Source organism: Phalangium opilio, unplaced genomic scaffold (genome assembly GCF_054372755.1).
Source record: "Phalangium opilio isolate 3A_F unplaced genomic scaffold, DU_Popi_V2 ptg000329l_1, whole genome shotgun sequence".
Lineage (NCBI taxonomy): Eukaryota > Metazoa > Arthropoda > Arachnida > Opiliones > Phalangiidae > Phalangium > Phalangium opilio.
Window position 1 is genome coordinate 2,810,580 of NW_028324226.1, and position 142,840 is coordinate 2,953,419.

At 38.0% G+C, this 142,840-nt stretch overlaps 9 protein-coding genes and 5 long non-coding RNA genes across 23 annotated transcripts in view; 6 read left to right on the forward strand and 8 right to left on the reverse strand.

Moving 5' to 3' along the window:
• Positions 1-205: 205 nt before the first annotated feature.
• Positions 206-1,451, forward strand: LOC149610303 (uncharacterized). Of its 5 annotated transcripts, none has more exons than XR_016376825.1 (3): positions 206-410; positions 474-584; positions 663-1,451. It is a non-coding gene; the product is annotated as an uncharacterized LOC149610303 (long non-coding RNA). The 5 variants fall into 5 exon arrangements; XR_016376826.1 differs by having other exon boundaries at positions 666-1,451; XR_016376824.1 differs by having other exon boundaries at positions 474-1,451.
• LOC149610304 (uncharacterized) lies at positions 1,300-3,295 on the reverse strand. Its single transcript, XM_089859675.1, has 5 exons — positions 3,090-3,295; positions 2,910-3,026; positions 2,556-2,845; positions 2,318-2,494; positions 1,300-2,046 (listed from the first exon to the last, which is right to left on the reverse strand). Exons 3-5 carry the CDS (start codon positions 2,836-2,838, stop codon positions 1,667-1,669), a joined length of 840 nt encoding a protein of 279 aa, XP_089715801.1. The 5' UTR covers positions 2,839-2,845; positions 2,910-3,026; positions 3,090-3,295; the 3' UTR covers positions 1,300-1,666.
• Positions 3,296-3,649: 354 nt separating this feature from the next.
• Polr1E (RNA polymerase I subunit E) lies at positions 3,650-6,925 on the forward strand. The gene is made up of 12 exons (XM_089858927.1): positions 3,650-3,807; positions 3,932-4,041; positions 4,115-4,191; positions 4,261-4,352; positions 4,418-4,464; positions 4,530-4,671; positions 4,745-4,831; positions 4,891-4,987; positions 5,669-5,808; positions 5,902-5,989; positions 6,048-6,170; positions 6,769-6,925. Exons 1-12 carry the CDS (start codon positions 3,756-3,758, stop codon positions 6,899-6,901), a joined length of 1,188 nt encoding a protein of 395 aa, XP_089715053.1. The 5' UTR covers positions 3,650-3,755; the 3' UTR covers positions 6,902-6,925.
• Positions 6,926-6,987: 62 nt separating this feature from the next.
• RanBP3 (ran-binding protein 3) lies at positions 6,988-11,907 on the reverse strand. Of its 3 annotated transcripts, none has more exons than XM_089858925.1 (11): positions 11,765-11,907; positions 11,030-11,131; positions 10,854-10,892; positions 10,596-10,691; positions 10,386-10,515; positions 10,263-10,323; positions 10,073-10,193; positions 9,865-9,983; positions 9,670-9,784; positions 9,461-9,597; positions 6,988-8,828 (listed from the first exon to the last, which is right to left on the reverse strand). In XM_089858925.1, the coding sequence occupies exons 1-11, from the start codon at positions 11,775-11,777 to the stop codon at positions 8,442-8,444; spliced, it is 1,320 nt and encodes a 439-aa protein (XP_089715051.1). In that variant the 5' UTR covers positions 11,778-11,907; the 3' UTR covers positions 6,988-8,441. The 3 variants fall into 3 exon arrangements, with proteins under 3 accessions (XP_089715051.1, XP_089715050.1, XP_089715052.1); XM_089858924.1 differs by having other exon boundaries at positions 9,865-10,004; XM_089858926.1 differs by lacking the exon at positions 10,854-10,892 and having other exon boundaries at positions 9,865-10,004.
• Positions 11,908-12,216: 309 nt separating this feature from the next.
• LOC149610307 (phospholipid-transporting ATPase ABCA1-like) lies at positions 12,217-49,578 on the reverse strand. The gene is made up of 33 exons (XM_089858928.1): positions 48,685-49,578; positions 25,641-25,758; positions 24,113-24,227; positions 23,011-23,243; positions 22,623-22,771; positions 22,416-22,552; positions 22,141-22,335; positions 21,336-21,431; positions 21,012-21,267; positions 20,785-20,924; positions 20,165-20,721; positions 19,756-20,104; positions 19,466-19,687; positions 19,179-19,383; positions 18,987-19,100; positions 18,737-18,920; positions 18,535-18,666; positions 18,199-18,476; positions 17,865-18,140; positions 17,513-17,800; positions 17,272-17,442; positions 15,965-16,235; positions 15,197-15,895; positions 14,946-15,123; positions 14,758-14,873; positions 14,528-14,672; positions 14,207-14,460; positions 14,005-14,143; positions 13,656-13,933; positions 13,405-13,594; positions 13,151-13,326; positions 12,740-13,074; positions 12,217-12,664 (listed from the first exon to the last, which is right to left on the reverse strand). Exons 3-33 carry the CDS (start codon positions 24,176-24,178, stop codon positions 12,570-12,572), a joined length of 6,924 nt encoding a protein of 2,307 aa, XP_089715054.1. The 5' UTR covers positions 24,179-24,227; positions 25,641-25,758; positions 48,685-49,578; the 3' UTR covers positions 12,217-12,569.
• Positions 49,579-51,191: 1,613 nt separating this feature from the next.
• On the forward strand, positions 51,192-53,212 carry LOC149610308 (DNA excision repair protein ERCC-8-like). Of its 2 annotated transcripts, XM_089858930.1 has the most exons (5): positions 51,192-51,482; positions 51,545-51,646; positions 52,024-52,229; positions 52,300-52,565; positions 52,648-52,739. In XM_089858930.1, exons 1-5 carry the CDS (start codon positions 51,310-51,312, stop codon positions 52,669-52,671), a joined length of 771 nt encoding a protein of 256 aa, XP_089715056.1. In that variant the 5' UTR covers positions 51,192-51,309; the 3' UTR covers positions 52,672-52,739. The 2 variants fall into 2 exon arrangements, with proteins under 2 accessions (XP_089715056.1, XP_089715055.1); XM_089858929.1 differs by having other exon boundaries at positions 51,197-51,482; positions 52,300-53,212.
• Positions 53,213-53,223: 11 nt separating this feature from the next.
• Positions 53,224-53,795, reverse strand: LOC149610309 (putative proline--tRNA ligase, mitochondrial). The gene is made up of 3 exons (XM_089859533.1): positions 53,691-53,795; positions 53,436-53,615; positions 53,224-53,349 (listed from the first exon to the last, which is right to left on the reverse strand). Exons 1-3 carry the CDS (start codon positions 53,793-53,795, stop codon positions 53,224-53,226), a joined length of 411 nt encoding a protein of 136 aa, XP_089715659.1.
• LOC149610310 (putative proline--tRNA ligase, mitochondrial) lies at positions 53,474-55,162 on the reverse strand. The gene is made up of 6 exons (XM_089858932.1): positions 54,912-55,162; positions 54,579-54,830; positions 54,146-54,501; positions 53,904-54,074; positions 53,691-53,846; positions 53,474-53,615 (listed from the first exon to the last, which is right to left on the reverse strand). Exons 1-5 carry the CDS (start codon positions 55,011-55,013, stop codon positions 53,813-53,815), a joined length of 915 nt encoding a protein of 304 aa, XP_089715058.1. The 5' UTR covers positions 55,014-55,162; the 3' UTR covers positions 53,474-53,615; positions 53,691-53,812.
• Positions 55,163-55,931: 769 nt separating this feature from the next.
• LOC149610311 (uncharacterized) lies at positions 55,932-64,815 on the forward strand. Of its 3 annotated transcripts, none has more exons than XM_089859684.1 (4): positions 55,932-56,119; positions 56,176-56,400; positions 61,385-62,258; positions 62,326-64,815. In XM_089859684.1, the coding sequence occupies exons 3-4, from the start codon at positions 62,188-62,190 to the stop codon at positions 62,699-62,701; spliced, it is 447 nt and encodes a 148-aa protein (XP_089715810.1). In that variant the 5' UTR covers positions 55,932-56,119; positions 56,176-56,400; positions 61,385-62,187; the 3' UTR covers positions 62,702-64,815. The 3 variants fall into 3 exon arrangements, with proteins under 3 accessions (XP_089715810.1, XP_089715811.1, XP_089715809.1); XM_089859685.1 differs by having other exon boundaries at positions 56,203-56,400; positions 61,370-62,258; XM_089859683.1 differs by having other exon boundaries at positions 55,937-56,119; positions 56,203-56,400.
• On the reverse strand, positions 63,119-65,343 carry LOC149610312 (uncharacterized). The gene is made up of 2 exons (XR_016376834.1): positions 64,895-65,343; positions 63,119-63,550 (listed from the first exon to the last, which is right to left on the reverse strand). It is a non-coding gene; the product is annotated as an uncharacterized LOC149610312 (long non-coding RNA).
• Positions 65,344-66,508: 1,165 nt separating this feature from the next.
• LOC149610313 (uncharacterized) lies at positions 66,509-106,670 on the reverse strand. The gene is made up of 6 exons (XR_016376518.1): positions 101,204-106,670; positions 101,091-101,130; positions 90,930-91,027; positions 89,124-89,224; positions 68,235-68,312; positions 66,509-66,645 (listed from the first exon to the last, which is right to left on the reverse strand). It is a non-coding gene; the product is annotated as an uncharacterized LOC149610313 (long non-coding RNA).
• LOC149610314 (uncharacterized) lies at positions 95,716-100,902 on the reverse strand. Its single transcript, XM_089858875.1, has one exon. It carries the CDS (start codon positions 98,489-98,491, stop codon positions 96,536-96,538), a length of 1,956 nt encoding a protein of 651 aa, XP_089715001.1. The 5' UTR covers positions 98,492-100,902; the 3' UTR covers positions 95,716-96,535.
• Positions 106,671-130,933: 24,263 nt separating the features above from the next.
• LOC149610315 (uncharacterized) lies at positions 130,934-137,555 on the forward strand. The gene is made up of 2 exons (XR_016376520.1): positions 130,934-133,711; positions 133,786-137,555. It is a non-coding gene; the product is annotated as an uncharacterized LOC149610315 (long non-coding RNA).
• A 4,795-nt stretch (positions 137,556-142,350) lies between these two features.
• LOC149610316 (uncharacterized) overlaps positions 142,351-142,840 on the forward strand; it is a 3,322-nt gene continuing 2,832 nt past the window's right edge. The window contains exon 1 of the long non-coding RNA XR_016376519.1: positions 142,351-142,840. This exon is cut by the window's right edge and continues 435 nt beyond it. This is a non-coding gene — a long non-coding RNA (uncharacterized LOC149610316).

Sequence of the window (142,840 nt, forward strand, 5' to 3'; positions counted from 1 at the left end):
CGGTGAACTTGCCTTTTTGCGATGCTAAGAAATCAATAAATTCGGAACTTGTATAGGATAGTTATGTCTTGGGCAATATAAGGAATTTAATCCTTTCTTTTAAAATAACCCTTTCAATTTCTATAGAGGCTGGCCTCTGAGTTAGAACCGGTTCAACGAGACTATATAACATGATGCTATGTTGACAAGATAATTAGCCTTATTCCTGATCAGCGCCACTAGGGTAGTGGCGAATTTTCGAACTACTAACTGACCATAGCCAATCAGAGGGCGCCAAAAACGGAAAGAAATTCTTTTTTACATTTCTGCTTTTTTTTACGAGTTAGCGGGCAAAAATCGTCGGTAAACGAGTTTTACGCGTGATTATTTCGTCCTAGAAGAGAAAACATCTTTGAAATGTCTGCTTTAAGGTATTTTTCACGATTAAAAACGATTTCAAATGACTGAAAATAAACTTTCGCCTTTAAAAACAGGAAAAAAGCAAGTTAACACGTTAAGCCTTGGCTCAATATTGACAGTTGAGTTGCTGACAGTGTAGTATATTGCCACAGTTTGGAGAAATTGCATTATATAATGTACAATTCGTAAGATTTAGTTTAAATATAATAGTTGTAACTCAAGATTAGTCAAAATTTCCAAGATTAACAACCGTTGTGTCATAGAAGTCTTTAGAAACAGTCAAAGTTACCTTTCTTACCACGCCTACCCTCGAGATAAAGTTATGAGACAGAAATGGTTAGGCGCTATAGCAGCTGGGGTAGGAACTAAACCACTAGACCTGAATAGTTCACGAATTTGCTCCAAACACTTTCTACAGACAGACTAGTTTCCAACTATTGGTTCTCAATGTAAACGTCTCAAGCCATTCGCGATTCCATCAATATTTGAAAATACAAAAGTTTTGGATGCAATGCCGCATTCCCCTACTCGTAGCCAAACGGTTCCTAAAGAAGCATTTGGACATATGAGTCCAAAAGATAGAACGCAGTTGTTGGAAGAAATGGGAGCATTACATGTTGATCCAGAGGAACTTAATCAATTGCGTACCTATCCTAATCATCCTGAAGAACCACTACCAACTCCGGAAGTTCAACCCCAAGTTGGTGCAGCTGTTATTTGAGAGTGTCATCATCAAAAGCAAGTAGTGGAATATCATTGAAATCCACTTATACACCATATACACCACGTAAACAAAAACTCCTAAGAAATGAATTTGAGTTATTGTTATTGCGTAGTAAAGAGAAGTTTACAGTAACAAAGTTTATTAATAGTGATAAATCAGTAAAATACTACACGGGATTTCGTTCTTATGAAGCGTTTTGGTCATTTATTTAATTTATATTTAATGTACAAAATAATGTCAAAACAGAGCACCCATATGTTAAACCTTTAAATATGTTGACAAAAGTTGATATAAACAGTCATTAAAGAAGTATTTTATAACCAGAAAAGATTTATTTTGTTCATAGGATCAATATATCAAAAATTCGCGCTGGAATATTTCAAATGCTCCTAGCTTCTCAATATCTACATTGCAACTGTAGATAGTGAATCCAACTTGACTGTCAAGAGTTTGAATTAGCTTGACGTGTTGTAATTGTCTCCGACTTAAAAGATATAACAAACACATAACACCAACCATCACTTAGAGGTTGTGGAAGGCTTATTAAATAATTCTATTGCAAAATAGGGTAAGAGAGTCATAAAATATTTGCTGGTAAGTGTAAGCGGGATCGTGTTTCACTATTTCTAAATCATTGAACAATAGAGGCTCGTCAGTTCTTGGTTTGTTCATATGCCACATTTGAAGGCGGGTTGTACAAACACCTCGTAGAGGTAATGTTTCTTCTCCTGCCCTTACGCAGTTCAATAACTGATAAAGTAACGCGATAGAATGTTTACAATCACCATTGGTTCCGGCTGGGCATGAGCATGATATCCATTTGAGTCTATTGGGCTCTTCATCAATAACGAAACAACTAAATAAGTTATAAGAAGTTGGTCTTCTATCAGCATCACAAGTTGCACGGAAGTAAAGCAAGTTTCCTAAATCAGAAAATCGTGTTATATACATTATTCATAATTTTGGGGCTAAATATTTTCAGGCTAGAAGGGTTCATATCATTGGCGCTAGAAGGGTTCATATCATTGGCACAAGGTTACATGTAGAAGAAAAGTGCAGACTACTTTTTCCTCGGAGTAGCCTGGTCTCCTGTAAATGGTATGAACCCTCCTAGCCTGAAAACAATGTATATAAACAAGCATGTGTATGTATTATTTATGGTAAATTACTTCACATTTTATTTTATATACAAACCTTGAAGATTTGATTCAATGCCTAAAATCTTGTCCTCTTTATAAAGCATGAACCCTTGCTTTTGCTCACGCTTTGCTGTAGCATGAGTTTCCGCTATACCATCAGACAAGTCGGTCAGCTCTAATTTTTTACCCCAACCATTCTTAGGCGTTACTCGGCCTTGAAGTCTAAGCAAACCTAATTAAAAAACTGCATAATCAATTGACCAATTACCTTTTAGGCGTATTTATTGCCCTACCTTCTTTTGACATATTTGGATTAACCGCCATTACATCAATACATGCTTGACATAACCATTCATCTTGCATTAAATTAAGTCGTACTTCTTCCTCTAAATTTACGCATTTTGGATGATACCATTCCAAGCACGTCCCACATTGTAACATCTTTTGCGTAACGTCCTTTGGTTGCTTACATATACAGAATAAGCGCCTCGAAGATTCTTCAGCGAAACACGTTGAAGCAACAAGTCCACTTCGCTTCTTAGGCCTCACACTCTCTTCGGCGTTTCTTTTTGACATTTCTTAACTAAATTTGAGGATTAAATTTCACCGTCTTGTTTGAATGAGAAAAAATACGAGCTTTCTTTTACTTTCTCTGCTCAACCACTTCTCGAAACCATTATAGTATTCTAATGTCCATGGTCGAAACTGTGACAACTCAACTGTCAATATTGAGCCAAGGCTTAACGTGTTAACTTGCTTTTTTCCTGTTTTTAAAGGCGAAAGTTTATTTTCAGTCATTTGAAATCGTTTTTAATCGTGAAAAATACCTTAAAGCAGACATTTCAAAGATGTTTTCTCTTCTAGGACGAAATAATCACGCGTAAAACTCGTTTACCGACGATTTTTGCCCGCTAACTCGTAAAAAAAAGCAGAAATGTAAAAAAGAATTTCTTTCCGTTTTTGGCGCCCTCTGATTGGCTATGGTCAGTTAGTAGTTCGAAAATTCGCCACTACCCTAGTGGCGCTGATCAGGAATAAGGCTAATTAATGCTAAGAAATTTTCATAGAAAGTGTGCCAAATGTTTCGATCATTTTCAAATATTCGAGCCATCCGGTTTGACAGCAAAGAGGAGGGGTTTCCCGCAAAAACCTTGGAGTATAAAAAATGTACACCCCTTTTGTATAATTGCCATAGCTAAAATAAATAGTCCTATTCAAAAAGGATTAAAAATAAATAGCAGCCTTTCAAGCCATATCAATTTTACGTGGATAAAAAAGTACATTCTGAACGACAAATTAAATAAATTCAAAAATAAGAGTAAATAGTGTACATCTTCTATATTTTGACAAAACAACCTCCTATTTCTACTCCCTCGATTACATCCTCTTTGGTAAAGGTTAGTGACCTTTTGACGTCATTAGTTTACCCACGTGCTTGACGAATGTTGCGTATTATTTTTTAAAGTGCGAAATTTATTTTTATTTCGTGAAAAATGAGTGCTAAGATAAAATATGTTGCGGATGTCGGAAAAGAATTGTCTTTGGGTGAAGAATACCTTTTGTTTTTATCTGAATAATCAAACAATTTTTAAATAATGATAAATGATTAAAATGACAGACTGACTCTAGCAAAGGCTTAACGTATTTTTTTTTTAAATGTTACTTTCAGTTTCATTTACTAATGGAACTTTGGTCGATTCACAAAAAGGGAATATAACTTTCGAATGCTTTGAACATAACTCGGGGGCCTTGAAATCCAAAAGAAAAAAGCGCATAATGGCAATATATTTTTATATAATAAAAAACTCTTTTAGTCTTGTTCTAAGAAATGTTCCTGTTACGTAAAACATAGGTGGCTGAAACTGGTAGTTTGGGATATGTGGGATATAATTTTGGTGAAAATGCTCCCAGAAGTAGCGCGCTTCAAAGGTTTATAAGCGACACATTGAATAGTGGAGTGTATTTTAATTGATATATCTTAACTTTAATTTAAATCAGCTATTATGTTGGAGTTCTAAGCAAAAAAACAGGGAAAATGAAGGTGTTTCCATCAAATCTTTTCACGTTAAAACCATACCTCGAAGATTCAAGTATTTTAAAGTTAATAAATAAGGAATATGGGTAAATTAAAACCATTCCTCCATTCCCTTTCTAGCTCCAATAACAAATCCAGACGCTTTGAATACTAGTCTTAGTGACAAAGTTAGTTTTAAACTAAATAATTGTTTTTTTCTAAAAGACACATTACTTAAAGAAGTATTTTATAGCGTGACTTATTAGTTAGTGCCTTTGGTGGTAAGAAAAAGAGGAAAGCCATGGAAGCTAGACACAGATACGCTATTCACGGAGAAAGCCTCGAATCAGGAATGAGCGCAACCATGGAAAATGCCAAAGTCATTGAACATCAAGGTACTAATATCCTTTCCCAGTTATTTTTTTTTCAAGAACCAACAATGCCTAAGTAATGAGTGAAATGCTTTAGAAACCAAAGAAGCTGAAACTTCAGGAGCCATTCCACATCAAAATAAAGATGCTAAAGATCCTGATGAAGTTTATGACATCAAATCCAGTTGAGCATTACTCTTAAGTAATTAGCTTAATTAATTATAACCCTTTTTTAATTTTTAGTTATATCTGATGCGGACTATTATGCCCTGGATGAAATAATCAAAGAATATGAGGATGTGGAAAGAGCGCAGTTACAAGAGTGGAAAGCCAATTCAACGTAATTTAGAAAACTATGCAACTTAAAGGGGCTGGCAGCCTTGGTCTAGCAGGGTTCATACAAACCTGGAAAACAGGGAAAACCTGGAAAAATCAGGGAAATAAATAGTTGACGAAAACCTCAGGGAAAACTCAGGGAAATTTAGAATTTTTAGTAAAATTCAGGGAAATCAGGGAAATTTGTGTCAAACAAGGGGCCGAGTAATTAAGCAAAATGTTCATAAACATAACCTCCATGGGATTAACATTACACTATACTTTGGAGGCTCGTAACTCTGGTTATATTAGAGATATGGGGATGTCCTTTGAGTATATTATAGTCCTCTTTATCCCCCATCTAACCATACTAAAAACGTACGGCTACGACAAACAGGGGCCGAGTAATTAAGAAAAATGTTCATAAACATCCCCTCCATTGGATTAACATTACACTAAACTTTGGAGGCTCATAACTCTGGTTATCTTAGAGATACGGGGATGTCCTTTGAGTATGTTATAGTCCTATTTGCCCTCCCTCCTACGGGAAAAACCTGGAAATCTCAGGGAAATTTGTTTTCCAAAAGTTGTATGAACCCTGTCTAGGCATTTACAGCTAGCTGGCAGTCCCTCTAACTTCTAAAACCATGAAAAACTTCAAAAGACAATGAATAAAAGACTAATATCATATCTCTTTAAATTTTAGGCACTCGGAATATCTAATTAATTTCTTTCCGAAATTACCAAAAAATGAATCATCTCGGACTCACAAATTAAAGTTATTGGCTTACTACGATATTTTGACTCAACTTTTAAAGCTTAAATACAATGATTTAAGGAAAAAAGGTCCGACTACTTCATTAATTAAGCAATGACGGTCCAAAATTTAATTTAATTTAATTTAATTTAACAACTCACTGAACATTATTTATTCCTTAGATCCGATCCCAAATATCTCAGATCCAATAAAGCAATCCTTGTTGAATAAATTTACAATTACTTCTGAAACTGGACGAGGAACTTCTAGGTCACTAAAATTAAAAACAATTCTTCCTTGTAGAAACAATAACGTTATTAAATTTTAGGTCTATGGGTCAAACTATGAAGGACAAAGTAATTGCTCACGCTTTGGTGTTGGCTTTGTTTCTGGAGAATTTCGTGATTGACTTGTCTAATTTCCAAGTGGATTTTAAAATGAGCAATAACAAGTTAGTATAACCAGAAGTGGTATGAGACTAGAAGTGAAGGGCTCTAGCATTGATAGTAGATCCTGGCACTAGTGAACAAATTTGAGGATTTTATGCCGCTTCCCACGCGCCTACACTAGAGAGAAAAAAATTGGTCGAGTTCCAAAAACATTTCCTACCCCCTTTCCCTCAACCTAAAGCCGCGAAACACGGACGCGGCTCCTTGAATCTAGTTCGGTCGTCTACCGCCACGAGCGTCTCACGTTTTGGAGGGGAAATTCAGAAACCGCCACCAGAGGGCCAACCGTTGGTGTCTTATCAAGAATATTCACTTATGCCGAGTGAAGAATTTGGTTAGCTCAGTACTTCTGGTCTCATCTCACTTCTGGTATAACTAGATATAAAACAGCTATAAACTGTTTTAAAAATGATAAGGTATTTTCATTAAAGGTTACTTTTAATGGCGTTAATCTTAATCTGGATTAAATGATAATAGGGATTAGATTATATATAGTGTTACTATAAAGGATCTAAATATAATATCCCCATATTATCTGTTTGTTAATTACTTTTTCACCATTCCAAGCAATCAGTTGATGTTATTTTTACACTTTTTCAGATTGATGACTATCGCAAACGCTCTGGGATGCTACACCTCCAAGAAAACAGTAAACCAAACGCCTACAATTCATGCTGAATTAAAAATTCCATTGTTTAAGCCATCTACAGTTAAAAAAACTCCAAGACGTTAATAAAAAAAAATTAAATTGGTTTAACCTTTTGGCTTTTTCTTGTATTTCAAATTGGGCAAGGCAATCTTAATCTTAATCGACAATAATACAGAATGAAGCCATTTATTTCCACTGCACTGTACAAGTCAATTTTGTCATCATTTTCTAATTTAAAGGATAGTAATTTAAATTTAATTTTAATTTTTCGAACATTTTTATTTAATTTTATAAAAAAAAAGAATATAATTAGAATAATTTTCCTTAATTCACGGGGAAATTAAAAACGGAGGAGTTGAAATTCTATTTAAAAGAATTTGTCAATGTCAATGCTTCTTACATAATTTTCCTTAGTTATTTTTATTCCAATTTATTAGCAGTTCATTTCATAATTAATTAATTAAACGTGTATGTGGGGGAGGGGGGTTGCTAATGAACGCAACCAACCAGCTTCCGCAATAAATATATACAGAAGGGGCATTTATTTGATTGCATTTCTTTAATTAAACTAAAAAAAAAAATATTCTATCGTGTTAAATCAGAGTCACTCTAAATATAGAGAATAAACTGAATAATCCTGAATTTAGATTATATATATATATAATTATATATATTTCGGGTGATACAACCCAAAAAAATTCGTTATATTGATTGATGGTTCCGTTGCAATTCATTCTCAAATGAAATTGCACTTTAAAAATAGCTTTCGAGTAGACACGTACATCGAGTACCCAGGGTTTACTTTGTTTTAGATCTGCTGCCTGCATTTTCTGTGAGACTTGTTAGGTTTTTAGTTTTGCGCTCTTTAGAGCAGGAAAACTATTGTTCTGTCCCCTTTCGGCTGGGCGCCTATTCCCCTTTCTTCCCCAGTTTTTGGTGTTACCAATTGGCCATATGTCTAATCAGCGCCACTAGCGGATGGTCTGAGAACTACTCCCATAGAGACTAGGTATATTTAAGAGGGTTTACAGAATCATAGCCAGGTGGCTCGAACGCCGCGCCATCTGACGGAAATTCTGCAAACCCGCTTAAATATACCTAGTCTCTATGGGAGTAGTTTTCAGACCATCCGCTAGTGGCGCTGATTAGACATATGGCCAATTTGTCCGCGCAAAACTGTAATGTGGCCGAGGCCATCTTGTTTTTACTTTCATTCCTTCAGGTTTTAACTTGGCAAACTAAACTTTGACCCCTGGGTACATAGTGTACGTATCCTCAATGATGGTTAATTATAATTATAAAATAGAAATTTAGACCTTTTAGAATTTAGTTTCAGACCTAATTTAGAAAATTACGTGATTTGATGATTGATTGCTCATCCATCTTTTTCTAGATAGATAACGCGCAAAAAAAAAAAAAAAAAAAAAAAAAAAAAAAAAAAAAAAAAAAAAACGAAACGAAACGACAAAACAGTTTACAATAAAAACGTCCTGTAAAAAATTCAGGATTCTTCCGAGCCTCTTCCTTTGTTTTTTTTTTGTTGCCTTGTTTCAAAACAATTATAAACAAAATCAAATTGGATCTGTTCTTTGCAAAAAAAACATCACACACGAGACGAAGATAGTTAACTGTCCTCAGCAGCGGGGAATCCACTATCGCTAGATAAATCACCTTCAGCCGGAGAAACTGAGCCAGAGGCTGTGCTACTTTCAGGTTGATCTCCTTCATCTACTCCTCCTTGACTATTAGCTTCGGAACGCCAGCGTTTGGGCGCGTGTCCCGAGCCATGATGAGAGTTGTTAGAGGAGCAAGAAGAAGAGGTATTAGTGTTGTTAGCATTGCCACCCTGAGTTGAATCGGCAAAAGATGCTGTAGGGTTTTCGTTGAAGCTCGCGTCTGTTTGGGAAGTGTCAGAGTTGGAGACACCGTCGTGCCTCTCTTCTTGAGACTTCAACATGGTTACCCGCCAATCCAGAGCACTAAAAAGCTGGTCAATGTCTTTGGTACCAGCCTTCAAATGTTTTTGGAGTTGAAAAATTTAATGTCAAAAACTTAAAAGGCATTATCAAGGACATAGATAATTAAAGTCTATTTCAGAGTAACTAAAGCGCGTCCTCGGGGTAACTGAGGCGCGTCCTCGGGCTAACTGAGGCGCGTCCTCGGGCTAACTGAGGCGCGTCCTCGGGCTAACTGAGGCGCGTCCTCGGGCTAACTGAGGCGCGTTCTCGGGCTAACTGAGGCGCGTTCTCGGGCTAACTGAGGCGCGTTCTCGGGCTAACTGAGGCGCGTTCTCGGGCTAACTGAGGCGCGTTCTCGGGCTAACTGAGGCGCGTTCTCGGGCTAACTGAGGCGCGTTCTCGGGCTAACTGAGGCGCGTTCTCGGGCTAACTGAGGCGCGTTCTCGGGCTAACTGAGGCGCGTTCTCGGGCTAACTGAGGCGCGTTCTCGGGCTAACTGAGGCGCGTTCTCGGAGTAACTAAGACGCGTCTCGGAGTAACTAAGACGCGTTTCAAAGTCCCTAAAGTGTATTTCAAAGTAACTAAAGTCTATTTTAAACTCCCTAGCAATTCAAACCATCTATGTTCCTAATGTTTCACAGAAAACACACACATCACAAGTTTCTTAATTTTCTAAACAACTCACCATGACAAGATACACTCTGACACCTTCAGAGTCCAAGGCGCTAATTCTAACAGTTTTTGCACTCGGATGTTCCACCGCCATTCCAGTCCAAACTTTGGTGTTTAAAACTACTCTTAAACTTCCATGAGTTCTCATGACTAAAAACGTGAAGAACGTTAGCCATAAATATCTAATTATAATTAAAAAATATATATATATATATTTCTAACCAAGCCTAGATTTCAAAACCCCTTCAACTTCTTTATCATTTAATCTAAGAATTCCGCGTCCTTTCTCCAGCCACGAACTATTTGTTTTGTTGAATGAAAAAAGTTTGCAACTAATCTGAAATTAGTAGCGATGATTGAAGTTTCAAGGAAAAGTATTTTCAGTTTTGCTCTAAAAAAGTAAAAATCAAAACTAACTTGTAGAACATTTGATTCCTCTTCTTCGCCAGTTACAACGGTGACTTCGGAGAATTTTCTTTTAACTTGTTTGGACTGATATTCCTCCGCTGACTCAGTCAGACTTTTTGAGGGTTTATCTAAAGAAGCGGCGGTAGATTCTTCTCGAATTCATTAATATACTATAAAATAGGCTCTTAAATTAAATTAAAGTTTGAATGAGTATTACGATCATTGTCTTCAGCTACAGTTTCCTTTAACGCAGCTTCCTTCAAAGACGCTGCCGCTTCAAATGTAAGTTCAGAAGGCAGTGGTTCTTGGGCAATAACTTCTTTCGCTCCTCCAAAGTCCTAAATTGATATTAAGTTACTTAAATTAAAATAATCATCACTCAGACGAGCTGAAAATAATTTTCTTACAGTTATAACTCTCTCGTGTAAATTTTGACCAAATACAAATCCAGCTTGAGACGTTCCAGCCCTAAATTTAATTCAATTAGAGTTCATTTTAAACTTCGTGGTCACTTTGAAGTTTAAACATACTCTTCTTTGTTTATAGACAACAGAGTTGAAGATTGCGAGTTTGTTGAACTTCCAACAGAACCGTCTGATTTGGATTCGGTATTTTCCTTGCCTTGGTGCCGGTTATTTTCACATTCTTGTTTTGAAAGTGCTTTTGAAAGATTTTAATCACAAACGTCACTCATTTTAAATTTATGCTTCAATTTTGACTCTTTGAGCCAAGTTATTAACCTGAATTGACTGTTTTTAATTTCTCCGCTTGGGCAGCTAAAGCTGACGGGCGTAGAAATACCTTTGGAGATGATGATGTAACGCAAATATATGAATCTAAATTAGAGTAAGGCGATATTTTTAATATTTATGGAATTTTTTGGAATTAAAGCCTATCATTCCACTCTGATTTTGGTCTTAGAACTAGATAATTTTCATTAAAAAACACCTCATTAGGGTTTTTAACAAAAGTGATCTAATTCCAATTAAAATTATTACCATTTCCCCATTTGGGGGGCGCCAGTACTGGGCGGCTTTCTGAAACGTTTATAGACGACACAAATTTTACCATCAAGAGGGACAACTCTTATTTTCAATGCACTCATACAAACCCACTCTTTCAAAATTTGTATGTAAACTTAACAAAAATATAAAAAAAATATATGATAATTTACCTTTGCCTTCAGTAGAATCTGCCAAACTTCTTGTAGGAGTGGCAGTCTTAATGGCAAAAGGATTTTGAGATAATCTGCATGTAGATTTCGACATAATACCACCTTTGGAATAATGAAATATGTAATCAGATTCAAGAATTCACAAAGTACTAATAGCAAAAGCAATTTTCTTCTCTCAATATTCAAATATAAACACAAACATTTACAAAAAGTGTATAGATATATAGTAATATATGTTATATAGTATAGTATATGTTTTAATATCTATATACTTTTTGCAATTATACAACATTGCCCTTCAAACTTTGACAAAACATTCTTTACAATGTTGCAAACTTGCATGATTGCAAAGGCAAACTTTGTAAGGGTTTATTTATAAGCTTGTAAGCTTAGCTCTTATTTTTAAAGCTATTCAAGCCAAGGCTTTGTTGATATATTACTAAGGTTATTAATTAAAAAATCATTTGACATGATATCTAACAAGAATTAAAATAATCATGTCGACTGAATGAATCTATGATGGAATCTAGGAGAAGCAATGCAATTCACTAAGCCTAGGCCTTTCAAGGATTCCAAGTTTCGAAATGTTTGAAATTTCCTTAAAAACTAGGATTCATTGCAAGGCGCATCGCAATAAGCTTTAATAATTAATTTAAGTGATAAAGTATATATTTTATAAGCTAAATATCAAGAAATATTTGAAAACAATAAAGAAATAACGGAAATACTACACACCATCATCTGCCATTGTTGTCTGAAGGAAAAAGGAACGAGTGTAGTGTTTTCCCGCTTCCTTCCCCTTCTGCCATTTTTCCACGCCCCTTTCTACTTCTACATTGAAATTACGTCTACATGCTCCAAATTGAGTATTATATGACTAATTTCCCCGTAAGCTTAAATAAATAAATAAATATTAAAATTGATGGGATTTTCAATAAAAACTTTTGCGGGGCTTTGATTTTGATAGATTTATGACCTTAGGAACCCAGGAATTAAAATTTCTGTAAGACCCACCATATCTGTGACCGCGCCCATTTCTAAGGCCTCTACAATAAAATCAACCAATGGAGGGACGTATATCCTAAAAGCGGGAAAATTCAAACCTCCATAAACCACGTTAAACAACCATAAGCCTTTGTCTACTATTTTTTTTTTCAAAAAAAAAGGTTATAAAAACTTATAATTAGTAACGTTTCAAGATATAAAATTATATATCACCTTTTTATACAAAATTATCTTTGTACACGCAGAGTTGACACATATTTAGTGAAATAAAAAACGGAAAAAAAGTTGCGTAACTTTTACAGTCAAGCTACTGGTATGGTATTTATAGCAGAGCGGCGTACTTTTTTAAAATTGATTTTATTATTTTATTTCATACTTAATTATTAATTTATTCATCCTTAATACTGTCTGAAAAATTGGTATACGTATAAAAAAACTTAAAAGTAGTAATATATTAATATCACAGCAGTGGTTTGCTACTAAAAGAAACTGTAATTAGGTTTTTATCATCGTTAACTAAACTTCTCTGCCCCAATCATACTACAGACTCTCGTTCTAAACCGTAGTAACCTGGACGAGCATTGCGGAGCATAAGTTCAACCGCTTCAGTCGAAGCTGAATGGCTTAAGCCTTAATGAAATAAGAAAAAAACACTATATAGAACCTACAACCCAAAATTAAATACGTCATTCTTTAAGTACGTACTTTGGTTTCTGATGGCTGTAGCTGGACTCTTAATTTGTTCCAGACTAGTTAATATATCTTCTCTAGTATCGGCTTGCTGTCTAGCAAAGCTAACAAAGACTTGTTCCAAAGTGGTTTGGGTGACGGAATAAGTTTCAATGTGTAAATTCTGGCGAGCGTACTCCAGTTCTCGGAAGACAGAGGAGAGCAGAAGCGAAGCGTGAAGTTGGTACTCCAACTGATTCAAATGGTGTTCTCTCAGGGAAGCCTTATTACGAAAAGTCGTTTCCATGAACAGCATCACGTCTTCGACGCTACCTTCAACTTTAAGCGAAACTGTGTATCCAGCTCCGTATCTACGCAATAATCATTAGCGTTTAGTCATCGCAATTAAGCTTTCAAACCAAAAATAGGAAATTAAATTATTATTACTTGTTTTTTAGATGCTGAATTGACCCCAAGCACCGGAACTGTCCACTAACCATAATGGCTAGTCTAGTACATAACGCTTCACATTCTTCCATACTGTGTGATGTTAAAACCACGCAATGCCCATCTTTTACAATATCAGTGATGCAATTCCACAAGAAACGACGACTGTGTGGATCCTAGAAGCATTTAAATTAGAAAACAATATATATGGTTATTGTAAAGGTCTTCAAAAAGGATAGTCAATTAAATAGTACCATTCCAGTAGTTGGTTCATCCAAAAAGATGAGAGCCGGATTTCCAACCAAGGCAATAGCGGTTGAAAGCTTTCGTTTGTTACCGCCGGAATAAGTGCCTGATGAATTTTTCGCGTATCTACAAAGTCCCAACTTCCTTATACCCCAACGAGCAACTTTGTTGACATATTTTTCGGGAATTCCACAAAGTCTTAGGATAAAGTAAATAAAAAATTAGTTGGCGTAATTCCACAGCGGATAACTCAAGTTACCTGGCGTAAAACTCCAAATGTTCTAAACCAGACATAAGAGGATCTAGAGCGTCAAATTGAGGACAATATCCAATCATCTGGCAAGCTTTATCCGGTTCAGACTTGATACTATGTCCTCCAATGTACGCGTTCCCGCTTGTAATATTAGTATTTCCAGTTAACATCTTGAATGTTGTGGTTTTTCCCGCACCATTCACTCCTAGAAGTCCAAAACATTGTCCAGGCCCAACTGTCAAGCATAACTTGCGAACTGCAGGGTGCTTTTGATGCTCGTAAATCTTAAAAGTATCCGTGGTATTGTCAAAATCGATACCGCCCAAATTAAGATCTTAGAATGTTCCTTAATTACTTTGGTTAGATCTTTCAGTAGTAGAATGTAATCGGAAGAGTTCTCGTTATGAACTTTGAGTTTTTCTTGAATAACGTCTTCATCGCAACCTTCTAGTTCGTCGTTAATTTCAGGGTCAGGGCAACAGGGAATATGGAATCTAAGGGACGATAGATAATTAGTTTATTAATTTATTAAACCGCGTCGATAGAAAAGAGATTACCTTTTTCTAAAGTAAATGCAATACTCAATCAAGAGTACCAAAAGAAAGAACGTAATTCCTTGAGCAGCCATGCTAAATAGATTTCTCCCTAAGAAATCCCACGAAAGTGGGTTTCTGTACATATTGACGCCAAAATCAGCAAAGGCATCCGCCATCAGTTGATTAGTTGACATATCCATTAAACCACGTCCCAAACAATAATGAGGAAATACGAGATAAACTTTACGAAGAATTGAAGCCGTGTGTTTCAAAGCCTAGCGTCAAATAATTAAATATAAACATATTTTGAAAAGGAAGAAAAAACAATGTTTCTTAGCCTACTTCGTCGTCAAAAAGTTCCAAGACAAAAGTTGAAAGAGTAGATACAATCCCGATAAAGAGATTTAAACTCGAGGTTGCTACAAACGCCGAGCTCGGGGTTTTGAAAACAAAACTGGCTGGATACATTAACGGAATACTCGACCATCTAAGAAAAATTAGCGGCAAGCCTTCAAACCTAACCCTATTACGCAATAACAGACATTGTTGCTTTTGCTTTTGCTTTAACTTACCCATACATGAGGAGGAGGAATATAAGTCCTGGAATGTTATTCTCGGAGACATAGGCTTGTTCATTGAACGCGATGAATATGATAGTGCATAAGAAACCAGGTATCAAGTAATTACACTGAATAAAGAATATTTAAAAATAATTAAGCCCCCGTTTCAACTAATTAAAAGTGACCTAATCTTAATTTACCATGTCCCAACTGTAAGCTCCAATCCAGTAGATAATTGGCTTCAACCCACTAACAAACTGCAAATGCTTTGAACCCGAGGACTTGTCTTCGATTAAAACCATGACAAACGAAGCGGGAACAAATGACATTGCAAAAATTACGCAGACAGCGTGAAGAAGACCCAAACCTCCTCTTTCGCTATAATTATTTGTAAACTTATCTTAATTAAATTCGGCATATAAAAATTACAATTTAAAGTAACGGTACTAACACAAGAACGTGTTCCAACTGGTCCTGAGTGAAATTCATGGGATGATTGGTGATAGAGATACCATACAAACGAGGATCTTTAGTCGGACCCAATCTTGCCCTTAGCAGAATATTGTTCATGGCATTCATATAAGCTACGGACGAGACCCATCCTTTGTTGTTAAACCAAACTTTGGCATTGTCTATCGGTTGATAATGTTTCAGTTTCTCATTAGTTTGATCCAAGAGATTTTCAATTCCATCCAGTCTAAAGTTTCGCGACCATGGTTTGATCAAACGTTGACTAATATTTGTTAATAGACCAGTCCACATAGTTCCAAATGGATTGGGGACACCGAAGCTAAAGCCACCGAAACGTTTTTTGTAGTATTGTTTATCAGTTTTTAGTAACCAATCGGAAAGGTTCCGTCCTGTGGCGTTGAGTATTATATCAGTGGTGCTTGTTGTAACAGCGGGAGGTGCTGGACCACCGGCTCCAACTGGACATATTTGGGCACCCAGACTGCAAGAGCAACCAATGACTTTATTGGCCTCGTCTAAATCGTAAGTTGGTTCGAGAAGGCTTCTGTTTATTGGAGGAACCAGGTGACATTCGTATCCACGAACTGGATTATTTTTTACGCAACGATTGCCTAATCCAGGTTCAGTAATCAGTGTCTCAATGTAGCTTTTAGTTAATGGACTATTTGGATCTTTGTTGCTATTAACAAACAAAAATAATGATAATTAATTTCTTTTGCTTAAGTCTAAGAGTTTATCTTAGGTTTACTTGTAGAAAACGTAGTTCGGAGGTCCATAATGCCACGGAATCAAATCTACCGGAGGTTCTTCAACATATGGTGGCAAAAACTCGGTCAAAACTAGCGCCACGCAAACGAACACTGCTGGTAAAGCAACTTCGCAAAAGAGTCCTTTGTAATTCCTTCTTGTATGATGAAAACGTCTAATATACAACGCGACCAATTGTCTCCACCACAAATAAGCCCCCGTTATTCGTTTCGAAGGCGATGGTGGAGGTGACAGGTTTCCTTTCATCATATCTAACGCAAAAAACGGCAAAACAATAGAATTCGTATACATTATTATTAGGTACCTTATAACAAAAATTAAGCATCTATAATTCTATTTACTACGGAGCTCTAAATAATCTACAGTAAGCTCTATAAGCCGTGTATCTTTCTTCTCTTTCACTAAATAATATCAGAAGTGAAGGGCTCTAGCATTGGTAGTAGATCCTGGCACTAGTGAACAAATTTGAGGATTTTACGCCGCTTCCCACGCGCCTACACTAGAGAGAAAAAAATTGGTCGAGTTCCAAAAACATTTCCTATCCCTTTCCCCTCAACCTAAAGCGGCGAAACACGGACGCGGGTGCTTGAATCTAGTTCGGGCGTCTACCACCGCGAGCGTCTCACGTTTTGGAGGGAAAATTTAGAAACCGCTACTAGAGGGCCAACCGTTCTTGTGTTATCAAGAATATTCACTTTCGCCGAGTGGAGAATTTGGTTAGCTCAGTACTTCTGGTCTCATCTCACTTCTGATAATATCATTAAAAAGTTTATAAATTAAAATTTCTAAGTATGTGAGTAGCGTAAAACAGGCTTCATTCAGTAAATATACGTGGTTCGTTATAATTCGTGCAGAATGTGTCAGTTTTTTTTTATAGCCAAGATACTACTGCGTGTTCTGAAATAAGCCGCTGATTATTTTTATTAGTTGGGACTCGGAGAGACAGAGAGACTCACAACTTGTCCTCGATGCTAGTTGTTGCTGAATCCTGGCTGCGTTTAAATATACACTCTTGAAAATTATACTTTACAATTTTAAATTATAAAACCTTTTTCTTTTTCATATAATTACAAAACAGAGCCGATTCCCTAACTATACTCTATAGAGTACTGTCAGTTGTGACGTCAGATCCAAGGTTAAACGTCACGAGTCTGCCTTTTTAGCAATGGGCGGCCATGACAGTTACCGTTTTTTCTTTATGGGAAAACAGCATGGGTGACGTCACACCGGCGCTTCTGACAGCACTCTATATACTTCCATAATAAACGAACTTTATTATTAACTCACCAGCATCTTGGGCTTTCAGTTCACTGGACCTGGATCGAGGAGTTTTAACAAATCTTTGCAGACATCGTTGTTGAAAAGAGGCAAAGGCTTTCCTAAGACTAGAGTTGTTTTGACAGCAAGGTTTTTCTTCGCAAGGAACTGAACTCGCTTCTGATGTTGTACTTTTCCCAACTTATTAAAGGCAATCGGAGTTATCACCCCTTACTCAATTCCGTCCAGATGATCAAAGAATTATAATTACCTTCAACTGTAACCGTTCCATTTGGCTCAGCTTCCCATTCTTCCTTCTCAGATCCAGTAACTCTTAAAAATACTTCCTCCAATGAAGTATCAGAGATACCGTAGCTGTCAATTGGTAGAGATTTCTGTTGAGTTTCTAACGCTTCTAATAGTTTAAGAAGACTTCCATCCTTCTGGGCCGTTGTCGGAATAAGGAAAGTCATATCGGCACCCACGTCTTCAATAAGTTCCGCCCCACCAACGTAGTTTTTAACAAACTCTTTCATTTCATTGACCCCCGATGAAACTCCTTTGGGAGAAAAGTTTATGAACAATCGTATTTGATGCCCAAAATGCTCGCGAGTTTATCGTACCATAGGCTGAACCAGATTTAGACAACAACCCGGCCCGTTCTTGCGATTGACTTTTACTGATGGTACTATCGGGAGATTTCTTGTGACCGTTGGTGGCGTCGGATAATAGCTGCTTGTCAGCCTTAACCATGGTTAAATAATAACCCCTTCCGTATCTCGATTTCAAGAATAAACTCGAACCGCAACAGCTCAACTTTCCATTAGCGATAACGGCAATGCGATCTCCTAAAAGATCGGCTTCATCCATATGATGAGTTGTCAAAATAATAGTTCTTCCTGCAAAAATTAACAGTTACCAACGAAGTAAAGTAAAAAAGGCGTTATTTACTTTTACCTTCTTTGTATTTCAGCAGTAACTCCCAAATAGATCTTCTGGCATAAGGGTCGACACCCGCGGTTGGTTCGTCTAATATCACAGTTTTGGAGCCAGCGGTAAATGCGATTCCGATGGAAAGTTTCCTCTGCATACCCCCGGACAAGTTACACGCCAATGCATCCCTTTTGTTCTCCAAACCGAGATCAACTATCAGTTGTTCACTCTCTCTTTTAACATCTTCGTTCGAAGCTCCCTTCAAGCGACCATAGAACCACAAATGTTCTAGCACCGTCAGACTATGAAATTCATCAAGTAAATATCACTTCTGTCGACGACTTATTACAAAAATCTTACTCGTCAAATAGAACATTATATTGGGGGCAAACGCCCATGCTTCTTCTAACCGTATCAATTTCGGTTCTTATGCTATGGCCATAAACATAAGCCGTACCAGACGTGGGTGGGTACAGACCAGTCAATATTGAACTGTGTAATCAAATTATTTTATTTTTCGTGTTTGTTCGCGCGCAATTGTGTTCAAATATAAATGACATACATTGTAGTTGTCTTTCCAGCGCCATTGTGTCCTAAGAACGAAGTGATTTGGTTTTCGTAAAAATTTAAGGTTAAATCATCGACCGCTAGTTTGTTATTAGTTTTGTAGATTTTGGTCAAACTTTGGATTGAAACACCGAGTATCAAATCGGTTGGTTCTTCTTCAAAGTCTAAACTTTTCTTGTCTGTAATTTCAAGTTGAATTATGAAACAAGTTTCTTTATCAACATAACTAGAAACCTCTAACGCACCGCTAAATTTGATAGGGTTCGCGTGGAACTCTTTGTCAATGGTTTGTTTAGTTGGTCCACACCAGTAAGATTTAGTGAAGAAATAATACCATGGTCGTGGCACGCCAAATTGCCCTGAGAAAGATAGGTATAAAGTTATAATGAAAATTAAGTTCTTCTCGAAATTATTTGAGCTTATGGTAGGTAATTCACCAGGGAACACAGCTTCGATGTATAAGGCGATAATCAAATACAACAAAGCGTCCAACAACATCATTCCCATACTCGAAGCCAGGCTAAAACCGTCCCCTGGAACGGGACTGACAGCCATATTGGACCATTGAACACCGACACCTTCTTCTTCGTACCAAGCAAAATAACTGCAGCCGAAACCAAAAGCTACATTCGTCAGCAAACTCTATAATAGAGTTAATTCGGCCAACATGAATTGTTTTACTGAAAATAAACTGTCGTTGACGAATGACGGGGCTTTAACTCACCCCAGTGGCCTTTTGATGTACTGATAAACGTTCTTCCCAATGCGTCATGAATGGATAGGGAAGATACAACATAAAGAAAGCCATGCCGCCAGCGGCAGCCGCGATGTTAGCTTGCGAAAAGAACGTCGATAACAGAAAACTTTTCGATATGACCGATACGCAGTAACACATAAGAAAAACGTAAACCACAGTCGGATCGGATCTCTCAAGAACTTTCCCATACTGCGTTACACATTTTTACAATAATTAACACCAACTTTGATTTTGAAGGAAGTTAAAAGAAAACTTACCACAAGGATACACATAAGAAAAACGCAACTGACTGACATGACTAGAATACTCTCCAAGAACCAAGAGAGCCACAAAACGCCCGTTTCCATCCCCATGGTTCGCATAACTTCTTTCAATCGTTGTTCTTTTTCAAAAACAATCCCTTTGATGATCATGGCGCACGTATAAACCCAAGATAAAACCATGAACATGGGGAAGGAACGAGAGACGGCTAGGACAAACTGGTCGAAGATATAACAAGGGTACGGAAATTGTTGCAAGTAGATTCCGGTCTCAACATCGGAGCCGGTTTGCACTTTAATAATGGCGTGTTCCAGCATATCTTGCAAGAAAGCAAACCCGAAAGTCCTTTTGGACAAACAAAAGATTGAGACAGTCCAACAAGGAACGAACGTGTCACAAACTTACAAGTATTTGAGATCAATTGTCGGTCTCCGTCTAGGACCAGGTCGGGAAATTCTATCCTCGACTCTTTTGGTGCTGTCAACTTTTTTCGCGTCCATACGAAGTTTGTAATGAATATAACTCGGAAGTTCATCCTCACTCTGATTGTTGGCTAGAACATTCGTGAAGACAATTCCAGCCCACAGTTTATTCTCCTTGATTAAGTCCAAGCCCCGGTAAATCACATCGTCTTCTGTCGGGTAACCTTCAAAGCGATCGACTTCGATGCACTCCAGGTAAGTCGACATATCGTAGACAAAGTCCGAAGCCGCCGTAAAAAGCTGTATTATTCGTTGGAGTTTTGGCGTTATGAATTCTTCATAGAGTTCTTGGGTTGTGTAGCCTTGATTATCACTTTCGAGTAACTCGTTCATCCTGGCGATAAACTCCTCAACGGTCTCCATGAGGGACCAACTAGTGTTACCATCATCAATATCCAATGCCGAAATAGGTGAAAGGGAATCCATGACGCGAGTCAAGTAATTTTTAGCTTCGACTATCGGTATGAAGGTAACATTCATCTAAAAAGATTGTTCAAAATTATCGCTTCCATCTTATTTTCTAATCAGTTTCGTCTTTCTTACTTTCTTGATTATTTTCTCAACAGCGGGAGTATTGGGGGTATAAAGAATTTTTCCTCTTACAAACGGTTTCACTTGCTGCCATAAAAATCTAGTTTTTTGGTTTCTTTCAAGCACCTCAAAGAGGTCGTTACATTTCGTGGCTAATTAGAAAGATACCAATTAGTATTTCCCTTCTTACTTCGTCCTGACAAGATCTAAGTCTACAAAGAAAGAGCCAAAACGCTTACACGTAGTATTGTCGTACGAGTATTCAAAGGTATCATTTTTGGGCGATTCAGTCTCTTTTTTAATTTGTTCTCTCAATTCCTCTAACTGTCTAACTGATCCTTGATTTTCCGGATCAAAAATAGACGACGTGTTCCTGCCACACACGAACAATTGGAAAAGCTGCGCGCTAAGGTTTTCAAACTCAGACATATTCTTAGCTTCCTTCCAGGAACCAAATTTTTGAAATATGAACGCTAGACTAGGAATTCTTTCAAGCTAAAAAGATTTCCTAAATGTCAGTCAGCCCTTCTTAAAGATACCGCTCTTCTTCGTTTCACTTTTACCTCCACAAAAATATCCCCGAGAAGTTTAAGGTTTTCTTCTAGTTCGGCTAAACGAGGTGGTTTCGTACCTACGTTTTCTTCGGTAATTGTAGAGAGCTTTAGAAAGGAATTGGGCGCGTATTGAAGAAATGAAATTCGAGAGTGGTTCGTATATCCATAAGTTTATAAGATATGTCCCATAAGTATGACACTACCTATACTTCGTAATGCTGGGGGCTTACTGAGAGCTAGTTCGAGAACGACCCGAGAATGGAGCTATCTCAGAAGTCTTAGTGTGACGTCACCTGTCATAGAACCAAAGCGGTACCAAACATGGCCGTCCACTGCCAAAGCTAAGCCCGTGACGTTTTACCTAGGCACTGACGTCACAACTGAGATAGCTCTATAGAGTAATGGCAGTACTACTTATGCAAACGTCATACCCTTCAATCTCTTAGATCAGTGTCATCCCCCTTCGGGGCGCGTACAGGATCCCCTTTTACAAGAGCGCGCCCAGAGGGAGGGATGCACAGACTACACCCCTCTCTACCGCCACTAGGCCTACACTCGGTTTTACAGTCCATCTAATCCTATTTAGTCTGTACTTAGCCATTGCCTGAGCCTCGCCAGGCGTCGCTTTATATGACCTACGTCACTTCATGACAAGCTCCAGTTTGTAACCAGTGACAAACTTATGGAACATATCTTATGAACCTATGGTATATCTTATAAGGCGCGTGTCAACCGAGGAGCTATTCACTCTCGGATAACCCTTACACCGAGTTACACGCTCCTCGGTGTGAACCTGACCGTGTAAAATACATACCTGAGTGTAGAAAACTTTCCATTTGACAAATTCTAAAATTTGAAGGGCAAGATTTGAGCCGTCAGTCGGGTTCAAACTACACAAGTCTATTTTCAGTTTTCTAAATCTAGTTTTATTTTTTACAGTCAAGAGTTCCTCTAGTCCATTGTTAACGCATAGATGCGTACGGACACTGACTTTTTGAAGATCAAACAGCTAAGAAATTAATTCGTATACCGTTAGCAAACACCGCGAATTTTCGCAACTTATAAAAAAAAAGCGGGTTCATTTCTTACGGGTTGAATGCCAGCAATATTTATGGAAGATTTCAACAGAGTTCTGACGCTTTCGGGTGACACCGATAAATTCAAACTTTGAACAGAATCCTTGACTTCGCTAATGTTGCTAAATATGTGTGAAATTACGAAAGACCCTACGGAAGAATTGTCCTAATTGTTATAGTTGATTGTTACTAACAATCTCCAAGATTTATTATGGTATACCTTTTATTTTGGCTTTTGGGTTTGTCAATTTTCTTAACAGTCTACTAAACGCTTCAAAATCAGCTACCATTTGTTTCAAGCTATTGATTTTAGAGTCAGTTACGAGTTTATTGGCTATTTCTTCTACGTCATTTATTACATTATTGACTCTAAAATGGCGAATTATGATTATTGCATCTGCAGGGATACTTTCCGAGTGAGAGAGTAAAGGCCTTTTCAGACGGTACAACTTTTGACTCGACTAGATGAGTCAGTCAGCAAAAATTGGCCAGTGATTTAATTTGGTGATTACAACTTGACCAATTCATACGACCCAACTAGTTTACACAACTCAAGTTGACTCATCTAAAAAGTCGTATCGTCTGAGTAGGCCTTAAGTAAACCTTACAATTGAGTTGTGGCGCTAGCTACTTGAGTTTGTACATTGTTGGTAACCTGTTGATGGCAAGTGTTGTTGAAAGTGCAGAGGGTATTTTGTAGGAAAGGTAGAAGGCCAGCCGAGGGCATGGCTTTTTCGTCAAAGTGACATTCGGGCAGGTACAACCGTAAACCGCGACTTCGTACCCACATTAATATCATGAACAAAATTAGCGGCCATACTATCTCAACTATCAGACGAAGCTAAACGAGAATTTATACATATTTCGAAATGAATTAATCACTATTGAAATTCGAGTCTTCCAGGGGAACAGAGTCAGGCATTATACAGGGGTGTTCCAAAAAAGGTGGTAGGAGACCCTATGAAGTACTGTGGGTTCTATGGTAAATCAATTTTGAGTAGAAAGTGTTCTATGACAAATGGCCATCCAGGCCACCGTTTTAAAGTTACGATTAGATCCGAGTGTTTTACGGATGACCCCTTAAATAAATTAGCATTGTCTGTTCAGTTTATTACATCCATAAAACACTCCAATCATAACTATTTTAGGGTGAGCATTAGGGCAAAATGTCATAGAACACTTTGGAATCAAAATCGCACTGCACTTCGATCCTATCACCCTTTTTGGAATAACACCCTGTATTTCTTTTTTTTTCCACTAGGCTTATTAATTACAACGAAATATCGAAGTGCCTTTCGCTGTTATGCTTATATTTGACCAAAAATTAAATTATAACCAAGAAGTTATATCTAGTTTATTAGGGAGAAGGTATAAATTCGCCACATTTCCAGCTTTATCTCCAGTCCAAACGTAGGTCCGGCGTTAATCCCCGCCTCTAAATTAGAACCAGCATATCATTGGTTCTTGAATACTCACGTCAGCGCGACGCGAATGACGAAAATTACGCATTTTTCGACTGAGGAGAGGCGAAATAGCCCGGCCTCCTTTTGCGTCCCCCCCTTGTATTTTTAAAAGGGGACTGGGACTATGACGCGCGAATACTTAGGCATATTATACCTTCTCCCAAGTAAACTAGATATCACTTCTTGTTATAACGTTCTAATGCCTGACCCCCCATATATTTTTTATTTAACTACAATTAGGATATACCTTGTGCCTTCGATGGAGAGTAAAATTTTTCCAAAGTAATAGGTATAATTTAGTTAATCTCCCCATGATTATTCATAAAATATTTCTTTCCTAGTACCACAGTTTATTTATTTAGCTGAAATAAAAGAGAAATGAGAAATTTAAAAACTTTATCCTGGTTAAAATTCATTCTCATTCTCATTCATTTTGATTAAGAATTTGAAAAATTAACCAAGGGGCTATATAGTTAGTTATTAAATCCCAGATACCCTGGGACGAAGACCAGCGTGTAACCCCAATTACACGAACTGACCAGCCCCTCGTTAGAACTTAATAACATAAAAACACCCCAGAAACCTTTCGACAAAATGATATTAAACAGGAAAACGTGGAAACGATAAATCGCTAAATGTTTTCGTGATAAAGAATTTAAGATAAGAAGATCTTTCTCAGTTTCATTTTTAACCGAGGTATAGTTGAAAATTTAAAAACTTTAACGTTGTTTTTAAAACTTTAAAGAATATGACCCATATACATTGGTTCTACATAATTTAGCTAGGGAGATATGGGCTCCCAAACATTGGTTGGCCCGAAAAACCATCAAATATTCATACGTTTAGTAATTAGCTTCAGTTTACCAACGTACGTACATTTCTGCTAGTTAATGGTTTAATAAAATTCTTAGATTGAAGACTTTTGAAGGCTGATTCGTCTTACCATAAGTTTATAAGATATGTTCCATAAGTATAACACTACATATACTTCGTAAAGCTAGAGACTTTACAATGCGAGAATTGACTACACTCGGTAAAAATTGCAGTCCATCTTCCTATATAGTCTATATTAAGCCTTTGACAGCGCCTCACCAGGCGCCGCTTTACGAAAATCTATGACGTATCACCTAAGTCACTTGACATGCTCCCAGTAACTAGCGATAAACTTATGGAACATATCTTATGAACTTATGGTCTTACTCCACATGTGGCGTTCCTTGTTTTAGGGATCAATCAATGTTTGGGAGCCCTTACTTGTCCGTAACTAAATGTTGTAGACCCCATCCATGTTCTTCGACGTTTTAAACACAATTTGAACATCCCCTTTTATTCACGAGTACGACAGACTTATCAAAAACACCCTGGGAACGTAAAACTATCTAGTTTACAAAAAAAAGCTCCTAGAATCAAAACACAAACAAATTCAATAGCTATAACACAAATCTTCTTCCTCATCTATGAAAAATCAACAACGATAAAAAACTAAAGAAAATAAAAGAATAACAGTCTAACAACACAAAATAGTCAACTTGTAAACTGTTGTCATGATGAATATAGAAGCAAAGTGGTTGTGTTTTATTGTCACTGTTCCAATTTACAATTACACACATCCTTCGGAAGAACCTCTTATTAATAATTTATTATATAACAGTGTCTGAATGAAATAAAAAATAAGTCTAAAGGAGGTTAGCGCGAGCTAGATTGTAAGATTATCCTATTGACTAAGAAATTATAGAATATATAAGTGAATGGACACGTAATTACGGACAACTTACGCGTCAAGTTCCTAAGAAACATTTTACTATTCATTTTATTCTAAGGCCGAAAGTAACGAACGTCGTTTCTTCGTCTAGGATGATGACGAGATCCAACTCGTGAGACAGTTTTCGTCCTCTAAGAAAGAAAGAAAAGGGAGGAAAGAAAAGATTAAGAAACATTTTATAAATGAAACCCTTTTGTTTCGATATAATTGATACCAAAATTTATACTTTGAAAAAATTAATGGAACTTAAACCGATATATCGTTTCGAAGTTAATTTACCGATTTATCGATAAAAAACGGTCGATTTCGGTTTCGTTGGGTTAAATAGTCGGTCGATATCGGGTTTGTTGGGTTAAATAGTCGGTCGATATCGGGTTTGTTGGGTTAAATAGTCGGTCGATATCGGTTTCATTGGGTTAAATGTCGGTCGATATCGGTTTCATTGGGTTAAATAATCGGTCGATATCGGTTTCATTGGGTTAAATAATCGGTCGATATCGGTTTCATTGGGTTAAATGTCGGTCGATATCGGTTTCATTGGGTTAAATAATCGGTCGATATCGGTTTCATTGGGTTAAATAATCGGTCGATATCGGGTTCGTTGGGTAAAATAATCGGTCGATATCGGTTTCGTTGGGTTAAATAATCGGTCGATATCGGTTTCATTGGGTTAAATAATCGGTCGATATCGGGTTCCTTGGGTTAAATAATCGGTCAATATCGGTTTCATTGGGTTAAATAATAGGCCGATACGGTTTTCATTGGGTTAAATAATAGGTCGATACCGGTTTCATTGGGTTAAATAATAGGCCGATACGGTTTTCATTGGGTTAAATAATAGGTCGATACCGGTTTCATTGGGTTAAATAATAGGCCGATACGGTTTTCATTGGGTTAAATAATAGGTCGATACCGGTTTCATTGGGTTAAATAATAGGTCGATACCGGTTTCATTGGTTTAAATAATAGGTCGATACCGGTTTCATTGGGTTAAATAATAGGCCGATACGGTTTTCATTGGGTTAAATAATAGGTCGATAGCATATAAGCAATATCTCCAACAACCTTGGGTCGATACCGGTTTCATTGGGTTAAATAATATTTTGCAAAAGTGTTAGTTTGATTAAATTTTAACGAATTTTGTTATGAAAGTTAACTAATATTTACAAAGAACGAACAAGTCTCTTTGATTACATAAAATCAACTCCAAAATAACCGCATTTTTGTATGATCAAAATAAAAAAAATTTGCTTAAAAATAAAAAATGAATTAAGTGCCAATTTTTGTTGAATGAACGATGAACATTTAACTTTTTGGCAGTTGATCAAATAGTTCGTGTCTGGGACCTGTAGAATCTTCGGTATTTTTACTGAGATATTTATAGTACGAGTTTTATAGCGTGTGAAGGGTATTAAAAAAAGAAATTTGAAGAACCTCTTCAAAACGGAAGATGTCCATAAATAATACTTTTTGATACATTTTAAAGTAAAGAAAATTTAGTTTTTTAGCTAGTGAAAAATATTTGTAATTTTAGCTACACTGAAAGAGCATATCTCTACCGCCACTAGCCTATAGTAAATAAAATGCAGAGAAATAGAGAGGTTAGACTAAAAATCTAACCTACTAAACGTCAGCCCTGCACTTAGCAAATAGGGGTGGAGGATCTCTGTAGAGTTTTACACTCCGTAAAGTTCTCCGCCATTTTGAGGGAAAAGGGAGCAGCCATTATTAAGGCGCATAATCGTATAAATATTTGAGAAAGGGGTTTGTTTGTTTGTTTGTTATTTTCGCAAAGTCACAATTCAGCAATGTCTGAATTTTTTTTACCAAAATGTATAATTGATATCAGTAACACTAGGGGAAGGTTCATTAGAAGTTGTTTGGTTTCGTACCTCAAGGTTGGGTCCGCGAACGAAGCCCTATCCATTAAGACAGCGAAGAAAGTTCAATTGACAATTCTAGCTATACCCGTAACATTTTTAACTTTATGGACAACCCCTAATTAAGCATCATTTCATTGAGTTTAAAAGTTTTAAATAAAAGTTAGTTCTTAATAAACATCATGCAGATATTTTAGGAAACGTTTCCAGGTTTACAGACCGTTAAAACACAAGGGTAAAGCCGTAGCTTAGCTAGTAATTAATAACATATAAAATGATTAAATCATGATATCAACAATTCATTCTTTCATTCGTGTTACCGTACAATAAAAATGCAAAAACTCTTATGACGGTTTCTAAACTTCGTCAAGTCCCTCGAGATTATTGTAGGTCAAAATAATCTACAAAACGTACTCTGAAAAACAAATTAAAGTCAACTAACCCGACCTTTAAATCGAGTATAGAATTTTAAATTAACCTTAGAGAAACCTCCACTTTCACCGAAGATACAAAATCTCTCCAAAGTATCACGAAAATATTTCTCTAAACACTAGAAAGAACCCAAAGGGTAATAAAGAATGACATGAACCGATTTGGCTTCTGGCAGTAAATGATAACATAAGTACATAAGATATGTTCCTCCATAAGTTTGTAACTGGTTACTGAGAGTTTGTCATCAAAGAAGTGACGTAGGTCATAGATTCGAGGTAAAGCGACGCCTGGTGAGACGCTGTCGAAGGCTTAGTACAGACTAAATAAGAAGATGGAAGTCCTGAAAAACTAACCGAGTGTAGTCAATAGACTAGTGGTGGTGTATCCCTCCCTCTGGGCGCGCTCTTGTAAAAGGGGATACGCGCCCAGTAGGGGGATGACACTGATCTAAGATATTGAAGGGTATGACGTTTGCATAAGTAGTACTGCCATTACTCTATAGAGCTATCTCAGTTGTGACGTCAGTGCCTAGGTAAAACGTCACGGGCTTAGCCGAGGGGGTAGACACTTGAGAACTCAGGTGTACAATATGTCTTCAACTCAATGTACTCTCAAAGCTGAACTCTTTTGAACTCAGGTGTACACAGAGATCCAAAGTGTCTACCCCCTCGGGCTTAGCTTTGCAAGTGGGCGGCCATGTTTGCTACCGCTTTGGTTGTATGGCCAAATAGCACAGGTGACGTCACACTAAGGCTTCTGAGATAGCTCTATTCTCGCGTCGATCTCGAACTAGCTCTCAGTAAGTCTCTAGCATTACGAAGTATAGGAAGTGTCATACTTATGGATGGAACATATCTTATAAACTTATGGTGATAACCGTATAGACACTTTTTACCTCTCCGAGTGACGTATGTCACGGAGAGGTTCTAAAATCGACAGGCATGTCTGTGTGTGTGTGTGTGTGTGTGTGTGTGTGTGTGTCAGGCTGTTGTTATTGACTTACACCCCAGGGGACCGCGTTCGCAGTTTCCGAATCGAAGCAAATGTGTTCGCCATTTCCGGACCGCATTGACAGTTCCCGGAAAATTCAAAACTTGAGGCTATCCACAATTCAACTGGCCACTATTATTTCATCTGACTAGTCAATTGTCCATTCCACACGAACACCAATCTGTATTCACTGGCTTCTAACACCACCACCTTCTAGGCGTTGCTTTTGTCTATCCCACAAAGACACCAGTCTGAACTTACTGGCTTCTAACACCACCATCTTCTGGTCTTTGTTTTTGTCCATCCCACATGGACACCAGTCTGTACACCTGGCTTCTACACCACCATCTTCTCGTCTTTGTTTTTGTCCATCCCACATGGACACCAGTCTGTACACCTGGCTTCTACACCACCATCTTCTGGTCATAGTTTTTGTCCATCCCACATGGACACCAGTCTGCACACCTGGCTTCTACACCACCATCTTCTGGTCATAGTTTTTGTCCATCCCACATGGACACCAGTCTGTACACCTGGCTTCTACACCACCATCTTCTGGTCATAGTTTTTGTCCATCCCACATGGACACCAGTCTGCACACCTGGCTTCTACACCACCATCTTCTGGTCATAGTTTTTGTCCATCCCACATGGACACCAGTCTGTACACCTGGCTTCTACACCACCATCTTCTGGTCATAGTTTTTGTCCATCCCACATGGACACCAGTCTGCACACCTGGCTTCTACACCACCATCTTCTGGTCATAGTTTTTGTCCATCCCACATGGACACCAGTCTGTACACCTGGCTTCTACACCACCATCTTCTGGTCATAGTTTTTGTCCATCCCACATGGACACCAGTCTGCACACCTGGCTTCTACACCACCATCTTCTCGTCTTTGTTTTTGTCCATCCCACATGGACACCAGTCTGTACACTTGGCTTCTACACCACCATCTTCTGGTCATTGTTTTTGTCCATCCCACATGGACACCAGTCTGTACACCTGGCTTCTACACCACCATCTTCTGGTCATTGTTTTTGTCCATCCCACATGGACACCAGTCTGTACACCTGGCTTCTACACCACCATCTTCTGGTCATTGTTTTTGTCCATCCCACATGGACACCAGTCTGTACACCTGGCTTCTACACCACCATCTTCTGGTCATTGTTTTTGTCCATCCCACATGGACACCAGTCTGTACACCTGGCTTCTACACCACCATCTTCTGGTCATAGTTTTTGTCCATCCCACATGGACACCAGTCTGTACACCTGGCTTCTACACCACCATCTTCTGGTCATAGTTTTTGTCCATCCCACATGGACACCAGTCTGCACACCTGGCTTCTACTCCATCATCATCCTTAAGGTTAAGACATACGCGGCGATCGGCCAGGGTTACGAGAAACGTCCGGCCTCCCAATGGCGGGGCTTCCACCAAAGGTTCACGCAATTGCGCTGTTCTTATCCATAGCTGCGATTCGAAATCCTTATATACTACCTATTTGAATAAGGTGAAGCAACCGGCGTATGCTTCATTTTAAACGCCAATATTAGTCAAGTCTCTCAAGAATGTTTAATTGTTCTTTATCAAGACGATGTAACGCTCAATAAGGCGAACAACTAACGAAGAAAATATTTAATATTAATTATATTTATTTTAATATTTAAGATAATCTTGTTTCTAAACTCAAAATTAAAACGGAAAGAGTAAAAAAGCTGTCTATTTCTTTGTCTGTGTGTGTCTGTCCGTTGTCACACTAGTGCGCCGAGTTAGCAGTTCGCTTTGTTTTGATGTGTTAAGAAATACTACAGAACCTTAATATTCACTTTTTCATAATATAAAGTGAATATGTGGAAATCGTTTTCGTAATTACGATGCATTTAGTACTTTTGTAGCTTTAAAGCTCTGTTTCATTTTGATATTTCAAGGATGTTTTTTAATATTGTTATTTGAAATGGATGTTTATATATTACTTAAGCTATACTACATCTGTTTATAGCATAATCCTTTCTATAGTGATTTCAAAAAGAACGCAACGAAATTGGTCAATTGAACTTTTATTTGTCAATAGGCCTAGTGAACCAAAAAGTAAACGCTTGGGTTTGGTTTTCGTTTCTGTAATGCAGAGACATTAACGGTTCGGAGTGAGCCGAAAGTTAAACACACTTTTAAATAATTAGGCTTAGATTTTATAATCATGGTGGATATCTGGGCCGCGTTCAGCAGAGCTCAGCGCTGTTAGCAGTGTCCTACAGGACGGGATTTTGGTTTTGAATTTGACGTCACGGTGCTCAGCGCGGTCTTCAAAGCAAAATAGTCGGGTTTTTGGAAAACGTGACGTAAAACGCGTAGTTCTCAGCTTGGCGAAAAAACATGGAGGAATTAATACAAATAGCTCTTGCTGATTCTGATGGGACTATAGCTATTTAATTGGCGTGAAACTATTTGATGACGCGAGAATTTTAAGAGACATGCTACTTTCTAATTTTAATTATAAAAGACGTTGTTATCTATCTCTTTAAATATGTTATCATACAATTTTTGTTAAGCCTTGGTACCTTGCACGCTTTATTGCGCTAGCGTAATTTTTAAAACACCGATGACCGGAGAAAAGCTATGACGACAGATCTCACCGGTAACCGTTTTCCAAAATCCGCTGTCATTTTGGTGAGCTCTGCTGGACGCAGCTCAGACCAGTGAAAGGTCTGATCGTAATCGGATTATAGCTTCGTGTGTTCATGCTATTTATGGTGCGCATTTACTTCCAGTGTGTGTAGACACAAATAAGCTTTCGTGTTATGTAACGTTAACAGTCATGTTGACAAACTAAGAAAATCGTTGAGGTGAAACGAGAGGATAGTGTTTACATGGCAACCCTGTTGTGAATATGGCTTTGAACATAGAGGGTATACAGTTGAGCAGTAGAAAATTCGGCCTTTACAAGACGTAAAGGTAATATCCCTCCAAAGTTTTAGCTCTTCATTTCCCGTTTTTCCCCCATCGGATGATTTTAATGTGTACAAGTATATCCTTATTGGATGTAAAATGTCGTCTGATTTACAGTATATTTGCTATGCTTTGTATACTGCTTTAATATTTCATAAATTTTAACTTCATTATTTGTTCTTAAAAAAAGAAACATTTCCATATCTGGGTAGGTAATTAAGTTTGTAAGTAGTCCTCCTCGGAGAGGTAATATTTTGGTTTTCCCAACTTGTTTTAAAGCACAAACGCGAACTTCTAATCTATAATTTAAATTTCCCCTGGCATGCTTGGTAATCTCTTTATCATGAGATATTAAAGGGTATGGGAATTTACAATTTCATATCATATTTTAGCACGAAAGTGGTATTATATTACACTTTCAAGTCTCTACTTTCAAAATATAAAGTTTTTAATATAATTGAACCAAAGTTTCTATTTTTAAAATCCATTGGAAAATCACGAAAACTCAGCTTCGATACATAAATTATTTTGTCTTGGTTTATGACATCACACGGGCAAACCTATACAAGCGAGAGCGAGCGCGAGCTATACCCGTCTCGTGCTCTGTCTATGCTTTGATAGCGGAGAGAGTGGCACCATCTCGCGTGCGTGACGTCAAAAACAAGAAAACGTTGTAGCCTTTCTTAAAAACTTTTAAAAAGTGGATTTTAAATAATTGCATATGAAGCATTTTCAAATGCATATTGCCAAATAACTAGAAATCGGAGAATTAAAAGCTTGATATTTCTGAATTCACAGTAATTAATTCTATCTTTTGCTATATAAATCAGAGGTTTTTCAAACGAAGCTTCTCATACCCTTTAAAGAAGAAAAAGTTGACCCCTAAAAGAAAGAACAAAAATATTTCTGGCGACCGTTCGCCGGTGACCCAGAAACGCTAACTACGCGCGCATATTCTACCCAACAGTTCTTTCCAGAAACCGGGGATTTTTTGTTCAAATGGACGGACCTTTTACATTTTTAACGTTTTTCAGACGCCTAAAATCTTCTAAGTCCATGTAGCGTATCAAGTATACCATTACTGAACCGGGAACCGCTACAAACGATGGCAGTAGTTAGTTACAGACGTCCCAGAAGGGCAAAGGCAGTAACGCGAGGGAAAGTAATATAATGGTAGAGGTGGTTATATTATATACTTTATAAAACGTATGTAAAATAACCATCTCTACAGGGTGTTCCTTGGGCCATTTTTGAGTAGAAAATGTTCTATGACATTTTGACCCAAGGGCTACCGGTTACGATTACAGTGTTACACGGATGACCCCTTAAATTTAAGAAGAAAAAAACTGAAAGACAATGATTTCTAATTTAATTAAGGGGTCATTCGTAAAACACCCCACCAATCGTAACCGGTGGCCCTTGGGTCAAAATGTCACAGAAGTTACATTTTTTGGACTCAAAATCGTCCACAGAACCTACCTTATACAGGGTGTTTCTGGCTGGTAAGTCTGGCATAAGTTAATGGGGATAAGTTCCTTGGGTGCACGATTTTGAGTCGAAAATGTAACTTCGTCCGGGCCACTGTTTTCAAGTTAAGATTGGAGTATTTTACGAGTGGCCCCTTAATTTCTAATTTAATTAAGGAGTCATCCCTAAAACACTCAAATCACAACTCGAAAACAGTGGCCTGGACACCCCAAACGTAACCGGTGGCGCTTGGGTCAAAATGCCATAGAAGTCACATGGCATTTTGGACTCAAAATCGTCCATAGAATCCACTGTACTTCGGTCCTGTACCACCATTTTTTTAATAACCCTGTATAGAGTTGATACTATGTCGAGAGATCATTGCCCTTAATCCTACCCAACATTTAATGGTTTGGGAAAAAACGCAACGTCCTTGGAAGGAACTCGGATCGAAAAATACGTTTATTCTAAAACGCATTGCGGGTTTTAGAAATAATCTCTGGGCAATGGCCAGCTATAATAGACAAACAGCTATACTGTATATCTAAGGGACCATGGAACGAAATGATACCTAGATTTTAATCGATTCTATAAAACCCCCACTCGTCCTAAAATTCTCTTAAACTTATGTCATAAGTTGATAAGATATGTCCCATAAGTTTATCACTGGTTAATGACAGCTTGTCATGAAGTGACGTAGGTCATAGATTCTTGTATAGCGACGCCTGGTGAGACGCTGTCAAAGGCTTAGTACAGACAAGAAGTGATATCTAGTTTATTAGGGAGAAGGTTTAAGATGCCTAAGTATTCACTCGCCATAGTCCCAGTCCCCCTTTCAAAATACAAGGGGGGATGTAAAAGGAGGCCGGGCTATTTCGCCTCTCCTCAGTCGGAAAGTACGTAATTTTCGTCATTCGCGTCCCGCTGACGTGAGTTTTCAAGAATCAATGAGATGCTGGTTGTAATTTGGAGGCGGTGATTAACTCCGGACCTACGTTTGGACTGGAGATAAAGCTGGAAATGCGGCGAATTTATACCTTCTCCCTAATAAACTAGATATCACTTCTTCGTACAGACTAATTAAATAGGCAGATGGACTGCAAAACCGCGTGTAGTCAATTCTCGCTTGTCGTTCTCGAACTAGCTCTCAGCAAGTCTCTAGCACTATACGAAGTATAGGTAGTTTCATACTTATGGAACATATCTTATAAACGTATGCTTATGTACAGTAAAAATATACCCAAATAGTCGTTAGCTCCGAATCCCGTTGTCTCAAACGCCATTACAAGTCTACAACTATTTTGTTGTTCTTGTTTAAACGAAGAGAAGATGAAATAAGAGAGAAAATGGAATTAAGTAACGCAAGGGAAACCTAACAAATCAACTTTGGTTTTCACAATCCCTTTAACACACTTTCAACAATCGACCGGGTCCGAGTGCGTGTACGTTTGACGTCACCAAAATAAATGAATTTGTATCAAGTACGTCACAACGTGAGAAGAAAATTTAAAATTCTTTAGCTGCACACGTATTTTCGATAATTCCCAAGTTTGAAATTCAACAGGAATAGAAAAGAAACAAATCTGCAGAGATTTCGTTTGAAACATAAAACATCAATAGATTATGTAACGCGGTACGTTCTTGTCTCCAGATGAAACTATTCAGAAGTTCTCTCACGTTTAAAGCTTAATTAGTTGAAAAATTATAGAAGTAGATAAATTCCATTTTACTAGAAATTATCAATTCCGGTCTTAAATTTTCAGAACATAAATAAGGATTTCCCATTTTCCCCATACTACTTTACATACTTAAAAAGGAAAACATTATTCTTGACGTTTTGGACCAATTTAACTATTTTCTGGCCTATTCTTGACCCTTTGGACTTAAAAGAAGGCATAGGATGGATGGGGAGTTTTTGGATCTTGGCGTCACGTGGTACCTGTGACGTATTTCAAATAATTTTTAGTTTTCACCCACCCGCCGAAGCCTTCATTTAGTCCCTTTAAAATCCCTTGACCTCTTAATGACCCTTTCCACCAATTTTAGAATCCCTTGCCCTCTTACTGACCCTTTGGACCACTTTTATATTACCCTGACCTCTTACTGACCCTTTGGACCACTTTTATATTACCCTGACCTCTTACTGACCCTTTGGACCACTTTTATATTACCCTGACCTCTTACTGACCCTTTGGAACAAATTTAGAATCAATTGACCTCTTACTGACTCTTTGGAACAATTTTAGAATAACCTGACCTCTTACTGACCCTTTGGAACAATTTTAGAATCAATTGACCTCTTACTGACCCTTTGGAACAATTTTAGAATACCGCGACCTCTTACTGACCCTTTGGAACAATTTTAGAATACCGCGACCTCTTACTGACCCTTTGGAACAATTTTAGAATACCCCGACCTCTTACTGACCCTTTGGAACAAATTTAGAATCAATTGACCTCTTACTGACCCTTTGGAACAAATTTAGAATCAATTGACCTCTTACTGACCCTTTGGAACAAATTTAGAATCAATTGACCTCTTACTGACACTTTGGAACAATTTTAGAATCCCTTGACCTCTTCCTGACCCTTTGGACCACTTTTATAATGCGCTGACATCTTCCAGACCAGGCATGTAAACCTAATTTTAAAAGACTACGGACCTTTTGAACCTATTTGGATAACTTCAATATACTTTCAATCCCAAACACTGTTTCCTTTGCGTTAATATATTTCTGTTAACAAGAATGAGAGTTCATTTTAATGGGCCGGCATTGATTTGAAAGCCGTCTCCGAAAGGCATAAGACCTTTTTCGACGAGAAACGCCTTACATAAAGACCTCACCCCTTCGCGCCTATACCAGATAAAGGCGCAACTCGAGTCGTGACGCGGTTACGTAAATACCTTGCCCAGATTATATTACTCTTAATTTCAAATAAAGGAAGTTGGGGTGGCAATTAGAGTAGGGTCACCAAAGGTACGTGGCTTCGAAACTTATTTAAACATAAATGTGTCTAGGGTCCAGCCACCGAATCGTTAAGTCATTGAACTAACACAACGAAAGAGAACACAATGGCTACATAAGTTCCTAAGATATGTTGGCCATAAGTTTGTCACTGGTTACAAACTGGAGCTTGTCATGAAGTGACGTAGGTCATAGATTCTGGTAAAGCGACGCCTGGTGAGGTGCTGTTAAAGGCTAAATAGGAAGATGGAAGTCCTACAAAACTAACCGAGTGTAGTCAATTCTCGTTTGTTGTTCTAGAACTGTAAGTCTCTAGCATTACGAAGTATAGGTAGTGTCATACTTATGAAACTTATCTTATAAACTTATGTGGCTATTATATGGTAGGTCTACATGCAGGTCTATAAAATAATGGGTCTTTCAGACTACACATAATAGTCTATAACGTATTACGGTGACAGGTGTAAGAAAATGTTTGGGTTCATTGCTTTATTCGCAAGATCGTTAAAATAAGATTCCTTTCGGTTTTGCGCGACAATGCATTTCTTGAGAACAGACCATTCCATTCCATTAATAACTTGCAGCTAGCTGAGTTGCAGAGAAATCAACTCAGATGAGGTTATTTCCCTGGTGCCAAGATGCAACGCCAGATAGAGCCAGGGTTCTCTACACGCTGCCATCTAGCGGCGATTCTTGGTGTGAGGAAAATAACTCAAGAAAGTGATCCCACCCGCCCTCTGGTGTTTGCTTCTCTTTTGAAATTAATGGAATAGTCTATATAAAAGTGGTTTGTCCATCTTCTAATTAGGAAGAACGTTTCTATAGTGGCTTTTCTAGCAACATTCCTAAAGGTTTCACACTTTCGAAGCACGTCCTGTGGTTGTTATCACTTTGAAAAAAATATTTAGTTCCTTTCATTGAAGAAATTAAGGATCTTCGTATTTAAAACGCAAGGAAGCAATACCAGTTTTGAAGTTTTTAACACCACTTTACAAGTTTTCTTTATCATTTAAAATAAAACTTCAATTAAACAGACGACTAATTATCATATTTTTTGGACGATAGTTTCAAAAATTCCGACTATATTTAAATAATAATAATAATAATAATAATAACATAAGTTTATAAGATATGTTCCTTAAGTATGACACTTCCTATACTTCGTAATGCTAAAGACTTACTAAGAGATAGTTCGAGAACGACAAGCGAGAATTGACTACACTAGGTTAGTTTTGCAGTGCATCTTCCTATTTAGTCTGTCCTAAGCCTTTGGCAGCGCATGACCAGGCGTCTTTGCTTTACGAAAGTGAATCTATGACCTACGTCACTTCATGACAAGCTCCAGTTTATAACCAGTGACAAACTTATGGAACATATCTTATGAACTTATGATAACAATAATTAAAGTTATAATTAAAGTGCTAAATGTAATGATGCCAAATGAAATGCTTTGTTAAAAATAATAATTCCCATGAAATCCTACTTAAATTAATATAATTCAAGTCGTGGGTCTATTCGATTCGATTCGGTTCCATCACATCATTTTGTAAAAAATAAAACATTCAATCAACAACGCAACGCAACCAGCCAACCAACAACTTTGACAGTGAGTACTGGTATCAAATACAAACGTTAATTTTATGTAGTCATTAAATCGCGTGCCAAAAACTCAAAAGGCGACAACACCCAGTCTCATTCAGGGTCAAAATAACACATCATAATAATGCTAATGCCCTTTGATTCCTGTACCTCAAATATTACCTGGAAAATATTTCGAAACATCCCGAACGTTGTTATAAATTACAAATTAATAACTAGGAAAAACAAAACCAAAAAAAGAGAGATGAAAATTTAAATAATAATAAAACAGCTTTCAGGGTTTATGATGGAAGGGAAGACATTTATAAAGATGGGTTAAAATCAATTTCAATAAATCCAAAATCTTCTTCAATACAGTTATATCATCAAAGTTTCTTTTGGTCAAATCATAGGATAAGCCGTGACCTTGTTACAGTTACACAGGGTGTTTCTGATAAGTCTGCCATAAATTAAAGGGGGTGTTCGTTGAAGCGATTTTGAGTTGAAAATGTAACTTCTATCTCCATTTTGACATCCGGGCCACTGCTTTCTACTTATGATTTGAGTGTTTTAGGGATGACCCTTTAATTAAATATGAAATCATCGTCTTTCAGTTTCTTAATTAAATTTAAGGGGTCATCCGTAAAATACTTCATCCAATCTAAACTTGAAAACAGTGTCCTTAGGGCAAAAATGGAGATAGAAGTTACAATTTCGACTCAAAATCGTGCACCCAAAGGACACGATTCCCCTTATTTTATGGCAGACTTATCAGAAACACCCTGTACACAGTATACATATATAATATGAAGACAAGAAAATCGATGGAATTGGGACTAAGGACTTAGAGAAGGAGAAGCAATGTCTAGAGGAAGGAAGTAGAAGAAGAAGAAGCAGCAAGAGGAAAGAGTTCAAGGCTGAAAAGATTCGGAGAGGCAAGAGGCAAGAGAGAGGAGTGGGAGTAGGTGTAGGAGAGAGAGAGGGAGATGGGGGTGGGATGATACCCAAGGAGATGCAGCCTTGAAGGAGGGAGGGGAAAAAAGAGAGGATGGAGGACACAAACAGAAAAAAATAAGATCAAAGGAAAGCCAAAACGTTTTTGGGACAAGGGTTGCAACAATTTTTTCAGATATTAGTTTCCTCTCTTCTCCATGCACCATTTTCCCCGATCTATAAAAGAAAACATCAGGACTGGCAGGCTTTGTTGTACAACAAGCGTGCTCTAGAGTATTCCGAGAGCATTTTTTAATATTAGAAAATTATTTCCGCGCAATTTTATGTTTCTCTAGAGAACATTGTCATCTTCCATTTTTCCTACAATCATTTTTACTTGACATTTAAAATTAATTTCAAAACAATTTTTTTTTAAGTCTACTGTCAAATACCACCACAAATTCGGGGCAGTATTCCCTGACACGTGTCAAGACAAGTAAATGTCATACATGGTTACTTAAAAAAATTATCAGGCGATATCATTCCATGACTTGACAGATTTTTGATGGTTTAAAGTTTCAACAATCAAAACAGACAAAGTTTTAAATATGGCTGATATGTTTACAAACAAAAGTTGACAACCCACTGAGCTAAATGGAAACCTGAGATTGCAGCTATCAGAAGGATGACACAGTGTATCATCTTAATACTTTAGTTATGTAACATGATTCTTCCCAGGCTCATGCAGCCCATTTGTTTGCTCTCCCGCTCATGAAACTTCAGATGGGCATGGCACCGTGATAGGGTGAATTCTATATCTGTTTGCCAGTACTAAATCCCCAGCAATCAACCCACAAACCTTGATTGTCTTGAGGTGGGACAAAAACCCACAAGCGCATGCGCCTTGGTAAACAGTTAAGCGCTAATAGAGTAATGATGAGGGAATTATTTATCACGTATGTCATGATTCGCGGGTTAGTAACTTTGCTCCAAATGTTAAGGGATGCTGGGAAGAATCGTGTTAGAATTACCCCGCTTTGTGGTTGGTACACTTCTCTCGAAGAGAAGTATTATATACTTCTATTCTATTCATTCGTTCTTGATTGAAGTGATGACAACGTGGTTGTATAGTGCGGTTCATGAATCATTTCAACTTATTCTTAATCACCCCTTCAAAAGAAGGGACGAGGAAGCCAGTCAGGGTCTATTTAGCTGGCTTCCTTCCGATCCAAGAAAATTACTTCCACGCGTATCCCCACCAAGAAAAGAAGTGGGTGATTATCGGTATTGCTATAGATTGCTAAATATCAATAGTTTCTAATCAGATATTATTGGCATACCAAGTAATCATTTTTACACAACAATACGTTTTCCTAATTTACATGTTAAAAACTGAATAATTTAGTCTCGAACTTAATATACAGGGTGTTTGTGATAAGTTGGACATAAATTTAAATTATGGGGGATTTTCTTTGGGTGCACGATTTTGAGTCGAAAATGTAACTTCTATCACATTTTGTCGTCCGTGCCACTGTTTTCGAGCTATGATTTGAATATTTTAGGGATGACCCCTTAATTAAATAAGAAATCATTGTCTTTCAGTTTAAGGGGTCATCCGTAAAATACATCAATATTTATTTATGGCAGAACTATCTGAAACACCCTGTATATTCTTTCAAATCTTCACATTAAATTATTTGAAACAAAGCGAAAAATCAAATGGAAACTAATCACTTAGGGAAATAAAGGTTCTCTAAGACGAGATTACAATCTATTCTTACAAAAGGCATTAAACATTTTGCTCAATAGACAGTATTTTTGTCAATTTAGGGGCTATTTTTGTCAATTTAGGGGCTTTTTTTTGTCAAAAGTGCAAGAATTAAATAAATAAAACGCAAAGTTGCAATTTCAAATTTAAATTACGAAGTCTATTTGTCTGTTAGTAACGGGATAATAGAATTTAGATCGTGACTAGTAACTTTAACAATAAAAAGAAATTAAACATTAGGCGATCGAGTTGAAAATAAAACCGGCGAAAAACGATAAAAACTGAAATAAAATAAAAAATATCAAAGGAAAGAAAGGCGCTTAGGGCATCACGTTTCAAATTTAACCCCAGTATCAAATAAAATAGTCCCATTCAATAAAATTCCGGTCAATATCAAAGGAAAAACGCCATAAAGTAGGCTAGAGATTGAACCAATAACCTATATTAATCTCTCCTTTCAATTCAAAAACTAATAAAAGATTGCAATTCGTTAAGAGCAAAAATAATATTGCACACCTAATCTAATATGGCTTTTCTTTACACTCGAGTCTCCCCCCCCCGGTAAAGCATTTCCTATAGTATAGCTTCCGCGTATTACATAAAGATAAGGTGTATGGGGCTTTGGGCACGTATACATAGCTTATTAAAAAAGGGATGTTGAAAGGGGAAGATGAAATACTGAAGCCAACATTCAGGGGTTGGAGGTGTAATGGTTTTTCAATGCAGCGCCTGTAAAGTATTCGACACGCCGTACACCAGTGTGTGTAATGAGTACCATGGGCTAAAATTTTGATTTCTTGAATTGGAATGTTTACTTTGGGATAGAGGAACTAATTTAGAATTCAAATTCCCTGAATGTTTTCCCTGAATATTTTAGGGATATTCATTGGCCAACACGTCAGATTATAAATGGAAAGAAAATTAGAGATATTGTAATTTGTAAGAGTTGGAACCGATTTATGGTTTTAGAAATATTTACTAGATATATCCGCTTCTCATACAGGGTGTTTCTTATAGGTCTGAGGGTGTGTTCTATGCGTTAAACTGAGAGTGGAAAGTGTCAGAGAACATGGATTGGGTCTACAACATTTGGCATACATTCTCCCAAAACATTGATTGTCCCCTAAAACAAGGAATATATAGTCACACACATGAAGTAACACATCATTATCAGTCTTCAATAACCTTCAATCTAAGAACGTTCTTGAACCTACAAATGGGTATAAATGTGGGTACCCTGTGAGTGTGACTATTTCCTTGTTTAAAGGGTCAAACAACGTTTCTCCGTAACTAAACGTTGTGGACCCCATGTTCTTTGACCTTTTCCACTCAGTTTGACCCAAGGAACATACCCATTTACCAGAAACACTCAGTATAATACAAAATAATCGGAGTTTTTGTGTTTGATCAAGCTACAGTTTATCGTAGGTATAACCGGATACAAATAAATTTCAACATAAATTTAGACCATGCAGATTTTAAAACAATATCATTTCACCCTCCCTTTTAAAACACTAACAGACGCAGGGAAAGTTGAGTAAAGGTACTGACTGTAAAGTCTATTAGTCATGTTTCGCCTCTAAAATAATTAATTGGATTGTTAGATAACAATCGCCTGTATAACCAACAAGCTGACTTGGAAACAACAGAGAGGGAATGAAAATAAAAACAATATAATATAACAAGATCTTATTGCACCCGCCACTAAACTATAGAAAGTAAAAAAAAAAAAAAAAAAAAAAATACAACCAAGTATATTTGGTGTCGTGTCAAAATACCCCCTATGGGTTTAAATTAAGCTTAATTCGTCTAAACCGAGACAAATTGTATCGTCATATTACCAACAAATTGGTATAGCGGAACGTCCTGTCATTTGGTAAGACCGACGTCACTTTAACAGATAGTCCGAAAAACGATTTTTTTTGTTCATACTTGTATTCTCCATACAAAAAAAAATGATGTGTTATTCTTAGCTCTAACATAAGTTTATAGGCTATGTTCCATTCATAAGTATGATACTACCTATACTTTGTAATGCTAGAGACTTACAGCTCTAGCTAGTTCGAGAACGACAAGCGAGAATTGAAGTACTATACACTAGGTTAGTTTTGCATTACTTCCATCTATATAGTCTGTACTAAGCCTTTGACAGCGCCCCAGTCACCAGGCGTCACTTTACGAGAATCTATGACCTACGTCACTTCTTGACAAGTTCTGTAACCAGTACTTATGGAACATAAGTTATGAACTTATGATACTAACGTACATGTATGATTGCTCGGCGCCACATGAGGCGTCACTTTACCTCGAATCTATGACCTACGTCACTTCTTGTCAAGCTCTCTGTAACCGGTACTTATGGAACATATCTTATGAACTTATGATACTATAACTAACGTACATGTATGATTACTGGTCGCCTCACCAGACGTCACTTTACCTCGAATCTATAGATTCATGACAAGCTCCAGTTTTTAACCAGTGACAAACTTATGTTATGAACTTATGGTTCTAACAACTATAAGGTATTCCCACAGGAGGAGCATTTCTGTCGATAAATCAATGCGGATTTTTTTTTTCTTCTACCGTCTAAAAATGCCATAAGGCGCTGGCACCCGAGATACAATGTATTATATTTATCTAAATGGCTCTAAAAATAGGTCAACCAAGTTCCCTCCTAGACTATATAGACTGCAGGGAAAGAAAAGGGTTACTATTTTTGACCAATTGTATTTGTGCGCCAGTAATCTGGATCGAATAATTAAAGAACCCAACCTACGCCCTTAAATAGCTTCAGGGTCGTCTTAATCAGGGTTCGGACGAAGTTTTTATATTGAAAATCTCTGACTTTTCCAGCTTATCCCTGGCCAAATTTTGCCAGTATCCCTGACCATTTTAGGGTGTTTGCACACCTGGGCCCATATGTATCATTGCTCGAAGCATGGTTTGATTTACCAAACGAAATCCCAGACATATCCCTGACTTTTTCGGGGGAAAAAACTTCAAATCCCTGACTTATCCAGGTTTTCCAGGTTCCATACGAACCCTGTTTTACAGTCTCTCAGGGCAATGGATTGCAATGCACTGGACAACATCTTCAGTTAAATCAGGGATAGATTTAATTTTAGAAGCAGGAATGGAGAACGGTTAGTATTTTCATCAATCCGACTCATAGCCCAGTATAGAGCCCCTCCTTCCAACACGTAACGAAAAGTTTAAACTATCTTATTGGCTCACTTAAACTACGTTTTGATGACGTTGCTGACGCGGACGGCGATAAAGTGGTTATCCCTAAAACACTAAGATAATAACTTGTTAGCGGTGTAATTGAAGTTACATTTTCGACTCAAAATTGATTTTCCATAGAACCATCCCACTGTACTTGGGTTCTACCACCATTTTTGGTTCCATCTGGATCAATTGTTAAGATTCTGTATTGTGTAATGGATAACTTACAAAAGCCTCAAGGCAAAAGTTAAAATTTTAAAGCTGTTTTCAAAGTATTTGTACTTAAAAAAATATATAAGTATCGGTTGCATGAAGTACCAACTTAAAAATATTTTTTTGTGTTTTGCAATCTTCCAAATTTGCACAATATAACGATAATAAATATGGCCAAATTATATATATGTTCTATTAAGGAAAGTAATAAAACCCGAAGGAGTTAAATTCAAGGTTAGTTAACAATAAAAAATATTTATACCGTAGAGTAATGGCACTTCCCTGCCTTTGACTTCATTACGATTTATGGCAACTTAGCATTTGGTGCCAGTAGTATACTCTATAGCTAAAAATCAAAGGAGAGACACCTCGAGGGGATTTAATATTAAACCGCATTTATAGAGGAGTAGACTTTCCATTTTTTTTTTGGCCCTTAGTACCGGTCCTGAGAAATTTTTTACTTGGCTTTCAATTATTAGAGAGAGATTGGATTGAATTTCTAGAAACTGGCTTATGCCATGAACTAATCTGTTAAATAAGGCGAATATAACATAGTATCCCTGACAATGTCGATTAGGTGATGCGTCAATCTTGCGAAAATTAAGTTAATTATAGTAATGTCTCAAAAACTAAATGAAATAAAAAATTTCGCAATCAGAAAACACGTCGAGTCACAGAGAATTACAAATAGACACGATGAAAATTTTCGCAATAAACAACAAACTCCCGATGGGGATTTTTAGTTTACAAATTTTTAATTGTAATGACAGTAATTACGAGTAATTAACAATAATACCTCTATATTTCAACAACCTAGGATTTTAGGGCTATGAGTTAGAGATAATGGAAAAAGATTTCTCTAATGTAATAAATAATTTTTTTACATTTGGATTCAACTTAAATCCACATTATTCATTGGATAATACCAGGGATAGATTTAATTTTAGAAGTAGGAATGGAGAACGGTTAGTATTTACTTCAGTATAGAGCCCCTCCCTCCAACATGCACGTAACTAAAAGTTTAAATTATCTTATTCATATTGGCTCACTTGAACTACGTTTTGATGACGTTGCTGACGGAGATGGCGAAAAATACCTAATTCCTTTTTACCTCTGTCGCTATGACCCGCCTCTTCTTTCATACCCCTCCGTCCCGTGGAAGGGGGTTCGGGACTTAGACGCGCGCCCACATTACTCTGTTCTCCACTCCTACTTCTAAAATTAAATCTATCCCTGATAATACTTTTAAATTGAATTTATAACGTATTTTTCTACCGAAATCTTGCGTTTACCATAAAGGGCCTTTTCAACTTTCCCTCAAAATGGCGGAGAACTTTACTTAAGATGTAGGCTAGTGGGGGAAGACACTCGTTAGTCATATTGCAGGTGACGACTGACGTTTAATACCCGCTATACTTATACACTAAGTATGTTAGAAAATAATGAGTCGGCAACCGGTACCGTGTGCCAGGAACGCAAAGGAAAACGCAGTAAATAAACGATTAATGTCATAACTAATCACGAATACAGCATAAATAGCAAACGTTAAAACTACAGGGTTGCTACAGATTTTTCATTTCAAAAATCTCTGACATTTCCACCAGGTTCTCCCTGACCATCTAATGCCAATTTCCCTGACCAATTTTCAAACTTACAAACTTACACTAACAGAAAAGTAAGAATACATCCTTTAAAAATCCCTTATTTATCATCAGCTTTGTACTTACAATTATGCAAATTTTATCACGGTTTTTAATTGAAACTACTATTTAATAATTAATGAAACTTTATTTGGAACTGTCAGAAACAGTTAACGTAGGCCTATAGAACGATATCACTGTCCCGTATTTGAGCTGGTGCGCCTAGTTGGCCGTGACAACACATTTTCTCAAGTTGATATGCAAAGGAAATTCCCTGACTTTCACAACAATTTTTAACACCCTTTTTCAAATACCCTGACTTTTCCAAGTTTTCCAGGTACTGTGGCAACCATGAACTAACGAAACTGATGCCAATAATAGGTCTACCTCGGTACTGGAAATAAACATAGGACACTGGACATTGTCCAATAATATTTTATAAATGTCCCATAATGTTTTTAAAAACTAAGGGGGGTCACTGGACATTTTGACCAACAAAGACTCTATAGCTTAACTATAAAAATGCGACACTATTTTTGGACACTCCAGTAGACAATGTCCTATAAATTTCCCAGTCAAAGGAGGGGGGGGGGTTAGGTCACTGGACACATGTCCTATAAGAATTCTTTCTTATTTCTGGCCATGGTCTACCCGTTTCAAAATCGTCTGCTTAAATAGGGAACCACATGGACCCAAAAACGTTAGATAGGGCTCCAAAGTTTCCACTTACCAGTCCACCAAATTTGGACTGAATTGTTTGAAGTCATATCTAAGGTCTTTGTAGTCCACTTACCCCATAAATATCCCGTCTTGAAAGAACAAGGCGGTCAAATACCAGACTCTTTTTATTAAATTACCCCATAAATACTCCGCCTGACACCAAACTGCCCCAAAAAAAGAAACCAAAAAAAAGAAGAAAAAAGCGAAATTCGAAACCTCATATTTACAAAGAAAGTATAGATGAGCTTTTAAATAACCCAACAAAATAAACGTGATTTCGTCATACCCAGGAATAAAAACAAAAATAAAAGTAATGATCCATTCTGAGGCAATATATTTTTTTCCAAGAAATATATAAATCACTTTAAATAGATGGTAACATTGAGTCACGTGGTATAAGCCAGTTATTTTAATTCGTATCGTCGACACAAAGGAAAGTTTTGAAAAAACCGGTTGTCAAAAGAAAGAAAACAGAAATCTTATTGTTATATATTATTATCACTTTGACGCATAAGTTTATAAGTTATATTCCATCCATAAGTTTGACACTAAATATACTTCGTAATGCTAGAGACTTGACAGCTCGAGCTAGTTCTAGCAGAACGACAAGCGAGAATTGGAGTGTTTAATTTTGCAGGACTTCCATCTTCCTATTTAGTCTGTACTAAGCTAGACTTTGACAGCGCCTCACCAGGCGTCTTCGCTTTACGAGAATCTATGACCTACGTCACTTAATGACAAGCTCCAGTTTGTAACCAGTGACAAACTTATGGAACATATATTATGAACTTACGTAAGCTTTGACGAATGCTAAAAAAATATATTTATTCTTTCAAGTTTGAAGCAAAAGCCAAGCTCATGCATGATTGCTCGCGCAGTTTGTAGGGCTACACCCAATAATATAACCCCGCTTTTAAACTATAATATTAAAAATATTATCGCAAGTTTTCCGTCTTTAACAGCTACATCAACGAATTAACGTGAAATTTTTGATTAAAGTTTTTTTTTAAAAAAATAAAAGTGGATAAAAAAAACCCCACTAAAATTTTTGGAATAACCAAAACATTATACCATGACTTATGAAACACTTTCGCTTCGTGAGAAATTATAATCAATTAAAATTCAGCGTAAAATTTTAAGAATGAATGTTAGTCACAGTTCGACGATGCATAGCCCACTCGATCACGCGCATCACGACGCAAGCTGCTCGCGAGCGCGGTTCGCGGATCAGGTGGGCTATGGACGATGGTAAGAGTGTCGTCTGCTTATTTCATTCATCATTGGTCTCTGATCGCCTTGGTTTCTTAAGAAGGAACATCCGGTATAGGGATCCAAGGACCTTTATATATGACTTTAAACAATACGGACCAAATTCGGTGGACGTCTTTGTTGTCCACATACCCAATCAATGTTCCGTCTTAACCCTATCTATATCGAGCAGACGATACTTCCCACCCCTTTTGAAAAAGACCTATTGGTCTCTTTATGGCAAAGACAGTGGAGGACCTTCGTTGTTAGTCCATTTAGAATTATTCTCCATGGTTTTTGACACCAATGGAACGCGATATAAAATAAACAGGCTTGGACAATGAGCAACATCATTCAATTCAACAGCGAGAAAACATTCTATATTTTCTATTTCGTAGCAATAAATTCTAGTTTAAGGAAACCGTAGTATAGAACTATAGATTACATAAAAACCTCGTTAATTAACTAAAAATAAACGGCAAGTGATTAAGATAAATCCTAAAATTAGTCTTAACTGGAACAAAGAGATTGTAATCATTAAAATTCTGTAAAAACCTGAAAAAAAGGAGAGGGGGGCATGGTAATATGGATTTTAATGACGGTCCACTTTTCTTCCATTGATTTACTCATCATAAAAACCAAGGGATTCCAGTTGAAATTCCCCGGCGTTCCTTAAGCCTAAACGTCAACTTAACTAGCCAGTTCTTTGTAAACCCATTCGAGCTAAGCCAAATACATTTTGATACAAAGGTTTCTGAACGAATTTCCAGGACAACAGTTGTCATTTGGGGCAATTGCAGCAAAATCGTGGCCCAAAATATTCTAACAAATACGAGAAAACAACTCCATTAGGCCCAAAAAAGGCCCTAGGTCCTAAATCCAGCGGCATTCTGCAACTCTCTTTTGATAATATTGATTGGCATAATTTTGAAAAGGGACAGGGCCGCACATGCATAAAACAGGGTGTGCTTCCCCCCCCCCCCGCTTGTCAAAATCGTTAACTTAAATATTAAAATTAATTAAATTTAAACTTACTGGCAATGACAATAGGGACGTAATTGTTACCAATTTATATTAAATAACGTTAAAAATGTTCGGCAAAATTCAGAAAATCACTCGCGAAAATAGTAAAAAATACAAACGCGTGAAACAACTCGGTCAAAAATATATATTTTGTCTTCCTTATTTTGAGAGGATTTTTTTTTCAATATAGAAATAACAAAAATACTCCGATTTTGATGATTATTATTATATTTTGTACAATTGCCGCGACACAAATACCGCAAAAACGCGATCGTTACTTTCAACTCAACCGAAACTTATCTGGATTTCGAGCTTTCTACCGCGAACACTCTTCTCCACTCGCCACTAGCGCAGTCAACCAACCAATAACAGAAAAAAACTTTCCCTGGCTTTTAAAATTCAAAATCTCACTCCGAAGACGAGTTTTCCTATTCCCCCCGTTCAAAACGCGCACGACTAAGCCAACAGAGGCTTACGGACTGATGGTAAAGAAAGAGGTAGACAAGTAGACAGACACACAAGCGAGTTTCCAGCCTTCTAAAGCCACCAGCAGTCAGTCACCGAGCCAAGTTCTAGTACAGACTACAGTCTCAGCCAAGAACGCGCGCGAGTGGGAAGAGTCACGCTTAGGGGCACATTCGAGCGCTCAGAGAAAAGACCCAGAGAGAACCGGCTCCGTCAAAGACTATTGCACTAACGTACCCAAAACTTGAAACCTCAAATCGACATTGAGGTATACATTGTTTCTCCTGAACGGTATTTTGCCGTTCACCGTTGATAAGGCAGAAGTAGTAAAGGCGAGCGGTTCAGTTTGAATCAGTACTTGCCTAACTTACTTCAACAAGTGCCTGACAACACCGCACTGAACCGGAAGAATAGCTTTTACGTTTGGCACCTTTGCATATAGATAGTAGGAAGTGTTGTCAGTCATTTGTGAGTGTAATTCAACCGCTATCTACAACAAACTGAAAACCATGTAGTTCTGTTCGATTCTGTGATCATTCAGTTCCAAACCCACAGGAGATGCTCTAACAAATTAATGGCAACCCTGAAACCGGAAGTTGCGGTTAAGAAACGGTGGAGGAAATATCCCGCCGTGCGTTCATCGTATTGATGGGTTGAAAACGCGATTACATCATAGAAATGTTTGGTTAGAACTTGGTCACATTTCCAGTCTTGGGTACGTTAGTTTTAATAGTCTTCGGCTCTCGAATTTGTAGTAGTAAAGGTGGGAGAGCCGGGGTTTATCAGCTGACTGTAACTGACCACACGGAGAGTTGGTTGGAACCGAGAGAAAGGAAAATCGAGCAGTAGAGTAAAACGTGGTGGTGGTGGTTCTCGAGTCGTATCGGTACTCAAAGAAGTCAATTACTCGAAGTAAACAAATGAAAATAAAATAACAACAAATCAGTGTACCGAAATTACGTCTCAAAATCAGAGTCAATTAAAACGGGTGTAAATAACTTCAACACCTTTTGTCACGTTATTTCACCTTTCTTTCATACTAGTTACTGAATATAAAAATGTTCAGTTCAAGTTGTGACCTTCTGTTTACATCAGAAAGAGCATGGGGGGAGAATGAAGGGGAATTCAACGCCATCGGCTCGGTACACTTGCACCGAGAACAAAGGGAAGGGGAGAGAGAGGGAGGGGAAGCAAGCGCGCTTCAAAAGTTCAAACTGAGAGGAGAATCATTAGTACGATTTACGAAGGATGGTGGTGGTTGGTAGTTGGATAAATCAAGCTAAGCATTTTTGGCCTAATGATTCAAATTAGTCGTAAAAAGGAAATCTGCCTCCGTGACAGGAAACGCGCAGGTGAAATAAGACTGCTTGGAACGTAAAAGTCTTCTTAAAGCGCTCCCCAGGGGACCAACCGCTTTAAGAGGGACGGAATAGATAAGAATCTAGCTTTCGTCTCATCCAACCCTAAAGGATGTGGGATTATAAGAGGCTGGAAAATCTAGAGTGGCAATAGAAAAAGTCTATAGAACAGCGGCAAAACTACAAAGTTGTCGATTTGATGATGACTGTGTCAAAAATCTCGATTGAGCAATTGAGGAAGGGGTATTTCTCTGTAATGATGACTAATGAGCACGCTTCTTTCTTCAAAATTTGCCTAACAATAATATAGGTTACGTAACCACCCGAGAACAATGAGTTGGCATTACATCTTATCCTACCATAGAGTCTAATACAGTACAAGGCAAGAAGTTGCCAAATATATGTAGATCAAAATTTTCATAATTTTATAAGACTCGTGAAGTAAATGGAGAATGTTTATGCTTATTATTAATAGTACCTTAAATTTTAAATAATAGTACAAATTACGTAACTCAGGTACTATCAATTCTAGACACAAAACATAGATGGCGCGACACGTTAAAGATAGCCGTCCAAGTATCTCTAGAACAATATTTTCATAATTTTTCAAACTCGTGCTTATTATGAATAGTACCTTGAATTATAAATTAGAATGCATTAATTTATTTACGTAATTACGTAACATATGTTCTAGCTCTACAAACATGACATAGATGGCGCCATACGTTAAAGATGGCCGCCCCCTCTACATCGTTTAGCGAAGTTGTATTTTCTTTATGATTAACTTAATTTTTAAGCCTTTATTCGGGATAAAATGTTAAGTTTTTTGAGCAAAGTCCAAAACGGATTAGTTACCGCGCCTAATTTAATGACTGCCGAAAGTACGAAACAAGCATTTTCGTTGGAATTAAGTAAACACTGTGACGTGGAAAATGTACACAACAGCGGTGTCAACGCCATAGATATCGAAGGAATCGAGAGCAGATAGTAGGGCGACTTCTTGTTTACGTTATATTATTCATTTATTAAATTAATTTCGATCTTTTAAGCATGTTATCCGGTGGGGCCAATGGAAGTATCTTTATTCACGACCTCGAAAATCATAGTGGAAAGCCGGCATATACTTGTAAAGCCATTGCCAAAATAAAAAGGTCTCAATATATTTAATTTTCCTAATATAGAGTGCTGTCAGAAGCGCCGGTGTGACGTCACCCATTCTGTTTTCCCATAAAGAAAAAACGGTAACTGTCATGGCCGCCCATTGCTAAAGGCAGACTTATGACGTTTAACCTTGGATCTGACGTCACAACTGACAGCACTCTATTTGGGGGCTTAAATATGGGGGGCTTATGATAAATGGTTGACTTGTCTGTCTTGAACGTACGCGTTATTGTACCACTATAGAGTAATGGCACCTCCCTACCTTTGGCTACGTTATGTTCTATGAGAAATTAACATGTAGTGCCACTACTCTATTACAAAGGCATAATTTTCGTATTTATTAAGCTATTAAATTTAAATTTGATAGGAGATCAAGTTACGCCCACCAATACAGTGTTGGAAGGGTCCAATGGTACCCATTGGATACGGGACTTTTTACCACTAGCAGCATGGATTGCCGTCTAAAATTATGGGACACAAACATCCTAAGACCGGTAGAAACTATTCAATTGCAAGGAGGAATCTACTGCCATCATTTAGCACCTACTGGTCAATGTCACTCCCTTATAGCTGGTATATTTAAATGACAATCTTAAAATTAAACTCGGAGAGAAACTACTAATTATTTAACTCCGACATTTAGTGGCATTAGCCCATCCTCATGTCACTCTAGTTGATATGAGAACCGGCTCAAGATCTCACCAATTACACGGACACAAGGGCAAAGTTTTGGCTGTAGAATTTTCACCCTACGCCGAGCATCTTTTAGCATCAGGCGGATCAGACAATAAAATATATTTCTGGGATATTAGATCAGCCAAAGGTTATTTGTGCACCTTGGATAGACATAACGGTGCCACGGATGCTCCAATGAGAAAACAAAGCGCGACAACAGCCCATGGTGGTGCGGTTAGTAGTTTATGTTTTAGTCCAGATGGTCTACATTTAGTATCCTTTGGTACTGATGATCGAGTTCGACTTTGGGACGTAGCTCAACACACAAACACTCTCGTAAATTACGGGAAAATTTCCAACGGAAGTACAAAGGGTCTACAAATGACAATATGTTCAGCTTCAAACCCTCCGCTAATTTTTGTGCCTTCTGAAGGACAGATATTAATTCTGGACATGTTTAACGGATCCACAGTCGACACGTTATTAGGTCATTTCAATACCGTAAATTGTTGCCAGTTAAGGCCCAATTATCAAGAACTTTATAGCGGGGCAAATGATCGTAATATACTCGTTTGGTTACCGTATTATCAACAAACAGAAGCTTACGAAGAGTTTTTGAAAGGAGAATTTAAAGAAATGGGTGAAGTTTCCATTATAAAGAGAACCGTAACTGAAGATAGATGGAGCAGTGATGAAAATTAAACCTTAAACTTATATATTTTTTTACGCCTACTTCTAATTATTAACTTTAGTTTGTTAATAATACTGTTAATTGTAAAATAAATTCACCCATTACTGTGGAATGTTAATTGTTTTCAATTAATTTGTTAATAAAACACTTTTTTCCCCCAAAAAACGATAAATTAAAAATTATTAAATTACTTATTTACATTTACTCATTAATTTTAAGATCCCTGGCTTTTTCCCTGAAGAAATTTACAACCTCAGAGTGAGTTAGATACGATGTTTTCTCATGATAAACATCTATAACTTCAAATTTAGGGATTTCATCGCAAGCCTGAAATGATTTAATTAAATTAATTTTGTTAAATAATTAATCTAGGGATAGGGATAGGGAATTGGATTATTGAAGTTATTAATTACCTTTTTGCCTATAATAATTAAGTATGGAATACCAACTGCTCTCAGATCTTTGACCCTTTTCCCAATAGTCATATCGCATCTATCATCATACCAGACGTTATTTTTATAAAAAGGGATAGAGGATAAAATGTGGGTTAGATTTTGGGCCCAACTAGTAGCGGAAACTTCTTTACTTCCATCCTATATTAATAATAAATTTAATTAATTAAACCATTAATTTCTCAAAGAAAATTAATTAATTAATTTGAGTCATACTTTAGGAGGGATAACTGCAACTAACGAGGGGGATATTTTAAGAGGCCATCTAATTTCCTCGGGAGTTGAGAGAGCTTCTATAACCGCTGGTAATATCCTAGTCATTCCTAAACCATAGCAACTCATGTGATAATGCCTTTAATAGAAAGATTTAGCCTTAGAGGTCGTTAATTTATGATTTTTGCAAGAAATTTAATTAATATTTAATCTTACTCTAATTTTCCAGAGCTTGATAAATATTTTGCGTCCAAGGCCTTGGAATACATATCTCCCAAGACAAATGCGTGTCCAACTTCAATACCAGTTTCATTCAACATTTTTCCTCCGCATTTTAGGCACTTTTCATTTGTATTTTCAATTTCATAATTTTCTCCGTAATCACAACTATTAATTAATTAAGTTTAAAATAATTGAAGTACAATGGTACAGTTTAATTTTTATTTTAAATAATTTACTTATTGCAAAGACGAAGCTTATCTTCACCAATTTTGGATGGAATGTGGAATTCCTGAGAGAAAGATCCTCCCATAGCTCCGGAAGATCCTTTTACCTTTTTAATCGCAACACCCAAATCCCTGAAGATTCTTGTATAAGCTTCGCAAACTTCATTGTATGATTTTTCCGCCTTTTCCTCATTCTCATCAAAGATATACATATCTTTCATAACAAATTCCCTGCCTCTTAATAATCCCATTTTTGGTCTGGGCTCGTCACGATACTTTGCAGCTATCTGGTAGATCTTTAATGGTAGGTGTTTAAACGTATATTTTGGCATATTGGCTAACAAATTTGTCACAGTTTCTTCGTGTGTCTATATTCAACGCAATTAAGCTTTTAGTTACTGTTTACTAACCTTCAAATGACCCGTATATTATGAAAATGCCTTACTGGTCCTAAACAAAGTTCTTGGTCATTACGGTCCTTCAATCTGAACAACTCCTCTCCCATATTGTCCCAACGCCCAGTAGCGCTCCACAAAGTTTTACTTGATAATGTAGGCATAATAACTTTCTGTCCGTTGATTGACTTCATATGAAAGTCGACTAAATTTGATAATTTCTCCAAACTTATCACAGTCAGAGGTAGGAGGTGATAGGAACCTGGTAGGCCAGGAAATATTAGCCCTTCGTTCATCATTAACTGAAATAAATAATTAAAATTAAGATTAATTTTACACTATATATAACTTAAAATATATCAAAACTAAAAGCAATAACTAACAAAAAGGTTTTTAAAAAAGGTTAAGATTTCTAAGCCTTGGTCATAACAAGAATAAAACTTATTTAAAATATACCGTTTGACTATGACACGGATATTTTTCATATTTATTGACGGGCCTAAGTATTGAAGATACGCGAGTAAACATTGTTTTCATGGATACTTTCATTTTAATTGTTTTAAAATTAAATTAAATGCTTGGGAAACAAGAACAACCTCCCGTAAAACATAGCCGAAGCCGACTCGATCACACACTCGACAACGCAACTTACAGACAGAACGCCGCTGCAGCTCGCCCAATAGAAGCCCGTTCATCGAATCATCTGCCAAAAAGTACGACTTTCGAATTATCAGCGGGAAGCATAGGCGGGAAGCTCGCATCTCTTGTGATTGAACCACTTCAGTTGGAATTTCTGATTGCATTTTTGATGTGCATTGCAACCCAATTATTTTTAGTGTCTGGGGACACCCTATTTGCGGGGCTGCTAAACCTATAACATCTTCTTTCTTCATTACTATTTTTATTTAACTAATTATCTAATTAAGAACAGGAATAATTAGGCCAAAAACAAACAAAAATTTTGGAATAGGAGTTTTCCTCCGCGGTCTATCCCGGTTTCTCCTTTCCATAAAAACGGTAATAGTTAGTATAGGGTTAAGCTAGCCACCACCCTCCTATGCATTGTAAAGGGACCCACCTGTAAATAAGCCACAGGCTTAGTGTGGAAAATCCCTTCATAGACAAAAGCTTAGATTATTACACTTTTAATTTCAGAAATTTTATTTGATTTTTATCAACTGGAGTTCATTTTTCACGTAAAATTATAAATGCTAAGTATGAATTTCATAGGAATTAGTTTTTGATCATTATGCCTTCAGGTTTCAACTTATTAGACAAACATGTTTATAAGGTGGTTTTCCCGCTGTAGGAATCCATAAACTCCGGTACCACTTTTTAAAAGTGAAGAATAGTGTTTTGGGCTGTTTAGAAGACAGTATTAAATTATAATTAACTAAATTATTAATTATATTAGAAGATAGAAACAATAAAATTGAAACGCACGCTCCCGCCATATTTTGAAGTCTGCCTAACTTCAGCAGCGCCATCTAGTGGTCCATGTTTGCAGCAAAATAAGCCTATTCATTCTGGGTTCTTTTGGGGCGATTTCCGTGGGAACGAAATGCTGCGATTTTCTGTGCGATTTTTGCTGGTAAATATTTTGATTTTATTTATATTTTAAGGGTTAATTTTGATTAAATAACAAAGTTTTATCGCAACCGATCGGAAATTAAGCGTTGGAAGTGGAAAATTTATGGTCAACCGTGCCAAAATACGTTTGTTAATTACGACCAAGGCTTACTGGGACCACGTTGGTTGGCAGTGGCACCACTGGCTGGTGCTACTATTACCAAGGCTTACGGGACCACGTTGGCACCACGGATTCAAGGAAGCTGTTGCCTCTTTCAGTAGTGGTATAAGAGATCTTTCCAGGTAAATATTTTATTTATATTTTAAGGGCTAATTTAGATTAAATACCAAAGTTTTATCGCGACCGAATGGAAATTATGCGTTACAAATGGAAAATGTATCTTAACCGTGCCAAATAGGTTTGTTAATTACGACCATTGTCTGTTTGAAGAAAACATAGCCTTAGTTGATTTTATATATTGGTTACCAAACATAATGGTAGTTATTTGGAACTCCATAGTTCTAAAGGCTCATTCCTATTTTAAAGGCCGTTTTCCATAGTGGTAAATTTTTTTGTAGGATGGTAGTAAAAATAGTAGTATTCCCCTTACGTGGAAAAGCAAAACCTATGATGGAGAAAATAGTAAGAATTGCTACATTGTGCCGACTAACCATAAATTTCCGCCTTTTCCAAAATATTGCTAACCATAAATTGCCGCCTTTTCCTAAATATTGCTATATTACTGTATTTTTTCCGTGTAAAGAGGCGCATACTTAGCCTTTCGTGAATAAACAGGAAAAATGAAATGGAGTTATGCACTGGCCTTTTAACAAGGCGTTTTAAGTGTTTTAGTTGCGAGGCCAGTACAGAGTGAACAAGCAAAATGAAATGTTGGAATAATACATTGGCCTTTTAACAAGGCGTTTTAAGTGTTCTAATTGCTAGGCCAGTACAGAATGAACATGCAAAACAAAATGTTGGAATACATTGGCCTTTTAACTAGGGGTCCTAAGAGACCTAATTGCGAGGCCAGTACAGATATGCCCTTACGTTCAAACGAGATTAGACCAGGTTAGGTTAGGTTTGGTTTAGGCGATGCGGGTGAAATTTCATGTCGGGCCTCTCAAGTAGGCGTTGGTATTTGCCTACGTGAGAGGCCAGTAGAGAATAAATATGCAAAAAGGAACCGATGACAATTACACGGGCCTCTGAACTAAGCGTTTGTTGTGGCCTACTTGAGAGGCCAGTAGAGAATAAACATGCAAAATTAAACTAGGGACAATTACATGAGTCTCTTATCTATGCTTTTATCGTCGGCTACTTGAGAGGTAAAGTGGAGCTGTGTAAAAAAATTAATTAAAGCAATGTATAGATAGAGTTGGTTAGACACTGGACTGGCCTCACAGTAGGGCGACTATAGACACCTGCATGAGAGGCCAAGATGTGGGGAAGTTGCTTTTGTGACATAATTTATATCTATTTTGAGCGCATTTAGAGTCCAAATGGATTTTACTTTTTGAAAATTGTAAATTCCCTCAAGGTGGAACCTTACTTGTTGCTTTACATATAGCAATATTCGCTAATAATAAAAAATAATCATCAAAAATTATATGAACAGTAAAACCATATGAAACCGGGATTAGTCAAAATGTAGCTGTCCATAATATTTTCTCCGCCATCGGTCTAGCTGCCTTTTCGATCTAGAAAAAATACTACTATTTTTACTACTATCCTACTAAAAAAAAATCCCACTATCGAAGGCGGCCTCGTAAATAGGAAAGATCCGTTCTGAATAACTAATGCACTTTTGTTGCTTTGGTTATTGGCTGTATATTGCCAAGAAGTTATATCTAGTATCTCAGAGAGAAGGTATAAATTCGCCAGATTTCCAGCTTTATCTCCAGTCCAAACGTAGGTCCGGAGTCAATCCCCGTCTCTAAATTACAACCAGCATCTCATTGGTTCTTGAAAACTCACGTCAGCGCGACGACGCGAGTGACGAAAATTAGTCATATTTTCCGACTGAGGAGAGGCGAAATAGCCGGCGCCTCCTTTTACGTCCCCCCCCTGTATTTTGAAAGGGGGACTGGGACTATGGCGCGCGAATACAAAGGCATCTTATACCTTCTCTCTGAGATACTGATATAACTTCTTGATATTGCCCTTAACTGAAGCGAGTAGAAAACCTTTAACGGCAGATGTATTAACGCCGAAGTAAGGTTTTTAAGTAACTGTAGTTCTCTAAAATGTTTTCAATTAACAAATCTATTGGTGTAATATGGGTGTCTAGGGCCGGAAATAAACACAGGACACATTGTCCAAAGGGGGGGGGGGTTGACCAATAAATTTTCTCAAAGTTTTGATAGCTTAACCATGGACGAAACAATACTGAAGGACGAATGGCAGCGGGAGAAAGTTGAAAAAGACTTGTTAATTCGCCTTCTAGCGGCAGATAGTAGCAAACCGGAGAGTGGGGGGGCATATGGGGGAATCAGTGTTCTGAAAAACCGGGGCATGGACGAACCAATACTGATTGTATTGTTTCGTCCATGACCGGGGTAACGACATTAGGCACGTGACAAAAAAGTCAGTAATCATTGTTCAACGGATTCAGGCTGGTTCCAAATTTCAAAAACTGAAATGGGAAAAATTTAACTCCTTTGGAGTCCTTTCATATAAACCTTATCAGCGTATCGCGAATCGCTGTTGCAAAGCTTGTAAACACAAATTTTTTTCCTGCCCATTTTCTTTAAGCCTTGGACAAAATGAGATTGGAGGATTAAAAATTTAGAATAAAATCAATGCCGATTTTAAATAGAAGTTGTATTAATTAAAAATACATTGAATAGCCTTTTAATTGTTATGATTAAACGTATAGAGTATAATAAGAACATACCTTTAATTTCATGCAATTTAAAAATTTGTGATTGCAAAGTTACGGCAAAGTTTCAAAAATCTTTTTTTTATTGATTTTTTTTTGAAGCAGTTAACGTCTTATTTTGTCTAGATGGCGCTAGCTTTCTCCGGGATTTGACTCACTATTTTTCATAACCCCCCTCCATTTTGGGGCTGAAAAGGGGGAAGTAAGCTTAACATTGGTTGTTTTGTCGCTTAGTATGGGGCTCTATGGGCTGCCATCCGTCCTTCAGTATTGGTTCGTCCATGGCTTAACCATGAACACGCGATACTATTTTTGCACACTCTAGTGGACAATGTCCTATAAATTTTCTAGTCAAAGGAGTTCAGTCGTTTTTGTCCTTTGAGTATGTTATAGTCCTATTTGCCCCCCCCCTCCAACCATATTAGAAGCCCGAGTAATTAAGCGAAATGTTCACAAACATACCACCTCCGTAGGAATAGCATTACACCCAATTTTGGAGGCTCATAACTCTGGTTCCACTAGAGATATGGGGATGTCCTTTGACTATGTTATAGTCCTATTTGCCCCCCCCCATCCCACCATAATTACACCCAACTTTGAAGGCTCATAACTCTGGTTCTACTAGAGATATTTGGATATCCTTTGACTATGTTATAGTCCTATATGCCCCCTCCCATCCCACCATAAGTACACCCAACTTTGAAGGCTCATAACTCTGGTTCTACTAGAGATATTTGGATATCCTTTGACTATGTTATAGTCCTATATGCCCCCTCCCATCCCACCATAAGTACACCCAACTTTGAAGGCTCATAACTGTGGTTCTACTAGAGATATGGGGGTGTCCTTAGACTATGTTATAGTCCTTTTCCCCCCCCCCCGCCCATCCCACCATAATTACACCCAACTTTGAAGGCTCATAACTGGTTCTACTAGAGATATGGGGGTGTCCTTTGACTATGTTATAGTCCTTCTTGCCCCCCGCCCATCCCACCATAGTTACACCCAACTTTGAAGGCACATAACTGTGGTTCTACTAGAGATATGGGGATGTCCTTTGACTATGTTATAGTCCTATTCGCCCCCCTCCCATCCGACCATAATTACACCCAACTTTGAAGGCTCATAACTGTGGTTCTACTAGAGATATGGGGATGTCCTTTGACTATGTTATAGTCCTATTCGCCCCCCTCCCATCCGACCATAATTACACCCAACTTTGAAGGCTCATAACTGTGGTTCTACTAGAGATATGAGGATGTCCTTTGACTATGTTATAGTCCTATTCGCCCCCCTCCCATCCCGCCATAATTACACCCAACTTTGAAGGCTCATAACTGTGGTTCTACTAGAGATATGGGGATGTCCTTTGACTATGTTATGGTCCTATTCGCCCATCCCACCATAATTACACCCAACTTTGAAGGCTCATAACTGTGGTTCTACTAGAGATATGGGGGTGTCCTTTGACTATGTTATAGTCCTTTTTGCCCCCCCGCCCATCCCACCATAATTACACCCAACTTTGAAGGCTCATAACTGTGGTTCTACTAGAGATATGGGGGTGTCCTTTGACTATGTTATAGTCCTTTTTGCCCCCCCGCCCATCCCACCATAATTACACCCAACTTTGAAGGCTCATAACTGGTTCTACTAGAGATATGGGGGTGTCCTTTGACTATGTTATAGTCCTTCTTGCCCCCCCGCCCATCCCACCATAGTTACACCCAACTTTGAAGGCTCATAACTGTGGTTCTACTAGAGATATGGGGGTGTCCTTTGACTATGTTATAGTCCTTTTTGCCCCCCCCCGCCCATCCCACCATAATTACACCCAACTTTGAAGGCTCATAACTGTGGTTCTACTAGAGATACGCGGATTTTTGCACACACAAGTGGACAAGGTCCTATAAATTTACTAGTCAAAAGAGGGGAAAGATGTTCTATATGAAAGTTTTCTTATTTCCGGCCCTGTGGGTGTCAAGCCCATTTGTTTTCACCGTAACATTTGTGTAGTTACAAGTTAGCCGTATCCAAATGGCTTCTTGGATAGAATTTAGAAGTTTATTTTGGCACACAGTATTCATGATTCACACTTATGTCGTACTTATTCAAAATATTTGAAATTAATCTTATTAAATTTTTCTAATTAGTTGCGCATTGCATTTATTCCTGGTTTTACTATTCCATCTTTTAGTCGGTTTAAAAGTAATTCAAAGTGATTGTTTATTAGATAAATATTTCAAGATTGACCCTAAACCGTATTAATATTTATCTTTCTAGTTATGTTAAATGATTTATTTGAAAGTGGAGTTAATGTTATTCAAAATGCTTGTGCCATTAAGCTGATAATAATTTTAATTTTGTATTAGATTGTTTGAATTGAACAGATTTTATTTTTTTAGCTATCATCTGTTTCCAAAGGAAAAATTTATGTTGGATTCTAGAATGAATTATTATTATTTGACAATTGCACCCTATATCAATCAGGTCAATGAACCCATTACAATTCCATTCTACACTTTGATTTTATCCGTTGAAACTGAATCTCACTAGGAAAACAATTTAGACATTTTAGGCTCTCAGTGAAGTAATTAAATCTTATTAATAGTAATTTTAGCAATATTTATAGGACAATTCCATTCTCAATTCAGGTCTACACTTTGATTTTATCCGTTTAAAGGGAATCTCATTAGCAAAAAAGACTATTTTGACAGCCTGTCAAACATTGTAGGCAATTATTGGGGTATTTAGTTTATTATTTATTATTATATTTATTCTTAGAAGGAAAGCGCTTGTGGCCTTTTCTTTTTAGGGATTTTTTTCGCCAGGACATGAATAAAATGCTGAAATATGGAATAGGTGAAAACTGGTCCTAGCCCTCCCTTTTAAGAATAATGAACGCGTAATCAGGATTTTAAGGGTGAGATTCACTTTGCGGTATTAAGGCATCTAGTTTATGATTTTAATTATAAATATTTTTAGGGGAAAAGCGTTTGGCAACTCGTTGAGGGAGTTTTATAGGATCTAAATAAATTTATGATTTATGTTTAAGGTAGAAGGTTGCTTATACGCTTTGTCCTTTAAAAATAAACACGATTTTGAGCGGGTTTAAATCAAGGCTTAGGTTTTTATGGTATTATTTTACTTCCCCATACTAAGGTATTTAGTTTAATGTTATGCGTTTGCAATTTGTCAAATAATAATAATGATTTGTCTTCTGCCCGAACATTTTACGTTACATCATGCAAGAATATTCAAGTGGATTTTCATATTAAGGTAATTTAATTTGAAGTTATGCATGTACAATTTTCTCCAAATAATAATAAGAATTTCTCTTGCGCAGGAACATTCTCTCGAGTGGAGGAATTCAATCATCGAGTGGAGGAATTCAATCATCGAGTGGAGGAATTCAATCATCGAGTGGAGGAATTCAATCATCGAGTGGAGGAATTCAATCATCGAGTGGAGGAATTCAATCATCGAGTGGAGGAATTCAATCATCGAGTGGAGGAATTCAATCATCGAGTGGAGGAATTCAATCATCGAGTGGAGGAATTCAATCATCGAGTGGAGGAATTCAATCATCGAGTGGAGGAATTCAATCATCGAGTGGAGGAATTCAATCATCGAGTGGAGGAATTCAATCATCGAGTGGAGGACTTCAATCGTGTGGAGGACTTCAATCATCGAGTGGACTTTCATTGGAAATCCCATGCTAAGGACGAAGTTTCCTTGTTTTGGGGGCTCCACAGCGGGCTTTAGTTTAAATTTAATAATTCCCGAGTAGAACAGGGACTTGTTAAATTTAAATTGGGCTCGCAAGGCTTACTTTGGGGGTGGTAGCTAAGTTTTAATTAAAAAGTTTCGTTACTATGGAAGGTACAAAAACATAAGAAAAACACTTGGGGTAGTTTTTTTGACCTTTTTCTGCATATTTTTTATAAAATTTTTGATTTTTTTATAAATTTTTTACTATTTTTATGAATATTTAATAAAAAATTTTTTTTTTAATGTATTATTTTCCTTATTTTTAAGTAAAAAGACTAAAAAAGGGGTCAAAAAATACTCCATAAGTCCCGATAAAAAAAAATCGAAACCAAGTGTAGTAACGTAAAAATTCAAAGAAAAGAAAGAACGAGGTTTAAGGCAAAATTTATTCAATAAAAAACAAAAAAACCAAAGTGTTTACAAAAATTTCGAACAAAAAAATATTAAAGAGTTTTCTAAGTTAAAGTTTGAACGCAAAAAAAATAATAAGTAGTTACAAATAAAATTTGCAAGCAAAAAAATTAAGTTAAGTGGTTGCATGAAAATATTGCAAGTAAAAAAGATGTATTTTGTGTCTTCTAGCTTCGATGATTTCCTCCATATCTTTAAGTCAGCGCCAAGAGAAAGAGCAAGTCCAGAAGACATCATGTAACGTGAATCCAACGAAGCATGTCATCAGGAATGATACATAGCAAGTCCAGAACAGCTTCGTCTTGCGTCAATCGGAACAAAGGATGTCATCTGGAAGGATACGTCTCGGAATGACCAGCGACAGAAAAATCCAAGAAAGTCATCCACATCTATAAATAAAACATATTAATAACACATATTAAACTATTGCCTATTGCCTACTAACAAAGTAATCTCGTAGATTTAAATAATTTAAAAACTGGCTACCAAATTTATAAACCGAGACGAACTACACCAACTAATTGCCACCCTAAATTAAAGTAAGAGTTGACTACCGTGAAATCCACCCCGAATTAAATAAATACTCTCGCTAGTTAATTCCCAAAATTGTATAGAAAATAGCTTTAAGAAAAGCGGCCCTTTATTTAAAATTAAATTATGTAACTTAATAATGAAAATAATTTTAAACATCCCGTAAACTAATTTCAGACAAACTTGCCATTCATTTATTTTAAATTACGCAGCTTAATAATGAAATTAATTTAAAATATCCCCTAAATTAATTTTAGGAAAACCTGAAATTTATTTAAACTAAATTGCTTGCCCCTTTTAATAGAATAATAATTTAAAATATCCCCTAAATTAATTTTAGGAAAACCTGAAATTTATTTAAACTAAATTGCTTGCCCCTTTTAATAGAATAATAATTTAAAATATCTTCTTCGCCAATTTTAGGTAAACCCTTATTTAAAACTATTCCCACAGATAGAACCCATAAACAAAAACTTGAGTTGAAATTGGACAAGGCTGAACTTAGGCTTAGGGCAAACGTCCACGTGTCTTAAAACTATCTCTGCGGGACTTGATTTTCGAAAATCTGTCGCTTTAGCTCTAAATTAATTAATAATAGCCTCTCCTTCCATTTATTTTAAAACTATTCCCACAGACAGTATCCGTAAAATAACTAGAGTTTAATAAGACACGCCTTAATTTAGGCTTAGGGTCCTCGTGTTTTAAAATTCTCTCGGCGGGACATGATTTCCGAAAATCCGTCGCGTTATCTCTAAATTAATTACGTACCCCGTTTAATAGATTATAATAATAGCCCCTTAACTAATTTTAAGAAAACCTTCCATTTATTTTAAAACTATTCCCACATACAGTATCCGTAAAATAACTAGAGTTTGATAAGACACGGCTTAATTTAGGCTTAGGGTCCTCGTGTTTTAAAATTCTCTCGGCGGGACCTGATTTCCGAAATTCTGTCGCGTTATCTCTAAATTAATTACGTACCCCGTTTAATAGTTTATAATAATAGCCCCTAAACTAATTATTAAGGAATTCTCTCTTGTCCAAGATCTTGTTGTAAAATTTTATTTATGGTACTTGATTTTTAATAAATAAATAAAATTCACTAACATTTAACACAACCTAATTAATTTAAATACTTGAAATAAAATAAATAATTTAAGGGGAGCTAGATGAGTTTGGATTATTGTAAAGTTTACGCTTACGGACTGTTAAAGCACCACGAGGCGAAGCAATGGCTGCCAAGTAAGTTGAAGAGCGTCGAATTCAGCTTGCGTCCTCGGCAAAAACGATGAACGAAATGGCAGAGCTATCAAGAATCGACCTTAAAAGCCGGGATCACGATCAGCTGGGCTGCGAAGGTTTTTTCAAGCGACCTCCACGACGGCTTCCAGGCAAAGAATGAGCCGACTGACCTCGACGGCTTCCAGGCAACGAAATAGCCGTCTGACCTTTGCCTGCAACCAAATACATTTCCAACGTCGGGGGGCGCTAAAAGCTCCTATGCGCGGACTCGGGTGCGCCATACCCCGGGCACGAAATCCAAATAGCTGAACACTGCTAGGCCTATTTGAATGAACGCTAGGTATAAATGAATGAACGCTAGGCCTAAATGAATGAACGCTAGGCCTAACTGAATGGACAATCATTACCTATTACCATTAACATCTGTCGTGACGTCACAAGTCAATTACCTCGTTGACGTCATAGGTGACGTCACCGGATATGACGTCATAGGTGACGTCACCGGATATGACGTCATAGGTGACGTCACGGGATATGACGTCATGACACGTCACCGGATATGACGTCATGACACGTCACCGGATATGACGTCATGACACGTCATCGGATTTGACGTCATTGGCCACGTCACCGGATATGACGTCATAGCAAAAATTTACCATGCTTTAGATGTCAGTAAATACGTAACTACGTACACAGCGCCCCTAGCGGCAGTTTATGAACTATCTATTGCTTACACGAATGTCTAGCAGAATTTTATCATGTTTTAGATGTCAGTAAATACGTAACTACGTACACAGCGCCCCTAGCGGCAATTTATGAACTATCTATTGCTTACACGAATGTCTAGCAGAATTTTATCATGTTTTAGATGTCAGTAAATACGTAACTACGTACACAGCGCCCCTAGTGGCAAATGTGTTAATGCTTAATTATCCGTTAATATTAATAATAATAATAACCCATAGCCCCTAAGTAACCCCAAATCCCTATCCCGTTTAAAATCACTAACGAGTTTTTAGTGTGTAGCCCCTTGATAATTACTCGTAATCCAGACGCAACCTTTAATCCGTTCACTACCACACACATAAGCAAACACACAGTTATGTAACCAGCACTAGTTAAAGCATTAGTTTGTTTGTTTTACGTGGCTGCTACGACACGCTTCAGTGCAATGCACTTCGAATAAAATCATTCATTATAACTTTGAAACTGTATTCAAAATATTCATACTCGACTGACGGCTCTACTATGTTGAGCAAGCACTTTAATCATACTCTAATTCAGAGGTATGAAGCGAGTTTCTATACCTTAGTCACTAAATATAATTAGTAAGCTTACAAGTAAAAATAAATTTATCAGGCAGACTTATAAATATTAATTCAATATTTTATTTCGAAATCTATTCCATTTGATACATTCGGATATAATAAAAATTTGTAATTAAAATACTTTTCAAAAATGTGGTAATCATTTTATAACTTTGGTTAAAGTCTTTTATTCTTTTTATTATTTGGCGCCATAACTATAATATAATTAATAAGCTTATAAATAGAAATAATTTTATCAAATAATATTTTATAAATATTAATGCGAGTTTTTATTTTGAAGCATATTTCATTGATACATTAGATTTTATTAAAAAGATTAATAATGAAAATAATAAGAATATTTTTATAAACGCGTAACTTCCGAGTGTTGAGTCCAGGTACTGAAAATAATAAGAAAATTTCTATTATTAACAAATTTTAATCGGCTTAGAATTTCCACTGTTTTCCCACGCTAATATCCTACGGTGGAAAACGAGGTTGTTAGGATGGAAAACCAGGGTATTTGGTGGCAAAACGTAGCATTACGCTTTTGCGTCCAGATAGGAAGCGCGTAAAGTCACTGACTGTTGAAAAATTAGGAAAGTAATTTGCGCGTTTTTATGGAATAAGTTAATTGTTAAAATTAAAATTGCATAAATATTATTAACCATGTATAGATTAAGCGTATAAAAGAAATATGTAAGTGCGAGTGAACAATAGTAAAATGATAAAAACCCACCCAACCTTGAATACAAAAATAACGGAGGTAAAAACCTTGAGCTTTCAATTTCTAAAGCGACCAACCCTTAATAGTAACGAAAATGCACCTTCGTATTTGCAGAAGTGAGATGAGACTAGAAGTACTGAGCTAACCAAATTCTTCACTCGGCGCAAGTGAATATTCTTGATAACACACCAACGGTTGGCCCTCTAGTGTCGGTTTCTGAATTTTCCCTCCAAAACGTGAGACGCTCGCGGTGGTAGACGGCCGAACTAGATTCAAGCACCCGCGTCCGTGTTTCGCCGCTTTAGGTAGAGGGGAAGGGGGTAAGAAATGTTTTTGGAACTCGACCAATTTTTTTCTCTCTAGTGTAGGCGCGATTGAAGCGGCGTAAAATCCTCAAATTTGTTCACTTATGCCAGGATCTATTACCAATGCTAGAGCCCTTCACTTCTAGTCTCATCTCACTTCTGGTATTTGTAAAACAAGCTTTGTTAATCTGTAATCCTGGAGAGCTTCTATCTCGAGCTAGCGAAAGGGGAACGTTCCCAAAACACGTCTATTTCTCCACAAATCGAGAAGAGTTTTAAAAGAAAGTACTACCCTGTGGCCCCGGATATTCACTTATAACGTAAGTAAATTTATTGAAATAAGGATTAAGGGTTGTAATTTTTTGTTATCGATGGGCTATTCACTCTGATTTTCTTTACGGGTACCATGTTATAACACTGTTAAAAGATGCGCATCGAGGTACGGTACGATGTGGCTACTCTTACGAGCCCAGCCCTTGGGTCGTCTTGTTATAACTTCGTATTAAATTATTTGTTTAGATAACCCAGAGTTGCTAAATAATTACCTCGGAACTAAGACCAATTAATGAACAAAAATAACTACCCAACCATTGTTTCAGTCCGGTGGAGGGATTTAAATATATTAGCTCTCCCAAGTAGCGCTTTTCTACACTGAGGCCAGAATGCGCGAGTGTTTAGCCCCTCGATGACACTATAAACTACTTCAATCTCACTATTAAATTATAAATTGTCGAGGGGTCCGACATTTGGCATACCAAGTACAATATACGAGGGGTCCGACTATACCAAAAAAAAAAAGCGTACGAATTTTCTTCTTGATTTCGCTTAAGATTTCGGAATTTCCTCTTTGATTTTGTAATTTATTGATTACTTCAAAGATTTCGCGAAGAAGCGTACGGGATTTCGTATTACTACTGAAAGCTAGTTTAGGGTTGAGAATATGTAAATCGAGTCTTACCTTTAATGATGCAAGGAGGATGGGGGGGGGGATGAAGAGAAACGTCCAAACCGTGGGTCCTGTCTCTTTAGATGGTTACTGAAAGAACATGTAAGGGATCAAAATTAAACACGCAATTTTGTTTAATTATAGGATTTTTAGTATCATGTGTAAGGAATATGTTTAATTTTGGAAAGGGGATGAAAGTTCTAAATTTATCATCTTGACAAAGCTAATTAATTTGAAAGTTTTTAATCATTTTTTGATATACTAAATTGTAACACACCTATCATTAAAGTTTCATTACATTTGGACTATTAGATCCGAAGATATTACGGATTGAATACTGAATTTACATTCCTTCTAGGGTTTAAATCTCCAGTTTCGAGATAGATAAACAAAATACTATTGTTTCTTTCAACAGTGTAAAAACAACCCTCTAATTTCCCCACAAATACGGTTTTGTATTTAAACACTTAAGAAAGCAAAAGAAGAGAAAGATGACTCGTATATTTGTCTCGCATCTTCTCAGAGGGTTGGAAGATGAGGAGACTGGAAAAGCCAACTTTAAAAATAAAAAAAAAAATAAAAAGAGAGTAGAGTCTTTTCATTTTCATTTTGACGCCTCTTCACTCATCCCAAAAAGCCCATCCTCCCATTCTCGCTCGTGTTATACTAAAGCAGCACCGGAAAGATGTAGAGGAAAAGAGGATGGAGATCCGGAGGAGAGAGAGAGAGAGAGAGAGAGAGAGAGAGAGAGAGAGAGAGAGAGAGAGAGAGAGAGAGAGAGAGAGAGAGAGAGAGAGAGAGAGAGAGAGAGAGAGAGAGAGAGAGAGAGAGATAGAGAAACGCGAGAAGCCCGGAAAACCTGACAAAATATTGCTGCAAGAAGATTGTCCAAAATCAACGGTTTTCGCATTCCTAACGTTTATTAGCTCGAGACTGGGACTGTCAGGGTGTTAGGCTTATAGAAAAGCCCTGGCAAATGCCATACGACTCTGCTTGTTCTTCGCTAACCCCCATTTATTGAAAATTCCGGAGACGGGAAAGTAAGAGGGAGAATGGAAAAAGAGTATATATATATTGTCTCCATCATAAGTCTATATGGAAACGGGCATCAAAAAAAGAGGAGAAAAAAAAACGTCATTCCCCCTCTCTTACTCGTATATACATTCTATATGTATAACGAGACAGGAGGAGAGGCGAGATGAACTATGAGAAGTGGATATCTCATTAAGTCTATTGTCTGGAAAAGGCACCAATGTTAATAGTGCTAACTTTAAAGAGAGAGTACAACGAAATTAAGTTAGTTAAATACCATAATTCTAGACTATTATCTTAAAGAGATGGCGACAACTTTAGATATCAGAGCTCTAACTTGCCTAGAGCTCTCAGAACACATTGATGGCCAGTGCCATGCACTAAACATCCGATAATAAACAGTTATCGTAAACAGGGATTGATTTAAGTTTAGAAGTAGGAATGAAGAACGGTTAGTATTTACTTCAGTCCCAGTATAGAGTCCCTCCCTCCAACACGTAACGAAATGTTCATATTATCTTATTGGTTGACTTAAACTACGTTTTGATAACGTTGCTGACGGAGCCGGCGAAAAATACGTAATTCCTTTTTACCTCTGTCGCTATGACCCGCCTCTTTTTCATACCCCTCCGTCCAGGGGAAAGGGGGTCCGGACCGTCCGGTAGTTTGACGCGCGCCCAGATTACTCTGTTCTCAATTCCTACTTCTAAAATTAAATCTATCCCTGGCGTAAATAAAATTAAAACTTAAAACATTTCATAAAACCTTTGAAAGCAGAACCATATATAAAGCACGGTCTTACTTCCTAAAGCATGGAACACTTGCCTTGAAACGATATACAGGCCGAACGCAGACTGCTCAAAACCTCCGTCCATTTCACCCCAAATTTAATAGACAATTGTAGTATAGTATATTTCTTTGTATACCCGGGTATTATACGCTAAATGGGGGAGGACATTTCTCAGTTTTGGTAATAGTGAGTAAAGAATACGACGGGGACAATAGACCCAAACCGGAGTGGATCATTCGAGAGGAGATGCAAGAGAGGTGAGGTGCATGATCACTCTCTGCTCTTGGTCTTCCCCCGAATTCAGAAGGATGCATGCAGAGGGGAGAATAAATTCATCGCTTTATACATCAGAGGAGTTGAAAAGTGCTGCGTTATTGGCACCCCCCCCCCTATCTAATGACGGAAAATAGCTCCAGCGTACGTTCGTAGTTCAACCAGGGTTGCCATGAACTGCCCCGGTGATGCGAGGTGGTTTCATCGTTTCAGACTTATTGCGGAGATGGTGGAATAATGATGAGAGAGAATAGGGGTTTTTAGTTGCCCGGTGAAATAAAAATAAACCGCTGTACAGGGTGTTTCTGATAAGTCTGACTTAAATTAAAGGGTGACATGTTCATTGGGGTCAAACTAAATGGAAAGTCTCAAAGAACCAGCATGGGGTCTACAATATTTAATTATACGGAGGTATGGGCTGCCAAACATTGATTGGCCCCAAAAACAAGCAAATATAGTCAAACATGCAGAGTATGGCATAACAATTATACTATTAAATGGGTAGAAAAGTGGTACAGTATAATCATAAGTTCATAAGATATGTTAGATAAGTTTGTCACTTGTTACTGAAAGATTGTCATGAAGTGACGTATGGGTCATAGATTCTCGTAAATCGATGCCTGGTGAGGCGCTCTCAAAGTCTTAGTATAGATTAAATAGGAAGATGAACTCTTCAAAACCGCGTGTAGTCAATTCTAGCTTGTCGTTCTCGAACTAGCTCGAGCTGTAAGTCTCTAGCATTACGAAGTATAGGAAGTGTCATACTTATGGAACATATCTTAAAAAATGAAGGTAAAACTAATTAATCCACATGTCTTATTACTATTTCGTTGTTTTAGGGCCAATCAAATAGTTTGGGAGCCCATCCATATCTCCGCAACTAAAGGTTGTAGACCCCACCATGTTCTTCGAAACTTTCCACTCAGTTTGACCCCAATGAACATACCGTTTAATTTATGGCAGACTTATCAGAAACACCCTGTACAGGCATACTTTTCCACACACACACACACCTATGAACGTTAATTCCATGGGGTTTATTGAATTTGGCTTGGCCCGTGGTGGCACCAAAATCTCCCCCGATTAATTCGCGATGGTTTAAAGCTTCCAGTTATTTCCATAATATACTGACGTGTCATATTTTTCAAAACCACGCATAGATGGAATTTATACGTCAGGGGCTAGATAATAGGTTGATATTTATTTAGAAAAATTCCTGGCTGCGCTATAGTAGTCCGAAATCAGGAATTTAGCTTTTCCACTATATGGTTTTGTAGGAAATAGGCCAAAAATATAGAATAAATGTTATTCACAGCGAAATATATCTAATTTCAAATTATTTTACTGTACATACAGGGCTATCACCAAAATCTCTATAATAAATAGGGAAAAGGGACATTCATAATAAAAAAGGGGTAAAATAGGGACCAAAAAGGGACCACTGGTGAAACAAAGTGGCATTATGTCTTAAATAAACGCGTTTTTAATCACTAAGTGAAGTTAAAAACATTATATCGCCCTTTTGTTTTCGATTTTCAACAAAATAGCTAGTTATTTAGGACTTTTTACAGATATTGTTGTTTAGGTTGACGAGTTTTCGTTACTTCTTTAAGGAAACAGTTATTCTAGATAACCTCCACTTGACTAACTACTAATTAAAAAGTTTATTTCCTAAGTTTTTGGAAAAAGGGGCGATTTAAGGACGAAATACCGATTTTAGGGTAGATTAAAGAAAACGTTCAGGTAACGTAACATTATACCTTAAAAGAACGGCCTTTTTCTAAATATAAAATGAAAAATATTAAAAAAATAAATGATCTCTTATTACAAAATAATTAGCATTTATTAGCCTTAAAAAACGAGGACTACTGCCCCATCCGCCATTGGCTTAGAGGCGTCTGCTAAATTGAACCTATCCTAACGGCATTGGTTGAATTCTCACAGACTGAGAATTCACAGGTAAGAGGTTCGGTTTAGCAGACGCCACTAAAATAATGGCGGGTGGCGCAGTAGACCTTGATAGTTTTTAAGACTAATTAAATGCTAATTATTTTGTAATGAGAGATCATTTATTTCTTTTTTAATATGTTTTCTTTTATATTTAGAAAAAGGCCGTTCTTTTAATGGTATAATGTTATGTTACCTGAACCATTCCTTCGAGGACCTTGCAGGAAAATAGGAACTTTTAGGGACCTGGTGGTAGCCCTGTTTAAGTAGAAAACAATAACATATGTTATTGGAGAAAGTGAAATTATTTGTCGTTTTAAGTTTGATTTATTATCTAAGTGATAAGACTTTGAATCCATCATCCCTAAACGAGGGATTAACAGAAATAGCAGCTGACATCCATTGAAGTTATAAGGCGTTAAACCTTAAATAATTATTCAGTATAAAACTCCAAACTCCAAGTTATAGTTTTCCGCTTTTGATTCTTGAAGAATTACCGCGATTGTTCGGATCCTAAACCTCAAAAGAATAACGCCGCGTTTGATAAACGCATTTATTATTTTTACCGTATTTTATGATTATTGACCCCCCAATTTAGATTAATTTTCTCTTATCAGCGTACTGCTCCGGTGCTGCTCTCATGCATGGAGAAAAATTGAAAATAATGTTTCTCTTCCAAAGATTATTATTAAAAGCTTAGAAACGCCATAGTTTAACGATTATAAGTATTCATTTCTAATGTATAGGCTCAATTTTTACAACGTGTTGTAAATGCTAAAATACACAAGATTATAGGTGCCAAGGTTTAGATAAAATAAATTTGGTCACATTATATCTAACATCTGGATATAATAAGGTGGACAAATATTTTTAATACAAAGATTGGTTTTATTTATTGCCCCTGGTAAGTTTGCTCAACCGTAAAGCTTCATTGCGAAAGGGTTAAAAACATTTTTTATATTGTTGCGTTTAAACCTTAATTTAAAAATTATGGAAGAAAAACTGGACAGACTTGGATGGCCACGAGAAACAAGGTTCAAGGGTTATTAGGCCTATATACCAAAAACGAGTTTTGCTACGCAGTCCTTAAAGCGATACTCTGGGCTAGAATTTTTATAAGAGCGTATAAAATAATGAATGTTATCAAGTGGAACCATGTTTCTATCTACAATATTAAAGAAGATACACTGCAATTAAGTCTCCGATATGGGCACTACGCGTTAGGGTTCTCAGCGAAGCACTGGGAACTACCCCTACTGGACGCCTAGTACCCCTAACCATCCCCTAACGGAATCGACCATACGTTTATAAAATATGTTCTATAAGTATGACACTACCTATACTTCGTAATGTTAGACACTTAGTGAGAGCTATAGTTCGAGAATGACAAGCGAGTATTGACTACGCTCTGTTTTGCAGTCCATCTTCCTATTTAGTCTGTACTAAGACTTTGACAGCGCCAACTCACCAGGCGTCGCTTTACAAGAATCCATGACACCTACGTCACTTCATGACAAGCTCCAGTTTGTAACCAGTGACAAACTTATGGAACATACGTTATGAACTTATGATTCGACCAGTGCTTCGCGGGAAAACACTGTAAAATTGAAGTTCTTTTAACACTACGTCAACTTTAATGAATCCCCAATTAAATAAATATCGACTCATAATATTAAACGCCTTCGAGATTTCGATGTAACTTCGGATTGAACATAATATTGGCAAAATTTCCAATCGGAACTGTACCCTATAGGTGTATCACTCCTAGTTTTTATTGGGAGCCAGAAAAACAGATGAAGTGGGCTGGAAAAATACCAAAATCCTGGGTTACGTGTTTATGCCGGGCCGAGTATATAGTTTATCCAAGATATAAAAATTTCTCATCATTCTGGAGATAGGCGCGCGCGAACCTGATAGAACAGAAGAAGCGCCAAGAGCTAGGGTGGTAGTGGTGGTCGTTCAAAGACATTTTATGGCCAGTACCATCGCATACCTTTGATGCCAATATAAGAAAAACTGGGGTGACAATAGGGGCATTTTCTAAGAGACCAAGATCAAAAGCTCAAGCCTCTTCCACAATCCTCCTCTTCCTTTTTTCGCGTCGGTATTCCCAATATTTTTGCTCCGGATGAGGGATCATAGAAAGAGGAAAGACTGCTTGCTGCTTTGGAGGAAAACATTCCCTTTTATATTATGAAAACGTTTTTTCTATATTTATTATAGAGAGTCGGTGGTGAAAAGCTAGCAGCTCGACGACGCGTTTGCTCCCATCCACGCAGCAACCAAAATATATCAAGGAAACGAGCGAGTTATAAATAAAACTGGAAAAATATTGTGTTTTTCAAATATATTTTTCTGTTTTCTCAACGCCAAAAACTGAAAACATACGCGTTGCTTTTGCAATACTTTGCCGCAATATCGTAGACGCAAAATGTCATCTCTGTATCGGGGTTAGGGTTCGTTCTAGTCTAAAAGGTTCGTTCTAGTCTAAAAGGTTCGTTCTAGAAACATTCGAGTTTAGAGACTTGTTTAAAAGAGCTTCGAAGTGTTTAGTGGTTTAATTTGGAAAGAGAGGGTTATCGCATATTCAAAGGATTTCCTTGTAACTCTTAATTATAAAATCAGAGTTGCGAAAATTGCTAATATCCAGGGTTTGGAGGAAATTTTTATATTGAAAATCCCTCACTTTTCATGCAGCTTATCCACAATTTGCTCAATTTTCGGGAACTGTCCGAAGTATAGAGAAAGTGCTTCAGAAGCCAGCCTATCGCACTGTTCATAGACTACGTCATTGGGAATCAAGGGGATGACAATCTTTAATACTACACTTGTAGAGTTGTCTAACTTATCAAGGGACTTTGGCTTGTTTTGGCCCCTTTGACGCAAAAGTTTATATACGCAGGCAGATCGGGGTCGTGTATTAAAAAATGTAAACCGGATATTAGGCTTAAACACGCGTCAAAATAGTTTTTAGGGTTCTGTTTATAAAAACAGGCAAAAAAGTAATAACTTTTTCTTTCGGCCTAAATTTAATGATATCTTACGGGGTGCGCGGCAAAACATCACAAGACATTTCTTTTGGATAAATATTGCTTTTTATAACGCGCCCATTTGCTTATGTTTCTGCTGCTACGTATAATAAAAAACATTCAAGATTTTTCCAAGAGCTCGCTTCTGTTAAGTCTAATGTCTTTTGGTTAAAAAATTAACGTTATTTCTTTGATATTATTATTAATTTTTTTTTCTTTTTGAAGAAGTTTATATCGCTAGAAAGCGTTTAATTTGGCACATGTGCTGCGTGGGAATCTCGCGAAGAAAATGTTTATTTTATTAAGATCTATTAAATCGAGGAATTAGTTGGAAGACAAACTACCAGGGGCCGACACTGGCGAGCGAAAGCGACTGTACAAGCTTTATTATTTCTCTTGCTAAGTCTTAGCTTGAAGGAGAGAGAGGCATGGAGTAGAAACCTCCATCTACGGAACGAAGTCCTCCCAGCATGCTCAGCGTTTCGGTAGGTCGTACGGTACGGAAACACCAAGGATGCTCTCTGTGTCTTAAGAAAAGAAGCTAGTTCTCATACAAGTACAACGGCGCTACGCGGCAGCACTTACCGAAGGGTAGGGGCGTGCGCAAGGTACACTGGGAGAGTTTCATTGCCCATCATCATCATCATCATCTCCGCTCCATCTTACCTCTTTCTCCATGGGAGCACTTGGAAAGCTTACGCATGTAGATATGGAGGGAGGTAAAATCTTGTCCCTTTAGTGACGTCAGTCAACAGAGCCCAAGAGCTCCGGAGGGGTATGAACGAAGAGGAGGGTCATAGCGACAGAGGTAAAAAGGAACTACGTATTTTTCGCCGTCCCCGTCAGCAACGTTATCAAAACGTAGTTTAAGTGAGCCAATAAGATAATTTAAACTTTTCGTTACGTGTTGGAGGGAGGGGCTCTATACTGGGCCATGAGTCGGACTGAAGTAAATACTAACCGTTCTCCATTCCATCCCTACTTCTAAAATTAAACCTATCCCCGAGAAAACTGATGAGGGAAACGTTTTGACAACGCAAATTAATGAAAATAAAAATCCCATTGTTCCTTAGTATTAACTTCATCTCCGCCATGATTTTCTTTCGCTACCAAGTACTGTACACGTGGGAAATTTTACAAGACGAAAAGTTATTATAACAAGATGGCCCAAGGGCTGGGCCTTAATAGTAATTTTACAAGGCTCACGTGACCCCCCGTATAGTTGACAACTAAAAACATTTCTGAAACACAATCGTGTATCCCTTTAATTTCTAATAACGTCACATTTCAAATAATATTAATGAAACTAAATTGTGCACCCCACTAAAGTATAATTTTTAAAAACCATACGAATCAAATAATGTATTTAAACAAAATCCTGGATCCCCTAAACCAGAAATCACTATGACCGTAAAGCGTCCCCTCTATTTTACGAAACCTAACCTAACCATCCAGCATAATCTCTGATGTATCACGCGCACAAAGTGCAGTAGTGCACGAAAATTATCATCTTGTTTCCCTTCACTCAAAAAAGCCCGCGAGATTTAAACTACCTTTCTTTCCTCTCTCTCCGAGCGGGATGCCCCCTCTCCCTCTTCCCCCTCTCACTAATACACGGCTCACGTGACCCCCCGTATAGTTGATTTCCAATAAATCGCTGGATCCCCTAAACCAGAAATCACTATGACCGTAAAGCGTCCCCTCTATTTTACGAAACCTAACCTAACCATCCAGCATAGTCTCTGATGTATCACGCGCACAAAGTGCAGTAGTGCACGAAAATTATCATCTTGTTTCCCTTCACTCAGAAAAGCCCGCGAGATTTAAACTACCTTTCTTTCCTCTCTCTCCGAGCGGGATGCCCCCTCTCCCTCTTCCCCCTCTCACTAATACACGGCTCACGTGACCCCCCGTATAGTTGATTTCCAATAAATCGTACAACTAAAAACATTTCTGAAACACAATCGTGTATCCCTTTAATTTCTAATAACGTCACATTTCAAATAATATTAATGAAACTAAATTGTGCACCCCACTAAAGTATAATTTTTAAAAACCATACGAATCAAATAATGTATTTAAACAAAATCCTGGATCCCCTAAACCAGAAATCACTATGACCGTAAAGCGTCCCCTCTATTTTACGAAACCTAACCTAACCATCCAGCATAATCTCTGATGTATCACGCGCACAAAGTGCAGTAGTGCACGAAAATTATCATCTTGTTTCCCTTCACTCAAAAAAGCCCGCGAGATTTAAACTACCTTTCTTTCCTCTCTCTCCGAGCGGGATGCCCCCTCTCCCTCTTCCCCCTCTCACTAATATACCAGGCAGGCAGTTCTCTCTCTACGCGGAGCTTCGTATCGCCACCGCGTACGCTAGCGATCTCTCTCTCTCATCGTAAGCGTACGTTTCGCGGACGCGACCGGTTTCCCTCTCTTATCGTAAGCGTTCGTTTCGCGGACGCGTCCGGCACAGGGACAGGGACAGGGACAGGGGTTTTGGTGCCGTTTCTTAAATTTTACCGTAATTAAAATTACGTGTAAAATTAAAAATGGCTAAAACAATTACACCACCGCATTCTATTCATTTTACCAGAAGTGAGATGAGACTAGAAGTGAAGGGCTCTAGCATTGGTAGTAGAACCTGGCACTAGTGAACAAATTTGAGGATTTTATTCCGCTTCCATCGCGCCTACACTACAGAGAAAAAAATTGGTCGAGTTCCTAAAACATTTCCTACCCCCTTCCCCTCAACCTAAAGCCGCGGAACACGGACGCGGCTCCTTGAATCTAGTTCGGCCGTCTACCACCGCGAGCGTCTCACGTTTTAGAGGGAAAATTCAGAAACCGCTACTAGAGGTCCAACCGTCGGTGTGTTATCAAGAATATTCACTTTCGCCGAGTGAAGAATTTGGTTAGCTCAGTACTTCTAGTCTCATCTCACTTCTGCTGTTGCTTGGCTTCCAACTAAAGTCACTCTCTAAAGAAATTAAAACAACAACTCCTACTACATGCATAAACGCAATCAAAAATGTGGACCCTGCATGCAGTGTTGGAGCGCGAGAGAAATGAATGACACGAGATTTAATCGAGCTTTCCCTTCTTGTCTGTTACAAGAAATAACAGATGTAAGATGATTGTCAAAGAGCGTTTATAATCTGTCTTTCAAGAACCTCTTCCCCGCTCCTATTATTTTATATATAAAAATTTCTCTACAATAAGAATTATTAAAGCAGAAAGGGGATGAAATGTAGGAAGGCTATATAGCTACACACCATCACGAAAACTGACAATTACCATGTGTGACCAAAAATATATTTTTTTTATCAACAAAACTTTTTCTTCATCGTATAAAAACAAACTAAAACTAAACTAGAGGAGGGAAAATACGAAAGCCGGAGGAAACAAAAAAAAAATGGTTATGGATCCGTCTTAAGTTAACAAGATGGTCAAACGCCAGACTATTTTAACTAACCCCGAATTTTTAAAAGGGTCTATACCATAAGTTCATAGGATATGTTCACCATAAGTTTGTCACTGGTTACAAACTGGAGCTTGTCATGAAGTGACTTAGGTCACAGATTCACCTTAGTAAAGCGACGCCTGGTGACTGGGGCGCTGTCAATGGCTTGGTATAGACCAAATAGGAAGATGGAAGTCCTGCAAAACTAACCGAGTGTACTGTCAATTCTCGCTTGTCGTTCTCGAACTAGCTTGAGCTGTAAGTCTCTAGCATTAAGAAGTATAGGAAGTGTCATACTTATGGATGGAACATATCTTATAAACTTATGCTATACTAAATGTCAACCAATCAGAGAAAACAGTAAATAAAATGCCGAATAGATAGTAACATACATACGTCCATATCATGGTGTCAAGTGACGACTCCATGGGGAAACTGCTCCATTCAGCTAACTATATAATCCGCCTTGTGGACACTAATTCATGACGAAAGTTGAATCTTTGTGGCTCTGACTTAAAGTGGCAGGCGTCAATCAATAGATACACGCTCCCGAATTCAATTACAGTTAATTTAGTTGTGAATTAAAACTAACAAGCAAAGAACAAATATAAGTCGACTCTGGAAGGCTGTGTTTTTTAAGGTATTCTTTCATCGCCTTCATTCAGGATGGTTAAATTGACGAGCATATCGTGTTTTTGGTTTTCAATTTTGAGTATAAAAATATAGGAAAAAATAAGAAGGACCTAAAAATATAGGCAAACAATAGGAAGGACCTAAAATATAGGAAAAAATAGGAAGAACCCAATCACATAGAAAAACTGTAAATGAAAGGAGATCCGAATACATTTTTTACAAAGGCAGGACCCTCTATTCCAGTCCAATATTTTCTATTGCGTTAGACTGGGGCACCTTCTAGTTCCGAATCTCGTTAAGAGGAATAATTTTTTATCCTTATTTCTTTACACTTTTGATATTAAACGAAGTATGACTCCCGGTACTGTTAAGCGGTTAAAAAAATGTTCTCCCTCCGCCTCTATTTCTTGTACAAATATGTTATAACCAATACCATCAGCGTTATAGTTGAAAGGTTAAAAGGTCGCGTGCAAGAAGATATATACCAGAACACGAGTGTAAATTCGCGCCAATTTTTTCCCACCCGGTATAATATCAAGAAATAAAGAAATCGTTTCAAATGAAATATTCAATGACGTAACACGTAATAAACCATTAGTGTAGCTCAAGATTTCTAACTGTAAATTCAATATGAGATGTAATACAACCGAGGGAATGAGCACTAGCCATTTTATTTGTAATAAGTAAAAGCTCAGACTGATAATAAAATCGCTTTTCCTTGAAAGATGAAAATTTGCAGAAAAGTTACTCTTAAGTAGTAGGCACGCATTAAGAAAGATTTTTCAAATCCACCGCCATCTTAAAAAATGGCGGCCCGAAATATCAAAGCCTTCTTTACAGAATAACGTTGATTGCGCGTTTTAACCGATTTCACTAATCTTTAGTACACTACTTACCTGTATCCTATAGACGGGCCTTATGGCTTTTGGATTTGATTCGCCACCATATTTAAAAATGGCGGGCCAGAAAACTTATAAAAACGTCCCAACGGGTTGACATACAACGCCAGGTGCCTTTGCAGCCAATATGATCATGATATAAATTTAAAATCATTCACATTACAAGTGTCCGACCTCTCTTTTACAATGAATAGACCTAAAAAAAACGTAACCATCCTCTTTTTGACACCCTGATATAACTCGAAATTTACGACCGGGTAAATGATAAAGATAAAAAACTGAATGTTATCCTTAAATATACACATTTTCAACGGTACCATCAAGACTTAAATTAAACTCCTCCCATTTAGAGATAAAACTTTCTTCTTTTTTTTTCGTCATTAAAATTATTCTGTAATCAAATAATTTATCTTTCAGACAACGACTGTAGCCTTCAAGAGCAAAAATATAATTTTAATTTAATTTTAAGGTCGCGTAACTTCAAAAGGTCAATTATATCGATTCCTTAAAAATAGTTGGTGTAGCGTAGGAATAAATAGGGTAATTTGTATCCAAAGTTGTCTTTAGTTTTATGGCATTTTTTATTTCGACGATGTTTCAAGAAATAAAAAAATCGATATTCGATACTTTTACGATAATTATCTTATTCGAGTAATTTTATCGTATCGAAGAAACGGTTCCAGACTTCTGTCGACATTTTGAACCCGTAAATATTCTTTCAATACGACGTATTTATATTGGCAACAAAAATGAAAAGCGACGCTGAAAGATGAAAGAATAACATTTTGGAAAGATCACTTCAACTTAACTTTTAACGATATCTAGTGTCTTTGCGATTAAAATTTAGGTGTTATTTTGGTATCCAAATAAAGATACACCAACAAATTATTATATAGGCTATACCAGCTAAGCTTACCTGGCCTTGCCTAAGAGATAAGTTTTAATTGACTGGAAATCAGGAAGAGTTAATTAACTGTCTATGTAAACACTAAATAGTCTTTAAGATCACCCATAATGTGCACGATGTTGTTTTTTTAGAAAGTAACCTTTGTTTACAACTTTGAAATTCAATAAAAAGATCCTTATTTAGGGGTTATTCATAAAGTTACAATTTTCTCAATAGACTTAATGGAAAGCATGGGGTTTGCCTTAGTTCCAATCTTTGTGGAGAACTAAACCAAACCACTTACTGGGGATGCAGGGATAGATTTAATTTTAGAAGTAGGAATGGAGAACAGTTGGTATTTACTTCAGTCCGACTCATAGCCCAGTAAAGAGCCCTTCCCTTCAACGCGTAACGAAAGGTTTAAATTATCTTATTGGCTCACTTAAACTACGTTTTGATGACGTTGCTGACGGGGACGGCGAAAAATACGTAATTCCTTTTTACCTCTGTCGCTATGACCCGCCTCTTCTTTCATACCTCCGTCCCGTGGACGCGCGCCCAGATATTACTCTGTTCTCCATTCCTACTTCTAAAATTAAATTTATCCCTGATGCATGTCTACTACTTAAGACTCGAGTAACATCCTTGGAAAATTTCAACCTTCTGGGTAAACGGGTTTGGGCAGAACTTTGAGTATCACATCAGTCAGGGTTTTGTTTAAGTCACATTTGAAACACTTTGAAAATATCGCGTCAACTTATTCATATAGTTCAAAACCCCCAAAACTAAATAACTTCTTGTAACGTGTAAAGAGGACATATATATGCGCGGGTTCTTCTTGAGAACTAAAAGAAATTCAAAAACCTAATTGGAGAGAAGTAAAACTTGATATTTTGCGTGACAAATCGTCGGTCGGGAAAATGAACGGAGGCTCGATAAATTTAGTCGCGGCCGTTTTAAATGTTTGCGCAAGTCGAGCGCCGCCGGTCGCCACTATAAGAAGTTCGAAGAAGAAAATGAATACCAAGACCTTATCCCTTAGAAAAATAAGAAAAGAAAGATCTTCCGACGCGCTTAAAATAAGAAATATGGAGTGTCCTAGCTATAGAGGGGTCGGTTATTCATGAAATCCCGCTAAATCCAACTTGAGAAATCCGAAATCCCATAAAAAAATCCGAAATCAGTAACGAAATCCCAAAATCAGTAAAGAAATCACAAAATCAGTAAAGAAATCATAAAAGAAGTGAAGAAATCAGTAATAAACAAAGAAGTCACAAAATCAGAAGCGCAATCACAAAATTAGTAAAGAAATCTCGAAATCCATTACAAAATTCACGAAATCCAAAATCAAAAGAAATCATAAAATCCGACAATATCACGGGTAAAATTTCAAAATACGAGGAAATCACGGAAAAACCTCAAAATCCAACGAAATCAAGGGAAATATCCCAAAATCCGAGGAAATCACGGAGAAAACCCCAAAATCCAACGAAATCAAGGGAAATATCCCAAAATCCGAGGAAATCACGGAGAAAACCCCAAAATCCAACGAAATCAAAGGAAATTAAATATCCCAAAATTCGTCGAAATCACGGAAAAATCGCAAAAACCTCAAAATCCAACGAAATCACGGGTAAAAAAATCGCAAAATCCGACAAAATCTGTTGGATTTTTATCGAATTCTGAAATTAAAGAAAATCCGACGAAATCATTTTGGATTTCGAAATCCCGTAGACTTTTTGAAAAACGTCCGACCCCTCGGTCCTATAGCTAGCTCTAACGCTGTCATGCGGATAAAAACCTAATAAAGAGAACGGGTTACGAAATAATGACTCTCTGTCACCGCCGAGGATATTTAACGTTCTCCTATAGAAGAGAAGGGGAGGGATCTTTCTCTCCATCCGGATCGAGTCAGGCGTCGGCTTTTCCATTAAAAGTATAATGAATCTCTTTAGAGAGGCCAAGGCCCAAGGTTTTACAACATATCCCTCTAGTAGGTTTCGACCATTATTTATACGTCATAAGGAAACCGACAAGATAATTAAGTACCTTACAACCATAGAGAAAAGGATCATATTAAATGGCAGAGACGGAAGACAGTTACGCTTTCTAGGGATGTATGTCCAAGTGACCAACGTAGCAAGCATTCAAAAAGTGAAGATGGTTTTGAGCCTTGGAAGAGCGTACGACATCAAACGAATGAAAGAAATAAGATAGAAGCGACACAGGGAATCTTTCACTCGCTGTTTTCACCGTGTAGAATTGGGAAAGTGTACTCTAGCAAGCTCAAGACGCTTGGGTCATGGTGCCTTCAATAAATGAATCACAAGTTCATAAGATATGTTCCATAAGTTACTGAGAGCCTGTCATGAAGTGACGAAGGTAAAATGACATAGATTCTTGTATAGCGACGGCTAGTGAAGCGCTGTCAAAGGCTTAGTAATGCAGACTAAATAGGAAGATGGAAGTCCTGCAAAACTAACCGCGTGTAGTTACACATATCTTATGAACTTACGATAAACATGGTAGAAGTTCTTCCCACATCTCCAAGTATCATTACCGAGCTATAAAGATTCCGATCGCTTCAATGTTTTCCTGGCCAGTAACAAGGTCACTAGCTATTTAGGCAGAAAACGGCATTTGAATGATGCACCTAAATTAAGGTCTTAATACACCCAATAAAAACCAAATCCAATTAAAGGTTATAATTTTTCTTAAAGCTATACTTCATCAAAACTTTAATTTGGTTTTTACTGGATGGAATAGATTTAAAGAGTCACGTGACGTAGAAGCTCACAGCTCACAACTTGTATCTCATTCTATTTCACACAAATTGTATATAAGCTGTACTTAAAAAAAATTCACTGTACAGAGTGTTTCTGAAAGATCTGACAGCAAATAAAGGGCAGTATTCTTTGGACGAGTTGGAGCTGACATTTTTCCCTAAGTGGTACCGTTTTCAAATTATGATAACCGGAGTACTTTACGGATGACCCCTTAAGTTTAATTAAGAAAGTGAAAAACAATGATTTCTAATTTAATTAAGGGGTCATCCGTAAAAACAAAATGTCACGAAACATTTTCGACTTGAAATCGTCCAAAGAACATCTCCCCTTAATTTCTGACAGTCCTTTCAGAAACACCCTGTATATAAAAGGTGAGCGGCAGCAGCTGCAATATGTTTGTCAAATAACGAAAGCGAAGCCTTGGTCAAGCGGAAACTTAAACCGAATTTGCAGGCAAAACAGAAAGAGGAGAGCGAGAGAGAGAGAGAAGAGTGAAGAGGGAAAAAGAGATAAAAGTTTTGAAAGGCTTCCATAAAAAAGCGAAGCTAGCGAAGAAGCCCCGCTCGTTTCTTCCACAATCCAGTGTTGTGCTAAAACTCTTCCTCCATTCTCTCCTCTCTCTCTTAACTTCCCTACATATTATTGTAAAGTCGGCTTTCCTGGCAAGCCCGGAACAACAGTTTTACCAGCGGCTATTGCTCAGCCTTTTTAGGTATATGGTATCTTTCTTAAAAACCCCGCGGCAAACCCTCTTCCGCATAATATTGACGCAGCCCTATCATACTTCTGATTGGATAAACAAAAAAGCAGGTGCCTGCCAAAGGATGACTTAGGAATTCCATCGATTTCAAAGAGAGGATGAAACTTGTAGTAACTTCACCAAATTACGTTACAACAGATTTGGTTTGAAATTTTGTAAATTAGTTCTTGTTGAAGAAGAGTCGCGTTTAGATCGGGTGACATATTGGAAAATGGCGGCTCCAATAGACTATAGCACATTAAATAATGAATAACGAAATAAGTTCATAAGATATGTTCTTCCATAAATTTGTCACTGGCTACAAACTGGAGCTTGTCATGAAGTGACGTAGGTCATAGATTCACTTTCGTAAAGCGAAGACGCCTGGTGAGGCGCTGCAAAAGGCTTAGTACACACTAAATAGGAAGATGGACTGCGAAACCGCGTCGTTCTCAAACTACCTCTAAGTAAGTCTCTAGCATTACGAAGCACAGGAAGTGTCATACTTATGGAACACATCTTATAAACTTATGGTATTAAACGTCTAAGAGCTCAAATGATCCGCTATTTCTAAGGATAAAATAAAAGAAAAATGTTCTAAAGTATAAACCATTAATAACTCCTCGCCTACTCTTGTCACACGAAAATTGAATTATAGTCCAACACTGAATTTCACCCCGCCTTTAAACGCGTCCCACGGTCCCTAAAGGTAAGCAAACGCTTTTAGAATACGCCGCCAAATGCGTTTTTTATAGGCCAAGAGATTGTAAGACGTCGCGACACGGGCATCCTCCGTAAGGTAACGGGATATAAAAGTGTCTCTAATGGCGTGTTATTCGTCCAATAATAATAGTTGGCTAACGAATGAGTGCCAAACCAAATTGGAATTGGCGCACCCGCGAAAGGAGCAGCAACGGCTATATACCCTATCCTTCTGCTCGAAGAAGCGATATGTAGTTTACTAGGGAGAAGGTATAAGATGCCTAAGTATTCGCGCGCCATAGTCCCAGTCCCCCTTTCAAAATACAAGAGGGGGGGGGGTGTAAAAGGAGGCCGGGTTATTTCGCCTCTCCTCAGTCGGAAAATATGATTGTAATTTTCGTCATTCGCGTCGCGCTGACGTGAGTTTTCAAAAACCAATGAGATGCTGGTTGTAATTTAGAGGCGGGGATTAACTCCGGAACTACGTTTGGACTGGAGATAAAGCTGGAAATGCGGCGAATTTAGACCTTCTCCCTAGTAAACTAGATATCACTTCTTGCTGCTCCTATACTCTATATAATTCCCCCCCTCTTTCTCTCGGCTTTTGACAAGCGACTCGGAGGCTGAGGCTGAGGCTGCAGCTGCAGCTGAGAGAAAATTCTGGCGCGAACGTTCATCTCCAGGAGAAGAGCGGAGCGAATCGTCTCTTCTCTACCTCATTATAAGTTTGGTTTTCCCAAGCACGTGAAAAAGAAGAAAGAAATAAATAAAAAAAATTAAAATAAATTGAGACTTAAATATAATAAAGACTACGGAATGTTTTGGCCGAATCATTCGTGGAAACTAGACTAGAGAGAGAAAGAAGGGGTTAAACTAAAGGATTTAGGCCTATTCAAACTAATTTAACTTGGTTCCTAGCCAATTTCAACTCGAATCTTCATCTCGTAAATTGTTGATATTGAAAGAGAATACTCAGCAGCTATATAGGAGAAGCTAGAATTAGAGGAATATATCTAAAAATAGCCTTGAAACTAAATTAGATATACAGTATATACAGCTAGTACACACAACTGTGCAGCTCTGTGCTTAAGCCTTATCCCAAATATTTTTGAAAATATATTGTATAAAATTTCAAACAATCCTGTCATTAAATGCACCTAACTTTTCTAATTATTTAAATACCTAAATAAAAATGTATAATATAATTTTCGACCAATTATTTCGCTCATCTATTCAATAATTCAAAATTAAGCTGTATTTTCAAAATTTAAAGAAAATATTTGTGCAGCGCGATGTTTTCGATGGCTCCCTGCAATTCTACACTCAAAAAGCCCTTATTTAAAATGAAAATTTCAGCTTCAAAACTTGTCCTACAAATTTACTTACCCTACAATTAGGGCTTGTAGGAAAGAAGACCTACGAATTTGAAACAAAGATAACACACTAACTCTCCTAAAAGGTAATTAAATGAGCTCCTATTTTAAGAAAAAACAGAAAGTTACTTTATATACAATCATCCTCTAAAACTTGTACCCTCCTGTAACAGAATTTCCCAGATTAAAGCACTCTAGCCTGGATATTCGTAGGATATGTTCCATAAGTTTGTCACTGGTTACAAACTGGAGCTTGTCATGGAGTGACGTAGGTCATAGATTCGAGGTAAAGCAACGCCTGGTGAAGCGCTGCAAAACCGCGTGTAGCCAATTCTCGCTTGTCGTTCTCGAATTAGATCGAACTGTAAGTCTCTAGCATTAGTGTCATACTTATGGAACATATCTTATAAACTTATGATTGTACTTATAATAGCTGATGTCGTATTTTAGTTTTAGCGCTCATGGGCCTAGCCTGTGACACGCTTGTGACGCTTTAACACCCAGTAAGCGTTCCACTTTAAAACGGGGATGTAAATGACTTCGCACGAGCGTCAGGGTAATAATATCTGCCTTTCTCTTTCTTCTTTCTTTACTCTTTTTATCCAATCTAAAACGCTCCGCACTGCGCCCGCCCGGCATGCAGTCAGTTATTTCTTGTTCTTTTTCGTAATTATCTCCAAGACTTTGCCGAAACTGGTAGTCTAAATATACAGTTCTCGCTCCGTTAATAAAATCCGCTCTCGGATTTGGATGCCAAGTAGCATTAAATGCTCAGCCATTACACGAACCAAAGGAGGTTCCAATGTTTTTCAGGCGGAGATGGTACTAGATCTCAAAGCTTGGGGAAACTTTTTTATCATAATTTGCTCAACGTATCTAGTACTGCGAATTTTGTGGGAAGAGCTAAGCCTAATCATTATGTATGACCAAGAAGCGATATCTAGTTTATTAGGGAGAAGTTATAAGATGCCTAAGTATTCGCGCGCCATAGTGCCAGTCCCCCTTTCAAAGTACAAGAGGGACGTAAAAGGAGGTGGGGCTATTTCGCCTCTCCTCAGTTGGGAAATACGTAATTTTCGTCATTCGCGTCGCGCTGAAAGTGAGTTTTCAAGAACCAATGAGATGCTGGTTATAATTTAGAGGCGGGGATTAACTCCGGACCTACGTTTGGACTGGAGATAATTTATACCTTCTCCCTAATAAACTAGATATCGCTTCTTGGTATGACCATACGTTTATAAGATGTGTTCCATAAGTATGACACAACTAATTCTTAGTAATGCTAGAGACTTGCAGCTCGAACTAGTTCGAGAATGACAAGCGAGAATTGACTACACTCGGTTAATTTTGCAGTCCATATATAGTCCTATTTAGTCTGTACTAAGCCCTTCATTAATCATTGACGAACTTATGGAACATATCTTATAGACTCTTGGTATGACGAATTTTACCTCGCGAACAATTTATATTGCTGCGCGTTCAACCTAGCGAGCGCGGACGACCTCGCGTTGCTACCAACCAATTAAATCGCAGTCAGAAAGACGCGTGGCAAGCTCTAAAGCCCGGCCCACAAAACAAGCATAGAAATTAACACGGGACAAATGGTGGCGCAATGATTCCAATTAGCTGTATTCATTCCTGGTAGTATCAACTGACGATGGGAAAATGTGGTACAAGAGCGTCAGCCCCGACTCGACAGACACGGAGTTAGCTGCATGGGGAAAGGAGATTTCTTTTTATAGATTTTAGTTGGTCTCGCTTTGCTTCTTTTCATCTCGTAGGAAAATGTTTATTTCCTTGGCTTACGTCGCGGCTAACTCGCAATTAAAATGTTTTCTCTATGCAGCCTTTCGTTTTTTATCAAGCAAAGAACGCTTAGATGCTTCGGATCGTCTCCTAAGTCTTATCTTAACCACTATACTGAGTAATGAGCTTGTATTGGCACGCCTTTCGAAAGAAACGAGCGTATACTTCTGTAATTTTTAAGTGGTTAGGCAAGATTATGGATTATATATCCCAGGCATGCGAGTTTCATCGTCATAAATGCAATGGTTACATTGGGAACTCTGGTTTCAATTAGGGTCATTAGTGTCGAAAGCTTAATTGTTGTGATCAGCGTCATTAAAATTTATTCAGAGTATACGCAATTTATCTCCGAACTTCTCTCACCACCCAAATAATTTTAAAACAAAATGAAAATGGAGCTCGAATTACATTCTTAATTACTTGTAATACCATTCCGAGATCCCTGCAACTCAAATAGAGTGTTGAACAAAATAAATGCTTTCGTATTTGGAAGCGGGTTAGTTTTAAGGCCCATTCACACTCGCTAGATAAAAATCTTACGTTTATTCGGATCCCTTCGGTCGCGTTGATACCTTCATTTCCCCGTTCAGACGTGAGAGCAGACGAGCGTATATGGTGATTTTTGAAGCGAGACTTGTATACTGAAATAGTCGAATATAAAATGACAAATACTGGCGCGTCAAGAATCCTAAACATTTTCATTTATCGTCTGCTTAAGCGTAGCTCACTCGATCACGCGTCAGTAGAGGTATGATCGAGTGAGCTATGGATTAAGAAAAGGCACTAACGAAGTGGTTCCATCTCGACACTGCCCGACGAAAGTGAAAATTTTCAAGTCAAACCCGCGAAACTTTTAAGTAGTCGTTGACACGTGGACTCTAATTAAGCGAGCATAACGACTTCAGTTCACTGACGTGAGCTTAAGATTTCAGTCTAGTCATAAAGTGCTTTAAAAAGCCCATGATTCGAATAAAAAAATAAAAAACACCCCATAGGTCAAATGAAAACCGAGTATCATCGAACCGGACCCACTCTTCCTATTGGTATCTAATGGTGTGGGTCCATTGGGATTCGACCTAATGGACCCGAAACTTCTTATTTACCAAGATTATCAAGACAAAAGAAAGCGGGGAATGTAACTTAACTCGAACAAGGCATCCTTCCACTAAATATTAGAAACTTCCTAATCCGCCTATTTAAAGCTATAATGGCGCCTAAATATTTCTATATTATAAATGGTAAAAGAGCGGGCCAAAATTAAGAAGCGTGCTAGAAAGCGCTGCAAAAAGGGGGTAGGTAGCACGCGGCATCTCGCTCCGCGTCGAGCAGAAACCCGTGACGGATCTGCAAGATTTCCGACTGGGAACGGAGGATAATAAGGCCGATCTTTGTCCCTTAAATTGCGCAGGCAGCGGGGGAAAAGTAGCCTAACTTCGTCCGTCTTCCTCATTGGATTAGAATACTCATTCCCGAGAAGACTACGCGTTATAAGAAGTGTCGGGCTGAGACGAAAAAACCGTCGCTAAGGCGTTTCGGGAGAAAAAGAAGACGAAGAAGAATTATTCCAGAGAAGATGAGGCGAGAGGAAGAAAGGAAAAACCCATTCCGAAGAGCCCATCATTCCTCTTGTCCTATCCATTCAACGCGCCAGAGGCGACAAAGCGTCCTTTTTCAATGCACCCGCCTACCGCTTATTTCAACTTCCCCCAATATTCCTCCATTGTCTCCAAAAAGTCCGACTTAATGCGGTAAATTCGGGCTCCATTCCAAAAAACATCTTTGGCGATGGATGCGAAAACAGACATTTTCTAAACTATCTTTCACTCATAGCGAGGGGTCGACTACTTGCCGAAATTGCTCCGTATTTATACTTCTCAAGATCTACAAGGGGTTAAATAACATTGCAAAAATTGGTAAATATATACAGGGTGTAGCAAAAAGGGTGGTAGAAACAGCACGATTTATGGAAAATCAATTTAGAGTCCATGACATTTTTGCAATAAGAATTCCAACCTAAACCAGTTAAATTTATTTAAAGTATTTTACGTATTATCACCCCTTAAAAACCCTCTTTATGCATTAAAGCAAGTATGAAGTCTTATCTAAAAGAGTGGCAGCTATCTTAGAATTAGCGTTGGCTTTCAATTTCATAACTAAAATTAAAGGGTTATATCTAAAACACTTAATTCAATAGCAACTTGGTTAAGTTGTCCCATGGAATTTTTTCAACTCGAAATCTATCAAACAATCCACTGTACTTCGTTATTACCATCCTTTTTTATTAAACACCCTGTATATCCAATAAATTATAATTAAAAAGAGCAAACGATTCTCTCTGTAACTTACTAAGTTTAGTTGTAGAGATTAATGTCCATCCCCTCGTTCTCTCTTCACTAACTTTCTATCTTCATATTTTTTTCACGTTCATTCTGGAACGGATATTCCTACAAAGTACACATTTTTAAAGAGCTAAACAAACTCTTCATAAAAGCTAGTCTTTATCTTCATATTAGAAAACTGGAAAAAATTCATCACAAAAAAAAAGCGAGATCCTAGTAATTATTAAGTACTAGTTTAAATCTGTTAAGTTTATAAATATCGTTATGGTATGGAAATATGGATTATTTACTAATGTTTGTGCTAGGGGTTTTTTATCTGACGTATTGAGGTCATTTAGATGAATTTTAATATTAATATTATGGAAAACGGAAAAGTGTATAAGCGAGCTGCGGATAAATTTGGTTCGGTTGTCAGTATATCGCTCCATCAAAAATTTGTTTATGAAATTTTCGCCGCTGCTATTTTAAATAATAACAAGTTTTTAAAGAAGAAACCACTCATGCTGTCCTAATATATTTCTAGTATAAGGGCTCCATGCTTTGTTACGTTATTAAAATATGCCCATATCTAGTTAAGATTAACAATCTGTATTAAGAGCTGATAGCTTATGGTTACATGTACGCTTCCTCTAAACCGAAACTTAGTTCGCAATGTGCACGGGCTACATATTTCACAATGAAATACCATTTGTTAAAATCAGAAAGAAAAGCTCAATCTGAACGAAATAGTTTGTATTAATCAATTACTTCGAAAAAAGTAGATATTATTATGGGTAACTGCATAAGTTCATAAGATATGTTCCATTAAGTTTGTCACTGGTATACTGAGAGCTAGTCATGAAGTGAATGAAGTAGGTCATAGATTCGAGGTAAAGCGACGCCTGGTGAGGGGCTGTCAAAGGCTTAGTACAGACTAAATAGAAAGATGGACTGCAAAACTAACCGAGTGTAGTCAATTCTCGCTTGTCGTTCTCGAACTAGCTCGAGCTGTAAGTCTCTAGCATTATATACGAAGTATAAGTAGTGTCATACTTATGTAACATTAACCTATAATATCAACCAACAAATGGAATTTTAGACTAAAAATAGGCTTTTTTGCAGAAAAACGTCGACCTTTAAAATCTGAAATTGATAAATCGTAATCTTTTAAGTAATCGCTGACAAACAGTTATCGGAATTACCGCATTTGACCCCACGACGACCCTAAATTGATTACCACACTTCAAATAACACTGACGATGTATTTTTTAAACTATCAAAAAAATAATATTTCCAACCTCAAAATGCATTCATTATAAAACCCCAGAAATAATTAAATTTCAATTAATAAAATTGATATAGATTGAAAATAAATAACAGAGTATCACATGGGAAACAATAGTAATAAATAAACACTATACTTACATAACTACAATGTTTACATACGCGCGCAACTGTTAATTTAGTTATATAACAAAATAAACACTCATTTACTGCACCCCCAATTAATTCCTTACATAATCAAAACAATACGACATATACTTACATAACCGAAACAATTAAATGCTTACATAAGCGTTAATTAATTATAACCAAAGATGTATCGATATTTTGAGAGTTGCATTGTAGTTCCACTTATGTGTATTATGATTATACAATAAAAACCTACGATTCATAATTAATACAAGTGTATATAGTACAAACAACTAAATACGATTTAATTAGAGCAAAGAGATGAAGAGCCGTACTGTAACCCGGGGAACGGAGAAACGGGATGAAAGCCGCCGGATGAAATCTTTTCCGCCGCGGGCGAAGGAGAAGCGAAAATCTCCGCCTTAATTCCCCAATCTCTCTCTACTCTCTCAACAGATTTTAAACTAAACACGAGATCATTTTGCATAATTACAAGCTTCACCATACACTTTAAGCCCAATTTTTGAAGGGGTTCACTCTTTTAACCCGACCGCCCTTAAGCTAAAATGAAAATACACACAGAGGCTCAAACATGGAGATACTGGGGCCCATGCTGCGGCAGACTTATTGACATTAGCTATAGCGTTCAGGATCAAATTCCCGCGCCTAAATTAGTTAAAGACGACTAGCAAACCCCGCCCGCCATTGGGAGAAAGGAATATATTGCGTTAAAAACCTAATCCAGAAGGTACACATACGGATATCGAGGGTTGGGAGAAATTAGGAGATTAATATTTGAAGTTTCGAATCAATAAGTTTTGTTTAATTAATTTAATTTATCCAGGAATAGTGATGTAATTTCCCTCGGTTTAAATCATTTTGTGTTTTGAGTTATAATGTGAAACTATACTTATATTGTTAAGAGGTAAAATTTGTTTATATGTAGGGGGTAATCTCTGGAACTAAACTGAACCGGTTCTAAATATTCATTCACTAATACGAAGCTACGCTATCCCCTTAGCAAAATAGGTTATATTATATTTTGATTAAAACAACTAGTTTTTAATAAGAAATATCAGTATTTGTAAATCATGTTTGACTAATTAAACCGATTCTAAATATTCTTTCACTAATAAAAAGCTACGCTATCCCTTAGTAACGTACGCTATACTTCATTTTAATAAAAAAACAAAGAAATATCAGAATTTGTAAATCATGTTTGACTAATTATAAAGTATTTTTGACGCAATTAAGTCAACTGAAATTTTAGGTACAAATCCGTCAGAAAATTTCATTTCTTTGTTTATGTGATTAATCTACGTTAAATTCCGCCCCAAAATATCGCGTTACTTATTATCTGAACTGAAATTTACACCCTCCCCACTCAAATAAAACCAAAACTATATTCATTTCGGATGAATTTCAACAATGCTCAAAATTCCAAAGTAACTATAGGATTAAGTTGAATTTTTGACGCAATAAAATCAACAGAAAGTTTAGATAAAACCCTCCAAAAAAATTAATTTCCTTGTTTATATATTAAATTAATTTAAATAAAATTCCGCATCAAAATACAGCGTTATATATTAAACAAACTGTAATTTACATCCTCCCAATTAAACAAAATGTATATCCATAACCGTAACCAAATCGGATGAAGTTAAGCAATGCTCAAAATTTCAAAGCCTCTATTTTCTCACGCTCAAAAATCATGAAAAAATCAAAAAATATTATTGAAGTCGATTAGTGGTAGAAATGAATCTATTCATATACCGTATATGTATATTATCAAATCGCTCAATTTTCTTCTTTTAATAAAACATTTGCCAATCCCACGATTTTTCGAAAGTAGCTAGATTTGATAAACAGTCCCGAGCAACGGCGTTCAGGGATTAAAATTTTTTTCCAACCTTCTCGCTTGCAATTTTGGGAATCCACGGGCGAGCTTGGTCCTCTATAATCCTTGGCCCACAGATTACGGGGAGGTTATTATTTCGCGTGTCAGACACACGCCTTAAACCCAATAATAGATTTTTACACCCTAGCTGAACCCATACCCCACCCCATCACGCGTATATTTTCCTCTCAATTTAATATCATACTTTCGCTATGACAAGTCGCAAATATTTCCCATATGAATCAATCCGAGGGTATATACACGTGAATATATGTATACTGTATCGGGGGTCTCTATGGGGGATTTAGGGGAATTCTCAAAAAGGCTACTATATAACTGGAAAGGGGATTGATCTTCATTTAAATAAAAATTAAATTATAAAATGGAAATAATTATTATCTCTAATTATAATTAGCCTTCAACTTAAATGTTTTGCATATTTTTCTAAGATAGTGAAATGGGATATTTACCGTTTTCAAAATTATATGTGGCCAAGATTCAAAGATTGTCGCGTCTAGTTTAAACTAATTTTAAAAATCTGGTTAAAGTGTTTGTTTTTAGTTAAGTTTTGATGTACAAAATATTCATGAATAATATTGCATCTTATATGCACAGGGTGTTTCTGAAAAGTCAGGCAAAAATTTAGGGGGTGTTCTTCGGGCGATTTTGAGTCGAAAATGTAACTTCCATGACATTTTCCCGTCCAGGTCACTGTTTTCGAGTTATGATTGGATGAAGTATTTTACGGATGACCCCTTAAATTTAGAAAGTTTAGAAACTGATTTAGACAATGATTTCTAATTTAATTAAGGTGTCATCCCTAAACACTCAAATCATAACTCGAAAACCGTGGCCCTTGTGGCAAAACCTCATAGAAATTACATTTTAAATTCAAAATCGCTCGAAGAACACCGACCTTGATTTGAGCCACGAATATCAGAACGACCCTGTATACACGAGAAAGAGGAAAGGTTTGTTTATTTGTTCTTTACGCACAGCCACAATTCGTTTCGTTAATTTGACCAAACTGAATGGTTTATATTATCAAAAGGGAGGTTTCTTATATTATTTTATATAAGGAGAAAGTTTTAGTAGTGGTTTGGTTGAGATCTTGTCAAGGTTGAGGAGAGTGGCGAACCACTATAGCCATTAATACTGTAAAGAATGTCCTATTCTAGACCCCTAACATTTTAGTTAATGATAAACGCTAATTAAGCATCGTTTAATTGAATTTCAAAGTTTAAAAAAACACGAGAACACCATGGAGATGTTTATTTCATTTGGTTTTTCCCAAAGACTACTAAGTGTTTAGTGTCTACGTAGACAGGAAACTCTACCCGGTTTTCAGTCGATTAAAACACCCCGGGTAACGCCGGGTATACCTTACCCAGCTACTTTTATATTTAAATTTGAGTAAATTGAGAAATTCGAGGCTTTCTAAATACCTATAAGCGAAACTTTATAGGCGATGTAAGATTTATAATGCAAATTAAGGACAATAATATACTTTTGGGTTTAATTTTTTAATAGCATAGTAGCTGAATTTTTATAATTTACTGAAACCTCAGTAGCGCCTACGATTGTTGTTGTTATTAAGGTGCTAGTAAAACACCTATTTATAATGAGATTGTACAATAGCCTTTATCATTTAATTTGTTTTTATAATTTAACGAATTATTTTGTTTTCTTTTTGACATCATGAAACTCTAATAACAATTTCCCTATTTACACATTACTGCGGTCCGGAATTAAATTGTTTGTTTTTGTTTTTTTTACACATTTATATACACTGATTCTAGTCTACTTAATTTTATTTTCAAGACGGATCTTGATTGTGTTATTAATTTCCTTAATTTTAATTATCTTTGAATGACGTGTCAAAAATATGACACCGGTGGGTATAATGTTTATTAATTGAAAGGTTAAAAATAATAAATAATCTCTATACGGCAATTGTTGTCTATAAAATAAATTAAAGCTAGGTATTCCGGCATATAGGTACGTATAATTATTTCTTTTAAAAACACAGATTTTGTTCATTTAAAAATTTAATACTAAAATTTTTAAAATTAGAGTTATAAATAAAATCGAAAAACCTTTTGTCACCCCGAAATGTTTTGTGCATTGATGACGATATGGATCACGGTTCCTGCCCGGATTTCATTCAATTCAGTTCAGTTTAAAATTAATTGTTTCTCATATTGTTGTTTTTTTTTTAATTAAGATAAACATCGCTGTTATTTGAATAAGTAATTTTATCGCGCGATGGGTCATCTTAGAGAGCTCTGATCATAAATAAAAAAAAAATGATTAGGGGCCTACCGTCAGGGGCACCTGGTCCAAAGGCTAGCGGCGAGCAAAGGGTTGACGGACGCGGCCTGTAAGAATTGACGGTATTTCTCGAGATCAAAGGGTGAAGAGCCGGGCGGGGGAGGTGGAAATTGATGAGGCGTCCCGAGATCCCGACGTTGCTGTTGCGGATTTTGCAGCGTGTTTCCGTTCGAATTAAGGTTGGGATTAGCGTTCCCCTGGGTGCCACCATCGGGAGCTCCGCTGTCTGGCGCGAACGAACTACTTCCAGTCGTCGTTGAAGATTGTTGGGGTACGCTGCGGGGTCGAGGTAACCCGAGTTGTCCGTTGACGGGAGAAGGGGACGAGTTTGGGGTAGACGTGGCGACCACCCCGGGCGACGACGGAGATGATCCTTCCATCGGTGGCGTCTTGTTACAACTACCACCTTCCTCCTTAGGGTTAACGTTGGCATTCGTGGTCCCTCCTATGATACTGTCAATGAAGAAACTAGGCTTCCTTTTCAAGTCCGTTAATTGTTCGGGCCTCAATTCTAGAACGTTTTGACTAGTCGGACATGGACCGTGTCCCACTATTGGTCCACCATTGTTTCCGTGACTACCACCTCCGTGATGCGGTAAAGAGCCGGCAGCGGCCGCGGCAGCCAAGGCGAAACTTAACGGTGTCCGCGCGGCCATTTCTTGAGGGGACATGTGATTGACGTGGGACGGCGGAGGACCTACCATGGTTTGTAAAGGTGAGATGTAAGGGTACGGAGGACCATTAGGATTAAAGGTTAAAGGGGAATGAGGACCCGTGGGGCAAAAGAGACCGTGAAACGGGTCGTGTAACGCCGCGGCCAAGTAAGGGCCGTGATGATGATGGTGTTTCAAGAAAGATTCCGGTTGCTGACGTTTATAACGTTTTCTTCGGCGTAGGAAACTTCCATTGTCAAACATATCTTCGCTGGCCGGGTCTAGTGTCCAGTAATTGCCTTTTCCCGGATTCCCCGGTTCCCGCGGGATCTTGACGAAACAATCGTTTAAACTGAGATTGTGTCGAATACTATTCTGCCACATTGGGTACTTTTCGCGGTAAAATGGAAACCGATTGCGTATAAAATCGCATATTCCGCTCAGAGTCAGCTTCTTTTCGGGCGATTGTAAGATAGCCATGGTAATTAACGCGATGTACGAATAAGGTGGTTTAACCACGTGGTTTTTACCTTTACCGTCTTTACCACCACCACCACCACCTTCCAGATTGGGTTCGCCTCCAGTTTCCGAACCCGATGCCGGATCTTTGTCCATACTCGAGGAGCCCTTACGTTGATGATGACTGGACGAACTAGAATTACGCGGTGACGATTTGAGTCCATTCGGGTCCGGCTTTCTATCGATGACGTCGTCGTCATTAACGTCGCAATTTGTTAAGTAACGCGAAATTGGCGAACCCATGTCCGAATCGGAGTCATCAACGTCAACCGAAATATCTTCGTCAAAATCAATGTTTGGCGACGGTTTCCCGTAGAAATTTTGCAAATGAGAGTGATGTAAGGGTCCTCCTGCCGCGTTTAGAGCCGCCATTCTCCGAAACTGTTCGTGATTATGGTTGTAAGCTTCCAGTTCTTCGTCGTCAAAATCGTCGTCCTGCGTCATGGGTGTAACGGAACCTCCAGGCGGGACGACACCGGGAGGTACGGCGCCTCCGTAAGCGAAAGATGGTAATTGAACGTGATTCGCGTTTAAGTTGCTTAAATTACTCAAGTTTCCCGAGACGGAGGTGTTCATGATCGTAGCGGACCTGATGCCAGCCGCTGCCGCGGCGGCCGCTTGTTGCAAGGCCTCCATGACGTTACCGGGGGGCGCCGCGGGATGTCCCGGGAAGTGATGCGGAGGATGATGTTGATGCGAGTTAAACGTCGCCAGCGTGTGATGTAACGGAATGGTAGCCGCTGAATTGGGCGTTTCCTCACCCGCCGAATAACGCATGGAAATCGCCGTTATTGGTCCTCTTTTGATTTCCAAACCTTGTTGTTTTAAAATCGAGCGTTTCTCCGTAACAAAAATACGAGCGACGAAAACAAACCGTTGACGGAGTTAAACCAAAAATTGTACTCTAACGCGACTAATCTTATCAACTCATATTATAAAAACATTCGTTATCGATGCCAAAAAAGCGACTTTAAAAGACCCGAAAGAGCCGAGATCTTTAAAGCAAAAAACCACGTCGGACGAGTCGCCGGGTCATAAGTGAGGATGACGAGAAAGATACAACGCATCCGTATTTCGCGGAGAGAGGCCGAAGAGTATCATCATCACTCCCTATCCCGCGCGGTCCATAAACCATAGAGAATAAATCCCCAAAATAAGGAGGGGGAGTCGCCAGTATACGCTACTGTCCGAGAGAAGCTGACGAACGGTCCAGTCTCGGTAGAAACCCAGTCCGAATGTTATAAAATTTGGATACTATAATAAACACGTCCGTAAGACTATAATTCTCGGTATATCTACGTTCCCCTCTCTCCTAATACCACTCCTCTCGCGTCCGTGTCGCATTCAGTTTCATCCCAAAGAGGAGGAGGGATGTACAACGATGATCGAACGGGGGGAGCGACGAGGATGGCGCGGAATCCAGGAGTAAAAAAAAGATACAGTACAGTATGGTCTGGGATGCTTGCTTACGCGTGTGTATATAAAGGCCGGAGTTTTCCCCGAAAAGCAGCGCGCGAACCCTTAGAGACACCAACAATGATTGTAAGGAGACAAGGCAAGGATGAACAAACAAGCGCGTAAAAGTTTGGGGCGGACTTTTTCCCGCGCGCTCTCTAGCTACGTCCGCGATGTCGTTACGTTTCTGTTGCCGCCAAAAACGAACAGGATTATGGGTGGAAAAACCTAACGATATAGGGGGAAAGGTGGGAGAGGGGGTACGAAATTAAGAATATTATCGACGAAAAATAAGAGAGAGGGGGAAAAGAATGGGGGATGGAAAAGTAAGTACCCGATATAAGATTTTCTCAGTGCATTGCGGCTTTGGCTTTTCAAGAAGCAGAGAGAGAGTGTTCGTCTACAGATATGTAATTGAGAATGAGTAAGAATAAGAAAGGTTGGTTGAAGAATGGTATACGGCATCCAAACAACAGAAGTACATTACTAGAAGTGGAATTATGCGATTTTCTTTCGATGTGCCATTAAAATCTTCCAATGTTCAAAGGAAGAGAATGGCTTTCTATTCGGAAACATTTATCCTTTTCAATGGTGGATTCTTTCCAGAACATTATCCAGGTTTTCCACAGTGGCAACTGCAACTTGGCGAGAAAATAATGTTCTCCGACGATGTCAACAGAAAAACACATCAGGCAACGGACGTCTGGTCATAAACTCATATCCTCGTTTCATTCCCGGAGTGTGTCCGAACATCGCTTCCGCGGAAGAAGCTCGAACGTCGAGGGGAAGAAGCCCTGTATGTTGATGTTGATCCAAATTGGGCGGATCTTCTCTCGTAAAATTGTGTGTGGGTTGCTTTTCCTACAAACTCGGGGTTCTACTACCCAGAGTTTACAAATGCGACGCGCGGGGAAAACGTTCCGACCTCCGGCGCCATTGGACGGTTGCCTCTTCCAATCCGGGATTCCGGATTTCGGAGGAGGGATGCTGGAGTGATAAGGCTTAGGAGAATCAAACTCCGCCTTGATGACGAAGAGTTGGATAAGGGAGAGAGTGTGTGATAGAGAGAGAGGAGAGAAGAGCGGAATGGAATGGGTGGTTAAGATTTTCTCCACACTCCCGGAAGGAGCGGATAAAAAAATTTGTAAGCTTACACGGAGGGTTCCGCGCTTCTCTACGGGACGAAGGCCTTCCAGGGAACCCACGACGGAAAAGGCCACTCTATTAAGCCTAAACCGTCGAATATCTATTGTAACATTTATTATTAAACGCGTATTTATTGTTAAAATATAGAAGAAAAGCAAAAAAAAAAAAAAAAAATATTATTTACATCTATTTTTGGAATGAAATGAGCTTGGCATCGCGCAATCAGTCGATTTAAGGTTCGTACTGTTTGTTATTACTAAATGAATTATCAATCAATCATTCAATCAAGGAGTAATGCCTTAATTAATAATTAACAATATGGACTGTAACTTAATTACGAATGTAGTATTAGCCAATCTATCCAGCATTCGGGGTGTTTAAAGGGTTCTTGCTTGAGCCCACCCGTATGAAATATCCACGTAATGTTAATTTTTTAAGTAGCAAACCAACTTCTTACAACTTTGAATTGAATAAAACGATACTTCGTTAGGGGTTAATCATTAAGTTAAAATAATAAAAACGGGAAGTTCTTAACAGATTTAATGGCTAAGGGTTAAACTCCGTCTCAACCTTGAGAAGAAAGCCCAATAAACCGAAGAAGTCATAATGAACCCTCCCCTACAGTGTAACTGGTATTAACCATACAATTGTGGGAAAATAACGAATTGTGACTGTGCATAAAAAGGAAACAAACCACTTTCCCAAAATGCCACAGTTTTACATTTTCGACTCAAATTCTCCCAAAGAACATCCCCTTAATTTATGGCAGACTTACCAGAAACACCGTGTTTAAATTCTGAACTTCTGAGTAGAACCTGAGTAGTAGGAAGCGTTGACGTTACTTGACGTTATTCTTAGAAGCCTGACGTGTATGTTGAAATACCAAACCTGTTTAAACATCTTTATCAACATGTCGATCGCATGTCCCTTCCTAAACCATGACAGCACAAAGCTTGAAATCTTAAGTGTTCCAAATAACAACCAGATCTGATTAGCAGTAAACGTACATTACCATCTTTAGTTCGTTCGTTGTGGAGGGTCCCAAAGTTTGACCACCTACTTTTACACTGGCGCTAATGACAACGTTTGTAAATGTATCCCCTTATAAAAGACATCCGTTTCGCTCTTTTCCAAAATGCCAACATTATATACAATCTTGAAGTTGGGGGATAAAGGTTAATGGTAGGCACACGTCAAGGAAAACGTAGTAATATCAGCGGTACATCTCAAAGATGAGGGCTTACGGGTATAGCTGGGAGGGGAGGCAAATGCAGGTGTGCCAGAGTCCGAAATCGACCAGTGGGCCGTAAAATGACCTCTCTTGTCGCGAAAGAGAATTCTTTGTCCACTCGAGATCCTATATACACCCCCGCGCCTCCTCGCAAAAAGGAAAGGGAGGTAGAAGTTCTCTTTCTTAAAGGGATAGTTGTATTTGAAATACTTGAACGCGTGTGAAAATTAAAGAGCAGAAAGTTAAAATAGTTATTTTAAAATAGAAAATGTTTCGAAAACTGAAAATAAAAATAGGAAATTCGACTAGATGATGCGGTCCTAAATATGTCGCCTTCTTCGTGATGTCAACAAATATTATTTAAAACCGCAATTTTTATAATATACAGCGGGTTTCTGATACGTTTATCATAAATTAACGGGTGACATGTTCTTAGTGTTAAACTGAGTAGAAATTACCAAAGAACATGGGTTAACAACATTTAGTTACTGAGATATGGGCTCCCAAACATTGATTGACCCCTAAAACAAGGAAATAGTCAAATATCAGCCTTCAATAGTCTGAATAAATCTACGAACGTTATTGAAGAAGCAGAAGGGTACTATTAAATTGTTAGAACAGTAAGGTAAAGCTAATTACTCGACACGTGTGACTATTTCCCTAATTGTTTTAAAGGGCCCAATCAATGTTTGGCAGCCCATATCTCAGTAACTAAATGTTGTAGACGGTCCCATGTTCTTTGACACTTTAGACTCAGTTTGACCCAAGGTACACACCATTTAATTAATGAAAAACTTATCAGAAAACACATATAGCTATCTTTTTCTATTCCAAACCAAAACCTCTATAGCTTGAACACAAAATTTTATGTCAGATCCATTTGAACTACTATCCCTTTTAAAAGAGCTACGCGTGCGGTTGACCACCGAGAAGAATGTTACCACCACTAAGCCCTTTCTATAGAAATAGTTTTTGGCATTCTCTAAGACGGTCAAGAAGGTACGAGTAAGGTTACTTACTAGTAGATAAATAAGAGTTTTGCTGCTTATAACATCTTTAGTGATTTTTTCCCCTTTTCATATACCTTCTTACAAAAAAAGAGAGGGTTCGGTCTTATCGTTTTGATCTTAAATAACTGTTTGTACAGCGACAGCTCGAAATCTTTCCAACTGCAACAATAACATCTTGGGTGGGTCAAACGAACTAAGGTTATAACATGTAGATTAGGTTTTTGCCAGCAACATTTTGAAGGTTATAATCAAGATGCGAGCGAGAATGTTCAACGTTTTTCACGCTTCTGATGATGGAACTGATAATTGAAGGGCGTAGTTATTTGTACACTTTGGGTTTTCAAACTTTTCCCAAATGGATAAAGAGCTGGTAAGGTACACAAGAGATTGATTATTTAGATTTAAGTGTCAATATTGAATGCATGAATGGTTCCATTTGGAAATCGTGTTCTTGGAAATTCTTGTCAGAAATTTGCTTTTAAGAGAAGTCCTGAATTAAATCTTTATACAGGGTGTTAAATAAAGGTAGGTACAACCGAAGAACATCAGTGGGATGGTTCTATGGGATTGGGGAATCAATTTTGAGTCAAAAATGTAACTTCTATGACATTTTGCCCTAAGGGCCACAGTTTACAAGTTGTGATTTGACGATTTTACGGATGACCCCTTAAATTTAATTAAAAACTGAAAGAAAATGCTCATTAAGGGTTGTCCGTAAAACACTCTAATTATAACTTCTAAACGGTGTTCCTAATTAGGGCAAAATGTCATAGAAATTACAATTACAACTGAAAATCGCCCTGTATAACCCAGTGTATTTCGGTCCCACCACCCAGTATGGTATTTCCTAATGAAAGACTTGACTGGAAATTAACCAAAATATCTCCAAAAATGTCAGCTCTTATGTTAGTTTAAATTGGAGTGTTTTACGAATGAACCCCTAATTAATTGAACAGTCTTAAGTTTTCTACTTAAACACTTCAATCATAACTTACAAACACGGTGTCCCTTGTGGAAAAAATGTTATAGAAGTTACATTTTCGACTCCAAATGAGTCACAGAACTCATTGTACTAATTCGGACCTAACAACCAATATGAAACATCCTGCATAATTTGTCCATCTACACACTCTTTGGGGTGATAGGTAGCAAACAGAACATCACCAGTTTGTTTCACCCAAAAAGAATGTATAAAATGAAAAGTTCACTTTAGGCAAAAAAAAAAAACCAAAATAAAAAAGATAATATTACACCTAGAACTTACTAGAAAAAGAAGAAAAAAAAGGAAAAAGTCAAGCTTTCGCTAGGAGCTAAAAACGGAAAGAAAGATAAATTTTTTCAGCTCGCGACTAAAAAAAAGAAGCAGGCATTTCTATCTGGAATCCACAGACAGTAAAGTAAAGCTATAGCTAGGGACAAAGTTTTTGCATCGCCGGGGAAGAGTTTGGTGGTACCACTGGCCAAATATTGGTGTTGTGAGAAGGGCGGTGTGTTGGTTGGTACGTAAGCGTGATGGCGACTTGGCCCCCGCGTTGGCGTCAAATAGCGGTCTTGCTTACACAAAAACCCCCTCGCGAGAAATATACAGGGAGCGTTACATCTAGGGCTAAGAAAGATTCCGGGCATCGTAGAATGTGTCTATGTAGGTTCGTATGGAGAATCCCACTTCGTTTCAACCGTTCCTGGACTGAAAAGTAATATGGAACCAAGTCGGGTGATGAAATCCTTGCAATTTTATAATATAAATTCACTATTAGATGTAAAATACTATAGATAACTTCTGTTCATTACATTTTTACGTTGTTTCACTTTCGTCTTGACTTTAATTTGAAACATTTCGCAAAAACATTATCTAAGAAATACTACAATTGATCATCTTCTGGTATCAACTCGGCCTTCGTCAGTATTGAGTATTTTTTCGTGGACAATGAATAAAATTTTTTCAGTAGAGAATATACCAAGGAGAACACCAAGTCCCAGTACAACAGACTTACGATTAAAACCAGCCATTTACGCCTTTCTATACGGTAGAACCTCCCCATGAAAACCAATCTAATAAATATTTGTACGTGATCACCCAGTGCACAAAATAAAAGGCGAAAAGGCCTAATATTCCGACGTATCTTTTCCCTAATGCGCGTTTAACATCATTCCCCAATTCCTCTCGAACACACGATGTCGCACCCCATTCCTAACCAAAACTCGCACCCCACATTTCACCCTTATTGCCTCCTCAAGCCAACAGTAGTTTTTTCTTCTCTTGTATTGTGTTTTTTCTCTTCCCCCGTGCTCTTGGTCTTCCTTCATCCCTCAGTTATCCCTCTAGTTTTTAAGCCGGCCCTTTTTTCTACGGATGGAGGATTTTTTAGCCTTAAGGAAAAAAGGGGGAGCGTCAACATCGACCTGACAAACTGATGATGAGCGAAATGAAACTTTTTTTTTCCTCTCTCTCTTTTTCCCTCTACGCATCTTCCGTCTCTCTCTCTCTCTCTCTGATCCTCTCCATCCCTGTCTGTAGCAATAGGGCGCAAATTGCAATAAGCTAGCGAGGTGTCGGACACGATGAGTTTATCGCGTATTTTGCGGAGATATCGAAGATCATTCTGAAAAGCACAGATTTTGAAGAAAATTCGGTATTTTTCAGAGATATGGCCCCTAAAATAAGGAAATAGTCACACATGTGTAGTAAAACAAATCAGCCTTCATTATAAGAACCCTATAGAACCTTTTATCAAGCCGGAAGTGTATTATTAAATGGGTAGAAGTGCGCGTACGCTGTTAAAGTAAAGCTAATTACTTCACATGTGTAATCTATTTTCCTTGTATTAGGGGCTAATCAATGTTTGGGAGCCCATATTTCCGTATAACTAAATATTGTAGACCCAATCATGTTCTTTGACACTTTCCACTCAGTTTGACCCTAATAACACACACTCCTTTAACTTATGGCAGACTTATCAGAAACACCGTGCATAAATTCGTCTATTTCAGGAGACTATCCGACACCACAAAACCAACCCAGTACAGGCCGAGACAAAATTTGTTGTGAGGCTACAAACACACTGACGTCCCAGATTTTTTGGGGGGTGGGTGGAATTGGGGATATTTTTTCCCTCTAGCTTCCCGGCATGCAGCGCAGCAGCAGTCTTTCGGAAGCAAACTATGTATACGCAACCCCTTACACTCCCGGTGATTTAAGAGTTTTTCGGGGGCCTATAAACCTAATACGACTTTCCCAAAATGAAGGTTTTTTTTCTTTCATTCTTTTTTTTTTTTTTTTTTAGCTCCTTCTCACATTTTATGTGTCACAAAATTACGTCTTCTCATCTCCCGAAAAAATAGATGACTTTTTACTCTCGGGATGAGGCGTTTTTGCCCGACTTGTCAGAAACGGAAATTAATTAAATGTTTGACATTTGAAATCACAACAATGATGGAAGAGAGGCGTCCTTTGATGAACCTTTTCCGGAGGAGGAATTAAGGGTGATTGTGTATCTTCAAAAGATTATTATTATTATTATTAAGTATTTACAAATATGGCTAGTGTTTATTTAACCTCAATTATTGGTTCTGAGAATATATTTAAATTATGTCCTATTAACTCAGTGTCTCCAAAAGTTTCCCAAGTTTGTCAGATTAAAAGTAACAAATGTGTGACAAATTTTCGATGACAAATTTCGTTGACGCAAAAACAATAAACATTCTGTCTTTGGGTCCACCCCTATGAAATATCTGCGTGATGTTCCGATGTTGATATTATAGTTTCACCGGAATCGATACCGATTTTAGCCCCGATATCGTCCGATTATCAACGATTTTTACCGATAACCAATAGATTTTTACCGATAATCAACGAATTTTTAGCTATTATTAACCGATATATCGGTAAAATAACTTCAATCTGATTAATCGGTAAAAACGATAAATTTCGAACCGATAAGTGCCATATTGGTCACCAATACCGATATCACATCTGTTTATGTCCATCCCTTACTAATTTCTTTCAAAAATATCTGAAGAAATTTCAGTATAAAAAGACAACATCTAGGGGTAACCGTTTCCCATTATATTTCTATGAGCGCCTGTAAAAATGTTTAACTTACAATGCACCGGTGAAAATAAAAATATTTTACAAAATGAAATCTAACCCATAATGTACCCCAACAAATCATGGATTGTTTTTTCGTTCCTCAAGACTAACTAATAGATGTAACAATACAAATTAGACCCATCAAGCGATGGATGATAATATGATCTGTAAATCACCTAGATTCACTCAGACTCGGGATATACGCAAAAAGAAAAGGGGGTCAAGGAGGTCAAAGCCATTCGGACGAGAGAACAAATTACCTTTGTCCGTCGACAACCGTCCAAATTCATTGGCTAGCTCTTCAACGAAACCGAAACCGAATTAGGGACTCAGAGGGAATCGAACAAAAAAAAGGGGGGGGGGTGGGGGAGAAAAGCTAGGGGCTCAACGTTAACCAAAGTGTATAGTCAGCGTTAACAAACGCTAGAGAAACCAAAGTTGACTGTATCAAATCAGAGCCAAGCGACAATCGTTTTTGGGTGACAGAAGTCGACATTCTTAAATGAAAGGGATGGGGGGGGGGGTGAATACATAGGGTATTACGGATACAACGGATTAAACGCTTTATTGGGCAAGTGCCTCCGCGCTGTTTTTAATAATACAGTTCAACCAGACAGGGACTCTACAACTAAAACGGGACTGGAATTGTACCATCGATGTCGGTCAGATATTTATGTGATTTTGACGAGTTATGTACGGGGTCTCAGATATTGATCAGCGGAACATCTAACAGAGTCGTGACTTGCTGGAGGGTCTAGAATTCAAACAAACGCCCATTTTGGAAGTGTTCACTTCTACTCCAAAATGGCGGAAACACTTGCAACCGAACCCACTCACGAGACCAAGTGCACACTTTGGATGTTAGTAATGAAAATCAATTTGAAGTAACTTGGAAGTCCCAGAAAATTCAAACAAGCTCTTAAAAGCTGAAGTGAAGTGGTGGTTCTCCCCTCGGCTGCAACAATTTAATGGCACATAGCCGCGTTAAGATATAGAACTCCAAAAGAATAAGGTTCAGATGTTCAAATTCAGTAAAATAGTCACTCTAGTTTAGACCAAGTTAAGCTATGGGAGCACGATTCCAGTCCCATGAAAGAGTCATTGAAGTATTCCACCCTTTTTGGGGTGCATGCGTTCGTCAATTGGGTATAGTTTATACGCCAATAGTTTGATTATCCGGCAATTCAAGAGAAGGGTCTGACTGACTAATAGACCCCGCAGAAACCCCTTTCAGCTTCGGATAAAGAGAAGGGAGACAATAGGTTGTTGAGGGGGTTTGGGTGTAAATCTATCTCGGACCCTCATCCTTCCAAAATACTTGGAGAAACTGAGTCTTTGCCAGGGCAACCCGTTTAACTGTCGAAGGAATGGGCTTGATTCAAGCTCAGTGCCATGCACTATACCTAATCATTCAGAAAATTTGCGCTATAGCCTCCCTTGGCGCGTGCAACCAACGATTCCTCTTGATTGGACAACTGGTATTCATTAGGGATGTTCTAGCTCCATTAATATTAGCCGATTTAAATAACATCCTCGTTTCTCGGCGAAGGAAATTGAGCTAGGAATTTGGTTATTAACATTTCCCCACCATCTGTCCTAAACGTTTCGTTTGTATTAAAACAATGCTTCTTTACTGGTTAAAGTAAGGAATAACTAAAGCCCTTTCGGCCATGGAGTAATTTTGTTGGAGAGAATATAAAATTCACTGAATGAACATTACATTGAAGCAAGGAATACAGGAGGTTTCTGATTAGTCTACCATAAATTAAGGGGAATATTCTTTGGTCGATTTTGAGTCGAAAATGTACAACTATGACAATTTGCCGTCCGGGTCACTGTTTTCAAGTTAAGATTGTCCAATGTATTTTACGGATGACCCCTTAAATTTAATTAAGAAACTGAAAGCAGTATTCATACAACTTTTGGAAAACAAATTTCCCTGAGATTTCCAGGTTTTTCCCCATATACTTCCCTGAATTTTCCAGGTTTTTCCCGTATATGGAGTATCCTATGGAGTAAATGTTAACGAAGGAGGGGGGGGGGCAAATATGACTATTACATAATCAAAGGCCATCCCCGTATCTCTAGTAGAACCAGAGTTATGAGCCTCCAAAGTTGGGTGTAAAGTTAATACTATGAAGGAGGTGTGTTTATGAACATTTTGCTTAATTACTCGGCCCCTCTTTGACGCAAATTTCCCTGAGTTTTTTGTCAACTGTTTATTTCCCTGATTTTTCCAGGTTTTCCCGGTTTTTCAGGTTTGTATGAACCCTGTGAAAGACAATGATTTCTAATTTAACTAATCAGCCTAGATACGTTTAGAAAATGGCTACACAATAATTCATATCAATTATAGAAGAAAACCAAATTGAATTACATCCCAATTGAATTATATTACATCTTACACCGTCCGACAAGGGAAAGAAAAAAAAAACTATGACCCAAACAAACCCGCAAGAAGTTTCCTTGAGAAAATGTCGGTAAACTACAAATAAAAACTTTCGAGCGATTTTTATGCCCATTTCACGGAGTAAAAACTTTCAACAAAGCAATCGTTTCCTTGAACAGTCAGCACCCCTTGCAATGGGAGCTAGGGAGGTAGCTATAGCTACCAACAAGGGGTGCCCCCGCCAAGCGATCTCCATGCCCACTTTAACAACGTTATATAGAAATCAAGACACAATGCTAGGTTTTATAAGGGTACAATAGTCTCGTTTATATTTATACCTTATAGCCGGGGTCCTAAAGCTTATTTCTTCCTCTACACCATGCAAAGTTTAAAAAAATATTTTTAACCGTTCTGATGGTTTGTGGTGCTGGTATATCCCTACTCTGTCCAAAGAAAAAAGAGAAAAAAATGCAGGTGACCATCTGGGTCCTCCGCTAACCGCGTCATATAGTATACGGTATATATATACTTAAATCGAGAGGCTATATTATTCTCTATTCCCCAATATATACTTCACCTTTTTTTTTAATAAAAAACGTACGCAGAATCTACAAATAATGTACAATATACGGTACTTGTGTCCCAACCTAACTTCTTTATTAACTTTTTTTTACTTGAAGGTAAAATTCATAACGCTATATTGAATTTATGGAATTTTTTGCGTTTGATTTTTTATTTTTCTAGTCAAAACTAAACTTTAGTACGATTTCAGAGAGTAACGTACCACTAACCCAGGTGTACCAGCCAGCACCGGACCGATTACTGGTACTGGATTATACAGTGTTAAAAGTACCGCAATGGGAATTTGAGGAAACCACACCCTTATCTGATGTGTTGCATTAGAAGGTTGATTTCTAAGTGGCAAATCACTCTGGGGGTAATAAGAATATTTTTTAAACTAATCATTTGGACCAGTGATCCCCCCTAGCGTTGAAAATAATAAACTGGTCCATAGGACTTGGTCCCTCATAGGTTTCTTATAGATTTGTAATTAAAAAACTGGTCTTATGAACCAATAACCCTCAATTCTTGAATTTAAAAACTGCCCAAGTGATTAAAAACCCATGTGATATGTTCCATATTTATGACACTACCCATACAAGTTCGTAAAGCTAGAGACTTGCTGAGAGCTAATTCGAGAAAGACAAGCGAGAACCGAATACACTCCGTTTTGTAGTCCATCTTCCTATTACTATACTAAACAGCATCTCAATGTATCTTTTTCTAATCTAACACTTAGATAGTTTTAACAACTGAAAGCTATTTAGGCCGGCGGATTGAAATTAACACAAGCGGAAAACCATTATTAACAGATAAAAAATCAACACTTATTTTAACGTGACTTTAAAGTACAGTGACTGTCTTTTTCAACAATTCGGTTCAACTGATTAGCATTCTCCTCTTAGATCTAAAAAGCTAACTAAAATAAAAAATGAAACTGCTTATCTATAGTCTATTTTTTAAGACTCCCTATTCACATTCTTATTTTTTAAACAAGGGTCTTAACGCGACAATCTATATCTATATAAATCCTGACTGACTGATAATCAACGCCCAGCCCAAACCGCTTGCCCTAGAAGGCTGAAAATTTGCAGGAACGTTACTCATAAGTAGTAGGCGCGTACTAAGAAAGATGTTTTAAATCCGCCGCCATCTTAAAAAATGGCGCCCAGAAATGTAAATAATCTTCTCTATGCAACAAAGTCCGCGCGTTTCAACCGATTTCAAAAACATTTAGTAGGCTGGTTTATTTTAACCTATAGATGGGCTGAATGGTCTTTTGGGCTCGATTTGTTGCCATCTTTTCAATTGGCGGCCAAAAACTTAAAAACCCTTCTTTATGGAATAATGTCCGCGTGAAAAGTAATAAAAAATGTCCCGACGGGCAACGCCGAGTGCCTTCGCTCCTAGTCATCAGTAAAATCTACCCATTCTTTATATCATTTTGATGAAAGTTCTTATTTCACGCGAGCGACGCCGCGGGTAACAGCTAGTTAAAAAAATATATTTTGCTAGGTCGAAATTTTTGTCTAATATTACGAGAATCTATGACGTTATATCTACGTTACTTCATGACAAGCTCCCGGTACCCAGTGACAAACTTATAGAACATATCTTATGAACAACTGATTTTGGACCAAAGGAAGTTTGCTATTTCCCAGACTGGTTGGTCCGTGCACTGTGCACATACCGTTTATTCCATCTTAACCCTAATTCAATCACTTCAAAAAAGGTCAATTAATATTAATGGTAGTCAGTTGACTAAACAAATCAAAGTTCCCAAGGATAAACATACACTTTCCAAAAACATTTAAATCTCTTGGTCCCAAATTCCCAAATAAGGGTAAAAAAATTAAAATCAAACTAAATCTCAACCAACAAAAAAATGCGGTGAATTTGATTAATGGTATAAATCCAAATGAAAACCCCTAGCACTGACTGGGCAAGGGGAAAAAATATATCCTTAATCCTTCTTTTCATCTACTTAACAAACATTTTCTCGCCGTTGACAACTGGCATCAGGAATATTTCAAATAATATACGAGTTTCCTCTCTCTCTAGCCCCTAGCCCATGGAGCAAAAGTTAGGGCGCTAAACTCGCACGGCACCCACGACCACCTTTCGTTTCAATAACCTCAACTATTTAGCGAAAGATTTGTTGAAAAAGAGAGAGAGAGAAAGAGAGAAAAAAATCTTATGGGTGGCGATCAGGCCAGCAATAATTCGGTTGAATGGATCTCGATTCGGCTTCCCCTTCCCTAAAACCCATGGGTTTATTAAATACGGAAACTCACTCAATGGTAGCGGTTTGTCTAGGGGTACGACATTATTTTCATTGGCTCGACACAACAAAACAAGACTTTATAACGCGCAGTACAGGGGATAGGGGAAAGAAATATACAGTCCATTGCGGCGGAAAAGAGCCGTGTTTATTTAGGTTTGATATTGGATTTTATTTAGGAAGCAAATCCATAAAACTCTTGCCGCTCGTTCCTAATTTGGACGGATAAGTGATGATATGATGGACCCAAACATCGGTGACCAACATTGCAATTTTCACTGATTAATCGGTTACCGATGTTAATCGGTAGTTTCAATCAAGGACATAATCTGTATCGATAAAAACATCGATTTCAGTAGATAATCGGTTTATATTGATGTCGGTTCCACTTGGTTAATAATCGGTTATCTCGTTGAATTTAAATAATCGGTTAAAATCATTATCGGTAAGAGTTAAACTTTGATATCGTCTTTGGTTAATTTACGATGCGAAGGACAGGCTAGTGGCTATAAGAGATCTTTCGTACTCTGTCCCTGGCATATCACGCAGTCAAAGCCCAACAATCTGGGAGCACGGCAGTGCTCCCAGCCAAGTCGAGCACTGACATCCTTTTCTCGAAGCAACTCGTGGCACTTTTAAGCCCACTGTAACTTCGTGATGGGTACAGGTAAAAGCCTGAAATTTTGCTTGCCGCGAGGACTGTCAATTGTAGCTATAGTTTCCAAGTTTCAAGTTCCTACCCTATATACTTTTCGAAATATCGCAGGTGAAATTTACCTTATTTTGTCACTCACTCACTCACTCACCGATCATCAAAATTCTAAGGTACTTCTAGAGGAGATAGAAACTTAAAATTCAGGATTTAGTTTTCATTTATTTTATAAAGCACAGAAAAATTAAAACATCCCGAATTTTTTATAAAATTGTTCTTTAGTTCTTTATTTTAAAACTAGATGGCGCTGCCGTCTTTTCAACAGAAATAGTGTGTGTTCTTGGTGAAAGGACGTAATGGTCCAAAGTTAACCGAAAGTTAAATATATATTAAAGCTAGTAGGAGTAGTAGTTTAAAAGAAATGTGTCTTAACTGATGCTACATTCTTTTATTAGGATATCGCATACAATCTTTATTGCATATTCTCTGCGGGTCGAAAGGGGTAATTCAGCGTAAATATGGACAAACGTTAGCCATTATATTGACAAACGAAGTACCACGAGAGGGTCTTGTTTTAATATGACTACCGAAGTATAACTAGAGGGTCTACAAAAAGAAGTGAGATCCTATGAAAAACATTAACATGTACAAAAATGGGCCAAGCCTCGCTTCGTGCCCTCTCCGCCGTAAAACGTTCTGAGATCCCATGTAGAGCCAAGTCTGTCTTTTGTTCTCATTCAATCGCCAATTGAACAATTATGTTATAAATTAAATCCTTTTCCTAATTAATAACCAATATTCTTTGACTCTATCATTATTATACATCTTTGTTCGTATCAAAAATATCGTGACTTGGCAATCGCAGATAAGTAATATTAAAAGGAAGTCGAGGGGATATTCACTAAATCGTTGCCGATTTTAAAATAATCGAAGGGATATTCACTAAATCGTTTATGGTCGAGGGGATATGTACAAGTTTATAAGATGAGTCATGCACAACCCTATGTACAAATTATATGGTGAGTTATGCATAACCTTATGTACACCTGCGCTTGCCAAGTCACGATATTTTTGATACGAACAAAGATGTATAATAATGATAGAGTCAAAGAATATTGGTTATTAATTAGGAAAAGGATTTAATTTATAACATAATTGTTCAATTGGCGATTGAATGAGAACAAAAGACAGACTTGGCTCTACATGGGATCTCAGAACGTTTTACGGCGGAGAGGGCACGAAGCGAGGCTTGGCCCATTTTTGTACATGTTAATGTTTTTCATAGGATTACTTGTACAATTAATTCTTTAATAAGTAAAAGAAACCGAGTGTGATTATCCCCTCGGTTATTAATCCAAGAAAATCTGGTTAAAAACCTAGTCGCACCTACATAATTTTACATCCAATATTCAGGCAAAATTAACACTGCTCTTTACATATAAAAAATCCCTTTTTCCTGGATAAGATGCTAGTGGGGTATATACGTGAAGTTCATAATATTAATTCATTGATGTATAGATCGAGGTCTTTACAAGGGGCTAAAGCAATATTAGTGAGTCCTAGATCTTTTTTTATACATACCCCCTTATTTTGGGGATCCCGTTTATTGTGGCTGAACATTATATACTTCTTCCATAGGCTTTTGTGACTCCTGATCGAATAAAACCGAGGGCTATTGGATCCGTTTTATCGCGTATAGCTCAAAAAGTTTCTCGAAGCCTTACTAAAGCCTACTGGATATTTGGAGTTTTTCAACGCCGAAAAGAGGAAGGTTTTTTTGAAGGATTTTGGAGAGGGGGTCAATCATTCAGAATTTTAAAATAGGTATGAAAGTTCAGAAAATTCATGAATTTCTGCTTAAATGGATTATAACGATATTCAAAAAATTAACTATAGTATCAGTGCTATGGGAAACATTTGGCTTCCTGGGAAATCTTGTTTTTACATAGGTATACATGAGGTTATCATGTTGGCAGCTTAGGGTGTAATTTGGTGCACACAAAATTTGGGTGTTCATATACTTCTCCTTAAACGCTTGTGGGATGCGGGTAAAACAATTTAATATCTACATTTAGTTGCTCTTTAATTTAAAGGTAATTTAAATTAATTTAGGTTTTCAATATTTCATAGATTGACTTTGACTTGTGGAGTTAGTTAGACATATCAGCCTTTAATCTAATAATGTAATTGAACCTTTATCTAGCAGAAATGCATGAATATCATGAGTAGAAGCAGGGATAGATAGACTTTTTTAAGACGGAATAAACAATGTTTGGCCTTTACTTCAGTCCGACTCATAGACGAGTATATAGTCCCTTCCTTCAACACGTAACGAAAAAATTAAATTATCTTATTGGCTCACAAAAACTACGTATTGGTGACGTTGCTGACGGAGAGGGCCAAAAATACGTAATTCCTGTTTACCTCTGTCGCCATGACTACGACCCCTCTTGCGTTGTACCATAGCCCACTCGATCACGCGCGTGACGACGCAAGCTGCTCGCGCTATAGCTATAGAGCGCGGATCGAGTGGGCTATGGTTGTACAGATAAGCGTCTTCACAGGGGTTCAAAATGGAGCCGTCTAAATTCGAGGGTCCGGTAATTATTCGGGAATTGTTTTTAATAGCAATTAAGAAGGTAGTTAGTGAATTTGGTGCCGGTGTTTTGGATTTGGAGTACATCTGTAAAGGTGAAAAGTGTTCGCTAATTCTTTCTTAAGCCAATCATTTCTACTATCCTCATGATTTTGTAAACGAATTTGATGAAGTTAACCAAGCCTTAGTGAATGGTCAGGAGTTTTGTGAGCTTAGTGTTTGGTTAAAACCTGTTCGTGCTGTAATATCTATGAAGACTTTTACTCAATTCTAACTCACTTTTAATTTTCTTGGGTCTTCCCCGTTTTTTTTTCAGTTGCAAGCCCTATTGTCTTGTGTAACTTCCATTTTTAAACAATGTTATTTCAAAAATTAAAATCCGAGCCCATTCCAACTTGGCAGACGAAGGGGCAGACGACGTTTATTTGACCCGGATATACATACAACGCCATAACAAAAATAAGACCCGCCTCTTCTTTCATACCCCTCCGTCACGGGTAAGGGGGTCGTGGACTAGGACGCGCACCCGAATAACCCTGTTACCCATTCCGTCTTAAAAAAGTCTATCTATCCCTGGTAGAAGCATAAGCACGCTGGTAACTTAAAGCTATAATTACAAGTACAAGCACCAGTACAGGTACAAGTACAAGCACCAGTACAGGTACAAGTACAAGCACCAGTACAGGTACAAGTACAAGCACCAGTACAGGTACAAGTACAAGCACCAGTACAGGTACAAGTACAAGCACCAGTACAGGTACAAGTACAAGCACCAGTACAGGTACAAGTACAAGCACCAGTACAGGTACAAGTACAAGCACCAGTACAGGTACAAGTACAAGCACCAGTACAGGTACAAGTACAAGCACCAGTACAGGTACAAGTACAAGCACCAGTACAGGTACAAGTACAAGCACCAGTACAGGTACAAATACAAGCACCAGTACAAGTACAAATATAAGAACCAGTACAAGTACAAATACAAGCACCGGTACAAGTACAAATACAAGCACCGGTACAAGTACAAATACAAGCACCGGTACAAGCACAAATACAAGCACCGGTACAAACACAAATACAAGCACCGGTACAAACACAAATACAAGCACCAGTACAAGCACAAATACAAGCACCAGTACAAGCACCGGTACGAGCACAAATACAAGCACCGGTACAAGCACAAATACGAGCACCAGTACAAGCACAAATACAAGCACAAAAACAAGCACAAATACAAGCACCAGTACAAGTACAAATACAAGCACCAGTACAAGTACAAACACAAACACCAGTACAAATACAAATACCAGTACACGTTCAAATACAAGTACCTGTGTAGAATACCCCTGAAAACTAGAAACTAGCCTACAAAACGGCTTGAAGTTGGTTCGCGAAACAACTTCAAGAAAAAGCGTTTGTAATTAGCTTCTCGAATATCAGTTTTGTTCACACTTAACTTTGGAAGCGTTTTGAATCGCTTCAAACCGGTTTCTCATGTAAGTGTGAACATGGCTTAAATGTTGCCGGCTCCATGCTCTTTCACATACACTTTAGACTCAGTTTGACGCTAAGAATACACCCTTTAATTTATTTCAGACTTATCAGATCATCCTGTACGTATATCGTCAACTGATAACCTTCAAATATCTTTTCCGTTTTATGAAAATTTAATTCCTATTCCAAATTCATTGCATTCTCCCAGCGCCCCAATTTCTCGAATGTTGCTCAGTAATTTAGGCCACATATTTTTCAAAGTATTTACGAGTATCGTTCACCTTTATCAAGGTAAATGGAAACTTAATAATCGGTCCCTAGCCGGGGGTCCGAGGAATTAGTTTATACACACACATTTGGGCATTGTGAAGGGGCCCAATGACTGTTAATACATTTGTATAGATCTTATTTAAAGTAGCGTCCCCCCTGACGTTTTTTTCCCCGCCCTTTTCGAAATATTAGGAAGCTAAGCGGGGTCTTGGTAGCGTGGCAGAGACGTCCAAGGGGACTCTTTAACCAGGCGTACAATGACATTGAGAGTTAATCTGCCAGATAGAGAGCGTCAGGGAGAGTCGTGGCGGCCCAAATAGGCCCTATTATGAGGGAATAAGCCTCACTTTGTCAGTTGGAGGCGCGGGAATCCCCAAAGACCCCCTGATTTCATTCAAGGGGTCTTTCCAAAGCCCGCTGGGCCCTTTTAGGGCCACCCTGACGAAAATATTCCCCTGAGTTCTTCTCTCTCTCTTCTCTTTCTAATATTTGTTTGCAAACAGTTCCGACTCGGAAATATTGGCTATAGATTAAAGAGACTTTTCCAAATTTAAAAATTTTGTTAAAAGTTAGTGTTGAAGACGACTGCTTAATCTTGGAGTTAAATAAATTTAAATAAAATTAGATTAAGCTTACAGAAAATGCTTAAAAATTAACATTTATAACCGACTTCACTGCTTCAACTTAATAGATAGTTTTCACACATGGAGGATTCATACCATTTACACCAGGAGGCCGGGCTATCTGGAGGACAAAAACCCGTCTGATTTTGTCCTCCAGATAGCGCAGCTTCCTGGTGTAAATTGTATGAATCCTCCATGTGTGAAAACTATCTATAGACAGTGTTGACAGTCATTTGTGAGTGTAATTCAACCGCTATCTACAACAGACTGAAAAGCTAATTGTAGTTCAGTTCAGATCATTCAGTTCCAAAAACCTGCAGGAGATTGGATGGGAAATTTCTCTAGCCATTTTAAAGGAGTAGATTTTATGAAAATATAAAAACGCGAGTTCAAACACTAAAAGCTTTAGCTATTATGTAACGTACGAACCAATCATACTTTACTCTTCAATTGAGCCTAAAACCTGCCTTATAAGATGACCTATTGGGAGTTCAAGTCGTTAGCGAAGAGTGTCACGTGTTCTTCACGCTAATGACAAGTGCTATAATTCAGCTCCTTCATTTATTGAAATGAATTTGGATTCTCAACTGACTCTAACAGCTTACTTATTGGTTCACACAAAGACCGCGAAAACAATTTTTTCCATTTTATACAAAATCTTCTGATAAACAGTAGAACCGAAAGAAATCTGTAAACAGAATCCTCGAAAAATCTAATACATTTTTATTAATATACTCAGAATAGAAGTGATGATCGAGTTCATTTTAAATCCAAGATTTAATACGAAAAATATTAAGTTACGGTTCATATAATAAAGGTCCCCTTTCTACGTAACACGTATAAGGTTAAGATATAAACCCCCGAGGCAGTATATACACCTAACAATTTTTTGAGGGAATTCAAGATAATATTATACACCGGACAAGCCACTTGTCTCTATACAAAACAGGAAGCCACCCTATTGCTATCTTATTGCCGGAAAAATTTAATCCTCGCGCAAGCGGGTTGGCTTCCATTGCTGTGAATTTATTTAATTCTGCCTAACATATTGAGCTACTACAATACGCTCCTAAATCTATTCAAAGGACTTAACAAGTAATTGTAATGAAGAGAAATTTCACCATAATAATCGTTTTCTTTGTTCATATAGTTTTCACCAACAATTCACTGTTCCCGTAGCTTTCCCAACAATTCATTGTTGACGTAGCATTCCCAACAATTCATTGTTGACGTAGCATTCCCAACAATTCATTGTTCCCGTAATTTCCCCCAAACAATTCATTGTTCCCGTAGTTTCCCCTCGAACAATTCATTGTTCCCGTAGTTTTCCCAAGTTGGGCCCAACAATTCATTGCTCCCGTAGTTTTCCTCTACAATTCATTGCTCCCGTAGTTTTCCTCTACAATTCATTGTTCCCATAGTTTCCCTAAACAATTCAGTGTTCCCGTAGTTACCCCCCAAACAATTCATTATTCCCGTAGTTTCCCCCCAAACAATTCATTATTCCCGTAGTTTCCCCCCAAACAATTCATTGTTCCCGTAGTTTTCCCAACAATCTATGGTTTCCAATTTTATTTCCTTGAAGTCCTAAACCAACCAACACAAGTTTCTTGCAACCAATTCTGAATATGAAACCGATAACACTGAGAAAAATCACAGAAACAAACCTCATCTTCCATTGAATATTCATGGAATAACTGAATAAACATTCGATAATGCTCATCCCAAATGCAGTATTCCATTGAAAACGCGAAACTTCCTGGTTTCTTCACATATCGAAAGCGCTATACCGTATGCAGCCAAGGGTTAGGCCTAACATTGTCAACGTTGACTATTCAAAGTGAGTGAAGGATAGACGAGGGCGTAAGGCGTTGGATGTAAGCGATAGGAAATAGGCTTTTGGGAAGCGAGCCACGTGTCCCGTGACAGAATCAATAATGTTAAAGAGCTTTTCGGTGCTCACTAGCAGGTGGATATTTCCCTATCAGTTTCATCACTCTAGCTCCAAACATCGGACACCGACAAGCCATGAAGCTATGACAATCTGAGAGTTGGAGGAAAAGCACTCCCACGTTAAAATTTTCCCAAAGTTTTCTCTCTAAAGTATCCTTTACTTTTCCTTACCAGTAACTGAGAAAAGCAAACGTTGATACAATAAGGGGGCGTGGGAATGAGAGGGAAAATTAATAAATTTGCACTTGAAACTTTGTTAGATTATACTGTATACTCTGTTAACATTTTGCGAAGCAATAAATGAAATATACCACCACCATCTTGAAAAAAATCACTCTCTATCACTGGTATTTCCCAAATGTTTTAAATGTGATTGGAAGGGTTCTAAATTAAAATTAACGTTAAGAACTATCACAATTCTACAGGATGTAGCACATCGAGAAGAACATTATTTTGAGAAAAATGTCATGATGAAATTGTCATTCTTATTTCTAGCTTTAAACGCAGTGTTATCAATATTCCATCAGTATAGCAACATTTTACTTAAAATAAGTATTACCTGTATAAAGAAAAACCTAACTTAATCTGTCTATTGGTTATTATAATGTCCTGATTTTGTTTAGCTTAAAAAGGACGCGTAATTAACATTATAGCAAGTTATCATGAGTTCGCGATTAAACAACTATTAATTAACCTTGAAATAGGGAGTCATAAATTTGAACACCATAATTAAGAAGTGTGCTAAAATTAACTTCTCCGCGTTACTTATAAAATATGCACATAAGTCCAGTGACGGGCAAAAGTACAATTATTGAATAACGTCACAGCGAATTCCACTAAATCCTAGCTCGGAATTCCCAGAACGTCTTTTATGTTTTAAAGCAATCCTATAAACGTCGCAAAAAGGACTTTTATTTGCGCAACCGCGAGAAATTGTCGAGTGATTTAGCGGATCGTTATTTTCCTTAGAAATAACTATCGCCGACGTGAAAGGCCGGGCCATTATTACACCCAGAAGTCAAAATTTTCGGGTAAAAACTTAAAAAATTATTTGTTATTTCAGGTGTTTTTCTAACGGGAGTCGTAACTCCTCGAAATGTTTGCAACCGATGGAGGCTTATACGCAAACTGGTTGACCTAAGTCGGAACAAGAAAAAAAAAATCCCGAGAACGTTGACACTAAACGTCAAATGATTTTAACAGAGATGACAGGTTAAACTCTAGTGACAAGTGAAAGGGTCTATGGGACCTTTACTGCTCGGGCCGTCTCCCAAAATTATTGAACGAGCGCACGTGGTCTTTTACGGGATATTCTTCCGCGAAAGCGGGTCCAAGCTCACTTGGTCTTGGTTACTAGTCGTTTTTTTGATGCGCGTGGGACAGCTGTTAGCCATGAGGGAGTGAGAGAAGCGAGGAACATAGGATGCGGGGACTTAAGTTGTTATTAAAATTAAAGGCAAAGTGAAATTAACTAGAATTGATCTCTTGATGGCAGACTAGCAACCATATTGAAAGTCATCAGCTCAGTACCACTCTATAGCTTTCGGATGGTCAGTGACATCAAGAAATCAACGAAACTCAAAGGAGATGACGATGGGCAGTTCTGGTTACCCCGATAAAAGACCCTTTGCAAGGGGGGGGGACGTAGCGTCGTCTGCTTGAATAATACGGTTAAGTCGGAACATTCGGAGACGCATAGACGATAGATAGGGTTTCAAAGTTACCAATCCGCCATGAATTTGGTCCGTACTGTTTGAAGTCATACCTAACGTCGTTGTTCTTAAGAAAACAATACCAGGCACTATTTTACCACCCAACTTTTGAAAAGGGTCTTTGCTGAGGGGCTCCTCTGAAACGTCACAGGGAATGCGTGCCAATAAATGTACTCATCCCCCTGAAGTCCACCGCTGATGGCTTTAGAGGCCAAGCTTGATTCTGCCACCAAAATGGAGATCGCCAACAGAAATTCCATCCAGTTCATGCCGCGCTTTGATACACTGTCTAACGTGAAGACATAAGCCAAACCATTTTCGGTCTTCAATTCTTCATCGTCCCTTTGAAACAGGCTCACATATACTCTAGCCCCGTTCCGTTTTCTTTCGTAACAAGTGACATTAGAAATTTATTGGTGTCTATACGTTATCTGCTTGTTTCGCTCCTTAGAACTAAAGAGTCAGTCCAATGCTGTAAGGGACTTTGTAGAGGGATATAAGGTTTTGCTATGAGGAGGAAGAAGGGGTACCCACAAAGAAAATCATTTGACTCGAGCCGCCCGGTTTGTTTTTCTTTTTCTTTTTTGACAATTTCCGCGCGACAAATTGAAAGAAATTTATAGGGACAGCGAGCGAAAAACAGCCGAGCTCAATTTATATCAATTAATGAAGAAACAGAGGGCATGAACCGCCCGAAACGAATCAACTCAATTATGACAATTTCCCAGAAAGCGCACGCAGAAACATTTCATAATCGCGAGGCTTTAGAACATAATTTTTCCTCATACAGTATCTTTTTAAGATTTTAAGCTACGCTTACGGAACCATAACTATTGGATAGATAATGAATAAACGCGTCTTTCAAGCTCTTATTGGCTGTCCTTGACTCATTATAACATGAGTTAATGTAGTATAAAGATTTGCGAATTTTCGTGGTGTTCCATTTTTGGCAAATGAAGACATATTTCGAATTTTTCTCAGTAAATTTTGGGCCTATAACCTGGTGTTTAATGTGGTCAATTTGAAGAGAAACATCCATTAAAGGTTTTCAATGAAAACGTTTTTGTAAACATAGTTGAATACGATTGATAGTGAAAACTTGGGGAGCAGTTTGAGTTTGACTAAAATTAATTATGCAAAACATGGTTGTATTTTCCCTGGATTCTATGATAGTCTTGTGTTCCAAATTAGAGACATTCCAAGTTATGGAAACTGACCCAAGTAACTAAGGATCAAAAACAATTTCAGTGTGTGTGCTATTTAGGGAACTAGTAACAATTAAGATACCAGTGGAAGTGTCGGGAAGTGTTCACGATAATGAATAAGTAGTCGATGATATTGTCTAAATGGGCAACTTGTCCCCGATTTCCAATGAAATGCTTGACGTATAAGTTTCCAAAAGAACATAGCGTGACGTCAGGAGTTAAAAAACCAAAGCTAATTTAATATGACAGAAAGGATATAGTCTTTCTAACACTTCACAAATCGAACTAAATCGTGGATAAAATGATCTCCCCCAATAACGAAAACTCATGTAGCATGAATCTACTTCGTATAAGCTAAGACAGCTAATTCGAACTGTAGCTTCATCGCAGATGGCAACTATACGCGATACAGTCTCTAAATATTATCAGCGGGCGATATTAAAGCGTATATGACTTCCCCCATCTTTCTCACTCTGCAAACAAAGTCGCTCCTTTATGCGATGGAAGTCGGACGAGCACCCCGCTCCAAACTTGTAATTCAAACCGCGTTAAAGTGTTTTTCTATAAACACCGAGCAATATTCGTCGGTGCAAACCACGATGGTCTCCGTCTCCCCCGCATTTGAAAAAAGTACAAAGAAAAAGTTATGAATACACAGATTTTTCTCCTTGTGTAAATAGATCTCGGAAAAGGCAATTATTCAACATCATCGGGGATTGGGTTACTAAGTTTTAATCCCAGTCTCCGACTCTCGTAAAAATATAAAATGATATTATTTAGGTTAATTCGGTATTCGGATCACGATTTCGACACCTGTTAAACTAATCTGGCAATATTTATATCTATAAAAAATCTGTCTGACCGATCAATGTTTTTAATGGTTTGAACTATAAATCGTTTTCCTTGGGATTTTTGTCTGTTAACATTTCCTCTCTTTCAGTAATCTAGGTTTTCAGGGTAATGTAGCAATCGGGTCTACGACAACTGGGTGAAAGACATTTGGGTGACGACGACTATGTGTCCGCAATTTTGAGGGTTGAAAATTGGGTGCGCGACAATTGGGAGAATTTAAAATTATATGAGGGACAACTGGATGGCAAATTTAACACACAGAGCGTCAATTGGGTGAATAGAAATTTAATTTTTTTAAAAAGTACAAATTTGTTGAAAAACCAAACCTTACCTTATCCAACTGAAGCAACCCTGACCCAACTGAAGCAACCCTGACCCAACTGAAGCAACCCTGACCCAACTGAAACAAACCTGATCCAGCTGAACCAAACCTGACCCAACTGAATCAAACCTAAAACAACTGAATCAAACCTGACCCAACCGAACCAAACCAGACCCAACTGAAGCAAACCTGACCCAGAACATCTAATTCTCACCATCCAAATTTTATGATTTTCAAAAACTTTGTTATTTACTCAATTGACTCTCTATCGGTTTCATTGCCACCCAGATGTCGCTCACCCAATTTTCAATCCTCCAAACTGTCGCGCTCCCAATTGTCGCGGACACCCAGTCATCGTCACCCACGGGCCACGTGTCTTCTACCCAGTTGTCGTACATGCTCCTGTAACGATCATGCAAAGCTTGACCCTTTCCTTCAAGTATATTTGCGTCCTGGCAAATACTTTAAATGTGGTAACGAGGATATTTTTCTATATTTAGTCGTAGCCTACTCCATATTTAAAATCCGAAAAATTGGGTCAATGATTTAATACAGTGAAAGCTAATATTTGATATTCCTGATTTAAAAATGCGAGTACTCGGCACTCATAGAGTATAGACGTACGAGTTTACCATCCATACACAACGAGGTTCCCTATTTGATGGAGAAGGGAGAGAGAGGGGCTAAGAAAAGCTAAACAGAGGAGTCTGGGAGCGTGCGTGCACTGTGTGTGACAGTTTGGCGCAATGCTTCTGACGTTTGTTTATTTGCTCTTTCACTCTTCTTGTCTCGAACGCGATAGTTACGATATCGGTGATGTACGAGGACCCAGAAAAAGAGAGAGAGGTTCGCTGCCCCTAGATGCCAGTGTGGCAATGAACGTAAGCGTCTGGCCTCAACAAGGCTTGCCACCGATTAAAAATTCCCGATTTTCCAATATTTTAAAATCGCAATTGAGCGGAGGAGTTCTATGAGTTTCTAATAGTCATTTGTAATAGGCTGCAGTTTTTATCTATCTCTTGAAATATTCGCTTATTTTTAGGCCTATTTTTAAATATCCCGACTGCTTAAATCTATCTTCGAAAATCTCTGGCCACGCATTTAGGTCTGATTATTTTGGTATATTTTTGATGCATATCTAATCATTTGGGCCTATTTTCAAACATATCTGATCATTTCGGCCTATTTTCGAACATATCTGATCATTTGGTGATATTTTTCAAGGTATCTGCTCACATTTGGGGATATTTTCCAACGTATCTGCTCATTTGGACCTGCTTTCAAACATATCAGATAAATTGGGCCTATTTTCAAACATATCAGATAAATTGGGCCTATTTTCAAACATATCAGATCATCTGGGCCTATTTTCAAACATATCTGATCATTTGGGCCTGTTTTCAAACATATCTGATCACCTGGGCCTGTTTTCAAACATATCGGATCATTTGGGCCTGTTTTCAAACATATCTGATCATTTGGGCCTATTTTCAAACATATCTGCAAGTTTTCATAGGCGGTTTTAGCTGCATTCCCGCCTTAAATGAAATTAACTCACCAAATAAGAAAACGTTAAGACTATTAAACCGCAAAACCTTTGGCGGTAAAATTTTATATAATCTCTCCTATGAAGTCAAGTCGAAATCCCCCTAACCCCTCCCCGAATAAGACGTATACCACTATACAGCTTGAGAATGAATGAGTGTTTACGATTCTATTTAGGGTCGTAAGACAACATTCCGTTTCACACATCGGCTCTCGCTTTAAAAATCTTCGTCACCCTCCTAAAATCCTTCTCCATCCAGCATCCTTATACCACGGATCATTTAGAATCCGGAGGACGTACGAGATGCTATGAAAAAAAAATCTTCTCCCTTATATCTTTCGGACAGAGGTCTTTCTCTGTTGAAGACGCGGTCCGTCTCGTTTTCTCGGGCGTGAGAAAAAATGGCCCCGACCCGACCCAAAGCGACGCTTCTGCTAAAACCATCTAGAGAGAGGTGCACAGGGTCGTTCCGGGGCTATAAGAGACGACTAGATGAGAGAAGAGCTCGTTTGTCTGTAAACGCGGTAAACACTTTCTCTCTTACACCATCCTATCCCCCGTAGCTCTAGCTCAGTCAAGAAACACCACGAAAGAATCTAAGGAACAAACTTGGCCTTTCAACCTACGAGAACGTATACAAGAGTCTATGTGGACCAGAGGCTTATATTATATAATATATACAGTATCAAACACAATTCAGACAACATTAATAGCCATAAATTAATTTACCCACAATTTCGTGTTATTTAACAATATAGTAGAAGTATGATTCATACGCTGTAAGTCAAATTCTAATATTACAGGACAATACGGATGTTGAGCCATCATTAAGAACGACACGCAATTAGAAACTAAAATATGGTGCTACAATAAACCGTTTCTAGGTTATATCAAGAAGTGATATTTAGTTTAATAGGGAGAAGGTATAAATTCGCCACATTTCTATCTTTATCCGCAGTCCAAACGTAAGTCCGGAGTTAATCCCCGCCTCTAAATTACAACCAGCATCTCATTGGTTCTTGAAAACTCACGTCAGCGCGACGCCAATGACGAAAATTACGTATTTTCCGACTGAGGAGAGGCGAAATAGCCCGGCCCCCTTTTACGTCTCCCCCTTGCATTTTGTAAGGGGGACTGGGACTATGGCGCGCGAATACTTAGGCATCTTATACCTTCTCCCTAATAAACTAGGTATCACTTCTTGGTTATATGTATATACTTCCCAATTTTCTATTTCTGGATGAATATCTATCTACACCCTAAGTGAAGTAAAACATCTTCCGGAAGTAGAAAGAGAGAGACAGAGTAAAGATAGGCGACGGCGAGAATAGGATATAAATCAAAGTGCCGCGTTTCCTCAATCGGAAACACGCTCGTCTTATACGCTCCTTGTATTTCCGATTAAGTGGGCCGACAAATTTGACGCTTTCCACGTAATATTTCGCATCTAGGTTTCTATACCGCGTGATGTGGCGCGAGATCGGCGTCAAAGAGAAACCCCGCCGACACGTGCTGGGTGCCCCCCATTAATACGTCCGTGTCCAAAGATCGAGCTCCCGCCTGCACCATCATGCAAACTAGGTTTAACCATATAAGCTATATCCGAAGTTCCGAAATATTTAAAAAACTATGGCACGTAATAACCGGGGCTTCCTTTTAATAAATACAAACGTATTGGACGCGTGCCCATCCGTTCAATCGGAACTAATCCTAACAGTCGGGCTTCCATCGTCCGACCACGTGCGAGACGAAATGGATAGGGATAAGATAAAACATAAAGGGGATGTATACTTTTAAAACCAAAAATAATTTCATTCTCATTACTAATACCCTGGAATAATAAGGCTATGTTCACACTTACACGGGAATCAGTTCAGAACTGGTTCGCTCAACTACTTTTGAAACACTCTTGTTTACCAGTTTGAAGTGATTTCCAAAGCCTCGGTTCACGTCTTAAGATGGTTCTAATAGTGCTGTCTGTTAGTTCAAGTGACATAACCTTGATAATCAGTCTCATCCCAGGTGAAATAACCCCGAAAACTAGTCCCATCTCAGGTCAAATAATCCTAATAACTAGTCTCATTACAGACGAAATAACCCTGAAAACTAGTCTTATCCCAGGTGAAATAACTCTGAAAACTAGTCTCATCCCAGATGAGAAAACCCTGAAAACTAGTCTCATCCCAGGTGAAATAACCCTGAAAATTAGTCTCATCCCAGATGAGAAAACCCTGAAAACTAGTCTCATCCCAGGTGAAATAACCCTGAAAATTAGTCTCATCCCAGGTTTCAAAAAATGAAATATTCATGATTTTTTCGGGGAAAAAAATTATAGCCCGGTCATTACCTTTACATTATATTATAAGCCCAATAAAAGCAACGAATACGTCATAAGCCATGTGGTGATGCAGAAATTGCAAAGAAAAAAAGTAAAATAAACGTTTTCAGACGCTTTTAGTCGATTTTTCCAGACAGCGTGGGGACATTTCGTTAGAGTCGTAAAGTTTGCAGGGGTCAACACATTTCATCGGACCCTTCTCATCCGCCATCTCCAATTCCGCGCTCATTCATTCATACATTCGTTCGTTGGTGCAAACATACTAGGGCATTTCTGCATCAAACCCCCAGAGCGTATCGGTCACGTGGAATATTTGTAGTTTTAGTGGAAAGGCGGCAAAGAGGAGTAGTTAGTCTCCGCATATGGCTACAAACTGGCGTCAATTGAGCGAGCCCTAGCCTAATAATCATCGTCCCTATTTCTCCTCCCTAGAACAGAATATAGAATTCGGCTCTGACATATTTTCTTAAAGACAAATTGCGTCAATTTTTGTAGGGAGCCACACACGTGACCTTAAGAAAAGCCAAGATGTTTGACCATCAAAACAAACCCTTAGATCAATATAGGCATAAATATAGAAAAGCTATCGATTATATGAACATTCAGGACAGTATTAACATACAGGGAGTTTCTGATAAGTCTACCCTAAAATAAAGGGTGTGTTCAAACTGAGTGGAAAGTGGCATCAAAGAACATGCTGGGGTTTACAACATTTAGTTTTATGATATGGGTGCCCACACATTGATTGGCCCTTAAAACAAGGAAATTGTAATAACACATGTGAAGCAATTAGCTAAATTTATTTCACCATTGTATGCACACTTCTACACATCTAATAGAACACTTCTGCTATATAAAGGTTCAATAACGTTCAGGTTATTGTTCTTACTACACATGTGTGACTATGTCCTCGTTTTAAGGGGCCAATCAATGTTTTGAGCGCCCATATTTCCGTAACTAAATGTTGTAGAACACACGTTATTTTACACTTTCCGCTCACTCAGATTGACCATAAGAACATGTCACCCTTTAATGGCAGACTTACCAGAAACATCTAATAGGCCTTAAACGTAAACAAACAAACCCCTCCATAGGAAATGTATTAGACTAAATTTTGGAGGCTCGTCACTCTGGTTCTACCAGAGATACGGGGATGTAAATAATGTCACCTTGACACAAATGTTCGGATAATTATAAAGGTCTTTACATATCCCAAGCAAAAAAAAAAAAAAAAAACTTCGCGGTTTCGAACCTATGGCCTTCCGGGAGTGAGGCGAATGTGACAACCGCAACACTACAGATATGTTATTATTTTTGATCGTGAAAACAGAACCAAGTAACTAGGCAAAACGTGAACAAATAAACCCCTCCATAGGAAAGGTATTAGACTATACTTTGCAGGCTCGTAACTCTGTTTCTACTAGAGATACGGGGATGTCCTTTGAGTATGTTATGGTCCAATTTGTCCCCCATCTAACCATACTAAGAAATTTTTGCTACGACAAACAGGGGCCGAGTAATTAAGATAAACGTAAACAAACAAACCCCTCCATAGGAAATGCATTAGACTATACTTTGCAGGCTCGTAACTCTGTTTCTACTATGGATACGGGGATGTGCTTTGAGTATGTTATAGTCCAATTTGTCCCCCATCTAACCATACTAAAAACTTTGGGCTACGACAAACAGGGGCCGAGTACTTAAGCAAAACGTAAACAAACAGGGGCCGAGTACTTAAGCAAAACGTAAACAAACAAACCCCTCCACAGGAAATGCATTAGACTAAATTTTGGAGGCTCGTCACTCTGGTTCTACCAGAGATACGGGGATGTAAGTAATGTCACCTTGACACAAATGTTCGGATAATTATAAAGGTCTTTACATAACCCAAGCAAAAAAAAAAAAAAAAAAAACTTCGCGGTTCGAACCTATGGCCTTCCGGGAGTGAGGCGGATGTGACAACCACTACACTACACTACAGATATGTTATTTTTTTGAGCGAAAAAACAGTGCCAAGTAACTAGGCAAAACGTGAACAAATAAACCCCTCCATAGGAAATGTATTAGACTATACTTTGCAGGCTCGTAACTCTGTTTCTACTAGAGATACGGCTATGTCCTTTGAGTATATTATAGTCCAATTTGTCCCCCATCTAACCATACTAAGAACTTTTTGCTACGACAAAAAGGGGCCGAGTAATTAAGATAAACGTAAACAAACAAACCCCTCCATAGGAAATGCATTAGACTAAAATTTGGAGGCTCGTCACTCTGGTACTACCAGAGATACAGGGATGTAAGTAATGTCACCTTGACACAAATGTTCGGATAATTATAAAGGTCTTTACATAACCCAAGCAAAAAAAAAAAAAAAAACTTCGCGGTTTCGAACCTATGGCCTTCCGGGAGTGAGGCGGATGTGACAACCGCAACACTACAGATATGTTAATATTTTTGATCGAAAAAACAGAACCAAGTAACTAGGCAAAACGTGAACAAATAAACCCCTCCATAGGAAATGTATTAGACTATACTTTGCAGGCTCGTAACTCTGTTTCTACTAGAGATACGGGGATGTCCTTTGAGTATGTTATAGTCCAATTTGTCCCCCATCTAACCATACTAAGAACTTTTTGCTACGACAAAAAGGGGACGAGTAATTAGGATAAACGTAAACAAACAAACCCCTCCATAGGAAATGCATTAGACTATACTTTGCAGGCTCGTAACTCTGTTTCTACTATGGATACGGGGATGTGCTTTGAGTATGTTATAGTCCAATTTGTCCCCCATCTAACCATACTGAAAACTTTGGGCTACGACAAACAGGGGCCGAGTACTTAAGCAAAACGTAAACAAACAAACCCCTCCATAGGAAATGCATTAGACTAAAATTTGGAGGCTCGTCACTCTGGTACTACCAGAGATACGGGGATGTAAGTAATGTCACCTTGACACAAATGTTCGGATAATTATAAAGGTCTTTACATAACCCAAGCAAAAAAAAAAAAAAAACTTCGCGGTTTCGAACCTATGGCCTTCCGGGAGTGAGGCGGATGTGACAACCACTACACTACAGATATGCTATTATTTTTGATCGAAAAAACAGTGCCAAGTAACTAGGCAAAACGTGAACAAATAAACCCCTCCATAGGAAAAGTATTAGACTATACTTTGCAGGCTCGTAACTCTGTTTCTACTAGAGATACGGCTATGTCCTTTGAGTATGTTATAGTCCAATTTGTCCCCCATCTAACCATACTAAGAACCTTTTGCTACGACAAACAGGGGCCGAGTAATTAAGCTAAACGTTAACAAACAAACACCCTCCATAGGAAATGCATTAGACTATACTTTGCAGGCTGGTAACTCTGTTTCTACTATGGATACGGGGATGTCCTTTGAGTATGTTATAGTCCAATTTGTCCCCCATCTAACCATACTAAAAATTTGGGCTACGACAAACAAGGGTCGAGGTATTAAGCAAAATGTTCGTAAACTTTGGTATCGTCTCACTTATTGTTATTATATGTTACTTATGATTTTAGCACTAAACGTTCGAGGCTCATAACTCTTGTTCTACTAGAGAAACGGGGATCTCCTTTGGATATGTTATAGTACACTTTGCTCCCCACACAAGGATACTTTAAACTTGACGCTACCTCAATATTGTCGTCAACTTATTTTTCGTCTCCCTTATTGTTATAGGGTTACTTTTGATTTTTGAAAATAAACATTGCAGGCTCCTAACTCTGTTTCTACTAGTTATACAAGGATGTCCTTTGAGTATGTTATAGTCCAATTTGTCCCCCATCTAACCATACTAAAAACTTTGGGCTACGACAAACAGGGGCCGAGTACTTAAGCAAACCCTCCATAGGAAATGCATTAGACTAAATTTTGGAGGCTCGTCACTCTGGTTCTACCAGAGATACGGGGATGTAAATAATTTCACCTTGACGCAAATGTTCGGATAATTATAAAGGTCCTTACATAACCCAAGCAAAAAAAAAAAAAAACAATAACCTTCGCGGTTTCGAACCTATGGTCTTCCGGGAGTGAGGCGGATGTGATAACCACTACACTTCAGACATGTTATTATTTTAGACCGAAAAAACATGGGCAAGTAACTAAGCAAAACAAGAACAAATAATACCCTCCATAGGAAATGTATTAGACTATACTTTGCAGGCTCGTAACTCTGTTTCTACTAGAGATACGGGGATGTCCTTTGAGTATGTTATAGTCTAATTTGTCCCCCATCTAACCATACTACTAAGAACTTTTTGCTACGACAAACAGGGGCCTAGTAATTAAGATAAACGTTAACAAACAAACCCCTCCAAAGGAAATGCATTAGACTATACTTTGCAGGCTGGTAACTCTGTTTCTACTATGGATACGGGGATGTCCTTTGAGTATGTTATAGTCCAATTTGTCCCCCATCTAACCATACTAAAAATTTGGGCTACGACAAACAAGGGTCGAGGTATTAAGCAAAATGTTCGTAAACTTTGGTATCGTCTCACTTATTGTTATTATGTTACTTATGATTTTAGCACTAAACGTTCGAGGCTCATAACTCTTGTTCTACTAGAGAAACGGGGATCTCCTTTGGATATGTTATAGTACTCTTTGCTCCCCACACAAGGATACTTTAAACTTGACGCTACCTCAATATTGTCGTCAACTTATTTTTTGTCTCACTTATTGTTATAGGGTTACTTTTGATTTTTGAAAATAAACTTTGCAGGCTCGTAACTCTGTTTCTACTAGTTATACGGGGATGTCCTTTGAGTATGTTATAGTCCAATTTGTCCCCCATCTAACCATACTTAAAACTTTGGGCTCGACAAACAGGGGCCGAGTACTTAAGCAAAAGTAAGAAAGATCCAGTTTTGTGCTTGGTCTGTCTGTCAGCCAACAACTTGAAAAATACGATTAGTAATTCAGTATTATTAACGAAGTTGTGTTCGTATATACGCTTGGCAATGACCAAGAAAATACTTCACTTTACAGAATAAAAGTTATCGAAATTATTCCTCATTACGATACGAATAATTTTTTGAAGTTTTGCTTTTGAACTTCTGGGTCAGTCCAAAACAATCCCGCCCTCTTATAAACCGGCAAAATTAATGAAATACGGAACCACTATGTTCTGATGATATCAGAGACCCATGCAAGTATACAGGCGAGACAATTCGCAGTAAAATAAATACCCCAACAAAGAGTGAGATCTTAATCGTCGAGGAGTTTGAAATGATGTACGAGAAACAGGCTTCGGTTCTTTAAACGAGCTTACAAGTCGTTGATTTCCCTTCTTAATAGATTGGACAACAAGGAAGGCGCGATACCACGAGCTATAGGGATTTGTATTACTACCACCCTTAGCGTCCCGTTACATTTATCCCGGTGCTCTCTAACCTCTCCCTCTATCCCTCCCATATGATCCCTCTCTTAGCAATCCCTATATCCGAGGAAAAACGCGCTAAGATTCCAAACACAGCCATGCAGGGCGAGAAAATTCGCGCGCGAACTCTCCAAAAGAATTAGCCAAATCTCCCCATCGTACGAAAAAAAAATTATAACCACCAACAGTAAAAGTAAATTAAATTGAAAGTAATGAAGAGTATTGGTCACATCTCGTTTGTAGTAAGTTTCGACACCCCTTAAATGCACGAAAGCTGGTAAAATAGAGAGTGTGTTTCTGATGTGTCTGCCATATATTAAAGGGTGTGTGTTCTTTGAGTCAAATTGTGTCAAAGTGTCAAAGAATATGGGGTCTAGGACATTTAAGCCACGTTCACACTTACATGGGAAACCGGTTCGAAGCTATATTCAAAACGCTTCCAAAGTTAAGTGTGAACAAAACTGGTACTCGAGAAGCTAATTACAAACGCAGTTTCTTGGAGTTGCTTCGCGAACCAACTTAAAGCGGCTTTGGAAGCTAGTTTCTAGTTTTCAGGGGTACTTGTATTTGTACTGGTGCTTGTACTTGTATCTGTACTGGTGCTTGTACTTGTATCTGTATTGGTGCTTATATTTGTACTTGTACTGGTGCTTGTATTTGTTCTGGTGCTTGTATTTGTACTTGTACTGGTGCTTGTATTAGTACTTGCACTGGTGCTTGTATTTGTACTTTACAAGCTAGTTTCTAGTTTTCAGGGGTATTTCACAGATCATACCCTTTAATTTATAGCTAATCAAGTGTTATTAAGAGGGGTAAATCCCAATAAAATTGGTCGAAATTAGTGAAGGAATTCCACGAAATGTGAGATAAAATCTAGCACATCAAATTCATAATTTCCATAACTGCGTGACTTGGTCCTGGACGATTTTTTTCAGAAAAAATGGTTGCTATATTGGAACTTACATGATAACTTTGTGTTAGCTGTTATATTAACTTAAAAGAAAGTCCTAAAGAGGAAGAGAAGAGCGGAATTTTCGGAGTGAAAGCGGAACAAGAAGCTAGGGAAACATTTCAAACGTTAAATTACTTCAGCAGATGTACTCAAGATTTAACATTCTCTTTTTCTTTAGTTTTTTTATTCCTGTTGGTAAAAAAAAATACTATAGGAGTAAAGAGAGAAAGTGAGAGGAAACTCCGGTCTCCAAACGAGCCAGCTCCGATTGCAAAAAGGAGAAACCGGCCGCGCGGAGATCTTAAAACTTGTAGTACTTGGTAATATACTCGACGAATAAAAATTTTCGTATTTCTTAACTTACACCAAGCAACCAGCTCCTCTGGGGCTTGTTTCTAGCTCCTCTCAACATTAATAAAGAGTGTAACCTTAAACTACTTGTCCTCCCCGAAAGATCGCCCCCCAAAAAAGCCCCAATGCACTTCAAAGAAATCCTACATCGGCTAATTACAACTTGAGGAGAAACAAGAAGAAAAAAAATATATGTCTTCACTTGATTTACCATCAATTTAAAATAAAAGTTATCAATAAAGGTTTTTGAACGCGTCAGTACGCCTTCGATTTCACCAGTAATTGTTAATTAACATAATTAATTACAGATATGATAAAATTATTAATAAGGGGAGATATTTACAATGATGGAAATTCAAAATTCTCAGATCAGTTATAGGAGAGCTATCGTTTTAATATAGTATTTAGGACCAAATTGAATAAGTTCTGACTGATAGATGATAGCTAATCGACACCCAGTTCAAACCGCTTTACCAAAATTTGCGGTAAACAGGGTTCATACAACTTTTGGAAAACAAATTTCCCTGATTTTTCCACGTTTTTCCCCATATATTTCCCAGGTTTTTCCCCTATATGGAGTGTCCAATGGAGCAAATTTTAACGAAGGAGGGGGGGGGGGTGGCAAAAAGGACTATTACATAATCAATAGCATCCCCGTATCTCTAATATAACCACAGTTATGAGATTCCAAAGTTTAGTGTAATGTTAATCCTATGCAGGGGATGTTTATGAACATTTTACTTAATTACTCGGCCCCTGTTTGACGAAAATTTCCCTGATTTCCCTGAATTTTACTAAAAATTCTTAATTTCCCTGAGGTTTTTGTCAACTATTTATTTCCCTGATTTTTCCAGGTTTTCCCTGTTTTCCAGGTTTGTATGAACCCTGGGTAAAGTTACTCTTAAGTACAAGGCACGCACTAAGATTATTCCAATCCGCCGCCATCTTGAGTGAAATGGCGAACAGAAATGTCAAAAAACCTTCTTTATGAAGTACAGTATATTGATATCGCGTTTCAACCCGATTCCACTAATATTTAGTGCACTGGTTCCCAATATCCCGCAGGCAGGCTTTTGGGGTTAGATTTTCCGCCATCTTTTAAAATGGCTGCCCGAAAATTAATAAAAATGTCCCGACGGGCTGAAGGGGAAACGCCGGATGCCTTTACTATAAACAACAACAACAATTAGAGTCGTAAAGGATGCTTATGACTTTCCCTAACTGTAGGCATGTACAGACATAAAGCACCCACAACAAGGTACACGGAAAGGTTACTAGGGGCCAAACATATAACTCGTTCCCCCCCCCCCAAAAAAGAGGGTTAACGCTTGAAGGCCGTCGTCCGTGTCGTAATGAGCCCTATCAATCTTATTTCCCAGGCCGTCCCGCGTGTTAAAACCAAAACCGAGTCTCCTTTCCTCTAAATACCCATTCAGACTAGAGTAAAAACTTACCTTCCTGTCGGTACGTTCATTTCCATGTTCAGACGTGAGAGCAGACGACTTAAAACGAATCACGTTTTTAAGACAAGATTTTCGAAAACTAATAATAGCCCAATCCGAAATGACAATTTGACAAATACCGGCGCGACAAAGCCGACAAGAATCCTAAAACTGTTCATATATCGTCTGCTAAAGCGTAGCACACTCTATCACGCAATCTGTAAGGCATGATCGAGTGAGCTATGGCTAAAGAAAAGGAGCTAACGAGGTGGTGCCATCTCGAGACTGTAAGACAAAACTGAAAATTTTCAAACTAAACCCGCGAATCTTTTGTGTAGTAGTTGACACCATAGCTGAGCGTCAAGGATAAAGCTCAGCTCAGCTCGCGTTTCTTTATAAAGAGGGACCCCTAGCTCAGCTCGGGCTCACGACATTTTCACTTTCTGAAGAGATCTCAGCTCGGGCTCAAATTTTATAACTTAAATAACGGGGCTCAGTTCAGGCTCAGGCTCATTGCTATATATAAGGTTTGAGCTCGGCTCGGACTCAAATTTTAAAATATAAATAACGGGGCTCAGCTCAAGCTCGGGCTCATCGCTTTATAAAGTTCGAGCTCAAGCAGGGCTCAATATTTAACTTCGAGCTCAAGCAGGGCTCAATATTTAACTTCGAGCTCAAGCAGGGCTCAATATTTAACTTCGAGCTCACGTCGGTCTCGGCTCCTAAAACTCATTGTGGATTCAGCTCAGTCAAATTTTTCCTCTCTTATTAGACTAGATTTCGCATTTTAAAACATCCGTCTTAAGTTCTTACCTTAACCTCTTACTCAAAAAAAATGACAAAATTTTTCTTGGACGAAAGAGTAACAAGTACTTCGTACTCCAATCTACTAAAGAAATGGAATTGCCTGCCATCTATGGTATATATGGAAAGCTTAAATATTGTTTCACTCTGTTTATGGATTTCCAAAAAGGAAGAGCCTTAGCTCATTATTTAGTATAGAGTAATTTCTTTCCCATATACGGCAACGTCATAACCCTCTATCTCTTACCTTAGAGATATCCCTCCTCCCCTTCCCTTCCGGGGGCAAATAGTATTCTCTCTTACAAAGTTGCCCCTAACGTAGGGTATACACAGTTCACTCCCCCTCGCAACCGAAATTACTCTATAGTACGTAGGTACAAATAATACAAGTTTAGTGAGCCCGGGCTCGGTCTCAACAGATTAAGAAAATTTCGTGAGCCCGGTCTCGGGATCAACAGATTATGGATGTTTTGTGAGCCCGGGCTCGGGCTCACGGTTTTCTTGACACGAGCTCAGCTCACGCAGGCTCGGGCTCACGATATCCTGACGGGCTCAGCTCACGGACATTTTGTTTTTCAATTATTAACCGAGCTCAGCTCGGTCTCAAACTTATGCAAACTTTTAGGCAGCACCTCGCTCAAATCGAGCTCAGGCTCATGAAATTGAGGTGAGCCCGCACAGCTATGGTTGACACGTGTCTAATTAAGCGAGCAAAGCGACTGACTTCACCGACGTTAACGTAAGATTTTAGTTTAGTCTGAATGGGCCTTAACAAAACGTCTTGGAGAGATGGAAAGAGAAGAAGAGAAAGCGGAGTGCACCCCCATATAAAGATAGACTTACGAAAATAGAGAGGGATGGTGGAATCAAGAGCTCTATCCTCGCTCGGAATGACCAGATGTAACCGAGACTCTAACACCTAAAACATTCCTGAATCTGGGCGGTCAACCTCTACTTAACGAAGACCAGACAATCCCCCCGTCCTTCTAACTATCTCTTCTTACAAGCTGTTCACCAAAGGAGAGGTTAGACCTGAATCTGAAGTAAATACAACTAAAGTTAACATCAGAAACATACGGTATTGTTCAAGGAAAAGCGTACAATTTTGAACAATGATAACTGACAGAATTGAAAATAAACAAAACGAGACCTTTTATCTCTACTACATTTTATCGAGGGATAAACCAATACAGAAACTTGGTGAAGAACTCTAAAGCCATGTTCAAATTTACATGAGAAACCGTTTTGAAGCGATCCAAAATGCTTTCAAAGTTAAGTGTGAACAAAACTGATACTCGGGAAGCTAATTGTACTGGTGGTTGTATTTGTATGTGTACTTGTACTGGTGCTTGTATTTGTACTTGTATTGGTGCTTGTATTAGTACTTGTATTGGTGCTTGTATTTGTACTTGTATTGGTGCTTGTATTAGTACTTGTATTGGTGCTTGTATTAGTTTGTACTGGTGCTTGTATTAGTTTGTACTGGTGCTTGTATTTGTACTTGTACTGGTATACTTGCACTACAAGTTATTGACCCCACACTACGCTGCTTGCCAATATAACTAAACTAGACTTCATCAGAATACATCAGAATAATCTATTTCTAACTTATAATAAGTAAGCACCATGGTTTTTGGGGCATTTTATAGCCGCGAAAATTTCCGTGTCTCCTGCATGCATGCTTCAACCTCTCTTGTTTTCTGCTTAAGAAAATGTTTGTTGCTTCGCGAGTTGGCCCGTGTGGGAGGGGTGGGGATTTTAGGCCCAACTTAAAGATGGGGGATTTTGAGAGGGTTTTATATGTTTTCCTTACAGGGTCACAGACCTCGAGAGGGTCAACTTGAGTATATAGTTTTCCGGGGGGATACACTCAAGGTCAATGAAAACTTGGAGAACTTTGGTTCTACATATATAAGTCAGGTCAAATACGAGGGGTCAAATTTACAGTGGGTTTTGTTTTCTTAAGGGTCGGTCTAGAATCTAGAATCTGAAGAGATTCTCCGTGGAATGAGGGATTGGTTTCTTATTCATTCAAGTTTATTATGGTTATGGGGCGCTGGATTTTGTGGGGTAACCGTTATTCAAAAACCAGGGTTGGGTCAAAATGACGGTATGTTCTTTGAGAAAATTTGGAACCGCAAAAAGAAGAAATATAGTTGTTATATTCAATTCATTCTTAATTAAATAGTGTCACTTCTAGCTTCCATCTGTCAATGCACACCACAATATTCAAATTTTCCATCCCTCCATGAAATAAAGAATAAAATTTCAATCGGTAACAAAGTCGACAAGTCACGTACAAGAGCTTATAGAAGATGAAAATTGTCACCGCGTGGCAAAAAAAAGATGGGTATAACAGAATACCCAGAAGTATAGTGTCACTGTGGTTGTAAATAAGATTAAATATACTTTGAAATACAGGGTGTTTCTGATAAGTCTGCCATAAATTGAAGGGTGTGTGTTCTTAGGGTCAAACTGAGTGGAAAGTGTCAAAGAACATGCATGGGGTCTAGAACATTAAGTTGCGGAGATATCGGCTCGTAAACATTAGTCACACGTGTGGAGTAATTAGCTTCACTATTCGATGCAGTGTAATCACACTTTTACCCATTTAATTGTATGCTTTTGCTAGATAAAGGCTCAAAACGTTCTTATGTCTTACTTCAAGTGTGTCACTATATCTTGGCTTTAGTTGCCAATCAATGTTTGGGAGTGAAACTAAATGTTGTAAACGGTTCATTGTTCTTTGACACTTTCCACTCGGTTTAGCCCAATGAACACACCCTTTAATTTACGGCAGACTTATCAGAAACACCCTGTACATGCCAAGGGGACGCGAACGGGCAATAGTGTAGGCTTAGATAGAATTTTACCAGCACTAATAGTGGACGAGTGGTGGTATACCTTTTGAATAATAGGACTCATACTTGGAACTCGCGCGTATTTGGAGAACACAATAGAAAGATGGAGGAAAAAGAGAGGGTGAAAGACGATAAATCATGGATCTCGAATGGACAGGATTAGAAAGCGCGAGCGAGAGAGCGAGAGAGAGAGAGAAGAGGATCCCCATATTAACCGCCACCACCGAGGATGGGTGAGAATATATATCTTCTTCCATTGAAAACGGCTCGAGACCTTTTCGACCAGGGATGATAACGCGTTATAGCGGGGGCTAGCTTACCTATTACCAATGGAAACGGCCAGAATGGATGAAGGAAATAGGGCAGAACACTTAACAAGTGAAGCAAGGCGATATCTTTAACCAGGAATGGCAATTTATTTTAAACTAGAATCCCATAAGTATGAAACATAGCCGAATTAGGTAGAAATTTCAACTTAAGCCGGCCACCAGCAGTGGACCGTTCGCAACTACGACTGAATTTTGAGTTTGGAGTGGTAGATATTTTTGGGGTTCGCTCAATTTCAAAACCTCCATTAAAAATACCTCGTTTGCGTGAGTAGATCAACAAGGAGTTAAGTACTCAGATGTTGGGTTGAGGATCATCTCTAATTGTTAATTATGGGTAATTCTAATTCAGAGGAAATTCGAGCATTGCCATTTTGGTGTTGAAGTTCGACCGAGATGTTCTCTCTACAACAGCTCCATTCGAGACATTTAAGTCGCGGTTACACTAGACACTTTGAAACCGTTATGAACCATTTTGGAAAGACGTAATTCATTTTCAAGCATAGTGATTGCGTTTTCTTACGAAAGAACTCTGCTTTTAACACGTTTTGTCCTTTCCAAAACGGTTGAAAACGGTTACAAAGTGTCGAGTGTAAACACAACTTAATGAAGATCCTTTACCCAAAAAATTCGAGTAATATATTCACCAGAACAATGAAATAAATTAATTCTTCCAATCAGCACGGTTTTCTCGTTGTCATTACAATAAATCCCGAAACCTTACAAAACCAAACGGGACTAAAAACACGACGACGGATCAGTTGTGATGCTGAGAGATGGAAGATGCGGAGGGAAGATGGAGAAGGAAGCGACCCAATAAAAAGGGGTGGGAAGAGAAGGGTCCACGAAGGAACATCAATGCGATTGCGCCTCCCCCCTCCCAAAATACGAATGATGGGGAGAAGGGGGTGAAAGGAGGGACAAGAATGATGACAAAAGGAGAAAATGGTGGTGATGGAAGGAGCTTTTGAGGGAAAAGAGGAGGGGATGTTTGCAGTGGTGACAATCGGGAGGCACCACAATTTGTTCGACAGCCATAATCATTAAGGGGGTACTTCTCCTTCGGACATTCGCGCCTACCTCAATACAATAGAGGGATAGGGATTCTAAGAGGCAGGGAAGAGCCAGAGAGAGAGAGAGAGAGAGAGAGAGAAAGATGAGATTTTCGCATTGCAGTAAAAATGATAATGACCACACGGAGAGGAGCTCCCCCTATGTAGTGGCCACACTATCCTACTACCTTTTCAAAGGCAAATTTCCAATTGGCCCATCCAGGTTTTATTGGATAAATTTATTTGTTCGGACGCCATGCCCGGGGGAAGGGGGAAAGCGAACTTGGATGGTGGATCATTTCGGAAGAAGGGGATGGGGAACGCGTGGATTGAAGATCAAATTAAAGAAGTCATTTACGTCGCCAAAAAGAGAATTCCCGATTCGATGGAGAATTAGATTTATTTCTCTCTCTCTCTTAATTCTAGTCTTTTAGAAAGAGCCGCGGTCGTTAACGCCTTAACGGTTTCCAAGGTATTAAAATATTACCGACTTTTCATTTTTAACGGGTGTAAATATCATTAAAATATCGCGTACGAGTTTCCATTTATTTCGCTTAATTTTGATTAATTCACTAATTTTTTTAAAAAATCAATTAGGCCTATTACGGGGGTTTCCGAGTCAAATTTTTAAGAAATGTATATTATTCATCCATTAGTGAATTTGAGCGTATACAAAATAAGGAATCCATAATGACGAAATTAAGGATAATCACTTGAAATGTGAAGAAATTTCAAAGAATATAACGATGATCCAGTGAACTATGGAGTAAATTTCACAGAATGCAACGATAATCCAGTGAACTATGAAGGAAAATCATTGAATATAAGGCAAATATCGTGAAATCTGAAGGAATTTCACCGAAAATAAGGATAATCCAGTGAACTATAGATTAAATTTCACAGAATGTAACGATAATCCAGTGAACTATGAAGGAATTTCACCGTAAAATAGGATAATCCAGGTGAATCTGAGGGAATTTCACCGAACATAAGGATACTCCAGTGAAATCTGAGGGAATTTCACAGAATATTAGGATACTCCAATGAAATCTGACTAAATTTCACATAATACAATTCGATAATCCAGTTAAATCTAAGAAAATTTTATTGAATATAAGGATAATCCAGTGAAATCTAAGAAAATTTGATTGAATATAAGGATAATCCAGTGAAATCTGAGGGAATTTCACCGAAAATGAGGGAAGCTCACGATTCAGGGCGAAATCACTAAAATAAATACCAAAATCACCAGAAATCATCCTGCATGATAAGAAGCACACAAAAGTGTATCCGTTACATTCATAATAAGTGACATCAGAAGGGGATAATAGAGGAAGGATGACACTCTGTATCCTCTTAATACTTTAGTTATGTAACGTCATTCTTTCCAGGCTCACCCTTTAAGTTTGCTTTCCCGCTCATCAAACTACAAATGGGCATCGCACCGTAAGGTGAATTCTATAGTTGTTTGGCACTAAATTCCCAGCAATCATCCTACAAACCTCGTCTTGGCGTGGGACAAAATGCACAAGCGCGTCTTGCCAAATATTTAAGCGCTAATAGAGTAATGATGAGGGAACTATTTATCGTGTATGTGATTCGGTTTAGTAACCTTGCTCTAAATGTTCCGATGTTGGGAAGAATGACGTTACACTTACCCCGCTTTGTGGTACACTTCTCTCGAAGAGAAGTATTATATACTTCTGGTGACATGAACCTTCAAACAAACTCGTACATATCAACAAATCATGGAAGCTCAATATAGAAGCAGTACCTAATTCACGACAGTCTTTCAAATGGATGAAAAATAGACATTTCTCAAGAAGGCAAAGACGCCAGCCACCACGACCATAAAAACCAGTACCAATGTTAGCGCCCAGAAGAATTATATAGTTTTTCTTGATTAAAAGCGTGAAACCCATCCCTCTACTACATTTTCCTCGAGTCCTTAGAATTACAAAGACCCTAGCAAAAAAGATAGTGGACACTAAAAAAAAAAAAAAAAGAAGGATAGCCAGGGAACCATCCAATCAGGAATTTAAGGATCGAACGGGAAAGACGTCCTATTGTAAAGAGCGAGGGCTCGCTAACTCTAAATCATTTGGTGGATGGTCCAGGATGGATAGTGCTAAGCTAGGAAACCTAAAAGATATATTTACTCGCAAAGGGTATGCCATTATGGGCATGAAGAGAGTATACATT

What these genes read in the sequence shown, in the direction of transcription:
- LOC149610308 (XM_089858929.1), top strand. Translation starts at nt 51,310, where the DNA reads ATGTTAAGTTTTTTGAGCAAAGTCCAAAACGGATTAGTTACCGCGCCT. An exon ending in GAAGGAATCGAGAGCAGATA is followed by an intron (nt 51,483 to 51,544) that starts GTAGGGCGACTT and finishes CGATCTTTTAAG; the next exon opens with CATGTTATCCGGTGGGGCCA. An exon ending in ATGTCACTCCCTTATAGCTG is followed by an intron (nt 52,230 to 52,299) that starts GTATATTTAAAT and finishes TCCGACATTTAG; the next exon opens with TGGCATTAGCCCATCCTCAT.
- RanBP3 (XM_089858924.1), bottom strand. An exon ending in GGTTTTGAAATCTAGGCTTG is followed by an intron (nt 9,598 to 9,669) that starts GTTAGAAATATA and finishes TCACGTTTTTAG; the next exon opens with TCATGAGAACTCATGGAAGT. An exon ending in TCAGAGTGTATCTTGTCATG is followed by an intron (nt 8,829 to 9,460) that starts GTGAGTTGTTTA and finishes AAACATTTGAAG; the next exon opens with GCTGGTACCAAAGACATTGA.
- LOC149610310 (XM_089858932.1), bottom strand. Translation starts at nt 55,013, where the DNA reads ATGAAAAATATCCGTGTCATAGTCAAACGGTATATTTTAAATAAGTTT. An exon ending in CCTTTTTTAAAAACCTTTTT is followed by an intron (nt 54,831 to 54,911) that starts GTTAGTTATTGC and finishes TATTTATTTCAG; the next exon opens with TTAATGATGAACGAAGGGCT. An exon ending in AAGCTTCGTCTTTGCAATAA is followed by an intron (nt 54,075 to 54,145) that starts GTAAATTATTTA and finishes ATTAATTAATAG; the next exon opens with TTGTGATTACGGAGAAAATT.
- LOC149610304 (XM_089859675.1), bottom strand. Translation starts at nt 2,838, where the DNA reads ATGTCAAAAAGAAACGCCGAAGAGAGTGTGAGGCCTAAGAAGCGAAGT. An exon ending in TCCAAATATGTCAAAAGAAG is followed by an intron (nt 2,495 to 2,555) that starts GTAGGGCAATAA and finishes TTTTTTAATTAG; the next exon opens with GTTTGCTTAGACTTCAAGGC. An exon ending in CATTGAATCAAATCTTCAAG is followed by an intron (nt 2,047 to 2,317) that starts GTTTGTATATAA and finishes TTTCTGATTTAG; the next exon opens with GAAACTTGCTTTACTTCCGT.
- LOC149610311 (XM_089859684.1), top strand. Translation starts at nt 62,188, where the DNA reads ATGATTTGTCTTCTGCCCGAACATTTTACGTTACATCATGCAAGAATA. An exon ending in AAGTGGATTTTCATATTAAG is followed by an intron (nt 62,259 to 62,325) that starts GTAATTTAATTT and finishes TCTCTTGCGCAG; the next exon opens with GAACATTCTCTCGAGTGGAG.
- LOC149610309 (XM_089859533.1), bottom strand. Translation starts at nt 53,795, where the DNA reads ATGACTAGGATATTACCAGCGGTTATAGAAGCTCTCTCAACTCCCGAG. An exon ending in TTGCAGTTATCCCTCCTAAA is followed by an intron (nt 53,616 to 53,690) that starts GTATGACTCAAA and finishes TTATTAATATAG; the next exon opens with GATGGAAGTAAAGAAGTTTC. An exon ending in TAATTATTATAGGCAAAAAG is followed by an intron (nt 53,350 to 53,435) that starts GTAATTAATAAC and finishes AAATCATTTCAG; the next exon opens with GCTTGCGATGAAATCCCTAA.
- LOC149610314 (XM_089858875.1), bottom strand. Translation starts at nt 98,491, where the DNA reads ATGCGTTATTCGGCGGGTGAGGAAACGCCCAATTCAGCGGCTACCATT.
- Polr1E (XM_089858927.1), top strand. Translation starts at nt 3,756, where the DNA reads ATGAGTGCTAAGATAAAATATGTTGCGGATGTCGGAAAAGAATTGTCT. An exon ending in ACCATACCTCGAAGATTCAA is followed by an intron (nt 4,353 to 4,417) that starts GTATTTTAAAGT and finishes TTCCCTTTCTAG; the next exon opens with CTCCAATAACAAATCCAGAC. An exon ending in ACTGGACGAGGAACTTCTAG is followed by an intron (nt 5,990 to 6,047) that starts GTCACTAAAATT and finishes ATTAAATTTTAG; the next exon opens with GTCTATGGGTCAAACTATGA.
- LOC149610307 (XM_089858928.1), bottom strand. Translation starts at nt 24,178, where the DNA reads ATGGGGAGATTAACTAAATTATACCTATTACTTTGGAAAAATTTTACT. An exon ending in CCCAAAAGCCAAAATAAAAG is followed by an intron (nt 22,553 to 22,622) that starts GTATACCATAAT and finishes ATTCTTCCGTAG; the next exon opens with GGTCTTTCGTAATTTCACAC. An exon ending in TATAATGTTCTATTTGACGA is followed by an intron (nt 18,477 to 18,534) that starts GTAAGATTTTTG and finishes TGAATTTCATAG; the next exon opens with TCTGACGGTGCTAGAACATT.